Source organism: Budorcas taxicolor, chromosome 11 (genome assembly GCF_023091745.1).
Source record: "Budorcas taxicolor isolate Tak-1 chromosome 11, Takin1.1, whole genome shotgun sequence".
Taxonomy (NCBI): Eukaryota; Metazoa; Chordata; class Mammalia; order Artiodactyla; family Bovidae; genus Budorcas; species Budorcas taxicolor.
The window spans coordinates 137,537,090-137,647,149 of record NC_068920.1 but is presented as its reverse complement, the minus strand read 5'-3'; the positions used below and the strand labels follow the sequence as shown (position 1 = coordinate 137,647,149).

The window sequence follows — 110,060 nt, the reverse complement described above, 5'->3', positions numbered from 1 at the left end:
CCAAACATGCCCTCCAGTGCTGATACGGTGATTTTAAAGGAAATGGGCGAAACTCGAAATGATGGCGATGCCATCACAGCTGAATGACATGCCGTTCAGTCAGCAGGTAAAGACATAGTTAACGATTTGGGGGCATGGATAGACCCCCCTTTCGTTTTGCAATGACACTGTTTCTCAGCTTGGCTTGGGAGTGAGATGGGGAAGCCGGGGAGGTTTTTAGACTCATTTAACACAAGCTGAAATTTCCTTTGTCACCTGTCTTCTAGCTCTGGTTCGGCCTGAGGCTTGGGGGCTGGAGCTTGGGCCGTTCATCTCCCTGCTGCCCGGCTTGGCCATCTGGGTGGCACGAGCTGATGTCGTGAATGCCACCCCTGCGCCCAGGCCGGCTAGCAGGGGACTCTTCAAGGGCAGGTACAAACCCACTGTGTATATGTATTCTCAAATTTAAATAGACTGTACATATTGGAGTGTAAATGAACTGTAAAACAGCAATCTCTATTTTTCTGGACAGTTAAATAGCAGTATATATTTGTTAAACATGCTTGTGTACTCTTCATTAACTGTTTTAATATTTTGTACAGATAAGTTGATTAAATATTTTGTTAAAATTGCTCCTGGCTGGTCTTTAGAGAACCACTTTTTGACTTGTTATCGTGTTTTCCTGTGTTGAGAATAGCAGTCAACCTCTGAGAGTTTAGGAGCAGGTACGTTGGAACCGGAGGTTCTGGGCCCATGAGTCTTTAAGCTGAGCGACTGCTCCCCCTTGAAACACCTCAGGCTGTGAGTCCAGGAAGGTGGGGGCTTGAGCCATGGGGCTGCTGCTCCCTGGGTCTTTGTGACTGGTATGACACTGCAGAGGACACTGTGCAGCCACACATGGTATGAAGCCACTGCAGGGGAAGGGAGAAGAATCAAGCTTGGGTTCAGGGGAGAAGAGGCCAAAACACAGAGGAAAACACCGGCTCTTTGGAAAACAAGCACTGGCATTGGTAATGAGTGATCACTGTCATTCCAAGCACAGAGTGAGTGGACAGATTCTCTGTTTACAGATGTATCGGGCTGCTGCTGGATCTAGAAGCCCAGGCACTCCCACCCTGGAGGCTGCACAGTTGTGACTCCTAGCAGCAGAAGCCCAACTGCTGCAGCTTCCTCTGCAAGGCCAGTTAACATGCGTCAGGAAAACCAGAAAGTCCTGCAGCGAGTTTGACGGGGCACGCTTCTCGGTACTCTTCTGGACAGGTACAGAGATCTGTGCTTGGTGATGCTGTCTCGGCTCCTTCAGCAGCTCTCCTAGACTAGGCAGGAGAGGATGGACCACAGTCTTCCTCTCCCAGCTGTTTCCTGTAGTTGAGTGAGAAAACTGTTGATTTCATCCGTTCCTAGGTATTTCTGGGGAACTAGTGACGAAGCAGCAGTTGTGGGATGAGGACTTGGCCTCACTACTGACTTGTGATGAGGATCATCTTCTCTGGGATATGGATTGGGCCAGTGTGACTCACCTTTTCACAGAGTGATCGAGCGCACGTCCACTGTAATCCAGTGTTCTTGTGGGATTTTAATGCCCGTCCCCATGTCATGTGTCTTTCTCTGGTGAAAGGTAAATCAAGAAAGCTCCCTTTTTGCTTCTTACTTTCATGACTACCAAATAAAGGAGCCTCTAAGTTAAAAAAATTAAAAAAACAAAACAAAACAAAAAACCATTTTGGCTGCACTGCAGGGCATGTGGGATCTTATTAATAGTTTCCCAAACAGGGATCGAACCTGTGCCCCCTGCATTGGAAGCACAGGGTTTGAACTGGACCACCAGGTAAGTTCCAAGGAGTTTCTTTGGCAGAAAAATGTTCACCTTGTAACTAACTCATTTGGCAGGTTGTTGTAAACGCATAGGCTTCATGACTCTGCCATTGAAAAAGGTAAAGTATTACATTCCTTTGATGATAACAACCCTCAGTCAGTTCTTCATTTTCGTATTTTACACTCTCCACTTAACCTACCCCGGAATTCTGTGGTTAGAGGAGTGCGCTTTCAGCTGAGAAGGCTAGTTACAGGGAGAAGGGGAAGTCAGGAGCCGCATTTAAAATTTTTTTCCTATTTCCCAAACACTGTTGAGAGATTGTCTAAAGGCCCTGCAATGACCGATGCTAAAAGGAGGCGAAGAAAGACTTCTCCGCTCCTCCAGGCCCCGGCCCTGGTGTGCCCACTGCCTGCTCATCTCAAGGCAGGCTGAGGCCAAAATGCCACCACCTGCTACTTCCCTGAGAGCGGAGCTGCCTGATCTGGTTGTGGATCCCTTGTGCTCTTGTGCCCCAGGGAAGCCCTGTTCTGCTCAGAAGAAACAGTGATCTGGGCATAAGCTCGTCTGTTGTGACGTGTCACCGGAGTGCAGCCCCCGACCGTGAGGCTGGGGGCTTTGCTGAGCCCTAATCACACGCAGGTGCTTGGCCCTGCAGCGGCGGCCGGCAGGAGGAAGCCCAGATGTGGTGCGAAGCCCGCGCAGCGTGGATTTGCAGAGGCGGGATGCCGGTCCCGCTGTGGGTGCGGGGGGAGGCCCCGCAGGTGCACCCGCGTCCCTGGCTGTCACGGCTGCCCAGTCACAGGGTCACATTCCCGTCCCGGGAAGAGGAATTTTCCCATAGACTCACCCAGCAAGGGAGTCTGTCCCGGTGTGGGGAGGTCAGCACGGCCCCTCTGCCAGAACGTCTGAGGAATGTGATGCAAAATGAAAACGCTCTGCTGTCTCAGAGCCAGGGCTCGTGTATTGTTGCTTATAATTCCCACTTGGGGTGCCGCACGGGGTTAGCACGCAACAAATAATAACCACATATTTGGTCATTGCTAATACCCAAAGTCTAGAGGTTTTCTAATCACAGAAGAATGGAAGTAACAGTTGCAGCTGGACAGCCAAAGAGTGGGCCATGGCATGCAGTGGCCTTGCTGAGAGTGGCCAGCCTATGTCCTGGAATCTGACTCAGCGGTGCACAGTGAGGCTGGGGAAGTGCTTAAGGGATAAACGAGCAAGCCCTTGTCACAATTCCATTTACACACTCAGTTCTGAGGGACAAGTAGTCCCAGCGATGTGATCCTCGGACAAGTCCGACCGACTGAGGGAACTATGCTTCTTGAGAGATTGCATATTAAGTATGGCAACAACTTATTAATTTAGAAAACAAGTTACTGACTCGTCTGTGTGACAGGCCTTATGCTATAAGCCCTGAGCATAGAGAGTAACTAGATACAAGGCCCATCTCCTAGGACTCTCTTTTCAGGGGCAAGAAGGATAATAGTGGGGCAGGGAGGATAAAAATTCAGTTCCTGCAATAACAGCAAGTGCTTCACTAGGGATGGGGCAGGGGGCCCAAGAGGGCTCTGATGGAAGGAGAGAGGGAGAGGGGGCTCTGGGAGGCAGAAGCAGCTGGCAGCCTTCAGGGGGTGGGATCGAGGCCTGGGCACTCAAAGCTGGAGCAGTGGATCCCAGAGGTTCAGGGCACAGGGCACTTCTGAGGAGCAGATAGAAGTGAGCATCTCTGGAGGACTTGGTGGCCCTGGACAGAGTTGCAGAGACCACAACGTGGAACTGAGCCTCAGCTCTGACCCCCTGCCACCCCCCCACCCCCTACTACCTGGTGCCTGAGACATCCCACCTCAAACCCCTCCCTGTCTCATCTTCCAATCTTTTAATGCTACTCAGTCATTACCAACCATCTACTCTACACTTCCGCTGACAACCTGGCCCTCAAATGCCCTTCCAGGACTCCCTTTCCCAACCCTCCACTCTTGCCAGGCTGCCTGCCTGCTCTTTTCCTCCAGGAGGCAGCAGGATGCTATGGGGAGGAACGGGTGAGGCCGTGGCCCTGGGGCAGAGGCCGAGGGTCACTCAGAAGCTCTGAGGTCATGACCGAGTCCCCTACTTGGCACCTGCGTGGTGGCACATGTGGTCATAAGGCCTGAGTGATACTCTAAGTGCAGGGTGAGGAGCGTGTTCCAAACCCACCCAAGTTCCACCTGTCCTGGCAGGAACAGAACCCACCGTCCCCCACAGGATGTTTCTCTTTACAGAGTTGCAGCAACCTGGAGCCCTCTGTGGCCCCCGACCCGTGAGAGGCCTGCAGTCTGCTGGAAGAGGACATGTCCACATCCCACAACGGCTCCCTACCTGGGCCAACGTGATGGCTCACCTGCATCTCCAGCAGGCAGACGCAGGAACCTCAGCCCCTTGGAAAGGGAAATCTTTTCTGTCCTCAGCACTCCTCCAGGAGGGGCTCCAGCCTGAAGGCCTCAGAGATGTGTTTGTTCACAGATCATACGTGGTCCCGGGCACTGCCCGCCCCCCGAGCTCAACCCCGCCAAGGGAGGGAGGGAGGAGCCCAGTGATGTCTCCTCTCTCCAGCAGGTGGAGGCCAGGAACAAAGATGATGTCTCTTGTCATTTAAGAAATGCTTTGTCATACAGAGTGAAGTAAGTCAATGAGAGAAAAATAAATGTCATATTAATGCATACATACAGAATCTAGAAAAACGGTACAGATGAACCTATTTGCAGGGCAGGAATAGAGACGCAGGTGGAGAGAACAGACATGTAGACCTTGTCGGGGGGGAAGAGGGGGATGAATTGGGATTGACATATATATACACTACCACGTGTAAAATAGCTAGCTAGTGGGAAGCTGCTGTACAGCACACGGAGCTCAGCTCGGTGCTCTGTGACCTGGAGGGGTGGGATGAGGGGGTGGGGTGAGCCAAGAGGGAGGGGATATATGTGTATATACAGCTGATTCACTTCCTTGTATAGCAGAAACACAACACTGTAAAGTAACTATACCCCAGACAATTAAAAAACACAAAACAAAAACATTTTGCTTCTTACATCTTTTCTAAAGGACTGTAAGTTCCTCGAGGGGAAGTTTGGGTGCTTGGGGCTGTGTGTGGGAGGCCTGTATGGCCTGGGGTCAGAAGACTGTGTCAGGTGGGGGAGTGGCCCCCTCCTTTATCAGTAGGAATCAGAAACGCTGAGACAGTTAGAAGGTCTCAGGCTGGGTGCAACGATGCAGAAATGGGGAATCGCAGAGCCCTGCACAGCACCACAGGGAAAAGAGTACAAGGCAGACAAGTGTGCTGTCATCCTTTGGGTACCATGTAATAGGACATCTACCAGACAGGGTGCTAAATACTATGTGCAAGACCTCACCTGACCCCCTTAAAGACAAACAAAAACCTTCCAAGGTCCTAGAGCTAATGCAAGTGCTTTCAAGAGTGAGGACAGTGGGGGAGAGGAGGTGAAGCCTCTGAACATCACACACCTAATACATGAAAAGACCCACGATTTGAAACACAGTCTTTATGTTTTCATTTACTTCCTAGAAGAAGTAATTCACTTTCTGGAAAAGAAGCAATAAGAGACAGATGCAGAAGGAGACACCATGTTGTTTTTTCCCCCAAATAATTATTTGTATACATTTCAAAATCATCTCAAACATACAGAAATGTTGCAAGAACAAAGAACATTTTTTTCCTCTGAACTATCTGAGAGTAAACTGACATAATGTATGGCTCTGACACATTTCATGTGTCTTCACTGAAAATAAGGACATTCTCCTACTTACCCACAATAAAACCGCTGACATCAGAAAATTATCATTGATCTCTTACTCCCATTTAAAAACTTTAGATCCCATGCAATGAAGTTTTGCAAACTGTCCCAACAGTGTTTTTTGTTTTCTTTTTAGTATAGCATCTAATCCAGAATCAGGTGTTACATTAAGTTGTTGTGTTCCCTCAAGTCTGGAATTAAATTTAATATAATGTAGGATAAAGAAAAATCAAGCCTTTGGAGGTCACTGGCTCTTCAAGCGTTCAGTGGAGAGGCCTGTGGTAAGTGGGCTGTTGCCTTGAATGTCTGGCCACAAAAAGCCACAGGGGCAGCCTCTGGAGCTTCTCCCTTGTGGTCCAAAGCAGACTGGGGACAACCAGTCATGATTTCCAGTGTAGGCCTTTCAGTCAGCACTAGATAACCCCAGAGGAGGTTATTAAACCTTTTGACAAGGACCATCACAGTGGCTCACTGGCATACACAGGCAGAAATGCTTCTGGAAAATGGATTTCATCCATTGCCTACCAACTTTAGTCTTTTGTTTATTTTATGTTATGATGATGTTTAATAATCAGTAATACAGCCAATATTTATTGAGAAGATACTCTGTCAGGCACTGTGCTAAATGCTTTCATTTAATCATACCATTCTTCCAACAATATGAGGTATGTATTATTATTAATCCTATCTTATGAATGAGGACACTGAGACATGGAGAAATTACAGGAAGCTGTCCAAAATCACACAGATGGTAAGGCCTCCAGAGTTCACATACCTTATCACCTCATATACATGCATGAACACTTTTGTTTAATTCCTAATGAAATAAAACGAGCTTCAATCTTCCAAAATCTGATCCTTCCCTCTCTAAAAGAAGCATCAAAAAAGTGGCTTTCAGTTTAACTGAGAGTGTGCATGTGTGCTACGTCGCTTCAGTTGTGTCTGACTCTGTGACCCATGGACTACAGCCCGCCAGGCTACTCTGTCCACGGGATTCACCAGGCAAGAATACTGGAGTGGACTGCCTTTTCCTTAGGAGATGGAGACCCCCATCTCTAAAGTCTCTTGTGTTGGCAGATGGCTTCTTTACCACTAGTGCCACCTGGGAAGCCCTTGATTGAGAGGCTATGACCTGAGTCTACCTCAGGAGAACGTGAAGACTGTACCCCTCCTCCCCAACACACAGAGGTCAGGCCAGGCAAGATCATAAAGTGTGGGTAAAGTATTTCTTTTGAAAATTCATTTGGTGCTTAGATGATTAACAGGGATTACAAGCCAGTATCTTTTACTTTATCATTTTACTTATTATTTTTTAAGCTCTGGTAAAAAGTTTAGATATACATTCATCAGATATAATTTCATATATGTGGACTTCTGAAACATGAAGTAACATTGTAAAATAAGACTAACAGAAACGCTGGGCGTGTTATTCTTGATTCTAGTAGCATGATTTACCTAGTTCTTGCTTAAGTGTTTCAGCATCTTATTGAGCATCTCCTGTATGCAAGGTACTTCAAAGCCCTGAGACCCAGCTCCTAACATTAGATTTCTAGAAGGCCTCTCCACACAGCTGCCAATAAGGACTTTATGTATGCAGCCTTCTGCCAATGGCTTATACATCTACTGGCCCCTTTCTGAGGCTGAGAGCACTGTTTGCCTGGAGCTTGGCTCCTCCCCTCTGAGATGTCATTTGCTCTGATGTGGAAGCCAGGCCAAAGGATCATATCTCATTCGACATTCACCACTGGGTTGGCAGCATATCAGAGCTGAATCTTTCATCAGACGGCTTTAGATTTTGAGAAGAAGGACAACATCCCCTTGTTCTTATGAAATGATAACACCATGAAGGATTTCCTCCAGGAGAAAAAATGGAATGTTTCTATCTATCATCAACAATTTCTGCAGTCAGTGGGATTTACTGGCTAAGTAAATCCTAAGGTCCCAGGATTGAATCAATTTAGGGAAGGAAGCAATATTGTTAGCAAGCTCTAGGTCAGAGAACAAACTTCGTTATTGGAACTCAAGGTGTCCGGAGAGGGTGAATTCACCTAATTTAATGAGTGGTTTTTTTTTTTTGTTGTTGTTGTTCATTAGTAAAACAATTTCTTTCCAACTAACTGGAGAACTCATTTATGATGATCCTCTATTCAGCAATTTAAAGATGCCCTTTCAAAATATACTTTCTGGAAGATTTTCAGAAGAAAAGAATCATTAATGTAGCTAACAGTCTATCCTCAAGGTCTTTATAGTACTTGGCCCATTGCTGGTCTGCAGTGGAGTTTGATTGAAAAAATCACAGTATGGGCAGTTGCCTGTGGCAGGTACGAGCTTCATCGGGGTCAGCTCAGTGTCACCCCATGCTGGTTCTGGAGAATGGAGGCCTGCAGGGAGCTCACCATCGGGACTTACTGGTTGGCTGTGGAGGAAGGTGTAGTCGAGATCCTTCAGTAATGCTTATTAGCTCCTAGTTGACCAGAGGAAAGTCTGACGAGCTTTACTCGCTCATTACTGTGGGCACGTCTGGAAGTCACTCGCCTCAGTGCGCCCCCCGCCCCTGGCTCTGCTGGGGCTTGTGCACCGGCGACCAGACAGAAGGCTGACCTGGTGGTCTGAGACATGCTGCAAGGTAGTAAAAGGCAGGGTGTGCAGGCTGTCCTGGTATCCAGTCTGATTTTGGTGATTTCAGCCAAGATCTGTGCAAAGTTAGCTGGGCTGACCTTCAGCTTCTGTCCTTCAGACAGACCCGGGTCAACTGCCAAGCTCCACTGCTTGTTACTTCCTGGATGAGTGTATTCTTCTCATAATTTCATATGCTTCACATGTTTGACTATGCACTTGACATTCACTGGTCTTTTACATTTTCTAGTAGTTCTTTCATAATTTTCTCGGGTGGGGGGGTGGTGCTAGTCTACATTGTAAATTAAAACATTTAGGTTTCCTTTTGTGCAATGATCTTGCGTATCAAAATTAAGTTGATGGTGCCACTGGGCATTTCGTGCACATGTGAAAGACTTTGTTTAGATTGCTGTGTTCCCTGAGTCTTGGAATGTGTTGTTAATTCCAGGGAATATTGGTCAACTGTGTTTGTTGCAGTCTGTAGCATGGGGGAGCTGGGAACTGACAGTTTTTTAAGCCAAGAGGGTCTCACTTTTTTTCTCTTCTAACATCAAATATTAAAATTAGACAGTCACCTATTAAGTATACTACTTACTACTAAGAGGCTGTATACCTATTGCCTCTATGCACTACCTGTTGGCACTTGCACCTTGTATCACTATTTACATTTTGGACAGATCATCCTTTAGCCAGTCAGCTACCATGTCGGCCATTTCCTGGAAAAAATCGAAGATAAAAGCATGAGGTATTTTTTTCTCACAGAGTCGAATATCTCCTTCTGGAAAATCTTTCTTCATGTCGTCATAGTACTCTTTTGGACACCAACTATCTGTAGTACCGTAGTAAAATATAAGCTAGAAGACAAGACAAAAACACTTTCTTAGAAAACACTCTCCCAGAAAACACTCTCCCCTCCCAGCATGGATCTGACACAAGCAACCTACGATGCTTTGAAAACAGCCCCTGCACTTGGCCCTGTACACTAGTCCCAAAGCTTGCTGCAGAGAGCGGCTCTCTCAAGGCAGTGAGCCTTCATGGTTCATGGGAGTGAATCTTGGCATCTAATGTTAAGAGACCCATGTAGGGAGAGCCTTGTGTGGTACATCACCCATGGTCCACTAAAAGGACTCGCCAGGAAAGTAGTGCACGTTGTGGTTGGGATGGACACTGGAAAGTGCACCGAGAGGGGCAAGGAAGAGTTATTGAGACATACGTGGTCACTGAGTGGCTTACAACCAGTCATTACGCATTCACAGTTTTCATACAGCCACATGGTAGGCACATGGGGCATGTTTATTGAGTGTACACAAAGATGAACCAGATGGACTCAGGTTTCTCAGTGCAGCAGATGAACTGTGATCAGAACCCTGAGGGTGTCTATGACATTTCTACAAACAGGCTCCATGGAGCAGGGAGAGAATGCTGATTCGGGGGGAGGCGTTATAACCATCCTTCAGGTGACAGCAAGCAGGTGGGATGGAGAGAGAGCTTCGAGGACACATTCCTAGGATGCTTACTGAATATTGATCTGCCCCAGCCTCTGATACACACACACACACGCATCCATGTATGTACACACATGCATGTGTGCAGTCGTGGCCGACTCTTTGCGACCCCATGGACCGTAGTCCACCAGGCTCCTCTGTCCATGGAATTTTCCAGAATACTGGAGTGGGTTGCCATTTCCCTCTCCAACACATATGTATATACACATACATATGTGTATACATGCACACATATGTGCGTATGTTTATGGGCACTTAATCGTATATACAGACATAAATATATATGTGTGTATGTATATGTATATTCACATATACATTTATAAGTATATATATACACACATACATCTTTATCTTAACATCTAGCTCTAACCTGCTGTTCTTCACCAAAAAACTATATTCTACTTCTGCATTTTTGAAAAAAAAGCAACAAAAGTGAAATCTTATTCAGAAAGGGACATACAGGTAATTTCTACACACACACACACCCACACACACACACCCTAATTTTTTGGCCCCTCTGACATCTGTCATCACTGAAAAAAAAGAGTTATGCCTGGCTCCAGCTCTTAAGTGGCTAGTTACAGTCACTTATATTTCCACAACACACCAAATTTGCTCACTCATTCAAATGCTTAATCATTAATCTGTTGGGCAAATACTTATTGAGCATCTTCTCTGTACTAGGAACCTGGAAAACAGGCAACGGGACGCAGTCTCTGGGGTAGGAAGGACTGGAGACACCGTGCACACAAGGTGAGTAGCCCGAGTGAGGGCATCTGGTGGGAACCAGTGGGCAGGAAAGGTTCCCCAGGGCACTGATGCCCAAGCTGAGTCTTCAATCTGGGGGGGCACACTGTGCAGGGCATACCGAGCAAATAAAAAGGATGAAGGAGTATGGCACACTTGGAAATAGGAAGTAATTAGAAGTGGTTAGAATATGGGTGGTGGGAGAGGAGGTGGAGAGAAATGAAGTCCTGAACAGCCTCTGGGCCCCACTAAGGAGGTTGCACCTTGTTCTGAAGTCCACAGGAGCTAACAAAAGACTTCACACAATGAAGTGACATGACAGTCTGTGTGGTAGGAAACTTACTCTGGCTACGATGATGAAGAGAGACCTCTGGAGGGGATCAAGTAGAGGTGGGAGGAGGAAACGGGAAATAAGTGTTAGTGCCCACTGGGTTAATTTTCTCCTCGGACCATTAAATCTATTATCGGAATAAGGAGAGGTGAAGTCAATCTTATAAAAATACCAGCCTTTAGTAACTTTATGACATAACCAACATTCAAAGAGATGGTTAATTAAAAAACACTTTAAAGGGGAAAATATTTAATGTAGTACTCCAGAGAGTCAATTACTAACAACTCAACCTTGAGTTGTAGACTTATTCTGAATCACTTCACAGAGATTCTTCTGGCTGGGATTTAGTCTTGAAAGCTGCAAAGGATCTGTGGCTGATAGATTTCTCACTTAACTTACTTATCTTATTCTCCTATTTTTCTCACTACGACCATTTCTGGGCATGCCAAAGTACCAAAACCAGAATTCATTTTGCCAGGATTCTTAGCAGAGTATGAAGTGCTTTTGTTTCTTAGAGAACAAGAGTTGCCAGGTTCATTTCCCCTGGTGCTGGTCTCTCTGTGGCTCTAAAATGCTGCAACTTCACAACCAGTGGGTGATGATTCTGGCCGGCTGTGGACAAATAAGTTCCTCAAAATTTCTCGGCAACCACCCTACCATAGCTTCCCCTTGAAATACTGTTGGGAGTACAAGCTGTCTGCAGGCATAAATGATCTACCAATATGGCTAATAACTTCAGGTTCTCTCTAAACCATTCCCTACTCTTAGCACCAAGAATCTTTTAAATTATATCCAGGAAACAGCATCTGGAACAGTTATCATGCACAGTTGTTCAGCACTTCCTCAGAGTATGAAACATACTTTTGTTAAACAGAGTATGCTTAAACATACTGTGTTAAAAAATCTGGAAATTCAAAATTCAGGCTTGGGTTTGTGGCCATCAGGTCTGTCTGTTCCTGTGCTCCAGGGTGCTCTCTTCTCTCACCAAGAAGAGTACCTTGGGAGTCCTAATGCCAATGCAGGCTATGGTGGTGAGGTTGTGTGAAAAACCATAATACAAAAGGATCAGTGAGAAGGAAAGCAAGGCAAAAAAGATCACTCCCAATGAAGTCTCTGACAAGGAGGACAGCATCACGGTGGCACCTGGTATTTGCTTTCCACCTAACTCTTCAAAGACTATTTCTATGATCCATTTACTTTTCAGTGAGGCAATTATAACTTGAAATGTCTCCATTGAGAAGTCCAGCACTGGGGAAACACCATCTCTTTCCTCATGCATGAAGGTGTCAGACCAGTTGAGCAGGAATAATAAATATGGATTACAGGGACATACACCTACCTTCAGGTATCAAGAGACAAGTCCTGTCCAAGTAGTTATGGAGGAAGCACTGTCCAAGGCATGTACTAGGAACCTCAACACAAAGTGATGTCAGTGTTGAAGATAGCGTTAACAATGAGGATCATAGATTCCCCATACGTTCATTTGATTTTATCTCTTAGTCCTCCATGACTATAACTATTTTGAGGGGGGCTGTATCTGGTTACATTTCTGAATGATAGTGGGGCAAGGTGTTTTTGCTTTTTAAGTTCTTCTCCAGGCTATATTCAATGAAGGGCTCTGTAAGAAAATCTTGGCTTATAAGTCAAACACATGGTTATTTCTAATGCCTTTACATATATTGGCTCAAGATACTTCCTGTTCCCTCTGGATTTTAAGTCACAGGCAATAGATCTGAACAGAGGACTCTGCACCTGTAGCCCTAAACAGGAAACTGGAAAAGTATGGGGTGTGTGAAGGTAGTACTGGGGGATGGGGAAGGACAGGTGAAGTAGAAAGAAAGAAACAACCAGACACCAAAGCATAGTGGTTAAGAGTGTATACCATTACTATTAATACACTGATATGTAAAAATGAATCGCAAAGTAACGATGTCCTGAAGAAAACTGAGAATAATTTGCGAGGCTCTATGTTAAGTTTTGTGTTCACTGAGTTCTTACAGTAATATTCTGAAGAAGGCATTTTAATCCTATTTTACAGAAAAGGAAATTTAGGCTTAGTGAGCCAACATGCTTAAGTTGAAACAATTAGTGAATATAACCCAATGAAAAATTCAGTTATAAATCCAGAGAGAGCATTACTAGTCAGAACCTTGTATCACTGTTTACGATTAAGAATAAACAGAACCATGGTATGAAAACACAAACCTGAAAACTGAGAAATCTTAAATTGGTTATGAAGACTAACTGAAAGTGGATGGTCTCCACAGGTTAAGTCTATGTAGGTCTTCTAGGGTGCTGCATGTCATGGGGGTGATTACCACTGTGAAAATACTGGAACTGTTAACTAAGAATCGCAGGCTATCAGTAGGATATTTAAATCAAACGTTTACAAGAAAACACATTATTTCCTATAGTATTCCTCCTTGGCACTTGCTTTGATATGCATGGGAATTGTTCAAGAGTATACATTATTATCCCCCATCTTCATTATTAGAGATGGAAATTGTTGTATTTTTAAATTGTTATGTTAAGTAGTCATTTCTCTATTAAATAGAAAGTTTAATTTTCTCAACTCTAGATTCTGATTGTCTAGGACTGTGCTTTTGCTTTTCTTTGGGTACCTTCCACAATAAGGTGGAATTATGGTTACTATCCGGAGAAGGCGATGGCACCCCACTCCAGTACTCTTGCCTGGAAAATCCCATGGATGGAGGAGCCTGGTAGGCTGCAGTCCATGCGGTCGCGAAGAGTTGGACACAACTGAGTGACTTCACTTTCACTTTTCCCTTTCATGCACTGGAGAAGGAAATGGCAACCCACTGCAGTGTTCTTGCCTGGAGAATCCCAGGGACGGGGGAGCCTGGTGGGCTGCCATCTATGGGGTCGCATAGAGTTGGACACGACTGAAGTGACTTAGCAGCGGCAGCAGCAGATGGTTACTGTCATTTCTGTACTCACAAACATATTTTCCTTTAACTTTTCTGTTGCCCCTAAGGAGATATGTTCCTGCTAAAATGTCCCTGTGAATTGTTGAAGCTTGCCCCCATATAGGAACCACAGTTGTCTTTTCTCATGTATTTTTTTCTTTTCACTTTTTGCTGCTGAATCTGACAGATTCACAGCATTTCCACCCAAAATGACTCTAAATTTATATCCCATCTGGCACTGGCTAAGTGGTTGAAATTCAGAAGTAAGACAGCTCTGCCTTAGAGAAGTTCCAGAGTAGGGAAGAACACAGGCAGGTACAAGCTGCCCTTGAACATGACAGGCAGAGAGAGGCATGGACAAAGCGCTGTTGGAGGAAAACCTGACTTCTGACCCGAGGGGTGCAGCAAAGTTTTGTTTTAGTATACATGGAGTTGCTGGCTTTTATGCATTACTAATAGAGGGGTTACTGTAAAAACAGAAGACATACGAAAAACCACCTTATGACACAAGTTTATATATCTAACTAAAGAAAATCACTTTCAATGATATATCAACATCTTAAGATATTAAACACAAAGAAAAGCCATACACACAAATCTCTATCTGGTGATAATAAATATTATTCAGCTATAAATAAAGAAGGAAATCCTGCCATTTGTGACAATATGGATGGACCCTGAGAGTATTATGCTAAGTGAAATCAGACATAGAAAGGCAAATATTGTATGATCTCACTTATATGTGGAGTCTGAAAAGGTTAGGAGCTGAAGGAAATGGGTGAAGGTTGTCAAAAGCTATAAACTTTCAGTTATAAGATAAACAAGTTGTGGGGATGTAATATACAACATGGTGACTACAGTTCACACTATACTGTATATCTGAAAGTCAGTTAGAGAGTAGACATTAAAAGCTCTCATCCCAAGAAAAAAATTGTAATTAAGGTAATGGATGTTAATGAAACCTGTGATAATCACTGTGCAATACATACATATATTAAATCATTATGTTGTACACTTTAATACAATGTTATGTGTCAATTCTATCTCAATAAAATCAGGAACAAAATCTATTCAAATTCCTTCTTTCTAAGCATTAATTCACTAGGACTGCAGGCGTCATAGGAATTGCTGGACAAGAGCAACAGGCTCCTCTTTCTATCCTCCCTCCAAAGTCAGACACCTAAGCCTTGACCCTGCAACGTTAAAGGAAACCTATTTTGTAATACAAGCATCTCCTTTCAGTTATTTAAAAATCCCATCCGTCTTGGGAACAGAAGAATAACAATCACAAAGGTTTAACTAATTCACTGTAGTCTTTCTGAGCAATCATTAAAAAATTTTTTTTAATTGGTGAAAAATTGCTTAAATATTGTGTTGGTTTCTGCCATACAAGAATGGAAATCACTTATCATATATATATAACCCCCTCTCCCTTGAGCCTCCCTATCTTCCCCCCATCTCACCCCTCTAGGTCATCACAGAGTGCCAGGCTGGGCTCCCTGTGTTATATAGCAGCTTCACACCAACTAGCTATTTTGCATCTGATAGTGTATATATGTCAATGCTACTTTCTCAATTCATCTGGCCCTCACCTTTCCCTGCTGTGTCCGTAAGTCTATTCTCTACTAGGTTCATCAGTACCATTTTTCTAGGTTCCATATATATGCATTAATATACCATCCTTGTTTTCCTCTTTCTGACATATTTCACTCTGTATAAGAGGCTGAGCAACCGTTTTTAAGAACCTGAATAACTGCTGAAGAAAGGGAGAGTTTAGAAAATTCATTGTCCTATTTACCTTGTTTCCTTTCTTTCCTGCATCTAGAACTGGATCAATTATCATTCTTAAAAAAAATGAGAATTAAAATCCCTGAAGATTAAAAAATGTGGCCGAGGACAGAGGTGAACACACGATCCTTCAGGAGCACTGAGCCCTGCTCCCCCTGCAGGCACTGGAGGAGGTCCAAGTGGGTTATAGACTGGGCCACTCTCCAAGAAACTGGAAAAATCATGCGTCGAAAGCCCTGCCAAGTGGGGCTCTCTCCTCTCTGTATGACTCAAGTGTAAAGGGCCAGAGCCTGCTCGTTCCCAGGTGGAAGTCACTGGGGCATCGATATCTAGTTCCATCTTTTCCTTACGTGGCACTGGAGTGAGGAGCTGGCCCAAGGCATCTATTTTCCTCTGGTGAAGCAACAGAGCATGCGGCACCAGCAGTAAACTTCTCTCCCTGTGTGTCTGTTTCTCCCTGGTTACATAGCTCAGGAAACCGGCAGACGAGAAGGGGCTTGCTTAACTAACAGAGAGGAACGGCCGAGGCCAGCTTACCTGAACCCTTGGCACCAGGGCACTGGAGGTTCTGGTAAGGATGAAGTAATACTGTGTTTTCCTTCACTGCTGCTCCCACACAGCACCTCCCTTAGGCATCTTTTAGGAAGAAGTGGCCAGAATGGGACTGGCTACGTATTTAATATTACAAACAGAATGAAAACATCCGAAGGGGTGGGTGAAAGTGAAAGTCACTCAGTCATGTCTGACTCTGTGACCCCATGGACTATACACAGTTCATGGAATTTTCTAGGTCAGAATACTGGAGTGGGTAGCCTTTCCCTCCTCCAGGGGATCTTCCCAACCCAGGGATTGAACCCAGGTCTCTTGCATTGCAGGTGGATTCTTACCAGCTGAGACACAAGGGAAGCCCAAGAATACTGGAGTTGATAGCTTATCCCTTCTGCAGCAGACCTTCCCAAGCCAGGAATTGAACCGTGGTCTCCTGCATTGCAGCAGGATTCCTTACCAACTGAGCTATCAGGGAAGCCCTGAAGAGGGTGGGTAGGGAGAGGAAAAGTTAGGCAAAGTCTTTTTAAAGTACTCAGAGGCATACCTAGGAGATGACTAACTTTATAATAATAATAAACTTTTGTTCAATACTTAGTACATGCTAGATACTCTTGCAGGGTCTTTATATGAATTATATGTAGCATTGCAGGTTTGGAACAACTGTATGAGAATAGATACTATTATTAAACCATTTTATTGATGAAAAAAAGGGGACCCAGTGAAGTCCAGTAACTTAACCAACGTCACCTAAGTAAGCAAGTGGTGGAGCTGGAGCGTGAACCTCAGGCGGTGACTCTCAGGACTCTGCTTCCCATATGCTCGTCCTCCTCTGGATCACGCGACTCTAGAAAACTCCACCAGAAAAGCTCCAGGGTGTGCTGACAGAAAAGTGCTTCAGATGGAGGTCTCCAGGTCCAAATGACTGAGACCCAAACAGACTATCTATTTCCAGGATGATTATGGTATTCTGAACAGGCTTCAGACTGAACAGGCAGAACTAACACAATCAGTTTCAGGCCAAGGCTGGCGGAAAGGCAGTCTTGGTTAGCGGGGTCCAGGGAGAGCGTCCTATGCTTGGCTAAGCAGGACGTGGGCGTGTCTGAAGGATTTGCATGCCCAGGTCCACAGAGAACGGGCGCGAGGTTTGCTCCTTCCCAAAGGCAACATGCGCCTCTGGGCTCGGGCGGGTTAAGCAGGAGGGGGCGAGTGTAGCAGAGGCGGGTCCCTGTTCCTGAGGACCCTCTGCCCCTTTCCCAATCACATCGTGGCCCCAGGCTGGCCCTCTGGGGGCAGGGGCAGCCCCATTTGCAGGCAGTCTTCCCACCGCTGCCTACTGTGGTCAGAAAGCAGCGTCTCGTGTGCTCTTGCTGGGAATGATTTCAGAGCCCTATTGACTGATAGTGATGCTCGAATTCCGTCTGGCAGTAGCACACACCAGCTGTTTCCATGAGCCTGGGCCAAGGATAGTCACGGCAGTTTAGAATTTCCCTCCTAAGTGAGTTTTAAATGAAAACTTCAAGTTTGTAAACCAAACACTAATTCACTTTTCTGTGAACGAGACATACATCCCCTTGTAGTTGAGAACAATGACAGAGCAAGGGAACGCTGACCTCCTGTTTGCCTCAGATACGCCAGGTGCCTCATAACGCAGAGCATACCCTGGGGGCTCCCAGAAGGATTGGGACTGTGGTGGCAAAAATGTACAGTTGATGCTCTTGCTTTGGTTTACTCCATCCTGGCTCTCATTCCTGTCCCCCCTCCACCTCCACTCCCGTCTTAGTCATTAGCTCCTCTCTTTCCCCCCAGTTTTTTAGCTGTGTTCCCCAAGGATGAGCCTTTATATGTCTTTTCTTCTTATTCTACGTACTTCCTTGGGTTACTATTACCTGTGCTCATGACTCCAAAAATATCCTCATCATTCCCAAATCAAAGTTCAGCCCAGATTCCTCTTCTAGGCTTCCTATCCACATATATCCAGCTACCTGCCAGACACGTGTCCCCTGGATGTCCCACAGGTATATCAAACAAAAGGACCAGAAGGAACTACTTTCTCAAGCAGCTCTTGCAACTTGCTGGCACTTCTCCTCCCATATTCCCTATCTCGTTACAAAATCCAAATGCAGAGAAATAATCTTACTCCGTCGTCTCCATGCTTTCATGAACTATGAGCTGTAAGTGTCTTTGATTCTACTTCCTGGATCTTTCCAAATTCTACCTCCCTCTTTACCCCCAACTCCCTTGCCTTAGTTCTTATAAAAGTCTTCTAAACGGTTTTCCCACCTCAAATTTCATTCTTTTCCAACATTCTGATACGCATTTTTCCAAATAATTCCCCTCACTGGTTAATGTAGCCACATTCCTTGGGCTAACTGATATGAACCGGTACCTCTGAACTGACTCTTTGTTCACAGATGGCGTATGTTCTGATGGGTCAGTGGTTAAGGGATATGGTTGTTAAACCTCTTGAACATCACCTTGATTATTACCCTCCTTCTTAAACCCTTCAACTCCCCAACAACTCAAAATAGTCTCTTTAGTGTAGTACATCATGGCTTCCTGTTCACAGGCCAGTGCCCAAGCCAGAGTTAACACCATGTTGCCTAACCTTCTCCAGGACCTCAAAGCAAAACTTCTTCACCTGGGGTCCACAGGTCCACACACATTCATGGGTAGATGCAGTGGCAGTTGGGAGAGGGTAATGTCAACTTGGATAGGAAAAAGAATGCATCCTTTTTTGCTAACCTCTAACCATGATTTCAGGAGGATTAGAAATATCTATTGTTTGTCATCTATAAATTACTGAAATCTTCAAATTACAGTACACTGGTTGTAGGTAAACTAACAGTTTTTCTGCACATCACTACAAATTTACAACAGTAATTCTGACTGATGGTATATCACATTTATTTTGTTAGTAAAGAGGCACATAATATACATCACAAATATGCTTTTATTGTATCTGGATAGTGATACTTCAATATAACTTTTTTGTGGTAAAAAATATACTTCACATACTTAAAAAAAGTTTTATTCTGAGGAGTCCACCCATGACACAGTCAGAGAGATTCATGGCACAAAAACGGCTTAGAATCTATACTCTCACAGCTTTCCTGTCCATCCATCTACTCTACATTAACTGATTGTTCACCAAATATGATGCACTCTGCCAGGCCAACTTCAGCTTCTTCAGCATTACTGGTTGGGGCATAGACTTGGATTACTGTGATATTGAATGGTTTGCCTTGGAAATGAACAGAGATCATTCTGTCGTTTTTGAGACTGCATCCAAGTACGACATTTCAGACTCTTTTGTAGACCTACAAGACCTTTTAGAACTAATACCCAAAAAAGATGTCCTTTTCATTATAGGGGACTGGAATGCAAAAGTAGGAAGTCAAGAAACACCTGGAGTAACAGGCAAATTTGGCCTTGGAATGCGGAATGAAGCAGGGCAAAGGCTAATAGAGTTTTGCCAAGAAAATGCACTGGTTATAGTAAACACCCTCTTCCAACAACACAAGAGAAGACTCTACACATGGACATCACCAGATGGTCAACACCAAAATCAGATTGATTATATTCTTTGCAGCCAAAGATGGAGAAGCTCTATACAGTCAACAAAAACAAGACTGGGAGCTGACTGTGGCTCAGATCATGAACTCCTTATTGCCAAATTCAGACTTAAATTGAAGAAAGTAGGGAAAACCACTAGACCATTCAGGTATGACCTAAATCAAATCCCTTATGATTATACAGTGGAAGTGAGAAATAGATTTAAGGGCCTAGATCTGATAGATAGAGTGCCTGATGAACTATGGAATGAGGTTTGTGACATTGTACAGGAGACAGGGATCAAGACCATCCCCATGGAAAAGAAATGCAAAAAAGCAAAATCGCTGTCTGGGGAGGCCTTACAGATAGCTGTGAAAAGAAGAGAGGTGAAAAGCAAAGGAGAAAAAGAAAGATATAAGCATCTGAATGCAGAGTTCCAAAGAAGAGCAAGAAGCGATAAGAAAGCCTTCTTCAGCGATCAATACAAAGAAATAGAGGAAAAGAACAGAATGGGAAAGACTAGAGATCTCTTCAAGAAAATTAGAGATACCAAGGGAACATTTCATGCAAAGATGGGCTCGATAAAGGACAAAAATGGTCTGGACCTAACAGAAGCAGAAGATATTAAGAAGAGGTGGCAAGAATACACGGAAGAACTGTACAAAAAGATCTTTACGACCCAGATAATCACAATGGTGTAATCACTCATCTAGAGCCAGACGTCCTGGAATGTGAAGTCAAGTGGACCTTAGAAAGCATCACTATGAACAAAGCTAGTGGAGGTGATGGCATTCCTATCGAGCTATTTCAAATCCTGAAAGATAATGCTGTGAAAGTGCTGCACTCAATATGCCAGCAAATTTGGAAAACTCAGCAGTGGCCACAGGACTGGAAAAGGTCAGTTTTCATTCCAATCCCAAAGAAAGGCAATGCCAAAGAATGCTCAAACTACCGCACAATTGCACTCATCTCACATGCTAGTAGTGTGGTGGGCTGCTGTCTATGGGGTCGCACAGTTGGACACGACTGAAGCACCTTAGCAGCAGCAGCAGCAGCACATGCTAGTAAAGTAATGCTCAAAATTCTCCAAGCCAGGCTTCAGCAATACGTGAACCATGAACTTCCAGATGTTCAAGCTGGTTTTAGAAAAGGCAGAGGAACCAGAGATCAAATGGCCAACATCTGCTGGATCATGGAAAAAGCAAGAGAGTTCCAGAAAAACATCTATTTCTGCTTTATTGACTATGCCAAAGCCTTTGACTGTGTGGATCACAATAAACTGTGGAAAATTCTGAAAGAGATGGGGATACCAGACCACCTGACCTGCCTCTTGAGAAATCTGTATGCAGGTCAGGAAGCAACAGTTAGAACTGGACATGGAACAACAGACTGGTCCCAAATAGGAAAAGGAGTACATCAAGGCTGTATATTGTCACCCTGCTTATTTAACTTATATGTAGAGTACATCATGAGAAACGCTGGACTGGAAGAAACACAAGCTGGAATCAAGATTGCCGGGAGAAATATCAGTCACCTCAGATATGCAGATGACACCACCCTTATGGCAGAAAGTGAAGAGAAAATAAAAAGCCTCTTGTTGAAAGTGAAAGTGGAGAGTCAAAAAGTTGGCTTAAAGCTCAACATTCAGAAAACGAAGATCATGGCATCCGGTCCCATCACTTCATGGGAAATAGATGGGGAAACAGTGTCAGACTTAATTTTTGGGGGCTCCAAAATCACTGCAGATGGTGACTGCAGCCATGAAATTAAAAGACGCTTACTCCTTGGAAGAAAAGTTATGACCAACCTAGATAGCATATTCAAAAGCAGAGACATTACTTTGCCGACTAAGGTCCGTCTAGTCAAGGTTATGGTTTTTCCTGCGGTCATGTATGGATGTGAGAGTTGGACTGTGAAGAAGGCTGAGCACCGAAGAATTGATGCTTTTGAACTGTGGTGTTGGAGAAGACTCTTGAGGGTCCCTTGGACTGCAAGGTGATCCAACCAGTCCATTCTGAAGGAGATCAGCCCTGGGATTTCTTTGGAAGGATTGATGCTGAAGCTGAAACTCCAGTACTTTGGCCACCTCATGCAAAGAGTTGACTCATTGGAAAAGAGTGATGCTGGGAGGGATTGCGGGCAGGAGAAGGGGACGGCCGAGGATGAGATGGCTGGATGGCATCACTGACTCGATGGCCGTGAGTTTGAGTGAACTCTGGGAGATGGTGATGGACAGGGAGGCCTGGTGTGCTGCGATTCATGTGGTCGCAAAGAGTCACACACGATCGAGCGACTGACCTGACCTGTGCTAGGCCACATGGACACCGAGATGAGAAAAACCTCCAAGGAGTGTGGGGGTGGGAACATACCATTTAAATACCATGTAAGAAATGCAATATTATAGCTCTACATATGGAGCCAGGGGCGCTGAGGGGAGGGACTTCTAACCAGAATTTGGGTCTGGGGAAGGCCTCTTAAATATGACAATGGGGCCAAGTCCTAAAGGGCAGGTAGAATTTAGTCAGGTGAGGAAAGAACACAACCTGTGATGCCACAGGCCCTGCTCCACTCTTTTGGAGACAACTGAGTCTGATATCTTTGCTTCAGGAAAAGGAAACCATCGTATGTAGTCCTGAAGCGCTGCTGACTCTGGGTGGAAAGTCTCCAGACCTTGGAAACTAGGAAGACAGTCAGCTCTGGAGACTTTCAGAGTTTTAAAGGCCCATTAGCTTCAAGAAGATTAAAAAGTTCTCCTCATATGGAAATGCAGTGGTAAAAAGTTTGGATTTAGATACAAAGCCTGCTGATTATGACTGTTCTAGAGGAGGAGAAAGAATCCGAAGGCCGTCCACATGAGGCAGCAGAGTGACTGTTTTTAGACGACTGTGGCTTCCTGCCTGGATGGCACAAAGATATAATTTCCAGAACTGTTTTAAAAGTTGAATAACAGATAAATTAAATGATTTTTGCAACAAAATGTGTGGCTCAAAACACCCTCACAATGTGCAGTCCTGAACAGGAAAGAGGTTTCTGAATGCTTATGTTTGGGCTGAGATGGGACTGAGTATCTGTGACTACAATTACCTAAAACAGGGATATGGGAACAATGCAGGGGATGCAGGTTCGATCCTTGGTCAGGTAGCTAAGATCCCACGTGCCATGGAGCAACTAAAGCCCATATGCCATAACTAACAGAGTCTACATGCTGCAGTGAAAGATCCTGCCAAGTGTTGCAACTAAGATCTGATGCAGCCAAGTATATAAATAAACATTAAAAAAAATAAAATAGGGATATGTCTAGTCTTGGGAATTGATTTGGAAGGCGTGGGGAAATGCCCACTATCTTTCTAGAACTGTGTGCCCTTTCGTATCTATACTTTCTCAAGCAGCCTGGGACATATGTTGATTCAGCTTTTTACCAATATTAAATTACAGCATGCTTCCTTTTTTTTTTTCATTACAGAAACAAAAAATTGCAATAAACTTCTTGTCTTTTTATACTTTGTTTCACTTAGCAGTTGGAACTGTATTATTCTGGGGCAGAATTCAAATGTGGCTGGTAGAGAGGGTAGTCAATTAACTGCAGATAGTTTTGCATCATGAAACTAAACATGCCTTGCTTTCCCAAGTTTCATGAATACATTCAATGCTATCTTAAAAACAAAATAAAACCATTCCCTCTAGCTGGAAAGGTTTAGCCCTGTGACTGTGCGTTAACATTAACCTTGAAATGCCTGCCATCTACCATACACCTCCATATTTCTCCCACAAAAGTTTCTGCAAAGTACAGTCCTGACACCGTTACCATGAGCGGCCCTCTATCTGGGAATGATTACACTTGCATATGGATTTAACTTAGGACAGGAATAAGTTAGCACCTTCCTTTGACCTCTCTCTGAGCACAACATACAAACAGAATCCAGGAATGATGAGTACTTCGCAGCAGCTGGCTTCCACAGGTGGTAAGACAGAATATGACACATGACGGGTCTAGTCATTCAGCAAGCGTCAATTTCGGAAATGAGCATCTGCCAGTCTTCTTAACTGGGAATTGAGTTGTTTTTATCAACTTCCAGCCTTGCAAACTTAACCGAGGCTTTGAAACACATTCACTTTAATTTAACTAAAACATAAAATATTTTTCTTGCATTTTCACAGACATCAGGGACTGGAAACAGTTGCAAGCCCTGGAAAGTGGGTCCCTATGAGGCCCCAACCTCCCCACTCAGTTAGTGAGGGTATTCTCTGTCTTCAAAATTTCAATCTCCAGCCAACTGCTATTTTAGAAATATGATGACCACTGTGGTCATAAGACAAACACACTGGCACTTTCAAAAGTCCTCTCCGGGTGAAGCTACGATAGATCAATATTCTAAAAATATTTTTTTAAGAATATATACATGTCTTGCTTTAAGATAACTTTATTGGGAGGTTATAGACATATGAATTAACCATAGGCAAGTTTAAGTCAAGTGTCTCAAAGATTCTAAACACAGCAGGGTATCTAAGATTTTACTTGCAGATTGTAGGTTCCTGGGCCCTGTAAGAGTTGGTCACTCAGTGGGGCTCATTTCATTGCATCCAGCAGATGTCACAGTTCAGCACTGACTACAAAGTTTTATATTAGCACAGTCCAACAGAAATACAAAGGCACGCAGGTAATTACCAAAAAAACTCTAACTATATTTTACAAAAAATGTTTAGTGTATTTTCTAATAACTACATTTTTAAAACTGTCATATAAAGGAACGGATGAAATTACTTTTAATAATATATTGGATTAGCCAAAACGTTCATTCAGCTTTTTCTGTGACATCACACGGAAAAATCTGAACAAAATTTTTGGCCAATCCAATATATTATTTAACCCAATGTATCTAAAATACTACCATTTTCAACATGTAATTAATACAAAAACGTTAGTGAAATATTTTACTTTTTTTTTTTGGTACTAAATTTCTGAAATCCAATGTGTATTTTATACTTATGGCACAGGTCAATTCAGAGGAGCCGTGAATAAACCCCATGTGGCTAGTGGCTATAATGTTAGATGGCACAACTCTATCCTATTCAGAATGGACAGACAGGTAGACGCTGCCATGGGAGTCCCAGGGCCACCTAAATTCTAGGGTGCTTTGACACATACTAAACCATGGCCCCTCACAGTTTCAGAAACTGGTACTTCCAAATATGCTTGTATTAAGGTTTTATCACTTACAGCAGCAACTTAAAAGTGCTATTTCAATTGTTTTCTTTCTGCACCTGCTTGTATAGGAAACTGGCCTTCATGTCAGAACTGGGCATTCCTACACTAATGCATTGGAGAATAAGAAAGATGGGCTCACTAAGTCATCAGATCACAGGAACGTCAGTTCTTTTCCAATGTTTTGCTTATATTTTAAAATAACTTTTTTAACCATAAATGTTATTGTGAGTCTTTTCAGTACAGAGCTCTAAAGAAAAGTATTAATTCTAAAAATAAACCCAACAAAAACGGGTGGTAAAACATATTTAAGTAACTATCCAGTCAGCTTTACTTACTTTCTATGCAACTTTCAAGGACTATGTTAACGTTAACTAGAACATGATCTGAAATTTACAAACCCTTGAGGTCTTACAAATTCTAACCAACTCTAGCCTTTCATCCAGAGAAGGCGATGGCACCCCACTCCAGTCCTCTTGCCTGGAAAATCCCATGGACGGAGGAGCCTGGTGGGCTACAGTCCATGGGGTCGCAAAGAGTCGGACACGACTGAGCAACTTCCCTGTCACTTTTCACTTTCATGCATTGGAGAAGGAAATGGCAACCCACTCCAGTGTTCTTGCCTGGAGAATCCCAGGGAGGGGGAGCCTGGTGGGCTGCCGTCTACGGGGTCACACAGAGTCAGACACGACTGAAGTGACTTAGCAGCAGCAGCAGCCTTTCATCCTCAGTAAGTACTGCAGCACTAAAGTGATTACCTTAGGTAAATGTTCTTTGATGGTTTCATTGTCTCTCTTCACTACCTCCCTCATTTCTTGGCTCCCAAGGTAGGCAGCATTAACTACATTAAAAAAAAAAATAAGACAAACATTTAGAATATATAGAGCAAACACAAATGTCAAATTAATTGTAGCCAATTCCTGTTTCACCCTTTTCTTTTGGCAAGTGCTATGTGATGTAAGATGTCAGTGAGTCCAAGAGAGGCGTGTGAGTCAGTGACATGCACTGACTCTGGAAACAAGGGCATGCCCTATGTAAGGCTCTCTCTTACCTTCACCTGGCTTTCTCAGCAGCAACGTTTAGCTGTATGATGGCCTAATGTCAGATATCACAGCAGATGTGTGTCACTGTACCTGATCAAGGTATTTTTATGACTTAAGGATTAGAATCACACATTTTAACAGATAAATCATACATACCAGGGAAACCACACACAGTTGCAAACATTAAAACATCTTGGTAACCTTTTTTTTTAGAAAGGACACAACTATGAAGAATGTCTGTTTTAAAATAGGTTTAAATGATCTTGAAGAGTTAGTTGTTAATGAAGGTCAGTCCTATTATACCTGTTATATGCAAAACAGGGAGAGTGACTCCCATTTTCAAGATGACAAATATCTGGAAAAGAGGAAGAAAGCCAGCGATAATCCAAATTTGTGGGCTTCCCTGGTAGCTCAGTGGTAAAGAGTTTCTGGTACTGCTACACAAAATTTCATTTGATTCTCTGTGCCTTGAATTCCACTTTGGTTGGTATTATTACTGTTAATTTGCTTTCTTTTTGGCATCATCCTCCTATTTGTCTTTTATTTTTAATCTTTTGTCATTTTAAGTACGTCTCTTGAAATCATACATGGGTCTTTTTAAAAACATAGTTTAAAGTCTCTCTCTCTTAAATATAGGACTTAACATACTTGTGTATATTGATATAAAAGATAGTTGGTCTGACTCCAATCAGTAGGCAGAATAAAGCAATAATAAGGTTCACAGCAGAAATTAATCAAATTGAGACCAGAAAAACAAATGAGAAACTAAATGAAACTAAACACAAGTTCAATAAAGCTGATAAATCTCTATAGCCAGACTGTTCAGAAAAAAATGTGAGAATACATAAAACATTACCAATATCAGGAATGAGAAATGATAACCCTTCAGATACTACCGACATCGAAAGGATCAGTTCAGTTCAGTCGCTCAGTCATGGCCGACTCTGCGACCCCATGGACCACAGCACGCCAGGCCTCCCTGTCCATCACTAACTCCCAGAGTTTACTCAAACTCCTGTCCATCAAGTTGGTGATGCCATCCAACCATCTTATCCTCTGTCCTCCCGTTCTCCTCCTGCCCTCAATCTTTCCCAGCATCAGGGTCTTTTCAACGAGTCAGCTCTTCGCAGCAGATGGCTGAAGTATTGGAGTTTCAGCTTCAACATTAGTCCTTCCAATGAACACTCAGGACTGATCTCCTTTAGGATTGACTGGTTGGATCTCCTTGCTGTCCAAGGGACTCTCAAGAGTCTTCACCAACACCACAGTTCAAAAGCATCAATTCTGCGCTCAGCTATCTTTATAGTCCAACTCTCACATCCAAATATGACTACTGGAAAAACCATAGCCTTGACTAGACGGACCTTTGCTGGCAAAGTAATGATAATCAGGTAATTTTGTGGACTTTGTCATGAAATTTAAAAACTCAGATGAAACAGACAGTCTGTATACAGACACAAATTTGAAGCTCACTTGACAACAGATAGAGGCTTCCCTGATGGCTCAGCAGTTAAGAATCTACCTGCAATGCAGGAGATGTGGGTTCGATCCCTGGGTTGGCAAGATCCCTTGGAGGAGAAAATGGCAACCCACTCCAGTATTCTTGCTTGGAAAAGAAATCCCATGGACAGAGGAGCCTGGCTGGCTACAGTCCAAGGGTTTGCAAAGAGTCAGACACGACTGAGTGACTAAGCACGCATGACAATAGGTAACCTCAATAGTTCTCCTATCTATTAAAGAAATTAAATTTGTAACTTAAAAGCCTCTCCACAAAGAAAACTCCAGGGCAAGATGAGTTCATTGGTCCATTCTATGAAATATTCAAAGAAGAAATAATATTGATTCTAAATAAATTCTTCCAGAAATGACTACACCTATATGGTTATTTAATTCTTGACAAAGGTGGCATTTCAGAACAGCAGAAAACAGGTGGTCTCTGGTAGGCAGAATTCTCAGATGACACAAATGATCCTTGCCCTTTTATAATCAATCCCCTCTGAGTGTGGGTGAAACCTGTGAGTAAGATGACATATTGCTCCCATGACTAGGTTATGTTATAAAATGGAGATGACTTTAAGGGAGATTATCCCAGTGGGCCTGACCTAATCACATGAGTCCTTAAAAATCTGAGTTCTCTCTGGCTAGTGGCAGAAAAGAAAGTCACAGATTCAAAGCCCTAAGAGGACGAAGTGCACTGCTGTTGGTTTGAAGACGGAGCCCATGTGAGAAGGATCTGAAACTAACCTCAAGGAGCTGAGAGGGACCCCTTGCTGACAAACAGCAAGAAGACAGGGACTACAATCAAAACACCAAGTGAACTAGATTCAGCTGACAACCTGAATGAGCTCAGGAGTGGACTTGGGGTATGCAGGGGGCATAAAAGAGGCTTGTGATATCCAGGCAATGGTGATTCTTGAGCTGGGTGGAAGTTACATGGGAGTTTTCTTTCTGATCATTCATGGAGGTAAACATTTTTATGTTTCCGGCACTTTTCTGCAGTGTTATTCTTGAATTAGTAAAATGTACAAAAATTCAAAAAACGTGTAAGGAATCTTTTATTTCTAAAAAGCAAAATTTTCATCGGGGGATGTGCTTCACCTTCTCATTTTTGTTTTTCCTGGTAATTTCCCATCTAAGTAAACTTTTTCATTGTTTGCTTTTAGAAAGTAGAATACAAGTTTCCTTTCCAGTAACTGCTCCAAGGAAGCCATCCTTTTCTTCCCTCAGAAATGCTTGTAACATAACACAGTGGTCAGAAACAATAATACCAGATAGAAGCGTAATTTCCTAAGGGGAAAACACATTTCTCCTGGCAATGACTGTTGACAGCATTCCTGGAAACCCAGCAGAAATCAGAGTTTCAAGCACCACAGTGAAGGAAATATCTAGTAGTAGGAGTAATGGAGAAGGAAATGGCAACCCACTCCAGTGTTCTTGCCTGGAGAATACCAGGGACGGGGGAGCCTGGTGGGCTCCCGTCTATGGGGTCGCACAGAGTCGGACACGACTGAAGCGACTTAGCAGCAGCAGGAGTAATGGAAACAAAACATGAAGGGAAGAGAATGATTTAGAAGAATGGTACTTACTTACTTTCATTTCATAACAAATCTAAATACAGGTGTTAAAAAACCTCACTGAACCTAATGTTCTATTTTATTTGCTACCATCATCTTCTGAAATCTTCTTAGTGTTTTAAGTATTATTACAGGACTTCAACTCACAGTGGAGTGGCCAAGGAACGAAATGAAGGCGGGCTAAAACCGGAAGACCAATAGGACATTCGTGTCACAGGCTAAATGCTATCACTAAATTCTCCAAGTAAACATAATCTACAACAGAAGGCTGCCTTCTTTTTAATTAACCTAATCACCTACCTTAATGCCATTTTGTCCATCTGGAAAATTCCCAAGTCATCTTCAAGTCCAAATTCATTTGTCTTCTCCCTTATTTACCTAGGTAGAACTAGTTTCTCCCTTTCTTGGTACCATTTCTGCCCTGTAACTGTGTTCATATCAGTCTTAACTGTGATATATTAAAATTCCTCACACTGATTTCCTCTACCATGCTATATAAATATAAATGTAAATATAATGTTAGGGTGATTTTATATATATATATATCAACAGCTATATTTCAATTATTATCTCCAGTGATTATCCAGGTCCTTGGTTCATGGCAAGTGTTAGTAAGGGTTGTTAAATAAAATAAATGGGTAGGGACTGAGCTCGTGTTTTTCTTTTTAGGGGAAGGTTTGTGGGGAGGGTCAGGAGGAAAAACCTACTGCCTTCCTTGAGGTAGAGCAAGAGCTGGTATCACAAGAGTCCAGACACTGACATGGGGAAGCCAAGTTGGCAGGTATTCGTTGATCTGATTTGTAAACAGATAGTCTTATCAATGTGACAGAGTTCATCAAAGTAAAACACACAACTCAAGGCATATGATTTTTAAAAAATAATACAACTTTTTAGAGGGGTAGATAATACACACACACACACACACAAACTTCCATAGAAAAAAATAACAAAACCTTCTTTGAGTCATTTAATTCTAAAGCAGAGGTGATATTCTAGTATCATATCTAGTTACCTTTTGCCTAAATCCTAATACTGACCACACACACAAAAAATTTTTTTCCTTCACTGCTGAATTTAAGGCTAAACTTCCACGAATAATTAAAGCTGAAGTTGGCTTTTAATGGATTTTCCCAAGTTACACACAAAAATGAGAGACTAGGTAACGTGTGAGTCCAGTTTTGTCTTATTCAAAATATTATTCTGGGATTAAGTAAAAAATATTCTGAGAAGAAATTTGTGATTCTTTAGTGAAGCTTATGTGTTATTGAATAGTTTTCAGTTCATATAACTGTACATGCTTTTAAAAGTTATTTCCATATTGATTAAGGAAAGGAAAGATTACAAAAGTCTCTTATAAGAATGCCTGCAACAAAAGTAATGTAATCTACCAGGAATGCCCTTTGTCTGCACTATGTTTTTCTAATTAGGTAAGTGAAAGGAATTAAGACATCAATTTGGTCTAACTAACAAAAAGACTCTAGAATATTTTTTAATGTTAATTATCTTGACTTGTGATACTGCTAAGCTAAAATATATTTGCCTTTAGCTTTGATCAGAAAATCCAATTTAGCTGTCTCAGTGAGAAGTCTATTTCTCATGAAACAGAAGAACATCTATTATAAAGAACATACATAGTAGCAACTATTACAGAATTAAAGGGAAAAAAACCCCATACATTTTCTTTAAAAGTAATATGCAAAACAATCTAGTTACATAAATTGAATTGATGAACACATGGTGAAGTTTATGAAGTACACTAACTGAATTAGGGCTACTCTATCTTGAATGCTGGATAGGAAAGGAGGTTTTACTCAGTCTGGTAAAGAGGGCTAATACACAGACTCTAAGCCTATAAGAACTGCCATTTTTGCCAAAACGACAACAGCATTTGAAATATCTGAATAGTTTGGTTCCTTGAACTTTTCAGACCTTACTACCACAAAAAAATATGTGTATAAACTAAAGGATACAGAAAATCTGTTTCTATCCAGATAGGTCAGGATTTATTATCCACCACTTGGACTGGCAAACTTCCTCCGTTTGTTTCCGTAAGATTTCTACTGAAGCACAGACATTACATAATGTGCAAACACTGCAAGTCCTCCTTTTAGGAGGTAAACTGGTCAGACTGGTATACTGGAGGTCATTGTCTGGATGATAGTCAAACCACAGAGAAGTAGTAGGTCTGGAGGAGTGAGGTCTGCAGAGTACAGATTTCACCACTGTGAATGATCTCAGATCTGGTATTCCTTTCCCCCAATGAGCCCTCTCTTTCTGTAAAATGAAAATCATGTCATCAACTCAAGTGGTTGGTTGAAATATTGATTAACCTTCACTATTCATGGGATAGAAGCTCAGGAGGAATACACTAATCATCTTCAAGGGTCAGGGATTTAAGAGTATCAGCTTCTCTCAGCTGGGACCTTCTTCCATTTGTCCTAAGCAAGGTAACAGGAATCACTAGTGGGATGGCCAGGGCAAGTCTGGGTAAAGGTACGTTCTGTGGTAGCCATTGCGAGAAGAGGCAAGGGTGAATTGGTATCCAAAGTGGAGAGGTAAAAAGATGCTGGCTAGGATGACGGAGATGCTTGGTTAAGGATTAGCCTACTGTCATGAGTAGAAGATTGAACATTCTTGTAGAGAATAAACCAAGAACACAAAGCAGAAAGAACACAGGTAATTCTTGCCTTCTTTCTCTTTACCCAAAGTTATTATAGATGGGGTGAGTAATGAGGGAAAAAAAGAGACTACTAAAGTATTGGTTACTTGGATGTTAGAAAGCCAGATCTATCAATAGAAGGAAGAGAACAGAAAATCAGAGAAGGAAGGGATGTCAGAGATACAAGGGCTGTGCTCCAAAAGTTTGTTTGCAAGTTGGTTGTTTGGAGATGAAGCAACGTGGCTGAGTGTTTAGTCTGGTTTACAGTCTATTTTGCACATCGTGTAACTGTACTATGGGAAAGAAATTCCACAGCTCCCCCACGCAACAACGCAGATGGAAGGCTCTGGTTGCCTTGAGTCACGGAGGGGAACGTGTCCTGTGCCCAAACTGTCTTGCTCCTTGATGCCTGCATTCAGGGCTCCCAAAGACTCAGGAGGAGTCAATCACTGCAGCTGAAAGGAAGATTCCTTTCCCTTGAGCACAACGTATGGAGCCTGCGTCTTCAAGAGGGAATTTATAATTCTGGTGTAGAAAAACTGAAAAAAATCTTTACATAAGTATCTGTTTTAATAGAAAAATATTAAACAGACCACATGTCATATGTAATGTTTTATACAATCACTAACTATATATAGGAAACAAAACTTTCTTAACATCCCATGTCTTGATTTGGGTTTAGAGAATACTGCTAAAGAGCAGAAGGAAAGCACAAGTCTATCTAACGCCTATCAGAAACCCAGATGTTTGGGGTGAAGTGTTCTATGTGAGTGCATACTTAGCAGCTCAGTGTGTCAGTCATGTCCAACTTGTGGCAACCTCATGGACTGTAGCCCGCCAGACTCCCCTGCCCATGGGATTTCCCGGGCAAGAATACTGGAGTGAGTTGTCATTTTCTATAAATTAAATTGTGTTGGTTGATATGGTTGCTGAATTCACCTATATCCTTGCTAACTATCTGTCCTATGATTCTACTGATTGTGGAGAAGGATATTTACGTATCCAGCTATAATTGTGGATCTGTCCATTACTCCTTTCAGTTGTATCAGTTTTTGCTTCATGTATTTTGCAGCACACTTGTTTTGTACATACACCTATTAGAATTACTATGACTCCTTAGTAGATTAACTCTTTTACTATTTTCATTATGTAATGTCCCTCTCTGTTCCTGGTAATTTTCTTTGCTCTGAAGTCTACTTTATCTGATATTAATATAATCATTCCTGGTTCATTTTGATTAATATTTGCATGATATATCTTTTCATATTCTGTTACTTTCAACCTACCTATATGATTATGCTTTAACTACATTTTCTGAAGATAGCATATACTCAGGTTACGTTTTAAAATTCATGCTGTCAATCTTTATCTTTTAATTGGTGTATTTTGACCATTTACTTTAATGTAACTATTGGTAATGTTAGAGCTTGTTTGCCATTTTATTATTTGTTTTCTGATAGCTATCTGTTTTCTAGTTTTCTATGTTCTTTCTCTGGCCTGTCTATGTGTTACTGAATGTTTTAGAATTCTATTTTGATTTACTTATAGTGTTTTTGTTTTTTTAAATATGTCTCCTTATGTAGATTTTAAAGTGGTAATTCTAGGTATTTCACTGAGGGTGTATGACTTACAGTCATTGCCATTTTCACTTACTAGGCTATTTCTTTCTCTTCTATGAGGGGAAAAATAAGGGGCTGTACCAGCAGGTCCTCAAGGGACATCTCCAACTTCAGTCTTTGGTCATTTTTATGACTGTTCCAAGCCTGGCTTCCCTTCTCCCTATCTTATCTTCTTCCTCTCCCTTGCTAAGCCTATAATAAACAATAGGTGTTGGTAGAACATAGTTGAGGGGGAAGTCCATAAATACAGAAAACAGACTGAACTTTGTATTTGTGATGACTGCTTCTTGCTATTTAGAAAAACACGTCCCACGTAATCTGTGGCTGTATAACTATAAAGGCAGGGGTGTGACTTGTTTCTGAATTCACTATGCATATGAAATTGTGGGAATCAATGTAAGTGAGCACCATAAACTTTAGACAGTAGTCCTGCTTTTATGCTTGACTGGAGCAAAGAGACAGCAGCAGCAGCTGCAGTAAAAGGAAGCTTAACACAGTGGCATACTGCTGGAATTTGAACACTACCCACTAGTTGTGTGACTTCAGGCAAACTATGTAACTTCTCTGAACCTCAGTATCTTCATCTGTAAAATGGGGACAGGAATACCTGAACTTCATTAGTTCGTCTGAGGATTACAGGTAAAAGCTTAGAACAGTGCTATTAGCTGCTGCTGCAACTGCTGCTATACCATTTATTGGAGGCTTATTATAAATAAAATACTAGATAGGCGCTTTGCATAAATTATCACATTTAACCCTGTAATAATCTTTTGAGGTACAGGATATTATTATCTCCATTTTATAGACTATGGAGGTAGCATAATTTTATTATTAAAATCATTTGTAAATATAGTATAAATTAGTACTAACTAAAAGATAAATTACATTTAAAAATAACATTTGAAGCCAAAAGGTAAAGTATCAAAAACATTCCCTGGCATATTCAGAAACTATAATTAGTAAAGCCTCCAATGTTATACTACCATGACTACTATTTATTACTTTTTAAAATCTCTCCAAAAACTTCTAAAGAGCAAAGCAAAATCATAGTTTATTCACTCTATGGGGATATTAGGCCTGGTTTCCTTGTGCTGATTTTTGCAGTTTATACACTGAGCTTAACAGGGAACACCGTAGATTCCTGTAAGGGACTCCATATATAGTAGATAGAGAAGAATTCTTTCTCATTGTCCTACAGCTAGAGTAGAGAATCAGAAGGATAAGGTTTAAAATTAAAGCCTGATGAGGCTTCTCTGTCATTTAGAATATCCCTATTTTCATTTTGTTTCTAGTTTTAAACTTTTAGGAGAAAAATATAACAAATAATTCCTTGTTTGAGACTCACCCACTGTCTGTGGTTATTCTCTTAACACTTTCTGATATAAGAATAAACATATACATTTTAAAATGTGCTTACCAAGGCAGAACGGTTCCAACATATTCAGACACAAAAATTCCCTTGGTATGTCCATCATTTGAAGGACCATTCTGGTCATCAAGGACTTGATTTTCTCAGGCCATGGTTTAAGCAATAAGTAGCAAGGAACATAGAAAGCATATCGAAGCCAGCACAAAAGAGGTGTGGCAAACTTGCCTTTGGGTGACTCAGATATTCGCTCAATTGTTGGAAAGAGCAGAATGGAGTGAATCACCTATAATGAAAAAAAATTTTTTGATGAGAAGTTTTCCTAAGGGATAAGTTACTGCTTTCTCATTTCTTCCATATAGTATCCACAAATGACTAGGTTTTAGAACATGGCTAATGATCTACTCAGACTGAGAAGTACCATCCACTGCCTTCTCAGCCCTCAACCAATCTGGGTAGGATATAAGGATGTCCCTCAAGTTGAAGGGGTTAATTTTCAGGATGAAGAGGAAATCAGATACATAAGTTTTTGAGTATGACAGCAACTCCCACTCCTTTTGAAAGATTGCTGAAAGTAGAAAAGAATTTACTATGTTAGTGGAGTACCAATTTGACTAATGATGCCCAAAGAGATTAAAACTACAAAAAATACTCTATTTCTAGTCAGAATTTCTTTTATTCATATTTGGAGATAGTTCACATTTGAAAAGCTCCTCTATTCTGTAACCTTACCAGCCAAAGATAATCTTTAACAGGACCATATGTATATATGCTGCTGCTGCTTCGTCACTTCAGTCATGTCCGACTCTGCGCAACCCCATGGACTGTAGTCTGTCAGGCTCATATGTGTGTGTGTGTGTGTGTATATACACACACACACACACATATAGGCTGTGCTGAGTCTTCTTGTTGCATGGATTTGTCTCTAGTTGTGGCACGTGGGGGCTACTCTCTAGTTGTGATGCGCAGGCTTCTCATTGTGGTGGCTTCTCTTGTTGCGGAGCACGGGCACTAGGGCACAAGGTTTCAATAGCTGAGGTTCCCCAGGCTCTAGAGCACCAGCCTAATAGCTGTGGCACAAGAACTCAGATGCTCCACAGCATATGGGATCTTCCCAGACCAGGGACCGAACCTGTGTCTCCTGCGTTGGCAGGTTGATTCTTTACCACTGAGTCACCAGGGCAGCCCAGGATGAAATTTATTCCTAACAACTGATTCAAAATCAATAAAGCATGCATGCTCAGTCATGTCTGACTCTTTGTTAGACATGGACTGTAGCCTGCCACACTCCTCTGTCCATGGAATTTTCCAGGCAAGAATACTGGAGCAAGCTGCCATTTCCTTCTCGAGGTGATCTTCCTGATCCAGGGATCGAACCTGTTTGTCTCCTGCACTGGCAGGCGGATTCTTTACCACTGAGCTCCTTGTGAAGCCATGGATAAGTAAGATTAGTGTCCTTAAAAGGACAGACACCGGAGCTTGCACTCTTCCCAAGAGCACAAAGAAAAGAGGTCTGGAGAACACAGAGAGAGAAGATGGCCATCCATAGGCCAGGAAGAAGTATCACCAGAAACTGACCATGTTAGAATGTTGATATTGGGCTTCCAAACTCCAGAAATAAGAAAATAAATGTCAGTTGTTTAGGCCACCCAGTCTGTGACATTTTGTTAGGCAGTTCGAGCAGACTAACACCTATCTCTTAACACCATAGTTAATTTTTGTTTGTTAATGAATTTGATACAAATGTAATCATGCAGTGTGTTTTTATTTTACTTGCTTCAATCAGTACTGTTTATAAGATCCATCCTTGTTGATGCATATAGAAATAGCTCATTACATTTGCTATCTAGTTTTCCATTGTAAGAACACAACACAATTGATTTTATAGATAGATATCTGGGTTGTTACTACAAAGATGCTGATATTTTTACACATGTCTCTTGTGCATGTATTTCTGTTGACTATGTCATCTCAAAGTAGAAATATGTGGACATATGGTTGCACATGTTAGCTGCAGTGTTAGTAGGTAGTTCCAAACAGTTTTCCAAAGAACTTGTACCAGTGTACTCCCCTACCATCAGACATGGGCTTCCCTGATAGCTCAGACGATAAAGAATCTGTCTGCAATGCAGGAGACCTGGGATCAATTCCTGGGTTGGTAAGATCCCCTGGAGAAGGGAATGGCAACCCACTCCAATGTTCTTGCCTAGAGAATTCCATGGACAGAGGAACCTGTCAGAATACAGTCCATAGGGTAGCAAAGAGTCACACATGACTGAGGGACTAAGTATACACACATACCATCAGGCATTACGGTTCATAGTGTTATATATCCTAATACTTGGTTCTGGCAACCTTTGTAATTATAATTGTAATTGACTAACCTGTTATTTGAAGGTATTTCGTTATGGCTCTGACTTAAGGTTTTTATGTTTTGGGAACATTTTCTATACATCCTCTGAAAATGTCTTAGTTAAGTCTCACATTTTTCTATTAGAACTGTCTTTTAAATTATTGATTTGTAGAAGGTACTTTTTAGTCTAGACACCAGCCCTTTTTCATGTTGTAGTTCTTGACTTGCCTGTTCATTCCTTATTCTTCTTCTTATTTTTTTAATGGAGATAAACTCTTCTGTTTGATACAATTGAATTTAATAGTCTTTTCTTTTACAGCTATGGTTCTCTGTCCTTGGTTTAAGAAATTCGTCTACAACCTCAAATCACGCAGATATTATTTTTTTCATTTAAAAAATATTTTAGAAATTAGATTTTTCAGAAATTGGATAATGCTAACTTCTTACCTGTTCTACAATGTGGATTTAAGCCTTGGGCTGGGTTTAACTTTAGTTGTGAGTCTATTCCTTTGATTTTGGGCATCAGTGATTTACCATTTCCTTTAAGTATTTACATTCCTCCTTCTGGATGAACTGGATGTATTTCTCCCGGTAGGACCTGATAGTAAAGGTGGGGCTTTGTGGACTCAGTCTCTTTCTCACCTTCTACCATCGACGGTCCTTTTTCATAATAATCTATTTGATGGCATGGACCAAATGTTACATTGATCAGGTAACACCTGTCACTCTGCCTTCATGTCTCTCTCACTGACAGAGAACAGGGATTTGAGGGTAAAAACTGGGGAGGACCCTTCTTTCTAATCATATCTTCTTGTTCTTCCTTGGTCGTATCTAGCAGCTAAGGGCTTAGCTATTTCCTACAGGCTTTTCCTTTTCTCTCAACAATATCTGAGATCTTTTCGCTGTTTCTTTTTCAGTCACAATAATCTGATCTCTGCTACATGTCCTTCTCTGTCACGTAAGTAAGAATATACTGTTCCCTGAGGCCTGCATGATGACTAAATAAAAGACGTTCTTTGGGAGCTGAGAACCACAGCCTTTTCAGATGATTTTTAAAATGCTGGATTGGTAACAACACGTTGCAAAATGCTCATGATGTGCTTTCTGAATGAATGCTGAGTTTCTGCGACCTTGGCATCTTCTCAAGTACAAAGCAGAGGAGAAGCTGGATGGACTGTACTGAATGAAGGCCTTATGGAGCATTCGTGGGTACTGGTGATGCAGATCATTGTGGGTTCCAGAATGTCAGGGATGATCCAGAATCCTCCAGTCAGAGCCAGCTGCCTGCGTTTCAGTGAGATTACACAAAGGTTATATATAAAGAGTCACACAAAGGTTACGGGGTCTCTATGAAGTCTGACTGGACAAGAAAAGTCAGTTAAAGGAATCATTCTCCCTGGATGCCACTTCCAGAGTGAATTCCAACTCAATGCATTTGAACACAAACAGAGGAGGAATGAGATCAGCTTCGGAATCGCAGGGCTTTATGGGTGTTTGGTCACCTTCTTCATCCCCTTCTAGCGTCACATAGGGATACAGCATTCCTGACCCACCCGTGATGACGATTCCATTGAGGACACAGGGTAAGCAGAGTACAGAGCACAAGCATCCCAGCGATAGTTACCATCAGTCTCAGGAAGCATCGGTAAAGAACCTGACAGCCTTCTGACACCTCCAGGGCTCCTGAACAGGTCTCCCTATTCTCACTGTCCACATATAGTAGGCAAGCTACTGCTTCACCTTCACTTTTCTGTCCAAAGATACTCTTCAGGACTGCTCCCAGTGGCTCAAACAGGGCTGCTGTCTCCCTTCGACATGTGGAATATATCCTTCAGAGTGGCAAAAATTAAGAAATCTAACAATATACCAAGTACTACCGATGTGGATCAATAAGAACACTTATTATGGCATAATTGCTAGCCTTTCCGCTTCAGTTTTTGAAAGTACAGTCACTTTGGTGGGTGTCTGGAGCTCCACACAGAAAGTAAATTTCATCATGTTGTCTAACGTTAGCAGTTTGATTCAGGGCTCTAGCATTTCACTTGGATACCAAACAGCATGCTTTTTTAAGAGTCTGAGAGGGAGAAACAATAAAAAAATCTTTTAGCAACTGGAGAGGTGCTACAGTTAACCACTGACTTTATACCTTCAAATTCAGATTTCTTCCCCTGTCTTTTGGGTAATTTTAGGGTCATGAGTTCTTTAATTCCTATAAGAGCTACAAATGTTCTGCTGGTCTTAGGACTTGAGCGATTTCTCACAGGGGTGGGTTTATATGGAGCAATCTTTGGTACTGAGAGAGGAAGGGCTTCATACTGCCCTGCAGGGTCCTCCCCGCTGAAGGGCTATGAAGGACTTCATTCCCCATTGCACAGGAAAAGTTCTCCCTCGACAATGGAAAGCAGGTTTCTTTAGCAGCTGCAGTGGCAGCAAAGAAAATGATGAAGAAACCAACTTCTCAGCTTCAGCTGGGCTCTCTTTTGTTAGTCCCACCTGGAGCAAAAGGAACCCGATCTGGTAAGGAAGCCAGGTTGGCCACAGTACAGTCATGGCAGGCTCCTTGGCAGCCAATATTCTTCAATAATATCTCTAAGAGTTTGATGGCCTAGTCTTTCACTTTTTCAGTCCATAATCTACCTGAAACTGATTTTTACGTGTGGAATATGGGTCTAACAATTTTTCTCCATATGGAAACTCAATTGTTACAGCACTATTAACTGCAAAGGCAGTCCTCCCCTGCTTCTCTGCTGTGACACTTCAGTAGCAAATCATGTATGTGAAAGGTCCTTTCCTGGGCTCTCTAAGCTGTTCTATTGACCTCCTTTTCTAACTCTGTGCCGAGAGCACAATGTCTTATTTACTAAAACTTTAGATTTTGGTATTTGGTAGAGTAAGTTAAACCCCATTTTCTTGTTCTTCAAAAATGGCTTGAGTATGTTTGGCTTTCTGCATTTGAATATGGATATGAGTTTCATTTATAAAAATATAATAATTAAGTAATTAAGAGATGATACTAGTAAGTTTCAAGTCCTATGGTGCGGTAGGAAAGACAGAAGATAATGAAAAAAGACTGGAAACTGCTGGAAGTGGGGGTGTAGCTCTAAACGAGGTGTTTTAGTGAAGGCTTCAGAGAAAGGTGACATTTATGCAAAGGCAGCTACGGAATGAACAGAAGATATTTGGAAAAAGAGGTTTTCTGGGAGAGGGAAGTGCAAGTGCATAGGCCGTAAGGTAGAACCTAATGTGGTGTTTAAGAGAGATTTCTCTGGTGGTCCAGTGGCAGAGACTCTGTGCTCCCACTGCAGGGGGCCTGGTCAGGGGACTAAATCCCACATGGCACAACTAAAGGTACTGAGTGCTGCAACGAAGACCCAGTGCAGCCAAATAAATAAATAAGTAAACATTTTACAAAAAGAGAGAAGCAGGCAGGGCAGTGCAGCTGGAGCAGAGTGTGTGAAGGGAGCAGCTCAGTTGTGACCGTCATAATCACAGGGGCAGCAGCGCATGGATGGCCCAACGGGCCTTTGGTTTTCACTCTGAGTCACCGAAAAGCTTTTGAAGGGTTCTGAAAACAGGGGTGGTGTGTTTGACTTCCATCTTAATAAGATTACTTTGGCTATTGCATCCTTAGTCCTAGAAGTACTGTATCAGTGAAATTTCACGATTAAAAAAAAGTAAGAGAATTATTGGTGGCAAAGAGTCATACATGAAAGTGACTGAACAACAGAAATATTGGAAGGTAAAACGACTTTTTGGTTTATGTTTAAAACATTAACAAAATTTCATGTATAAAAATAATAGCTAAACACCAACATAAAAAGAAATGTACTACACTTATCTAAAGAGAACTTTAAAATCCAAAGAGACACTTGTTCTTCCATGGCAAAGGAGATATAAATTCTCCCACTAAGTTAACGGATCAATTCAATTCATTCAATCCCAATTAAATACTAAATTAGATGATCCTTATTTTGAAATTTGACAAATTATGTTAATGTTCATCTGGAAAATGAAATACATCAAACCTAGGAATTCTGAAAAAGAGAAAGAGGGGAGATCAGCTCTACTGACAGTACACATTATGAAGCCACAACAGTTAAAACTGTATGATCAGAAAAGGATCACACAGCTCAGTGGAACAGAAATGAGTCTAGAAACAGATCTGAACATATATGGGAATTAAATTTATGATAAAGGTATCAGTGGAGGAGAAAAAAAAAGCTGATACATAAATGCAGGCAAATAGATGGGGAAACAATGAAAACAGTGACAGACTTTATTTGTTTGGGCTCCAAAATCACTGCAGATGGTGACTGCAGCCATGAAATTAAAAGATGCTTGTTCCTTGGAAGAAAAGCCATGACCAACATAGACAGCATATTAAAAAGCAGAGACATTACTTTGCCAACAAAGGTCCATCCAATCATAGGTATGGTTTTTCCAATAGTCATGTATGGATGTGAGAACTGGACTATAAAGAAAGCTGAGAGCCGAAGAATTGATGCTTTTGAACTGTGGTATTGGAGAAGTCTCTTGAGAGTCCCTTGGACAGCAAGGAGATCCAAACAGTCCATCCTAAAGGAAATCAGTCCTGAATATTCATTGGAAGGACTGATGCTGAAGCTGAAACTCCAATACTTTGGCCACCTGATGCAAAGAACTGATGCTGGGAAAGACTGAAGGCGAGAGGAGAAGGGGATGACAGAGGATGAGATGGTTGGATGGTATCACCGACTCAATGGACATGAGTTGGAGTAAATTCTGGGAGTTGGTCATGGACAGGGAAGCCTGGCGTGCTGTAGTCCATGGGGTCACAAAGAGTCGGACACGACTGAGTGACTGAACTGAACTGAAATGCAGCTGGGAAAACTGGAGAACAGAATTATTTAGAATAGCAAAAGACTGGAGATGGATGTCCATAATTGCGATTGGTTACATAAACTGTGATATATCTGTCTAATGGAATATTATGGTATAGTGAACGTTAAGTAGGTCTGCATGTGCTAATAATGTGGGTGTTCTAATTCTGTTTATTCTTTGAAATAAACTGGTTGGAATTGTGAGTAAAAGGGAATTAGCAAGCTTCAAAGGAGACATTCTAAGCCTTGGGGCTCATATGTTCTCTGGACTTTTTATCCTGAAAGCACAAAGGTAATTTTGTTTGAAAATTAGACATCACTGAATAATGCAATCCCCACTAACTACAATTTAACAATTCAACTCCAAGCTAATTTTTCCCTCCAAGTAACATTTAACCATGTTAGTAAATAACCAAACCAACTACTATCAGGGATTTGGTTAAAAAAAATGATTCTAGGGAATAATGTGAGGTCAGTACATTTAATCCTAACCCTCTAAACCTTCTGCATTTATAATGGCACCAGAGATAAGAGAAAATATTCAGAATAAGTCCTTTCAGGTGCTACAAATTCTTCAGGAAAGTAAAACTAAATTGTGTTCTATTGTACTCTGCTCATAAAAGCAGGAAAATATGCTAAAACACATGACAAACATTTAAAGTGGGAAAGTTAGAAAGAAATGCCCCCCCCACCCCCCACTCCCCGGCCAATCCACAGTAAGCCAGAACAATCAACTAATGAAAATAATCTGTTTTCCAAGAAGTCTGGTAAATGTGCTCTGTAAGGTTTCAAATTTATTCACTTCAAAATAACGGGCTTCCTTATGTTTAGTAAAATGTCCTCAAAGATTTAGAGAATATAAATGGTTAATACAGTTACTGTCATACTAAAACATGTACCATACAGATTCCATACTAGTTATGTAACCCACAGCACCTAAGGAACTTTGGACTGATCAAATCAGTTGGCAGAAACAGGAAGCAATTCATTACTTTGTATAAACGGTCCATTACTGTGACCCGTGTTAAACAAAACTACATGCAAAGAAAAACTCTAAAAATACACGAGTGACTACAGGCTTACATTTGGTTGATCTGTATCAATAACAAGCTGAGATTTAAAGTGCACTATGAAATCATGGGAATGTACCGAAACAATAAGGAAGTTCTAATGTGCGCTCTGAATGCATCATTACCTCTTAATAATATAAGAAGACCAAAGATTGTTTATCACAACTAATATTTAGTTGACTAGGCTGGTGTTCCTCTCTTGCCTTTGGAGAGCAACAGTTATTACCTGTTGGGTGAAACTTAGACTTTTCCTACAGATCATGATGATAATTTCAATGAAATTTATAGTCCAAATGTGATAGGGAAAGGCATAGTAATAAAAATTTCTTTTATTCATGTAGAAACCTATTGGCAAAAAAAAAAAAAAAATCACTGAGGTCAAGGAAATATACCTGATTTTATAACACAGCTGTGCAGAGAAAGTTTCCAAATTTGTGTACATGACAAAACATTTTCTTACGTTACTGTCTTATTAAAGAAATGATTTCTAGACTGGCCAATTCATCCTATTCTAAGGAAACAATTTCATATATTTCACATTCTCACTTGAAATCTAAGAGTCAACATTTGGTAATGAAGCACAAATATGTTTTCTTGACTAGTATAGGAAAGTAAATATACACACTATGACTTTTTATACAGGGTACATTTGGGGGACTGGAGAGAGTATTTTGATGTTTATTTTTCCTGAATTTATTATTATTATTAATGATCTTCCAGAAAGGAAGTTAGGAAACAATTTGAAGTATAGCCATAAGGTAAGGAGCATGAAGTTCAGGTGTGGTTTGTATACAATTTGTTTCATAAAATAGGCATTTTACTTTTAAACAGAGTAAAATCTACAAAAGACACCTTCAATATACTTATACTGTTCAGATAGCTCATGACAGATGCATCCATTTTTCTGGAGAGCAGCAATGATGTCTATCTGTTATGACTAAATGAAGCCATGATAACATCTTAAGAAGAAGAATGGCATCACTGCTACTTTCCCTATTTGCTTATCAGCTGAGCCCATTATCACAGTAGGGTACTTCCTACAAGTTGAAAACAAGAACACATAGCACACAGCTTTTCCTTTCACATGACTGCCAACATCGTTAAGACATGTTAGAGAACATGCAATAAAAACCAGGCAGCATTCAAAGATAAAGTTGCGAGTAGTCAAAACACAGACCTAGGAATAATCCTCGTTTATCTCTTCTCCCCAAAGGCCACGTTTTCCTCTCCTTAGGATAAGGCTATTCAGCTCACTGAATTATATGTATGCAGTTTATGGCTTCTCAGGCGGCTCAGTGGTAAAGAATCCACTTGCCAAAGCAGGATATGGAGGTTTGATCCCTCAGGAAGATCCCCTGGAGGAGGAAATGGCAACCCGCTCCAGTATTCTTGCCTGAAAAAAAATGGAGTCGCGAAGAGCTGGACCTAACTGAGCGATTGAGCACAAGCCTGCTGCAGCTGATAAGCTGAAAAGTCCATTCTATTTTAACGATCAAGAGCTTGCTTTTGGAGATCTTATATTCGGTTTTAACAAGTTCATACATCAGTAAGACAGGAATATGCCCCACAGCAGGAAAGTGCTTAGAATAACAGCAGTAATGGTAGTTTACTATCTTCTAGGAACTATGCTAATGTATTTTATATACATAATCTCATTTAATGCGTAACCTTATCAAGTAAGTTTCTTTTTCCATAGATGAGAAAACTGAGATTTAGTTACAAATGCGTAACCTTATCAAGTGAGTTTCTTTTTCCATAGATGAGAAAACTGAGATTTAGTTACAAAGTGATAAAGATGAATCCAAGCACGGAAACTTCAGAGCACATTGTTGTTATTGTTTAGTTGCTAAGTTGTGTCTGACTCTGTGAGACCCCATGCACTGTAAACTGCCAGGCTCCTCTGTCCATGGAATTTTCCAGGCAAGAATACTGGAGTGGGTTATCATTTCCTCCTCCAGGAGATCTTCTTGATCCTGGGATCGAAACTGCATCTCCTGCTTCGGTCCACTGAGCCACCTGGGAAGCCTATGCCATCCATTAATTACACCATATACTTGCAGACAAAAGAATTTCTTAATTATTATTGTTTCGTGACATAACTCTTTGTGGTTGAAACAACTGCTACCATTATTGTTAGAAATAGGCCAATATTTACAAGTGTTCCAAATCATTCAACTTCAGAAAGAACCCTAAATCCTAAGAAGGAAGACCCTTCAAAGTCGATACTGAAAAAAATTACGCCACTGCAATGTTTTGCATACGACAGATGACATTCATGAGACTGACCACTTTTACCATTTTTTATTCATGTGAATTATATTCAGATCTTCTAGGACAGATTTTTCTACACTTTAATTACCCAAATATAAAAAAAACAAAAAAGCAATTTCATGCTTTTAATCTACATTTCAGGGCTACAAATTACAAGGAACACTTGCATATCTGTGAGAAGGAAATGGCAAACCACTCCAGTATTCTTGCCTGGAGAATCCCATGGAGGGAGGAGCCTGGTAGGCTACAGTCCATGGGGTCGCAAAGAGTCGGACACGACTGAGCGACTTCACTTTCACTTTCACACTCACACATTTGAAACATAGCTTCAAAATCTTCCTACAACCCATGCTTTTCAAGCTTTTGTCATTTTATACACTTCAGATTTATTTTACTTTGAATGTAAAATGTTCTTCTTCTCAGCTTAAAATCTCTTGGAATCTACTTCCTTTTGAGTCTTTCAGATTCAAAATAACTAAAAACTCAAACAGAAGACTAACGATGCTCAACTGCTCTGGAGTCCAGCAATCTATCACAGAGCCCCTGTTATTCTGAACTGAACAGTGTTTTCCAGGGAGCCCCAGAATTCAGTGAATGGTGACAATAGCAAAGCCACCCTCACGTCTACAGCTCTGATATTCTCACAACACCACCGTGGCCTCTGGCAACATCAGCTTTCTCTTGGTTTATAACAGCAAAGCTACACAGGATCTGAAAGAATGGCTTTGCTGACCAAAAATCTTACTTGGCAATTCCTTAGGCTTGGAGTGGGAATACCCTATGCAGGTCAGGAAGTAAAATCCTGAATTACTTGACGATGGAGTTGGGGCTTTTCTAAGTTAGAAACTCCAGTCTTTAAAAGCTTGACCCACTGGAGAGGGAGGAGTCATTCATTGGGTTTATTGATTGTTTTCTGGCGTGTTCACTTGTTCATTCATTAAAGACATATCAGCACCTACAATACACCAGACGCTGTGGTGAGAGCTGGAGGCAAAACAGTGAACAAGACAAAGAGTCTCTACTTTTAGAGGACCTGAAGTCTAATGGGAGAGAGATTACGGCAAACACACACTAGGCAGGCTAGTGGAAATAAAAGTACGTGAGAAGCACAAAATGGGCACGAGAAACCTCTTCTTCATCATGGCTTAGGAACCTTTGAAAAGGACCATGGAAAGAGAAATTATCTGACAAACATTCACTGAATACCTGCATAAGCAAAGTGCTGATGACAAGAACTCGGGGTCAGCCAGGGAGATCAGTAAAAAAGATTCTTCCCCATTTAACTTTGATGAAAGATGCTGTGAAACATGTATACTTCAGTTCCACACACTAAAATACCACTGTGTGCTTGTATGAAGACAAGGCAGTGGTATCCATCACACGGTTTCACACTAGGGAAGGCTCCACGGCAGGGCACACGCTGGGGGCAGGGCAAAGCACCAGACAACAAGGGATTTCTGCCATAGAAGCTGTCTCAGGAAACCCTCCGAGCTCCTCAGAAGTCAAAAGAAAGGCATGGATCATGGCAAAGCACGTCCCACTTTATCTGGCGGCAGGCAGATCCAACAGTTGGGGAAGCTAAGACCCCATGAGATAGAGGTTAAAACTTGGGAAAACAAGCTGTTAACTTGCAGCAAAAGGTTAGGACCAAATAACTGAAGGAAGTCCATAAACCCCAATATCAGCTTTGATCATAAAATAAGTAAGAATCTGTCCTCCTTTCAATTCAGGAAAAAATAACAAAGTATCAGAGATGTACCTATCTTATCTTTTCCCTCACAGGTCTCTGAAGGGGGTGCTCTGGCTCCCATTGTCACCCAGACACACCAGCTCCCTGAGCGGACCAGCCCTCCTCGTGTACCCACAGTATTTCCTAGGGTTAGCCGCTCCCCACTCTGGCTCCTGAGTCTCACCTCGGCCTCACTGCACTTCTAAGGCCTCCGCTCCTGCAGAGCACAGAGAAAGGCCAAGTGCCTCTGGGAAGGCCTTACTGCCCCTACCAGCCTGCATTCCCAAGCCTTTACACATTCCTGCCAGCTCTTACTATGCTGCACCTGACATCCAAATATCACTAATTTATCAATTAAAAATACCCCATGGTATCTGAAAATACTGCATGATGAAAATAGGAATCACATACTCTGTTACCAAGTTCAAATTTTAGTCACCAGCTTAAAAAAACTAATTGCTCACTTCAAAGGGCCATAATATATCTAACTCTCAGTTAGTTCAGAGAGATATATACATTATATCTATGTACACACATGCACACACAGCACACATACACTGACTCTCCCCATTCCCCTCGTGTGTGTGTGTGTGTGTGTGTGTGTGTGTGTGTGTGTGTGTGTGTGTGTGTGTGTGTGTGTAGGGGGCAAATAACAAAGAAAATGAGGTAAAATAATAACAGTAAGTCAGGATAAAGTGTATATAGCGTTCTATGTACTATTCTTATTCTTGTAATTCTTCAGTAAGTTTGAAATGATTTCCACACAAGGTTATAAAAAATGAAGCACAGTCCACCACTGCCCTCTATCCCCCAGCCGTGGCACTTCTAATTCCTTTATCTTGCTGCACTGTTTTTATCAAGGTCGTCTCTCTCACCTTTGAACATAATAATTTCTATGTTCATTATCATCTCCCCCTGGCAGACTGTGACCTCTAAGAGGGCAGGGCTTCTTTCCTGGTTCATGGGAGCCTTAAGTCCCCACCAGGTACTCCATGACAGTGCAAGGTCACAGCACGCTGAACAAATGGAAGGCTGAGGGGCAGCGCCCCCAGGTCCACTGCCTCACCCAATACCCCCCAGCAACTCCCCTCCCCGGCCACAGTTCAGGGCGGCAGGTTCATTCTGTACACAAGTTGAAGGAGAGAGTAGGGAAAGGCAGGGGAAAGGGCCGTTCATGGACAGGAGGTCTGAGGGAAAGCCCAACATGAATGCTGACACTTTCACCAGCCTCTCACACTGCCTCACTTCAATGATGATGCTTTCGGGCAGGAGATTTGAAGACTTTAAGGGAGAAACTGAAGGGCTCTAGAGAAAGAACGCAGTGATAGTGACACTGGGAAATAACACCAAAAAAAAAAAAGGTCAGGACACCTATCCCATCACGCTGTTGTGAAGCTGCTTAGTTGACAAGGCCCATACCCACACAAACCTCCTAGGATTTCGGGTGCTTCATTCCTAAATGTGAACAGATAACAAAGGAATGTCAGACACTTGAGGAAGCTTCTATCATAGATCAACATAAGCAAAAAGTGATAAAGAAAATTCAGAATGAATAGAGACAATGCATGATACAGCAAAACCCCCAAAATTTGCTTTCCTCAGAGAGAGAGAGAGAAACACCCACAAAGTTAAAAAAGACTCCACAAAAAGGGAACAAAGAACAAGAAATTATCTGTATGAAGGCTGAAATCAAAAGTTTAATTAGATGGATTCCAAGATAAGGCTGGGAAATTATCCATTTTGCATCATACAGAACTTTAAAAGAGTGAAAGATGAACAATGGAAAATGAAATCCATCAGCAGAATCTTTTCTGAAGGTTTAACATGTAAACAATCAGAAAACAAGCAGGAAAAAAATAGGAGAAAAGTTTTCAGGATGTAAGGATGCCAGTTTCCAGATTAAAAAGGATAAACAGCCCAAGGAATGTCATCACAAAACATAATAATGTGGATAAAGTGAAGATTCCAAAACTGTCCAGAGAAAAAACAGGTCACATGAAGGACAAAGAACTCGAAATGGCATATTGCTCAAGGCAAAGCTTGGAGAATGGGAAGCTAGGCAGAAGCAGTAATGGCAGTGATGGGGTTGGGGGATGGCACACTAGCCTACTGCAGAGCCATCTGCCTGCCAAGAACAATTAGAAAAGCTGGAAAAAGTTGCTTAGTTTTTTTTTTTTTAAAGTGTCTTTGGAAGTATCAAAGGCAGAAGAGACCTCAGTTCAGTTCAGTCGATCAGTCGTGTCCGACTCTTTGTGACCCCATGAATCGCAGCACACCAGGCCTCCCTGTTCATCACCATCTCCTGGAGTTCACTCAGACTCATGTCCATCGAGTCCGTGATGCCATCCAGCCATCTCATCCTCGGTCGTCCCCTTCTCCTCCTGCCCCCAATCCCTCCCAGCATCAGAGTCTTTTCCAATGAGTCAACTCTTCGCATGAGGTGGCCAAAGTACTGGAGCTTCAGCTTTAGCATCATTCCTTCCAAAGAAATTGCAGGGCTGATCTCCTTCAGAATGGACTGGTTGGATCTCCTTGCAGCCCAAGGGACCCTCAAGAGTCTTCTCCAACACCACAGTTCAAAAGCATCAATTCTTCGGCGCTCAGCCTTCTTCACAGTCCACCTCTCACATCCATACATGACCACAGGAAAAACCATAGCCTTGACTAGATGGACCTTAGTTGGCAAAGTAATGTCTCTGCTTTTGAATATACTATCTAGGTTGGTCATAACTTTTCTTCCAAGGAGTAAGCGTCTTTTAATTTCATGGCTGCAGTCACCATCTGCAGTGATTTTGGAGCCCAAAAAAATAAAGTCTGACACTGTTTCCCCATCTATTTCCCATGAAGTAATGGGACCGGATGACATGATCTTCGTTTTCTGAATGTTGAGTTTTAAGCCAACTTTTTCACTCTCCTCTTTCACTTTCATCAAGAGGCTCTTTAGCTCCTCTTCACTTTCTGCCATAAGGGTGGTGTCATCTGCATATCTGAGGTGACTGATATTTCTCCCAGCAATCTTGATTCCAGCTTGTGTTTCTTCCAGTCCAGCATTTCTCATGATGTATTCTGCATAGAAGTTAAATAAGCAGGGTGACAATATATAGCCTTGACGTACTCTTTTTCCTATTTGGAACCAGTCTGTTGTTCCATGTCCAGTTCTAACTGTTGCTTCCTGACCTGCATACAGATTTCTCAAGAGGCAGGTTAGGTGGTCTGGTATCCCCATCTCTTTCAGAATTTTCCACAGTTTATTGTGATCCACACAGTCAAAGGCTTTGGCATAGTCAATAAAGCAGAAATAGATGTTTTTCTGGAACTCTCTTGCTTTTTCCATGATGCAGTGGATGTTGGCAATTTGGTCTCTGGTTCCTCTGCCTTTTCTAAATCCAGCTTGAACATCAGTGAGTTCACGGTTCATGTATTGCTGAAGCCTGGCTTGGGGAATTTTGAGCATTACTTTATTAGCATGTGAGGTGAGTGCAATTGTTCGGTAGTTTTAGCATTCTTTGGCATTGCCTTTCTTTGGAATTGGAATGAAAACTGACCTTTTCCAGTCCTGTGGCCACTGCTGAGTTTTCCAAATTTGCTGGCATATTGAGTGCAGCACTTTCACAGCATCATCTTTCAGGATTTGAAACAGCTCCACTGGAATTCCATCACCTCCACTAGCTTTGTTCGTAGTGATGCTTTCTAAGGCCCACTTGACTTCACTTTCCAAGATGTCTGGCTCTAGATTAGTGATCACATCATCATGATTATCTGGGTTGTGAAGATCTTTTTTGTACAGTTCTTCCGTGTATTCTTGCCACCTCTTCTTAATATCTTCTGCTTCTGTTAGGTCCAGACCATTTCTGTCCTTTATCGAGCCCATATTTGCATGACATGTTCCCTTGGAATCTCTATAATTTTCTTGAAGAGATCTCTAGTCTTTCCCATTCTGTTCTTTTCCTCTATTTCTTTACATTGATCACTGAAGAAGGCTTTCTTATCGCTTCTTGCTCTTCTTTGGAACTATGCATTCAGATGCTTATATCTTTCTTTTTCTCCTTTGCTTTTCGCCTCTCTTCTTTTCACAGCTATTTGTAAGGCCTCCCCAGACAGTCATTTTGGTTTTTTGCATTTCTTTTCCATGGGGATGGTCTTGATCCCTGTCTCCTGTACAATGTCATGAACCTCATTCCATAGTTCATCAGGCACTCTATCTATCAGATCTAGGCCCTTAAATCTATTTCTCACTTCCACTGTATAATCATAAGGGATTTGATTTAGGTCATACCTGAATGGTCTAGCGGTTTTCCCTACTTTCTTCAATTTAAGTCTGAATTTGGTAATAAGGAGTTCATGATCTGAGCCACAGTCAGCTCCTGGTCTTGTTTTTGTTGACTGTATAGAGCTTCTCCATCTTTGGCTGCTAAGAATATAATCAGTCTGGTTTCAGTGTTGACCATCTGGTAATGTCCATGTGTAGAGTCTTCTCTTGTGTTGTTGGAAAAGGGTGTTTGCTATGACCAGTGCATCTTCTTGGCAAAACTCTATTAGTCTTTGCCCTGCTTCATTCCACATTCCAAGGCCAAATTTGCCTGTTACTCCAGGTGTTTCTTGACTTCCTACTTTTGCATTCCAGTCCCCTATAATGAAAAAGACATCTATTTTGGGTGTTAGTTCTAAAAGGTCTTGTAGGTCTTCATAAAACCATTCAACTTCAGCTCCTTCAGCGTTACTGGTTGGGGCATAGACTTAGATAAGTGTGATATTGAATGGTTTGCCTTGGAGACGAACAGAGATCATTCTGTCATTTTTGAGATTGTATCCAAGTACTGCATTTCGGACTCTTTTGTTGACCATGATGGCTACTCCATTTCTTTTGAGGGATTCCTGCCCGCAGTAGTAGATATAATGGTCATCTGAGTTAAATTCACCCATTCCAGTCCATTTTAGTTCGCTGATTCTTAGAATGTCGACGTTCACCCTTGCCATCTCTTGTTTGACCACTTCGAATCTGCCTTGATTCATAGACCTGACATTCCAGGTTCCTATGCAATATTGCTCTTTACAGCATCGGATCTTGCTTCTATCACCAGTCACATGCATAACTGGGTATTGTTTTTGCTTTGGCTCCATCCCTTCATTCTTTCTGGAGTTATTTCTCCACTGATCCAGTAGCATACTGGACACCTAATGACCTGGGGAGTTCCTCTTTTGGTATCCTAATGCTAGAGACAAAGGAAACTCTGAGAAGTGTGCTGAAACAGTTCTTTTTAGTCATTTACCAATTTGCAGGCAATGGCTATATGGCCAAGAAATTGAAGAGTTTCTGGAAATCTTCTGTGGCTCAAGGGTCAAAACTTGGGCGTTTGGTGCCCATTAAAGAGAAGGCATGCTGGGCTCTCAGTGGGAACTACTAATTGGCTACCCCTTACAAGCAGCGCTGTACCAGGCCTCACAAAGATAGCCCTGATTCAGCCCCATTCCTGATCGTATTAAAGTGATTGATCCTCATTATAACTGCTGTGCTAAGTCACTTCAGTCTCTTTGTGACTCTGTGGGCCACAGCCTGCCAGGCTCCTCTATCTATGGGATTCTCCAGGCAAGTACACTGGAGTGGGGTGCCATGCCCTCCTACAGGGGATCTTCCTGAGTCAGGGATGGAACCCACAACTCTTAAGTCTCCTGCATTGGCAGGCGGGTTCTTTACCTCTAGCGCCACCTGGGAAGCCTGACTATAACTGCTAGTCAAAAGCAAAAATAAATCTCTCTAGAGGAAGACAGAAGCCTCATATTGCCTTAATAATTTTTCATATATCAATATAATTAGGTATTCAACTGAAGAAAGCAGTGATGGTTTATTTCAGTGTCAACTTGTCTGGGTTATGGGGTTAGCAGATATTTGGTCAAACATTATTCTGGGTGTGTCTAGGAGGGTGTTTTGGATGAGATTAACATTTGTGTCAGTAAGATCTAGTAAAGCAGACTGTCCTCCCCAATGTTAGTGGGCCTTACCCCATCAGTTGAAGGTCTGAGGAAAACAGAGGTCGAGTAAGAGAGAATTCCTTTGGCTTGCTGACTGTCTTTGAGGTGGGACACTGGTTTTTTTCCTGTCTTTGGACTCCAACTGAAATACTGGCTCTTCCTGGGTCTTGAGTTCGCCTGTGTTTGGACTCAAAACTTACACCACCAGCTCTCCTGGGTCTCTAGTTTACTGACTCCAGTTTTTAGGACTTGTCAGCCTCCATAACTGTGTTAGCCAATTCCTTATAGTTAGTCACTTTCTATTGGTTCTGTTCCTCTGGAGAACCCTGACATACAAACATACTGAGGAACAAGACAACGTAACTGAAAACAAAGAAGGAGAAAGCAGAAAAGAAATGTATAAGACAAGACACTTAGACAGTGAAATTATTAGATACAGTTTTCATTTATTTTTATTTCAAATATGTCATCTCTGAATTTTTACTTTTTAAGAATAAAAATGTACTTTGAAACACTGTTGACAGTCCAAAGGAGAAAGTCAGACATGAACTTCAAAATAACCATGATTAACACGATCACAAAATTAAGTGACAAGATATAGCATTTTAGGAAACGGTAACTATGAAAACAATAAAATGGAAATTCTATAAGCAAAAAATAGAATGAATGAAACTGAGAATTCAACAGATGGATTTAAAAGAAGTATATTTATAGCTGAAGAGAGGGTTACTGAACTAGAAAATAGGGAAGAACAGCCAGACTGAAGCAGCGAGAGAAAAAAAGTTACTATGTGAAAGTTATACCTCAATTTAAAAAATAAGCTCAAAAATCTAATATGGAGAACATATAAATATGTAATACCTATAATGCAAGTTGGAATACACAAGAATTTTGAGAAAAAGGGTTATAAAGGAGGGACAGTAAAAATGACTGGGAAGAATTCACAAAGAAGTTTGCATTGAGATGACTTGAAATGGTGGACAGAAGCCATCTGTTAGGTGTGGTAGGAAAAACAGAAAGGAAGTGGACATATGAATTATTAATACGAGGTAATAATGGTAATAATAGGAGGGAGTACTAGGTGTGTACAGGGCAGGCGTAGGGACTATGACCAAAGGGGACAAATTGAGGCCACCTCCCTCAGAGGACCTTGAGAATTCCCCTGGCACCCTGATGATCAGAATCAGCCCCAAGATTTTATGAAACCACTTCTGAATCCATGTCAATCAGCATTCATACAACATGACTGCCCTCTGCAGTAGGCACAAGAAGCTCCTCAGCACTTTTCTGAGGGTAGCAAGTTATGAAAGAGGAAAAGGCTGACTCTCTAACATTCAGCTTGACTTACACAGAAGCGCCCACAACTATGCGGGTGAGGAGATACAATTATTGGTTGCAGTGGAGTTTCTGGACTGTCTACAGACTTCATTCGTGTGTTGTTTCCTCTGGTCTCTTATGACTGACAATGGGAAATTATTTACTGTCTGGTTTCCGAGGAATGGGTTGTCAGAAACAGTGCTGGCCTTCAGTCTTAATCCATTTGTCAGTATATCTCCCCGATACCTGATAAAATCTAGCTTCTTCCCAACCAAACACAATTGGTCTGAATTGGCTCAGATCGTCAGATCTCAAAGCAACCACATTTCGTTCTTGTGAAGCATCTTTCATTTAGTGCCTGCTAGGCTTTTTCCACTTCAGGGAATTTTTTGAGGCCTACATTGCATATTGTTCACAGATTTTCCATAATAGCAAGAAGGGAGGGTAGACCAGCCTCATGCACACAGGGAAACCATATTAAAGAGTCTTTTCCTTTCTTAACCTTCACATTCATAGTTCTCATCTCCACAAACTGACAGACTTGCAGAGAATCTTCTGGCTGGAATAAACAATAGCCACAAAAAACCAATTTCACAGAATTTTGCTCATCTGTTTCCACTTTCTGCTATGTTATCTCTTCACTGACTGCTATGCTCCATCCACTGGGGCTCAGAATCTGTTCTTCTGTGAACATCCAGTTCATTGGCATAATAAGGTCTGAACATAGCAAGGCACGAGCTATGCTTTTTAGACCTGTATCCAACCAACTGCCAAGTTATTCACAAAGACAACAGCTTTGACTTAGCATGTGCCACTTGCTCGCTCACACCCCAGGGCCTCTTAAAGTCCTAGCCATTATGAAACTTGCAGTCTGATGAGATTTGAAATAGGTCCGCTTCACCATAGCAGCAGGATTGAACAATGATGCTGATCCCAACCTGTGATTTTGTTATCACATTCAAAAATTAATAACAATCATGAGGCAAGCTAACAAGATATACACCGATCCACAACCCAAATTATCTTGTGAAGGGGGAGAAGGCAGGGTTTATTAACAACAACAAAAAAAATGTTTCAAGGAATGGAAAATGCCTAACTAATTGAGTGGAGTTCAGTTCAGCTCAGTTCAGTCGCTCAGTCGTGTCTGACTCTTTATGACTCCAAGGACTGCAGCATGCCAGGCTTCCCTGTCCATCACCAACTCCTGGAGCTTGCTCAAATTGAATGGAGTAGGATGAGTTAAAAAGCTAGGATGGCTGCTATTGAGAATGCTGCTACTGACTGTGAGCTGCTATTGGTTTCAGGGGTGGGTTTTCCTGCAGAGAAACCATGAAGTTGATGCTACCCTTTTTTTCCCCCTGTGATTGTTATCTCTTGCTGTGGAACAAGTTACCAAAAACTTTACCTCTCTGAACCAACTTTCTGTTATGAAGTCATAAAATCAAACTGCTTTTTTAAAAAGGAAAGAAAACATATAACCATTATTACAAAAATATGTGCCATTAAAAGAAAATTTTAAGGGTGAAAATCACTCCAAAACACAACATTCAAATACAGCCTCTGTATTCATTTTATTTTCAAGCTTTTAAATGCATGCTATCTCTTGATATATAGTTGTGCTCTACATTCTATTTATTATTATTATAGCATCCTTAATATTCTACAACTATTTTTCATGTCTTAGAATGTCTTTTGAAAATATGCTTTTAATAATTGCACATTCCATATTCAAACTTTCCCTCATAGTTGGACATTAGGATGTTTACAATTTTTGATACAATAAATAATATTTGTACATAAATGTGTTCTTTACTTTTGAGATTAGTTTCTTAATACACATTCCAAAGAAAGAATTAGTAGGCTCAAAGGCTATGAACACTTTTCATAGGAATTATTTTTTTCTGGTAACACATGATCATTGTAAAAAGTAGAAACAATATAGTCTCCACTTCCTATACACCCTTACTTCTACCTCCCCCAGGGACAACCACTGTAAGCCACATGGTATTTACCTGTTCAGACTTTCTAAAAATGCATACAGAGGTAGACACACACAACACTGAACTTTTTCTTTAAAATACTGAAATAGCAGCAACTCATTTTGATAACGGTTGAGGTACATTCATCAAACATCGAGTACTACCATAGTCAATAAGGTCACTATTAACTACTACCATACACTAGTTTATTAAGCACTGTGTCATACACTGTGCTAAGTACACCTTTCTGGATAGACTTTATTCTAACTCTCCCTCAGTGAATTATCTGTACATGTCCTTTGTACCTTTATCTGAGAAGCTGCTATTCTTTTTCCTGATGTCCACAAATTCTTTTTTAATAATAAGACTAGTTAGTGGCTGAGAACATGGACTCTGGAGTTAAACAAATGTGGGTTCAAATTCTAGTACATCCCCGATTAGCTGTCTAACCTTGAACAAGTTACTTCTGTCCTTCTAAGTCTTAGTTTCCTCATGTATAAAATGGGAAAAGAACAGCCTCCTTCAAGAGTTGTTGAAATAATTAAGTAAGGTCCTTAAATTATAATTATAGTAATACGATAAATAATTATAGTAAAATGGCTAATAATAATTTAATCTTTAATTATACTAAATATCTACAAGGGAATTAGATATCTTAAATACATCCTAATAAATGACAGTACACTTAAAAAAAAAACTTTTTCGTTACCTTCCTGAAATTTAAAAATATATTAACTTTTATGATTGGAAAGAAAAGCCTTTAATTTAAAGAAAGGACTCACAAACCAACCGTAAAACAACATTCTAGGGACTAAGAAAATCTGAATATGAACTATATTAGATAATACCATTAATTTTGTTAGGTGTGATGACATGGTAGTTATATAAGAAAAAAAAATCCTTCTTAAAAGATGCACAGTGAAGTTTTTAAGGGTGAGATATGAGGGCTTTAATTTATCTGAAAATATCTGAAGAAAAAAATAGGTAAAGAGAAAATATTAGTAGCTATGTTACTTCAGATAATGGCTATCTGGATATTTACTATACATTTTTTTCATTTGAAATTTTTCATAATAAAACTTTTAAGTGATCAATTTTAAAAGACGTCTCTTTTTCCTTTCCATTAATATTAGTTTAGGTGATAATATTCACACTTCTACCAAAATGGACTGCAACTGAAGAATATACCTTAAACTGCTTAAACACCCTTCCCAGGTTATGCCTAAGTTTCACCCGTACAAGCTGGGGCACCAGTGATTAGATAAAGGTCCTCTTCTGTCACTAGGAGAATATTCTCAAAACTTGTTACAATGCCACATATATAATTACTTCATTGCCTAAACATATAAAAATACAGACAGTGGAGTTTGCTGGAATGCAGAAAGTCTCTGCGAAGCATATGACTGAGAACTTACATACAAAAAAGCAGGGCTTAAATCAGCATCCACTGACAGACCTCTGCCACCTTGCTGCTTAAATCTTGGAACTTAAGACTTCAAAGAAATGAGAATGAAATACAGTCCCATCCCAGGCCTGAATCATTGAAATGAGAAAATCTGTCTTGGTAATGCTGTTTCCCTGTATCAACACCTTTACTCAAGGGGACTAGCTGTACCTGTGGATAAGATCCTAGGTGCAAAGAACTAGAACACATGAAATACAGACAAGAAGATGTTTATTTTAGATAACTTGATAAACATTCCTCTTGCTTCCAAGGAATGATATGAGAAGACAGAGATGACATGCCAAGAAAAGACCAAGGACAGATTTAATTGTCCATAACATCTTGAACATTCTACATTCCAACCTTTTGGAGAAAGTTCTAGTTCTCAAACTAGAGCATGCAGCAGAATCACCCGCATGTGTGTGTGCTTAGTCGTGTCCAACTGTTTGTGACCCAAGGACTGTAGCCCACCAGGTTCCTCTGTCCATGGGATTGTCCAGGCAAGAATACTGGAGTGGTAGCCATTTCCTTCTCCACGGGATCTTCCTGACCCAAGGATTGAAGCCAGGTCTCCTGCATTGTAGGCAGATTCTTTACCATCTGAGCTACCAGGGAAACCCCAGAATCACCTACAGTACTTGTTAAAAACACCGATTGGTGGGTCCCAGGCCTAGAGTTTAAGATTCTTAAGTGGTGCCGAATAATTTGCATTTCTATCTGATCCCTGATGATGCTGATACTGCTTTGAGAACTACTGGCTCAGATGGATGAATCTAAAGCCTTATGTCATCAAATATATTCTACTTACAACTACTCCTGGACCAAGAAGAGTGCTTAGTTGCTCAGGAGCATCAGACTCCTTGCAACTCTATGGACTGTAGCAGCCAGGCTCCTCTCTCCATGGAAATTTCCAGGTAAGAATACTGTAGTGGGTTGCCATTTCCTCCTCCAGAGGATCTTCCCAACCCAGAGATCAAAACTGTATCTCCTGACTCTCCTGCATTGGCAGGCCAATTCTTTACCACTGAGCCACCTGGGAAGCCCCAGGAAGAGGTGGTGATAAAATGTGTTTAAGCAGGAAATGTAAGGCTTTCTCTGGCTAGTAGCCACTTCACTTCATCTGCCCTATCTGTAGTAAGATAGTAAACATATCTCACTAACTCCTAATATTTACCGAACTTTTAAGAGGATGCGGAGAATTTTCCGTATCTGATAGTCTATCATGGACCACAAATACTAAAATGGCTCAATTTTTAAATCTGAAAAGTGTTCAGAAATTCTCAGATGAAATGCATTAGATAAAGTACTAAGTATTAACATGCATGAAGAATGTCCTATTATAAACTCCTGTTTTCACTTTCTTGCAGCTTTCCAAAAAATTAGCCCTTTGTGGTGAAATTTTCCATGCTTGGTTTCAGCCCAAAGGTGATTTTTTTTTTTTTTGCAAAGTTTGAGAAAAATATATTAAATAGCTTTTGAGTTATGAAAAGATGAAAAAAGCCCACACAATTTTTCCACTTTGAAAGCAATTTCAGGATTTTTTTTTCATATGTAGATAACTGAAAAAATGGCTGAAGCTGAAACTTTCCATGTGTCTAGTTTTCAACAAGGCAGTCTGTGGGTAATTCAGAAAAGACAACGTGTGTGTGTACACACATAAACAGACAACAAATATGTATTTAAAATATATATACATGATTAGAAAAATAGCATTTCATCATAGTCTGCACAAACTTTCCCTAGAATAGGGGATTTATGAGAGTCTTTCACAAGCCAGAGTGGTTGTTGACTGCCTGACCCCTGTGGCTTTCTTGCATGGGGTTCACTAATGGGTCATGTAGACACAACTGTAGAACTACTGTGCACTGTGTTTGCAGAATCTTCCAATTCCCTTCACATTCTATCCTTCCTTTTGCCCCAGCTCAATTCTAGGTTTCTGCTTCACTGTCTTTGGAGTTTAATTTCTGCCCTTGCCTGTGCCTCAGTACCAACTCCCTTGATCTTCCATGATCCAGACATTCAGCCATGTTCTTGCTTCTCCCAGTTCTCTCTTACTTCCCTCAAAAGCATCCACCCACTTCCCACTAAAACTCTCCTTGTGTATTTGAAGAACTCAAGTCTTAAATAATTAACAGTTGGAACCTTAAGTTTAGGTCAGATAGGTTTTGATGGTTTGTCAAAGCAACTTGCTCTAATTATTTATAATCATAACTTTCTTAACTAACTCACGTGAAGGCCAACGATAGGAAAGCTAGAGAACAGAATATAAAGTCCTAGTTTTGCCATTTACTAGCTAACTAACATATAGATAAGATATAACTCCTTGGAACTTTGTTCTCCTTACCTGTAAAATGGGAAAAGACTAGGTTGTTAATAACTTTGCTACACGTGAACATGTTTTGTAAATTTCAAATGAATGTTGGATAAACTGTATTAGTAATGATAATAACTTCAATTTTTAACTGTTTCAAGTTTCTGGGCTCATATGAAGAACCAAGCACAAGGCCACAAAAACCCTTTTGCAAGGACATGAAGATTGAGAAAAATCCAAGTATTCAAGTGTGTAGGCTTAAAGGACAAAGAGGAAGAAATCTGTTCCAATAAACATTTCTATTTCATTTTCAGCATCTCTCTCTCTGCAAGGGCTATTCCCACCAGCAGAAGCTAAATTCTCTACCACTTACAGGGAAAAGATATTTCCTAGACCAACTTGTCCCTTAAGTTATCATCTTATCTTCTCCACTTCACTGGCCAATTCCTGGAGCACCTAACTTTCTTCAACCTCCTTCTCCTATTATTTCACTAAAAATGTTCTCTTCTAGGTTATCAATGACCTTCCGATTACCAATACCAGAAGCTTTAAATTTTCCTTCTCTTCAACTGTAGTTACACTCAACTTCTTTACCTTATCCCAGTTATCTACTCCTACCTAACACACCATCCTCAAATGTATTGTTTCTGATTCTATGGGTCAGGAATTCAAACAGTGCTCAGCTAGACTTTGGCTCCACATGGCACAGAATTGGGTCACTTACTTGGCTGCTTCCCATAGCAGATGGAAAGTTTAAGAAGGTTTCACTCACTTCTGGGGCCTCATGATCCCCTTCTGGGTGGCCAGCCTGGGCTTCCTCATAGTTTGGTGGTCTCAGGGTTTCTAAACTCTAATTTGGCATTTGGCTTCCAAGAGGGAGAAAATGCAAGCTCCCAGTCCCCTTAAGGACTGGGCTTGGAAGTACCAGAACGTCATCTCCTCTATATCCTATTGGTGAAACCAGATCACGTACCCAGCCCAAATTCAAAGGGGAAGGGAAGGAGACTCACCTCCTGAGAAAGGAATGGCAAAGAATCTGTGATCGTCTTTAATCTACCACATTCCTATGCCTTTCAAGACATTCTCCTTCCTCTTTCCTTCACTTCTGTGGCATACCCTAGTTGAGGTTAATGACCTTCAAGTTCCTTACCTCGACGTACAATAAGATATACATTCTATATTGTAACCTAGGATTTCAACACATACTCATAAAAACACATACTCAAAAAACATTCCACAATACATACTTTTATAACAATAAAATTAATATTTTCCATTCTATTTTATTTTGCTTTATTTTACTTTTATTATTTTTAAATGCTGTTTTATTGTTTACAAACATATGTTTCCCTTCTCAGAAGAGGACTGTACTCCATGGCCTCCCTGCTGGTAGACTTGTTCATGTGAGTTTCTCTGTCCAGTGTAGTATGAGGAGTGACAAATGTCACTTCCAAGCAGAGGTTTTAAACTGCAAAGTGTGGCTCACTATTTCCTCTTTATTCTCTGCCATGAGAAGCTATTTCATCAACCTGGGCTCTGGAATAAGAGTGCATGGAGAGAATTACACGAGGGCAGCCTATCCTCAAAGAGTGATAAATCTTTATTGTTAAAAGCCACTGACACTGTGTTACCAAGGCATAGTATACCATATCTTGACTAATCCACAGGCTCCAACCCACTGAAGTGAATTCAGGACCCATTAATGGATTGCAGCCAATTGTCTGGAAAATTATTATAAATTTTGCCTTTTTTCTCTGCTTCCTCCTCTCCATCCTCCTTTCCATCAAATGAAGTCACTTTCCTAATATACATCTATGATCTGTTTCTTTTCTCTCTTTAACAATGTCCCTGGGTGAATCCTGTCTATTGTCTTCATTATTTCTCATCTGAACTAGCCAACTTGCCTATTCACTTGGTTGTTTACTTTTGATTCTATACTCTCTCTCCATTTCATTTCCTTTTCACTGAGAAGCTAATTTACCCAATGCATGACTATTATTATCACAGGTCCTTCAGTGGCTCCATGCTGTCCAGAAAAGAGAGTCTAAACTCTCTTGCACCTGCACTCTATCAGCCTAGGTTCTCCTGCCCCACTGCTCCCTTCATGCACACTGTGCTGCTTCCCTTACAGTGCCCAGGGATAAAAACTGTCTCTCTCTCTCTTTTTTTCCCATACATTTCCTACTGTTTAGAATAGATTGCAACTTCCACCTTGCCCAAAAAAATCCCCATCAAATTCTATTTCTAAATACTGACTCATCCTTCCTCTGCTCAAACACCTGCTCTTCAATGATGCTTTTGTCTGATCTTCTCAGTTAGAAGTCACCTCTCTTTTCAAAACACTCAGAGCCTCATGAGACTTCATTTTGCCTTCTGCTTCTTATCAATTAATCTAGAGACAGGACTCTTGACAACAGTTACTTTGAGAAATGAATTATCTCCTACCCTTCCCCCACCTCTGGATTATCTTGACTGTTGAACACAACTTAGTGTAATCATATAAATATTTCTCATGAGCATGTCTAACTCTGCAGACAAGTAGGTTCACCAGAACAGTGTAAGTATACCACAAGCCCAATGACCTCATTTCTTTCAGAGTATTTGAATTTATTTTTTTCCTAACGTAGATGAGATGTACTTCTGATTCAACACACAGATGAGATGATCCAACACGTTATTTTAACTCTTTCGGTAAAGTTTTTCAAGCTTCTTAGTTGTACTTGTGGTGTGTTTTGAGTATCTCGCTAAAATACTAAAATTTTGATTATCTACATACATCATGGGGATGCTCATAATAAACCAAAGAAAGTAAGCTATTATTTCTCTAAGAAATGTCAAAATCCATGTACTTATTTTGCCAGTTTTACTCTTATATCTTCATTTAAGATGTGTCCATTTTTTACTTGAAAAGAAATTCTATGATTATCTGTTTTCTCTATTTGCAGCAAATCAGTAGCAGCAAAGTATAAGTAGGGAGGAGAAATGGTACCTAACACTGACAGAGGAGATGGAATAACTATAAAATAAACAGACATGAGAATTCTTTCTTAAAAAAGCACTGTCATCTAAGAAATTTCAGGACATGGGCAAAATCTCTTTAACTGTATTTTACTGTATAATAGTATCAAAATGACATCCTTGAATCATTAGGGAAAAGTTCTTCTATAATCAACATACATTGTTGAAGAATGCAGATAAGTTAAAAATATGTTTTAGACAAGTTTTTACCCAAATGGATATAATGGTCTAGGGCTTTAAAGAGTAAGTTTAAGTAATCTGGAAATTTCATTTAGAGAGAAGGTATTTTTGCCAACCAGATAGACAAAGAAAGCTCTATGGTATTGTGCGTTTTCCCCAAGGAAGGCCAAATAATATAAAAAATTAAATTTTGAAGGATCTGGTACCCTTGGAAAGGGAGGAAGTGTTATCATTAAATGCCATATAAATTGTTAGAGGAAAACAAAAGCTAAATTACTTGAATTTCACTTTATGACTTAGTGCCCAGTTAAGAATTGGGGGCTTTCAACTCTCAACCTTGACTTTATGCAATTTTTTGGAAGAATCAGATGGCACATTTTGAACATACAGAAGACTGATTTAAAGGAAAGTTCTAGATAGTGAGATGATTACATTTTTATCCCCATGTCACCCCTTCTGCCCCACATTGATGGAGCAGTATTCATGTACTTCAGATGGTAAAGAATCTGCCTGCAATGCAGGAGACCGGGGTTCGATCCCTGGGGTTGAGATCCCCTAGAGGAAAGTATGGCACTCCACTCCAGTATTCTTGCCTGGAGAATGTAATGGACAGAGAAGCCTGGTGAGCTACAGTCCATGGGGTTACAAAGAGTCAGACAGGACTGAGCAAATAATACTTTCGGGTCTAATCTACTACTCCATGAGCTACAATGAAATGAGTTGCATATAGCTGGTTGTGTACACTCCAGGAACATTCCATACTACCTGGAGGCTCTGCCACCATCCAGAGATTTAGAGAACCATCAGATATATTCTTTAGATTTTCTTTATACCCACAGCTGGGCTTCCCTGGTGGCTGAGTAGTAAGAATCTGCCTGCTAATGCAAGAGACATGGGTTTAATCCTTGGATCAGGAAGATCCTCTGGAGAAGGAAATGGTAACCCATTCCAGTATTCTTGCCTGGGAAATCCTACGGACAGAGGAGCCTGGCGGCCTACAGTCTGTGGGGTCACAAAAGAGTTGGACATGACTTAGTGACTAAACAACAACAACATATCTACAGTTACTGTAATCATATCTTACCCTTAGAGTAAGACAGAGCCAAGGCTGAAACCTGGCAAGGCATTTTTCTCTCCATTTTTACCTATAAAATTAAAGATGGGACTTGACTGTCTCTAAAGATCCTACTAATTCATTGGGAAAGACTTTGATGCTGGGAGGGATTGGGGCCAGGAGAAGAAGGGGACAACAGAGGATGAAATGGCTGGATGGCATCACTGACTCTATGGACATGAATCTGAGTGAACTCCGGGAGTTGGTGATGGACAGGGAGGCCTGACGTGCTGCGATTCATGGGGTCGCAAAGAGTCGGACATGACTGAGCAACTGAACTGAACTGAATGGAATCTGAAATTGTGTTTATTTTGAATCATGACAGTGCTATTGAACAATCTTCCAACTATCTATTTCCTCCAGTTTCTTTTAAAAATTCTTTATTCTGGACATTCATGTCAAAATATATGAAGACTTATATAATTCTTAAATTATAATTTCTATATATAGAAATTATATATAGATATAATTCTACCAAATTTGCTTAAAGAAACAAAATTTTTAATATGAGATTTTTAAGAGTGGGTCAATTATTTCCTTCAGTATATTAAAAAATAGGTCAGATATTATGTGTAAAATATATAGTAAGTCTCTTAAAATCATTTTATGACCATAGTTTCCTATCATTAGTTACAAAAATATTATAAAGAACTGAACCAAAATAAAACCAAATAAACCAGCTACTAAGCTACACATATGCCCTCAAAAATCTTATGGGAGTCAAATATTCCAGTAAAAATAACATAAGAGATGGAAACACAAGTTTCTTATTATCACACTTCATATGTTGTAAAACATAACAGCTAACTTATTTTTGGCAAAATGATTAGGGATTGCAACACTCTGGCTAATACAAACTTATTTGATTGTCAAATACATCTTAAATGGAGCGTATCATGCTAACTTCAGGCATGCAGGCACTGTGCCGTCTGAGATTAGGCCAGAGACACTGAAATTTCAACACTTCAGTAGGGATCACACCACCATTATTAGCTGGGCCAGGTGTTTAAAGAGGGGTGTGTATTGGGGGGAGGACTTCAACAGTGCAGTTAATTGAAACCAGATAAAGCTTTTGAATAATAATTTAAAAAAAAATCATGCAGATGTTCACCCTCCTCCCCGGGTAACCTTTATGGACAATTCATTGCATGCGCTATTTTCTAGAGTACACCCTTTATAAGAAAACACAGCCTTTTGTGTTTCTCTGGAAACTCTATAATCACAGCATGAGTTATGTCTCCACAATTAGACTAGGTTAAGCTCATGTTTCATCTGCCTTTTCTCTTTCCACCACTATTCCTGCAAGGGCAGGAACACCTGAAAGCAGATCCTTAATGAGAAAGTGACAGAGCTGAGGAAGCTGCAAGAAGCTACACTAACTGTAAGATGCATGGTACTACTTCTTTCCCAACAGATATGTGAACACAAGCCAAAAAGAGAGAGAGGTTCAAAACAAAAGTGCTCAACAACGATTTTCAAATATGCACAGGAGAAGTTAAACATTACATGCAGAATGGATGTGGAGCAAATGAACAAAAACTGAAAGGAAAGATCTCTAGGTTAACAAATCGAAGGACTCAGAAATGGATCCTTTCTTTCCTATGTTTACAGAATGGTGTATTTGTCAGGGTTCCCCAGAGAATCAGACTCCAAACATTTATTATAGGGATTGGCTCACACACTCAGAGAGGCTAAGAGGTCCCACACCACATGATACCTGCAAGCTGGAAACCAGGAAAGTGAGTTGTATAATTCAGTCCAAGTTCAAAAATGTGAGAACCAGGGGAATAGGTGAGGCCAAAGGCTTGAGACCTGGAACTACAATGTCACAGGGCAGGAAAAGATGGCTGTCTCAACTCTAGGAGAGAGAAAGAAAGAATCTGCCCTTCCTGGAATTTTTGCTCTATTTGTGCCCTCAACTGACTGGATGATGCCCACCCACCATGATCAGGGCAGATCTTTTTCACTCAGTCCAGTTGAAATGCTGATTTTCTCTGGTCCTCACAGACATACTCAGAAATGTTTTACTAACTATCTGAGTACCCCTTAGACCAATAAGGCTGACATGTAAAACTAACCATCACAAATAATAATGCTATTATTATTTCAAACATGCAAGTACACTTTCAAAAATGGTTTTAAAGCTTTTGAAACACTTGGAACAACTAATAACCAAAAATAATACTTCATATCAGTTTGCTACATTTTATTTGACAGGACCAAGTTACTTCCTATACCAGGAAATGTATTCAGTATTTTAATTTATATATCCACATGCTTGACAGTACATCACACAAGTGAAATACTAACTGGGATAGTGGTGGGGTGGGCAGCCTCTGACTCGGCCCCCAGTGACCCTCGCCTTTTAATATTCATGCTTTAGTATACTCCACTCCCCTTGAGTTTGTGCTGGATTTAGTAATTTGTTTCTAACAAAGAGAATACTGTAAAAGTAGTGAGATATCATTTCTGTAATTAAGTTACGGTCTGTGACTTCCATCTTGCCAGCAGACTCTTTCTCTGGCTCTTCTCCCAGACTTACTCTGATGGGGCAAGTTAGAGAGGCCCACATTCTAACGAACTGAGGGTGGCCTCTACCCAACTGCCAGTGATGAGCCGAGGCCCTCAGTCCAACAAACTTGAAGGAGTGAACTGAGGCAGATTCTCCTCAATTCAGTTCTTCACATGAGACCATGGCCCTGGAAGACACTTTGATTACAGTCTCGTGAGAGACCCTGAACCAGAGGACCCAGCCAAGTTATGACCAGATCCACAGAAACTGGGAGAGAATAAATGTGTAGTGCTTTACACTGTTAAGTTTTGACCTGAGATTACTAACACAGTAGTTAACCTAATGACTGAACCAGTGCTTCCAGTTATTCCCACTATGATAATAATAGCTAATACTTATATAAAACCTTTAAGTTCTAGGTATCATTCTTTATATGAAAGAAAGTGAAAGTGAAGTCGCTCAGTCGTGTCCGACTCTTTGCTACTCCATGGGCTGTAGCCTACTAGGCTCCTCCGTCCATGGGATTTTCCAGGCAAGAGTACTGGAGTGGGTTGCCATTTCCTTCTCCAGGGGCTCTTCCCAGCCCAGGGATCTAACCTGGGTCTCCTGCATTGTAGGCAGACACTTCTACCATCTGAGCCGCCATTCTTTATATAGTTTCTCACAAAAGTCCTTTGAAGAACATATTACTATCCCCTTTTACAGATGAGGACACAGAGGTAGAGGGAGGCTCAGTAACTCGCCCAAGGTCACACAAGCAAAGTTTGACAGCAACTGTCCGAGCCTAGGTGTCTTGTTTCCAGAGCAGGGAGTCGTAGCAACCGTGCAAAGAGAACTGCTAAGGGCTAGGACTAGATATTATGCAAACAGTAACCTCATAAAATGGTACCAGAGGAGCTTCAGAGGCATAACAGAGATTAGAAGCCATGTTAAATGCTAAAAAAAAAAAAAGGCGGGGGGAAGCCTGCTTTCTGATTGAAATGCCTTATCTAGGGGCGGGGGGAAATAGAGTAGAAGCAATACTATAGTGAATGGAATGTGATCTAGAATTGATTGAATTCACACTTAAAATGAAATATATACTTTCTTATACCCAATGTGAGAAATTAACAGCCCCCTTTTGGTATGAAACACCACACCCCAGGAGGTTACAGTTCTACTTTTCCCAATGGCAATTATAAGTAAGAAGTTAAGTGTGTTAAGCCGGTGGGAAAAGGAGCAAATTTCTAGTGAGCTGTGAGGCTAAAGGAGATCAGTCCTGGGTGTTCATTGGAAGGACTGATGTTGAAGCTGAAACTCCAATACTTCGGCCACCTGATGCGAAGAGCTGACTCATTTGAAAAGACCCTGCTGCTGGGAAAGATTGAAAGCAGGAGGAGAAGGGGATGACAGAGGATGAGATGGTTGGATGGCATCACCGGCTCAATGGACATGGATTTGGGTGGACTCTGGCAGTTGGTGATGGACAGGGAGGCCTGGCGTGATGCGGTTCATGGGGTTGCAAAGAGTCGGACATGACTGAGCGACTGAACTGAACTGAGACACCACTGAGGATGTTTTATCACATGAAGTGAAAATCTCCCCGGCTAGGGAGGTTCCAGGAAAGAATCATTCCTGTCTTGCCTTCAGATTACCAGGTTAAATAGCACTCCTTCATGCTCCCACACACTCTCTATTCATATAAGACACTAGGTACCCTACCTATGGGTTAGTCTGTGTTTTCCATTAGGCTTCAGGCTCTCTTGGCCCCACAGACTGTTTTATTCACTGGGATGTCATCAAAACGCAGCATGAGGCCTGTTACATGGCAAGTGCTGAATATGCAAGTTTGTTGAAGAAGGAAATAATTTATGTTGTAAATCACATTTAATACATCATTTCAATGGTATATGTCAGTAAAAGTATGAGGTTTTGTTTTGTTTTGAAGTGTTGTATAGTTTGCTAGCTTTCCTGGAACTTTAAACAGGTCTTATGTCTCCAGTGTCTCACTTATTATCTGCTGCACAGTGGCATGCAGTAAGTATTTATGAATGAGTGTCTCAAAAGGCTGCCAAGCTACAAAGCAGGTAAGGATGCAGACTTATGACTAAATAACGATCTAGTGTTCCTTAAGCACAGCTGTTTTCCTGTCAACAACAGTGATGATAAATTTTCCTCCTTTTGAGAGGGGGTATGAGAATTTACTGGACATGAATCTGAGCAAACTCCAGGAGATAGTAAAAGACAGGGAAGCCTGGCATGTTGCAGTCCATAGAGTCGCAAAGGGCCGAACACGACTTAGCAACTAAACAAGAGCAAAAATGAGTATTTATACAATTCTCTTCCTAGACAAGATTCTTGCCTCAGTCTTAGTTGGTGACTGCCTTTAAATAATCCTTTATGAACAACAGCAGGTTATACGTAACTTAAAAACTCCAGATCACCCTAGATTAAAGGACATTTGCTCAACTGAAATATTATAAATTAACTATCTGTTGTTGTTCAGTCATTCAGTTGTGTCTGACTCTTTGCAACCCCATGGACTGCAGCATACCAGGCTTCCCTGTCCTTCACTATTTCCTGGAGTTCGCTCAAACTCATGTCCACTTAGTCAGTGATCCCATCTCAACCATCTCATCCTCATCCAACTCATCTCATCCTCACCCTCTTTTCCTCCTGTCCTCAATCTTTCCCAACATCAGGGTCTTTTCCAATGAGTCGGCTCTTTGCATCAGGTGGCCAAAGTATTTGAGCTTCCATTTCAGTTTTTTCAATGAATATTCAGGTCGATTTTCTTTAGGATTGACTGACTTGATCTCCCTGCAGTCCACGAGACTCTCAAGTCTCTCCAGCATTACAATTTGAAACCATCATTCCTTCGGCATTCTTTATGATCCAACTCACATTTGTACACGACTACTGGAAAAACCATAGCTTTGACTATGTGAACCTTTGTCACCAAAGTTATGTCTCTGCCTTTTAATATGCTCTCTAGGTTTGTCACAGTTTACCTTCCAAGGAGCAAGTGTCTTTTAATTTCATGGCTGCAGTCACACCTTCAGTGATTCTGGAACTCAAGGAAATAAAATCTATCACTGTTACCACTTTTCCCCCTTCTACTTGCCACAAAGTGATGGGACCACATGCCATGATCTTAGTTTTATGAATTTACTATGCTTTAATTTTTTAAAACACAGGCATTTATTCAGAAAATTCCTACCTCCTTCAGCATTATTTTTGAAATACTGCAGGAAAGGTATGAACATACATTCAACATGGGCCCACAGTACTACAGAGATAGGGTAAAGGTAGCCACCAAGGATCCCCCTCTGTGTTCTACTTATCAATTAAAGAAGAGACAAAAGAGCAAAGGACATCTGAGAGGACTTGCGCAAGTGCACAGTCAAGTACCGACAGTCACCTCCAGAGGCATACTTACTGGGAGCTCAGGTGCGTGCTTCAGAATCTCAAGGGAAAAATAGGAGCCTATGGAATGGCCAATGACCACAAGCTTCATTTCCTTTGGCACTTGAGTTCTCAGGAAAGCTAATTTGTGTTCTACTTGACCATGGAGTCCATAGATGTCCTTAATTTCTTCAGCATTTGGATCTAAAAGAAAATATATAAGTACTTTTCATTCAGTAAGTGAAAGCAACCATTTCACCAGGGAAAATATCTTAATGAAAAAAAAAAGAAAAAACAATAGCAATAGCAGTAGTTATCATTTATTGAAAGCCTACCTTGTGCAAGCCACAATGTTGGTGTTTTATTTAAATTATATCTATCAATCTTCACAACAACCCTGGAAAGGAATATTCTTATCTTCATTTTATAGAAGAAAATACCAAAACTCAGATGTTAGGAAATAGATTGGCAGTTACACAGCTATGAAACGGGACCAGTGAGATTCAAACCCAGGTCTCTGTCCTTGAAGCCTATGACTCTCAATTATTCCCTGAACTATTGTAGTTTAGGCCAGTGGTTTTCAAATTTTAGCATGCATCAGGATCCTCCAGAAGACTTGTTAAAACACGGATTCCTAGGCCCCATTACCAGTCTCTGACTCAGTGGGTCTGGGCTGGAGCTGGATGCATTTCTAAGTTTCCAGAAAATGCTGATCCTGCTGGTCCCAGGACCACACATTGAAAACCACTGGTTAGGCTCAGTTATATGACTAGTAGACAGCCAAGAAAATCTATGACACTGCTTTGATAATCTTTGTTTGTTTAGAGAAATCAAGACTGAAACATTTAAGTAGAAATGTTTCAAACTTTCCTTTTAACCAGCACAGTCCTGACCCAAAATATTCTTTCTTCCTTTCACAAGGAAGAGCTGTCTTCTATTCTTCAAGATCTAGCTGTCTTCTAGTCTTCAAATTTTTATCTAGCTAATTTTTAGGAAAAGTGAATGAGCCTTCCTTTGTGTTTAACAGGTATCCCATTCTTATTTAGCATTTTATTATACTTGTATAACTGTCTTTTCATTTCCTCCTTTAGACTGTGAGCTCCTTGAAGGCAAGGTCCATCTTTCATTTCTGCATCCTCTGTGAATAGCACCCAGTAAATATCATTGTTGAATGAAAATATGAACTGACTAGACAATCTCAGAGCATGCTGCCAGCTCTGATACTCTATGAGCAGAGAAAACTTCAATAGGTTTTCCCTGTGGTGTTGGAGAAGACTCTTGAGAGTCCCTTGGACTGCAAGGAGATCCAACCAGTCCATTCTAAAGGAGATCAGTCCTGGGTGTTCTTTGGAAGGAGTGATGCTAAAGCTGAAACTCCAGTACTTTGGCCACTTCATGTGAAGAGTTGACTCACTGGAAGACTCTGATGCTGGGAGGGATTGGGGGCAGGAGGAGAAGGGGACGACAGAGGATGAGATGGCTGGATGGCATCAGCGACTCGATGGACATGAATTTGGGTAAACTCTGGGAGTTGGTGATGGACAGGGAGGCTGGGGTCGCAAAGAGTTGGGCACGACTGAGCGACTGAACTGAACTGAATGAACATGTATCAGGGTTTTAACCTCAATGACAGGGTGTAGTATATTTCAAAATTTCACAAGGTAGTCAATGTCTTTCTAAAATTTGAATCATTGGAATACTAAAGTTCTTGCCTTCATGACTCCTATAAGGTACTGATGCAAACTATAATAAAAGTATCTAAAACTCATTTTGAAGAACTGCTCTTCAGTTTCATCTGTACATGCTGGTTTTTCTTCCTTCAGTGCTCAGTGCCCTCTTAATCTAGTTAACTAACTCCTTTTTATCCTTCAAACTCTCAACCAGTGTTACCTCCCTCCTCTGAGAAGCCTTTTCGTGGTTCAGTCTATGAGGAGTAAAGCAGCCCTCTCTCTTTCAGTTTCTGCAACGTCCCATGTCTGTCTCACTACATGATCCCTAATTTACTACTGCTGTACTATTCATGTCTTGCTTTTCTTTTTCTCCAATGCCTGGCATACACTTACTGAAAAGCCTTTTGCTGGATCACTGAGGCTTAGTTCCCTATTTCAGCGGTACTATGGAAATAGGCCATTTCCCTGGTGACCCGTGTTCTGCTCTGATCCTTCTTTCCAGGTCAGTCTAGAATTCATTCTCCATTTAACAAGGAAGTTCAACATAAAACAGAATTGGGAAGAGACAGAATTTGATTTTCATAGGGCCTCTGATGTCTCCAAATCCAAATTTTGATTTAGTTAATATTCTATTTGAGTTCTTTACACTCACTATGCTCATAAATTTTCTCTGATCACTCTACCCAGGAGTGATCACATTGTTCTGATAGCCCAAAACAAATACCTATAATATGTGTGACCAAGTTCTTTATTTTTCAAAATAGACAACTTTTGAAAATGTTGAAGTTGTCCTTTCATTGGGACAGTATGGTATAGTACAAAGATCAGGAGCACCAGAGACAAGATAATCTGGTTCTAAATTCCAGCTAAGCCCCTCACTAAGTGACTCATGCAAATCCTTCAACCTCTGGCTGAAGTCTCTTTACATATAAACAGAGATAGCAGTTTTAGCCTCTGAGGAATGTTGCTTGCATAACACTTTAGAGCACAGAGGAAGGGTCTGGCAAAAACTATGTCAGAAATGAAACTTATCATTGCTATCATTCCAATTCCTGTCATTTAAGGCCTCCCTCAAATAGACACCAAAAATATTTACATGGTTAGAGCAAAGAGAAAGAAAATGAGCTAAATACAATAAACATTTAAAAACTTCATTGATCCTACAAATAAGGCCCTATAACATATTTAAGGATGCTGCTGCTGCTGCTAAGTCGCTTCAGTCATGTCAGACTCTGTGCGACCCCACAGATGGCAGCCCACCAGGCTCCCCCGTCCCTGGGATTCTCCAGGCAAGAACACTGGAGTGGGTTGCCATTTCCTTCTCCAATGCAGGAAAGTGAAAAGTGAAATTGAAGTCACTCAGTCATGTCCGACTCTTAGTGACCCCATGGACTGCAGCCTACCAAGCTCCTCTGTCCATGGGATTTTCCAGGCAAGAGTACTGGAGTGGGTCGCCATTGCCTTCTCTGTATTTAAGGATGATTATAATTCAAATCATTACTGAAATGAATATTTCAGAGGTAAGTCTGTCTTTAACTCTGGGAATTGCTCAAGGATTGCCAAGATAAACACACCATTTAGTGTTTTCTGAAGTAATGAGATTAATGGGGAAAGTACTTTGTATAAATAAACAATCAATAATAAAAAATTTCAACGTGCTCTCTGGATATTACTTTACTAGCAAAACCTAAAAGCCAAAAGAGTATCTATATACTTGACTGTATACTTTCTCTATTATTAATATACTCTGAAAAAATTCTAGGAATCATTAGCTTACTCTCCACAAAACACTGCAAAAAAATCACATTCAACTGTATCAAAATCAGGATAACATGGAAATGATTTATAGCATTCTTATTACAGGGAAAATGTCCTCCAAGTTACAGTCAACTAAGTATATTTGGAACAAACTGTTTCTAAATTGAAGACTGCCTGAATTAATGGATGGGATCACTCACCTAGAGCCAGACATCCTGGAATGCGAAGTCAAGTGGGCCTTAGAAAGCATCATTATGAACAAAGTTACTGGAGGTGATGGAATTCCAGTGGAGCTATTTCAAATCCTAAAAGATGATGCTGTGAATGTGCTGCACTCAATATGCCAGCAAATTTGGAAAACTCAGCAGTGGCCACAGAACTGGAAAAGGTCAGTTTTCATTCCAATCCCAAAGAAAGGCAATGCCAAAGAATGCTCAAACTACCGCACAACTGCACTCATCTCACATGCTAGCAAACTAATGCTCAAAGTTCTCTAAGGAAGGCTTCAACAGTACGTGAACCATGAACTTCCAGATGTTCAGGCTGGGTTTAGAAAAGGCAGAGGAACCAGAGATCAAATTGCCAACATCCGCTGGATCATTGAAAAAGCAACAGAGTTCCAGAAAAGCATCTATTTCTGCTTTATTGACTATGCCAAAGCCTTTGACTGTGTGGATCACAATAAATTGTGGAAAATTCCGAAAGAGATGGGAATACCAGGCCACCTGACCTGCCTCTTGAGAAATCTGTATGCAGGTCAGGAAGCAACAGTTTGAACTGGACATGGAACAACAGACTGGTTCCAAATAGGAAAAGGAGTTTGTCAAGGCTGTATATTGTCACTCTGCTTATTTAATTTATAAGCAGAGTACATCATGAGAAACGCTGGGCTGGGTGAAGCACAAGCTGGAATCTAGATTGCCAGGAGAATTATCAATAACCTCAGATATGCAGAGGATACCACCCTTATGGTGGAAAGTGAAGAACTAAAGAGCCTCTTGATGAAAGTGAAAGATGAGAGTGAAAAAGTTGGCTTAAAACTCAACATTCAGAAAACTAAGATCATGGTCCCATCACTTCATGGCAAATAGATGGGGAAACAATGGAAACAGTGACAGACTATTTTGGGGGTCTCCAAAATCACTGCAGATGGTGATTGCAGCCATGAAATTAAAAGACACTTATTCCTTGGAAGTAAAGCTATGACCAACCTAGACAGCATATTCAAAAGCAGAGACATTACTTTGCCAACAAAGGTCTGTCTAGTCAAAGCTATGGTTTTTCCAGTAGTCACGTATGGATGTGAGAGTTGGACTATAAAGAAAGCTGAGCACCGATGAATTGATGCTTTTGAACTGTGGTGTTGGAGAAGACTCTTGAGAGTCCTTTGGACTGCAAGGAGATCCAACCAGCCCACCTTAAAGGAAATCAGTCCTAAATATTCATTGAAACGACTGATGCTGAAGCTGAAACTCCAATACTTTGGCCACCTGATGTGAAGAACTGACTCATTGGAAAAGACCCTGATGCTGGGAAAGATTGAAGGCGGGAGGAGAAGGGGACGACTGAGGATGAGATGGTTGGATGACATCACCAACTCAATGGTCATGAGTTTGAGTAAACTCTGGGAGTTGGTGATGCACAGAGAGGCCTGGCGTGCTGCAGTCCATGGGGTTGCAAAGAGCTAGACACGACTGAGCAACTGAACTGAACTGAATCCAATTTACTAATTCTTTATCAATATATGGCCCTGAATAGGATATTGACAACTCCCTTTTAAAACCTGAGCCTCTTTCTTAGACCCATCTCAATGAAATCCACTTCATAGCTCATTTACTGATTATAGAGTTTATTTCAAAAGGTATGTATAATCTGTTCTTTGAGAAATTAAGTAATATCAATACTTCACCTTTACTTTTCATCTATTTGTTCAAACTGATTGATCCAGTTACTAAAATTCTGTCAATATTGGATCAAAATTGACATTGTATATCTTCAGGTACACTGGTAACTATTATTTTCTTTCATTTCACATGAACTAAATTGACTATTCTGGCAGAAAACAGTGACTAACTGGCCCATGAAAATATTGAAAACACAGATGTCAATACAATACATTCCCTTGTCTTCAAGGAGCTCATAGTCTAATAAGAGGAAACAGAAGTAGATGACAATACCATTACAAAATATTGAAGTAAGTATAGCTCAAGCATTTCCTTAAGAAAATAGAGTTTTATTGGATCACAATAGGAAAGTAACACCCTCTTGAATTCATAAAAAGTACTGTGCCTTTCTCCATGTAAACCAAGAGAGATACCTGGAAAATACATTTATTATATTCACACTACTATAGCTGTAATTTTAACTACACATCTGAACACTATCACAATGGTCTAAATTTAACAATATATATTTTAACAACACATCCACATACATATTTATCTTGATACACACTGAATATAAATGCACACGTTTTACTATATATTGTCACACAAACAGTATTTACAAGTCACCAATGACCACAGAACTAACAAGTCCAAAGATTAGTGCTACATGAGCCTTCTGCTAGGACTGAGCCTGCAGACAGAAACTCTCTAAATCTTACACCAGAATTTTCTCAACCAGTGAAGTCTCCTATCCTGGCCCCATCATTACTCCAAATCTATACCTTAATAATAACTTTAATTAAATTAAACAGTTTACACATGGAGATTAAGGGCTAAAAACAGCACTTCATATTTTAAAGAATACTTTAAGCAAGATGAATGTACAGCTTGCTCTTTAGGTCAAGCTTTAAAAAACACACAAAACAATATCGTGTGTTGCTTAGCATTATCTATACATAACTAAAAAGAGAAATGAAATTTACTCTAAATTCATGATAGTATAACACAAAGGCATAAAAGTGTGAGTATAATTTTGGACACCACGATGAGTTCTGTGTCTGTTTGTGGTTATGGGAAAGGTAGAATGTATAAGATTAGAAAGGAGGGTTGAGATGAGATCAAGTAGGACCCTGAACATCCCCTGGAGTCTGGACTCCACTGTGTAAGCAGTGAGAAGAGACCCAGGGATCTCAAAGGGAAGGACAAAGATTCCATCTGTGTTACAGGACCTCAGCTACAATGCTTGGCTCCCTGCTCCTGTCTGCTGCTTTCTCTGTCTTCCATGAGAATCTAAGAATTTGCTTGATTCTCAACATTTCTTCTTGCTCTACCCTTTGGTTTTCTGCTCCTTTCTACCACTGACTCACTTGTTTATTTCTTGTGAGCCCTGAGACCTGACTGACCATCCCTGCCTTGAGAGCATGTAGTCGTTTCTTGTAACCTCCATGTTCCTCTGCCAATCAGTCCTGGCAAGAGAAGGCCTACTGGTTTTTCTGTTTCTTTCAGTTTTGGGTGCTGGAATGGAAGTGGTTTAATGATTCTCTGGATAAACATCACCCAAATTCATCATTCGTTGAAAGACTGTGTAATTTTTTTAGTTCATGTTTTATCAGGTGAAACTAAACTATGATTTCTAGCTTTTATGTTACACGTTTTGAACAAATGACTTAAAATAGTTGATAATGAATCTGCCATCAAGTAAGTTGACTCCATACTAAATCAAAGCCAGAAAGAGTTTATACTCCTAATTCCTCAAATTTTCTTTTCACACTTTTTTTCCCCCTTGAATCACCTCCTTCTGACATTGGTGAACATCTGTTCTCCCAATTATACTCAATTTATGACTGTGATAATGTGGCACAACTAGAATATTATTTCCAACTGTTCATAATTTTAACATGTGCTAATATGAAGCAAAACATACTTTCAACATTTGATGTGTGGTTAGAGCTTATGTCTTTTCTCTCAGTAGTTATGTATTTTTCACACCATATTTTGCATGTCAGAAAACCTGTACTTTAGAACAATAATCTTGGATGATGAATAATATATCTGTCTAAATCAATCGGCTTTATAAATACAGCCTCCAGTGCTTAAAATGGATGAAAGCACAACTGCTCTGGTTGAATGGTGGGGCGTGGGTTGGGGGGTGACTGGTGAAGCTCAGACCCCCATCTGCCCTTTATAGAACTTTTGGGTTACTCACAACATGGGTGGAAATTCACTAAAAGGTGGCATTCTCATTTCTTCGCATACCTCTGTAGCACCACACACAATAATCTAGTAGGCTGTTGATAAATTCTTGAGGATGGAGGAATTGCCCTTGCACCCTCCTCTAGAAACCAGTTTCCTTTGGCCCTGTGGTGGCCCTTTGGGCTGATGCCTCTAGATGGCACTGTTCTCATTAGTAGCAAAGGACCCAGGCTCTAATTACTGTCATTAACTCCAAGAGCACACAAGCAGGATAAGCCAAGGAAATTCAAACATAACAACAGATACTTTCTACTGGTTTCCCCCACCAAGACATCTTTATTGGTGAAGATCTGTGGCAGGACTTCTGAAAATGTGGTACCAGGATAGACAGTACTTAGGAGTTTGTTAGAAATGTGGAAGATTCTCAGGTCCCACCCCACAAACACTGAATCAACAGCTCAGGAGGCACCCAGTAATTTGTGTTCCAATAAATCCTCCAAGTGATTCTGATAACTGCCAAAGATTTAGCACCATTGATGGAGGGTTATTCTTTGAGTCTATTTTCAACTTTCAAAGTTGCTACTCACGTTCTGTTCAATGTTTTTGTCTTCAAGTATGACTTAAGGGCTTACTGTGATAGCTGAGCTGGGTACTCTTCTCAATAGGTAAGTCAATACAGAGTTTCTATGATGATGGTATTTCTCACTGAGGTCTGAATGTAGGAATATAACACACTAGCTAATCATCATTAAGTTTCAACACCATGAAAGAAGAGTACTATGAGGTATTTTCACTACTTCCTATCTCCTCCTGTCCGTGGTTATCTCTTCTCCTTCCAGACTTAAGATAACAGGTCAGTTGGCAGCTTTTCAAGATTTAGTATGTAAAGCAAGCCTGTTTCCTAAGAATTCTTTTAACACCTCTGTGTTCCAACACAACACAAAGATAGTCAAAGCACATTTTAAGCAGACATATCAATTTCCTGACAGGAAAAACTGCTGTAATAAACCCCCAACTTTCTTTGAGTATGTAGGAAGAAATAACTTAGAACAATGAAATACGTATCTTTTAAACTATTTCAAGGTAAAGCAAGTGTATACCACACATTTGATTCACTTTCAGTCACATTTGAAGGTGATAGTTGTGGAAATAGATGTTTTTAATCAAGGCAATGAAATCTATATATTCAATTTCACTTCACAAAATCTCTCATTGCTAGGTAATCCATAGTTACTTGCCTTTCAAAGCATACCCTAGTATTTAAGCAAAGTGTAAAAGGCTCACAAGTAAATTGCATTCACAGAAAAATATATACACACATACATGTAAAAAGAGAAAGACACTATGAAAAATAGCACTTAAAGGGATTTAGGCAAGCATTTACCGAGTTGCATAATCTCATCAATACTCCATTTACCCAGTCCCCCTTACAAGTCACAGCAGGAAAAGGATGGCAAACCAGGATACAATCTGTGACCACGGAAGGGCTATCTGCTGCACCAGCCACCTGGGATGAGCTATACCACAGGACTAAAAGCACTGACCTCAGGATCAGTGGTGCTGGCTTCCTGTCCCCATTCTACCATTCACCAGCACAAGGTCATTTAGCCCTGTTGGGCCTTACTTTCCTTCCTTGAAAAATAAGGGTTTAAGATGGAATTTAATGAAGATACTTTTAGCTTTAGGGGTTTCCCATGTGGTGCAACGGTAAAGAATCTGCCTGCCAATGCAGGGGACTCAAGAGATGTGGATTTGATCCCTGGGTCAGGAAGGTTCTCCAGAGGTACAAATGACAACCCACTCCAGTATTCTTGCCTAGAAAATCCCATAAACAGAGGCGCCTGGAGGGTTACAGTCCATGGGGTCGCAAAAGTCGGCATGCCTGAGCAACTGAGCATGAGCACCCACTTTCAGCTTTAAGGTTCTATATTTCTTTTTCTTTCTTTAAACTCTTTTTCTTAAGAGTGGAAGTTTTCGAACATGCACAAGTCCAGAGAATAGTATAATAGATCTCTATGTATCCATGGTCCAGCTTCAACAATAATTTTTTTTTCTTTCCAGCTTTACTGAAGTATGACTGACAAAATTTGCATATAGTTATGTTGCACAACATTACTGTTGTTAAAAGTGTACAAGGTGATGACTTAATATGCATACAGACTGTGAAATGATCACAACTAGACCAAGTAATGCATCCATCACCTCGCGCAGTGAGTATACGTGCCTGCCATTAAGTTTTTGACTGATGAGACATCCACTTTGAATAAACATATTGCTAGCTGCAATGACCCAGCTACTAGCAAAAAAAACAGGTAAGAACTAGGTCACCTCTACCCACGAAGCCTTGCATAACCTAGACAACTGCTTGAGTGACCTTTTCTCCACATCCTCCAAGACTTGCTAACTTTAGTCTTTCTAAGAAATGCCATCCTAACGGGTGAGATGTGATGTATCCTTGTGCTCTTGGCTTGCATCTCCCTGATGATTGATGAGGTTGAGCATTTTTCATAAACCTGTTGGCTATCTGTCTGTCTTCTCTGGGAAAATTTGCCTGTTTGAACTTCCTGATGTTCAAGCTGGTTTTAGAAAAGGCAGAGACACCAGAGATCAAATGGCCAACATCTGCTGGATCATGGAAAAAGCGAGAGAGTTCCAGAAAAACATCTATTTCTGCTTTATTGACTATGCCAAAGCCTTTGACTGTGTGGATCACAATAAACTGTGGAAAATTCTGAAAGAGATGGAAATACCAGAACACCTAACCTGCCTCTTGAGAAATCTGTATGCAGGTCAGGAAGCAACAGTTTGAACTGGACATGGAACAACAGACTGGTTCCAAATAGGAAAAGGAGTACGTCAAGGCTATATATTGTCACCCTGCTTATTTAACTTCTACACAGAGTACATCATGAGAAACGCTGGGCTGGAAGAAGCACAAGCTGGAATCAGGATTGCCAGGAGAAATATCAATAACCTCAGATATGCAGATGACACCACCCTATGGCAGAAAGTGAAGAGGAACTAAAAAGCCTCTTGATGAAAGTGAAAGAGGAGAGTGAAAAAGTTGGCTTAAAGCTCAACATTCAGAAAACGAAGATCATGGCATCCGGTCCCATCACTTCATGGGAAATAGATGGGGAAACAGTGGAAACAGTGACAGACTTTATTTTTTGGGTTCCAAAATCACTGCAGATGGTGACTGCAGCCATGAAATTAAAAGATGCTTACTTCTTGGAAGAAAAGTTATGACCAACCTAGATAGTATATTCAAAAGCAGAGACATTACTTTGCTGACTAAGGTCCGTCTAGTCAAGGCTATGGTTTTTCCAGTGGTCATGTATGGATGTGACAGTTCGACTGTGAAGAAGGCTGAGTGCTGAAGAATTGATGCTTTTGAATTGTGGTATTGGAGAAGACTCTTGAGATTCCCTTGGACTGCAAGGAGATCCAACCAGTCCATTCTGAAGGAGATCAACCCTGGGATTTCTTTGGAAGGAATGATGCTAAAGCTGAAAGTCCAGTACTTTGGCCACCTCATGCAAAGAGTTGACTCATTGGAAAAGACTCTGATGCTGGGAGGGATTGGGGGCAGGAGTAGAAGGGGACGACCGAGGATGAGATGGCTGGATGGCATCACTGACTCGATGGACATGAATCTGAGTGAACTCTGGGAGTTGGTGATGGACAGGGAGGCCTGGCGTGCTGCGATTCATGGGGTCACAAAGAGTCGGACACGACTGAGCGACTGAACTGAACTGAAAATAAGGTTATCAGTGCTTTTGCTATTGAGTTTTATTAGTTTCTTATATACTGTAGAAATTATCTCCTTACCTTTTATAGGTAAGGAGATAATTACTTTTATAGGTAAATATTTCCTTCCATTTCATAGGTGCCTTTTCATTTGGTTGACTGTTCCCTGTGCTGTACAGAATCTTTCCAGTTTGATACAGTTCCAAATGTTTACTTTTGCCTTTGTTACTGATGTTTTTGGAGTCATAACCAAAAAAATCACTGCCAAGACCAACGTCAAGGAGTTTTTCTCCTATGTTTTCTTCCAGGAGTTTAATGGTTTCAGGTTTAAACTTAATCCATTTGAGTTCATTTTTTGTGTATGGTGTAAGATACGGGTTCTCTTTTATTCTTTTGTATGTGGATATCCAGTTTTCCCAATACCATTTATTGAAGATACAATCCTTTTCCCATTGTGTGTTCCTGGTGCCCCTGTCAAGGATTAGTTGAGCCTTTATTCATGGTTTTTTCCTGGGCTCTCTGTTCTTATGACACTGCCACACTGTTTTGATCACTAGCTTTATAATATAGCTTGAAATCAGAGAGTGTGATACTTTAACTTTGAACCTGACCTTCAATCCTCTTCCTCCAGATTATTTTGCCTATTTGGTATCATTTGTGGCTCCATACAAATTTTAGGATTTTTTTCTGTTCCTATGAAAAAAATGCAATTAGAATTTTTGAAGGAATAGAGGGACTACATTTAATCTATAAATTTATCATTCTAAACAGAACATGATTAGGGAAATAAAAAATATAAAGTAGGTGAAAACGGTAATAGGAGAAATCTGAGCAACTGAAGAGCTGAAACAGTCTGGATGTTCTTGCTTATCAAGGACCTGATCACTACTGAGTATGGAAACTGTTTCTGAAGAGAGGAGGACATTAGCCAAGATAAGGGTAATCTTACAGGTAATGCTTTAAAAAGGGAGTCTGGGTGGTGAGATAATACTAATACTAAAAATGTAAAGTACATTAAGCACAAAGGTATTTTTCTGTAGGTGCTAGCAAAGAGGCAGGCTCAAAGATACTCAAAGGCAGGTATTCAAAAGATTTAGTGAGTAAATGGAATTAGGAAAAAAGAAATCTCAGAGTGCACTCTCAAGGGTTGGCATCTGGCTTCCATGGTGCCTCAGTGGTAAACAATCTACCTGCCAATGCGTGAGATACAGTTCAATCCCTGATCCAAGAAGATCCCACATGACGCAGAGCAACTAAGCCTGTGCGCCACAACTGCTGAGCCTGTGCTCTAGAGCCAGGGAGCTACAACTACTGAGCCCTTGTATCCTAGAGCCTGTTGTCTGCAATAAGAGCACCTGCCATAATCAGAAGCCCGTGCACTGCAACTAGAGAAAAGCCTGAGCGGCAATGAAGAAGGCCCAGCACAGCCAAAATAAGTAAATACAATTATTTTTAAACAGAGTTGGAATCACAGTAGAGGAAGCTCGAGGAGCCAAGGCTGCCTCCTCCTCCTTCCTTGCAGATCCTGCACCCTAGGAAACATAGGCTTCTGACTTTATCTTCTTCTGTGACCCTGACAGCCATCTGGAGAACTTTCTTTTCCCAGGGCACAATGTCAGCCCTTAAAGAAAAACTGCCACCAGCTGCAGAAAAGGCAACAGTCCCAAACAATAAATTACTGTAGTGCGTGTTGGACAAGTTGGTATTGCATGTGGCATTAGAATTATGGGAAAGTCTCTGATAAGCTTGCTCTTGTGGGTGTTTTGGAAGATAAACTCAAAGGGGAAATGCTGCACTTGCAGCACAGAAGCTTATTCCTTCAGACACCAAAAACTGTGGCAGACAAAGATTACTCTGTCACTGCCAATTTCAAGATTGCGGCAGTAACTGCAGGAGTTCGCCAGCAACAGGGAGAGAGTCGTCTGAATCTACCGCAAAGGAACATTAATGTCTTTAAGTTCATCATTCCTCAGATCATCAAGTACAGTCCTGACTGGTGGTTCCAACCCAGTGGATATTCTCATGTATGTTACCTGGAAACTAAGTGGATTACCCAAGCACTGTGTGGTTGGCAGTGGATGTAATCTGGATTCTGCTAGACTTCACTATTTTATGGCTGAAAAACTTGGCATTCATCCCAGCAGCTGCTACAGATGGATTCTAGGAGAACATGATGACTCAAGTGTGGCTGTGTGGAGTGAAGTGAATGTGGCAGGCATTTCTCTCCAGGAACTGAATCCACAAATGGGAACAGATAATCACAGCAAAAATTGGAAGGAAGTGCATAAGATGGTGGTTGAAAGTGCCTATAAGTCATCAAGCTCAAAGGCGACATCATCTGGGCTATTCGATTAAGTGTGGCTGATCTTATTGAATCTATGATGAAAAGTCTATCTAGGATTCAATTGGTGTCAACAAGTGTGAAGGGGATGTATGGCTTTGAGAATGAAGTGTTCCTGAGTCTTCCACGTATCCTGAACGCTCGGGAGTTAACCAGTGATATCAACCAGAAGCTGAAGGATGAAGAGGTTGCCTAACTCAGGAAAAGTGCAGATACCCTCTCGGGCATCCAGAAGGACCTAAAGGACCTGTGGCTTCTGGCTGCTAGGCTATAGCAACTTAAAATTACAGTGTGACTAACCATGAGCCTTTAGTTTTCACCCATGTACATGGAGCACAGTTTGCTTTTATCTTCCTAAGTATGCGAACCTGGACTCCCAGAATCAAAGCCCATGCTTGCAAGGCGAGTTCTTGAACAAATAAAATAAACTAGTGTAGCGTGGTGGGGGTGGGGGGCGGGGGGGGAAGAGTTGGCATCTGATGCTAAAGTCAATTTAAAATTAACACAGTATTCTGGAAGACTAACATTTCAGGAAGCTGATCTATACTACGAAATGTAGGAATTCATAGGAGAGGTCAAGAGCCAGGGAGTTGTGATGTTCAGTGAGATGACCCATGAATAGTTTGATCTATGAATAAAGAAAAGAGAACCAAATTCCACACTAACTACAGAACCAGAGTATCTACTCTGTATGCACAAGGGTAATTTTCTTTCTCAAATTTTGCAATAACTACCTCGTGTCTTGACCATATGTATCAGTTAAAAGCCAAATACAGGACATGGATAAAAATATGACCTCTTAACTGTCACCCATTTCTTCAAATAAAAACAATTTAGCATGCCTGCCGATATTCATGAATGTGGAAAGAATTTCCACTTATAAGAGAAACTTATCCTTTGCTACTCAACAGGAGTGAGACTTCAAAGGCCCTGCTTCTAACACCTATAAGGTAATAGTTCTGAGGATGGACTGAAGAGTAGCTACTAAAACTTGAACAAATATTTAGTAAAAATGTTTTAAGAGATAATTTTTATGTTCTGCTATTGCTTTGGTATAATGTTATATATATACCCTGACCAATACTTGTGATAGAATTAATATGTGGATACATAATATTCCCACTCATGACTGTGTAGACTGAGTATTTGTGTCCCCTAAAATTTTTGTGCTGAACAACTGCATGCCCACAGTGTGATGGTGTTTGGAAATGGGGACTTTGGGAGGTAACTAGAGTTAGAGGAGGTTACGAGGGTGGGGCCCTCATGAAGGGATTGGTGCTCGTATTAGAAGAGATACCAGAGAGCTTGTTGGCTTGCTCTCACTCTTGCTTTCTCATCCTTTCTCTCACACTCTCTCCCTCCCTCCCTGCCCCTCTGTCATGTGAGGACAAAAAGAGAAGGTGGTCACCTGAAAGCCAGGAAGAGGGCTCTCATTAGACCACAGTTATGCTGAAACTCTAATTTTGGACTTACAGTCTCCAGACTATGAGAAAATAAACTCCTGCTATTTAAGCTACCTAAGTTTATGGGTTTTGTTATGGGAGTCTGAACTAATACAATGAAAAAACTATAATGCAAATATTAAATAATTTAAAAACTCTAGTATTTGTTTAAGAGATTTTATTTTTTGAATGGTTTAGAGTTGTAGAAAATTTAAGCAGATTAGCCCAGAGAGTTCCCATATCACCTATCCCTTCATCCCTCCCCTACCACACATGGTTTCCTTTATCATTTGATGCTTGATAAGTACAAGAAGATGCTCACACCATAGAAGAAGCATACCAGAAACAGGGGCAAACTAGGCAATGAAGCCAGACCACCTCTCTCCCAGTTGAGATTAACAAAGCAGTACCCTTAGGAATAGGCTTCCCAGGTAGCTCAGTGGTAAAGAATCTGCCTGGCAATGCAGGAGATGTGGGTTCAATCCCTGGGTGGGGAAGATCTCCTGGAGGAGGAAATGGTTATCTACTCCAGTATTCCTGCCTGAAAATTTCCATGGCCAGAGAGGCCTGGCTTGCTATATATAGTCCCTGGGTTCACAATGACGGAGTGCGCACATACACCCTTAGGGAATGCCCACAGAGAAACTGTTTATCCGGTTTCTACTCATTTTTTTTTTTTTTTTTTTTTAGAAGAGTGAACATGCTAGAATACTCATGAATTAAAAGCAGGTAATTTGTAGCTCTCTGATCTACTTCCTCCATTTAAGGCTTCCAGCAATCTACCACACAGGTCTACCCTCAGCTTTCAAGGCTCCTCCGAATCTGGCCCTACTCAGCCCTCAAGTACCTACTGAATCTCTCTTCCTGCCCCCATGTTAATCCTTCTGCCTGTTACACCTCTGCACCTACCTCCACCCTTCAAATTCAAATTCTACTCAACTGTTGAAATTTTTACTCTCTCCTTTGTTTACTCTTTAAGTATCTACATGATCACAGGCCAGGGAATATCACTTAGTCACTCTCCAAATGTGGGAATGAGAGCTTCTCTAGAGTAAGAACCATGCTTAAGGACCATGTCTTGTAACACTTCCCTATTCCTCTTAATATAACCTTGCAACTACAGTACATGACTAATAAATATATAGCTGATTACTAGTTGGTAAACAGAGATGGTAAGTCCTAGACAAACTGTTTAATTTGCCCAAACTTTAAAAAAATTACCTGCAGAATAATTAAAATGACCCCCAAAATCCTAAAATTACTGGAATGTGGCATCATGGGTGTAATGCCACAAGCAGAGGTTTCCACTGGTGTAACTCTTAACCCCAGCAGGCTTTCTAGAAATATGAACACCCATTCACCGTAAAAGAAAGCAAATGTTAACAAAGACATACCTTCTGAGCTTTTAAGAACCTTCTTGCCTCTGGGGGCTAAGGCATGTCCAGCATGACTGATAATCCAAACTGGAAAGCGTCTTTTTGTTGTAGAATACAAAGCCTTTGCAAATGGCACATAAAGGGGAGAAAAACCTGGGTTACCTATGAAAAGAAACACAGACTTTTAGATTAACCAAAATAATAAACTTACACAAGACAAAGTACAGACTGAAAAAGAAAGGTATCTCCTTATACTTTCCTATACAAATTTAGTAACAATTACCTGTACAACTCAATTTTCATGTCCTTTATACCTTAAGTCTGGGAATTATCATTTAGAAAATTTCTCCTACTGCTCTGTTCTCCAGTGGCTTCAAATAAACTCATCCTCCATGTTCCTCTACTTAATAAGTGGAACCACCAATCATAAACCAAGTCCTAACAGCACAAGTCTTTCTTGGTTCCTCCCTGCTCATTACATCCAATTCACCAAGAGGTCCTGTTGACTTTGCTTCCAAAATACACCTCAATTTTGTCCAATTCCGTTAGTGTTACCACTTCCCACTGTGTTTCCCATGACAGCCTCCTAAAGGCTCTTCTATCTACTCTTGTCCCCCTGGAATCTATGCTTCAGGGTACTTGGATAGATTTCTCCAAACCTCAAATCAAATCAGAGCAGCACCCTATTTAAACACCTTTGAGTGTCTTTGCATCGCCTAAAATCATTAATACTCCCTGTAAGCCCCTTCAACATTTGCCTGTGAGCAGTTACCAAGCTACATAAAAACCAATCAGTGTCAGAATCATTCACAATGAGAATGTTAAAGAGTCTACTAAGTGTTTTCTGGTCTTTTATCACAAGTACTTATATTGTAAAGAGATGTATGATTTGATCTCTGGAGGAAAAGACCACCAACTAATATACATAGATTTTTCTTGTGTATGTACAGAACGTATTTTTGACATGGGTTTGCTATAAAGAAACAGAATAAGTAATTTAAAAAAAAACAGTAGATCTGATACATCTTTAGGGGCAAAAGAGTGAAATTGGGTTTTCATCTTAGAGTCATCATCTGTACGATGCCTTTGTAAATACTAGACCGTTTCCATCAATATCTGTTTGTCCTCTCAATGTATCTATTTCTTCATGCTACTAGGTTTTCTCCTCTTTGTGATTATATGACAGGGTTTTGCTGCACTGATGTAACCTCTGTCATCCTTGTCAAATTTTACTGGTTTCTTCTTCATTATCTATATGTTTTAGTTTCCTACACTAAGCAGTGTAGCAAAGTGTTTAAGGGTATAGACTCTGGAGCCAGATTACCTGCGATGGTATCCTGGCTTTGCCACTGGCCAACTGTATGACCTTTGGCAAGTTATTTAACCTCTCTGGGCCTTGGTGTCCTCGCCCATAAAGTGAGGATAAGAAGCATACTACCTCATGTGAGAACTAAATGAACTAAAATGTGTAAAGTACTTAAACACTGCTCAATACATTGTTTGCTGTATGTTAGGTATGCAAATTCATCATCAGTGTCCAGCCATGATAGTAATATATGATGGCCTTATCATGGCTACTGTTGTACTCTGACCTAGTGACTCAAGGTCCAGATTCCTTTTTGTGATGGTGCTAGTGTCATCTTTGTGCTCTTTGGTCAGCTGATTAACTGTCTGCTGTGCAGCAAGAGGAGAAAGAAGGGAAGAGGGGTGTATCCGAACAGAGTTATTGTAACATCAGCATTGGATGTGATGACACTGTTTCATGTTTTATTCTTGTTTTATGTTTAAATCTCCAGTAAGGTTGGAATATTTTTGAATGTAAAGTACAAAGTAGCAATCTAACTTCTTTCTAAGTTAATGGCAGTGTCCCAAGACCATTTATTACATAACTCATTCCTTCTACATAGATTTGAAATGTCTTCTGATCCAATGCTGAATTCTTACATTCATTCAGTGAGTTACTACAGTTGTTCAGTCGTGTCTGACTCTTGCGACCCCATAGCACGCCAGGCTCCCTGTACATCACAACTCCTGGAGCTTGCTCAAACTTATGTCCATAGAGTCGGTGATGCCATCCAACCATCTCTCCCTCTGTAATCCCCTTCTCCTCCTGCCTTCAATCTTTCCTAGCATCAAGGTCTTTTCCAATGAGTCAGTTCTTTGCATCAGGTGACCAAAGTATTGGAGTTTCAGCTTCAGCATCAGTCCTTCCAATGAATATTCAGGACTGATTTCCTTTAGGATGGACTGGCTGAACCTCCTTGCAGTCCAAGGGGCTCTCAAGAGTCTTCTCCAACACCACAGTTCAAAAGCATCAGCTCTTCAGTGCTCAGCTTTCTTTATGATCCAACTCAACATCCACACATGACTACTGGAAAAACCTTTGTCAGCAAAGTGATATTTCTGCATTTTAATATTACATTCATTAGCTAATTCTAATTTCAAATAATTTCACTTATTTTGTCACTTTCTTCTCTGCCAGCACCATATTGTCTTGATTACCACATTGGGTTTTTTTTTTTAATGTTTCAGTAACTGGTAGGTCCTTAGAATTGTTTTCACCAGTTTAAATTGTTAAAACTCTTCTTGGAATTCTGATTGAATTTTATCTCATTTATATACAAACAGAAATATTTTATATTTTCTACACTACTGAGTATAACCTTCTAGAAGTGTCATGTATAATGAAATATTTTATGTCTTTCAGAAAACAAAGTTTTGGACTTCCCTGATGGTCCAGTAGTTAAGACTTAACCGTTTAATACAGAGGGTACAAGTTCAACCCCTCGTCAGGGAGCTAAGATCCCACATGCCTTGCAGCCAAAAAATCAAAATATAAAACAGAAGTGGTATTGTAACAAATTCAATAAAGACTTTCAAAATGGTCCACATCAAAAAAGTCTTAAACAAACCAACAAACAAACAAACAAAGCAAAGCTTTATAGGTTTCTTCACAGGACAAGACAATAATAATCAACATTTTAAAGTGCTATAACTTTTTACATGGCAGGCAGTATTTAAGTGTTTTACATATATTAACTCATTTAGTGCTATTATTATTTCAATGTTATGGGATTAGGCAACTGAAGTTGAGAGGTTAAATAGCTTGCCCAAGGTGTTACTGGTGTTATCTATCACACATGATAAATGCTTAGGTAAATAAATATCTGAAAATTGAAAGAACATACAGAAAAAATAATAATACTGATTTTTAAAAAGAACATAAAATTACCTAGTCTAGGATCTTCTGCATACCTTGTTTTAATCTCACAACAGCTCTATAAAGCAGCTGACATTATCATTAAGGGTAATGAATGGACAGTCATTATTTTTATTACTACTACTATTATTACTTTTTAAATTTTCTAAGTCAAATAGATTAACATGCAGCATTCTGTAACTTTAGGATGTAGAGAATGTTAAACTGGTTTAACTTTAAAGAAAATCCAAAGATACAACTACATGATTTAGACACAATAGTCGCAATAATGGGATAGATAACACCAGAATGAATGAGTACTAATAATGGAACTACTAGAAAACAATTTTTTCTCCCTATCTCCAGGTTTAAGTCTGAGTTCTTTCCCTTAATGACTGTAAAATCTTACGCAAATCCCCTTAATCTTTCTGACTTACTATTTTATCTCCAGCAAGTAACTGATAATGCCAGCCACTCTATGTCCATTCATTCTATTCAGTACATAGCGCATTTTTGTATATTCTTTCATAGTTATTTTTTGTACTTTATATTCTAGTAGGCAAATATATTCATATAAGTAAGCAGGAAAATAGACAGCTCAAGAGTATGATAACTTCTATGAAGGAATAAATGGGATCATATGACAGAGGAGATTAGGATGGCCTGAGAAAAATGTCTGAGGAGCTGGCATTTAGCTAAAACACAAAATATGAGAAGAAATTCACCATGTAAAGATTTGAGAAAAAGAATACTAGGATGTAGGAATAGGTGCAAAGGCCCTCAAGCAATAAAGAACTTGGCTCCTAAAGGGTACACAATGGCCAGTAACACAAAGATCTAACTTAGAGATGGAGGTAGAAAATACAATGCAAAATGTTTAAATGTCATTGCATACTTCACCACTTAAATGTTATGGCTTATGTTACATTTTATGAACCATGAACTAAACTTCCTGGTTAGGAAACCACAGAGAAAATTAAAAGGGTCTTGTTTATACAACTTAAATCAGATATGTGTATGTGTGCGTGTGTGTGTGTGTGTATCCATCTCCAGGTGTAAGAATGCTCAAAAACATTCCAATACAGAAATGAAAGTCATAAATTTTATCAAAGGATATCAAAATGTGAACATATACAGTGAAATGCCTGAGCAACATATAACAGAGGCTGTGGTGATTATCTCTAGACTCCAGTTGCCAAAAAACCCTTAGCTACTTAACACTGCAATTGTAGATTTATGCCTTCTATTAACAGTTAACCTTGTAGGAGACAAAACCCACCATATATCAAGTTAACGTGGCACAGCATCTAGAGAACGTTGTCATGTGGACAGAACTTTGGGCTTTGAGTTTTCCATAAAGTCTTGTCTTCTCCAACTCCAGTCTGTGTACTCACAACACAGAACATGCCACATGATTCCACTATCCCCATATGACCACTTGAGAACTATAATGATTCAATACATTCTATGTGAACACCCACACTGTCTCCTTTTGCTTATTTCACTACTTAAAGTCTAAGTATGTTAGTAGCAGAAATTCTACAACAAAAGTTCATTGGAAAAGATGAAACTAAATTAAAAGCTCCTCAGTCTGTGGATTCCAATAAAAAATTCCTGATTATCATCATTACTAACTTAAAAGTCATGGACAAATTTTGGTATGTGTGTAAGCAAAGTGATTCAAAATAAAAGGTTTATGTTAGTCTATCTGAGATGGACTAAACATGAGGTCTATAGAGGCTTAACAATCTTTGAAAAACTGTCATCCTAATTTTCCCCACAGTACAAACAGACTTAGCCCCCAGATAAAATACAATTCTGAACTCCACAAACTAAAGAGCAGCACCAGTCTACAGCCTGCACAAAGTCCAAGGAAAAGGGCCAAGGGTGGAAAGGAGAATAGAAGGGCAAATATAAAAGAACACCAGGAAATGAAATGATCTGAAAATGATCAAAGCACTAGAAAACAAATGAGACGATTAAGAAACAAATGTTTTAAGCTTCCCTTTCTCCACAGTGTCTTCAATGAATGCTCCTTCTATCTTTTCACCGTATCTTAATCCTGGCTCTCTCTAAACGGCCTCTCTTCCTCTCAGTTCAGTTCAGTCATTCAGTCGTGTCTGACTCTTTGCAACCCCATGGACTGTAGCACGCCAGGCCTCCCTGTCCATCACCAACTCTCAGAGTTTACTCAAACTCATGTCCGTTGAGTTGGTGATGCCATCCAACCATCTCATCTTCTGTTGTACCCTTCTCCTCTTGCCCTCAATCTTTCCCAGCATCAGGGTCTTTTCCAGTGAGTCAGTTCTTCACATCAGGTGGCCAAAGTATTGGAGTTTCAGCTTCAACATCAGTCCTTCCAATGAATATTCAGGACTGATTTCCTTTAAGATGGACTGTTTGGATCTCCTTGCAGTCCAAGGGACTCTTAAGAGTCTTCTCCAACACCACAGTTCAAAGGCATCAATTCTTCAGTGCTCAGCTTTCTTTATAGTCCAACTCTCACATCCATACAGGACCACTGGAAAAACTACTGGAAAAGCCTTGACTAGATGGACCTTTGTTGGCAAAGTAATGTCTCTGCTTTTGAATATGCTGTCTAGGTTGGTCATAACTTTTCTCCCAAGGAATAAGTGTCTTTTAATTTCATGGCTGCAGTCACCATCTGCAGTGATTTTGGAGCCCTCCCAAAAAAAGTCTGTAACTGTTTCCACTGTTTCCCCATCTATTTGCCATAAAGTGATGGGACCAGATGCCATGATCTTTGTTTTCTGAATGTTGAGCTTTAAGCCAACTTTTTCACTCTTCTCTTCCACTTTCATCAAGAGGCTCTTTAGTTCTCACTTTCTGCCATAAGGGTGGTGTCATCTGCATATCTGAGGTTATTGATAATTCTCCCGGCAATCTTGATTTCAGTTTGTGCTTCCTCCAGCCCAGCGTTTCTCATAATGTACTCTGCATAGAAGTTAAATAAGCAGGGTGACAGTATACAGCCTTGACGTACACCTTTCTCCATTTGGAACCAGTCTCTTGTTGCGTGTCCAGTTCTAATTGTTGCTTCCTGATCTGCACACAGATTTCTCAAGAGGCAGGTCAGGTGGCCTGGTATTCCCATCTCTTTCAGAATTTTCCACAGTCTATTGTGATCCACACAATAAAAGGCTTTGGCATAGTCAATAAAGCAGAAATAGATGCTTTTCTGGAACTCTCTTGCTTTTTTGATGATCCAATGGATGTTGCCAATTTGATCTCTGGTGTCTCTGCCTTTTCTAAAACCAGCTTGAACATCTGGAAGTTCACAGTTCACATACTGTTGAAGCCTGGCTTGGAGAATTTTGAGCATTACTTTATTAGTGTGTGAAATGAGTGTAATTGTGTGGTAGTTTGAACATTCTTTAGCATTGCCTTTCTTTGAGATTGGAATGAAAAAAAAAAAACTTAACCTTTTCCAGTCCTGTGGCCACTGCTGAGTTTTCCAAATTTGCTGGCATATTGAGTACAGCACTTTCACAGTGTCATCTTTTAGGATTTGAAATAGCTCAACTGGAATTCCATCACCTCTACTAGCTTTGTTTGTAGTGATGTCTCCTAAGGCCCACTTGACTTCTCATTCCAGGATGTCTCGCTCTAGGTGAGTGATCACACCACTGTGGTTATCTGGGTCATGAAGATTTTTTTGGATAGTTCTTCTGTGTATTCTTGCCACCTCTTCTTAGTATCTTCTGCTTCTTTTAAGTCTATACCATTTCTGTCCTTTATTGTGCCCGTCTTTGCATGAAATGTTCCCTTGGTATCTCTAATTTTCTTGAGGAGATCTCTAGTCTTTCCCATTCTATTGTTTTCCTCTATTTCTTTGCACTGATCACTGAGGAAGACTTTCTTATCTTCCTTGCTAGTCTTTGGAACTCTGTATTCAGATGGGTATATCTTTCCTTTTCTCCTTTGCCTTTAGCTTCTCTTCTTTTCTCAGTTATTCGTAAGGTCTTCTCAGACAACCATTTTGCCTTGTTGCATTTCTTTTTCTTGGAGATGGTCTTGATCCCTACCTCCTGTAGAATGTCATGAACTTCTGTCCATAGTTCTTCAGGCACTCTGTCTATTAGATTTAATCCCTTGAATCTATTTGTCACTTCCACTGTATAATTGTAAGGAATTTGATTTAGGTCATACCTGAATGGTCTAATGATTTTCCCTACTTTCTTCAATTTAAGTCTGAATTTGGCAATAAGGAATTCATGATCTGAGCCACAGCCAGCTCCTGGTCTTGTTTTTGCTGACTGTATAGAGCTTTTCCATCTCTGGCTGCAAAGAATATAGTCAATCTGATTTCGGTACTGACCATCTGGTGATGTCCATGTGTAGTAGAGACCTCACCATTCTCTAACACTTCCTATGCCTCAATAGCAGCAAAGGCTTTTGCAACACAGTATTCCTGGCATCTCATACCAGTGAGTGAGTGAATGAACATCTCTGAGTGGGTAAGTATAGAGTAAGCTGTTTCCCCATTACTAGTTCATCCTACTGAAACAACCTCTCTTCCTCTAAGGTTGAAGCCATCTACTGCCATCCATCAACTTTTTAGTCACTCTTACACATTCCCTGAAAACCCTGACCCTTAAAAGAAATGTCAGTTTCACTTGTCATTCCATAGACTTAAGTGATTTCAAAATCTTGGTAGACTGAGCCAAGACCTTTGTCTCATAATTCATTAATCTGACCATATCCAAAGAATTTCACCTATATCTGACTTAAGCAACCAATTCAAGTAGCCACAGCCTAGACTAGTGGTGTGCATAAACTAAAAGCTGATGCTCTGTGACAACCTAGAGGGGTAGGGTGGGGAGGGAGGTGAGAGGGAGGTTTAAGAGGGAGAATACATACGTATACCTGTGGCTGATTCATGCTGATATATGGCAGAAACCATCGCAATATTGTAAAGCAATTATCCTCCAACTAAAAATTAAATTTAAAAAATCCACTAGAGGACTTCTTAAGGATTGCCCCACTCCCACAGTTTCTGGTTCATTAGGTTTAGGACAGGGCCCCCAAGTTTGCATTTTTAACAAGTTATTAGATGATACTGTTGGTTCTGAGAATTTTAAGAATCACAGGTCTGTGTCTCTTCATTACCCAGAAATGGTTTACATTCAAAGCATCCCAACTCTGATAGCCATTTTCCAGTTCGACCTTTGGCCCTTTTAGACTTCACTCCCAATATACCTGTGGGAGTATATTTGATCACAGCCCTACTCAAAATCTACCTACTTGTTTTTGGTCAATAATTCCTCTCATCCTGCATATTTGCTATTTTTAATACTGGCCACTTTCCTCAAGGCCACAATCACCCTCTGCCATCCTTACTCCCCACAGATCACCTCAACTCTTAACAGAGAAAACAGAGGTCAAAAGGCAGGAACTACTTTATTTCCTCTGAACACGCCTTCACACTTTTCCATTTCAGTAACCAACTTCACCTCCTTCATTCTAGCCTCAGAAAGATATACCTTCTAAAGTCCAAGACAATATTTCTAATTATTTTCTCAATCCTACACTCTACCATGGCTTTCCAAATCTCTGCTTCATCAAAAGAACACTTCTTATGCCTATAATTTCAAACTCTCCCTCACTACAGGCAAAGTAAATGTATTTTTAATTTTAATAGAAAGCTGACAAACTGCTTTTCAAAAAGACTGTTACATTGTGGCAGAACACTAGAAGTTTATTTTCAGAAAAGGTTAAACCAAAGAGAGATTCTGGATCAGAAATCATAGACCAGCTGAGAACAAAAGCATTCTACTGAGAAGAAACACTGAAATCCCAACCTCTTTTCCCTTGTTCAGCTCTAACACCAGCAGTGAGGCATTCATGCCTCAAATGGGATTCTAGGAAGAGTCCTTCCTGGGAAAAGTGAACAATTCAAAAAACAGGTACAGATACTGAAAGCTACAAATCCTCCAGTGAAAGCTAGGTCCCTATCAAATTACCTTAAGGAGAGGATAACATACGGTGACCAACCATTCTATTTTGCCAAGCCTGTTGTCATGGTTTTAGTACTGAAAGTGGTGTGTCCTAGAAAACCCCTCAGACTAGGATAGTTGGCCATCTGTGGATAAGCCCCACCCCTGAATACAAACTTCCAATCAACTGTTTATGTCTTCCTCTTAAAAATGAAAGGGTGGTCAAGGATTATCAAACATTTGAGAAAAAACACAAACACTAGTGGAAACAGAAAACAGAATGCAGCAACAACTAATAATGCAAGAAGCCAAAAAAAAAAAAAAGGTTATGCACCGACAAAACATGAAAGAGAAGACTATTAAAAAAAGAAAAAACACAGAGGTTTGAGAATTGAAGTAAAATTTCTGGTTTAAAAAGGTCCACCAAAATCCAAATACAATGCATGAAAAACACCCACACCTTGGGGCTTGATTGTAAAATTTCAGAACCTTGGAAGAAAGAAAAGATCTAAAGTATTTTTTCCCAGCAGAGGGGGAGAACTTCACACATAAAAGGTAAAAAAAGAAATCAGAAAAATACCAAGACTTCTCAAAAACAGTCCAAACCCTGGAAGACAATGAAAATTTACTCCAAGTTTTAAGGAAACTACCATCTCTAACTCTAAGACATTTTCTGACATGCTAGACCTTTAAAAGATGAATTCCCATGAACCTCTTCTCAGGAAGTTCCTAGCAGGTGTGGTCTACCGAAAACAGGGAAATAAACCAAGAAAAATATGGGACTGGGAAACAAGGAATCCAACCCAAGAGAAAAGTGAAAGGAGTCCTCAGGATGGCCTGTGTAGGAGGCCCAGAGAGAAACAGTCTAGATCAGAATGGAAGAACACAGAATTCTGGGCACAGTAGTGCCAAAAAATGAACTAAAACAAAACAGAAAACTGATTACTCCGAATATGAGAAGATTTTTTTCACTTCTAGAGAATAATTTTAGGATAAATTATTGATTGAAACATAGACAACTAAGCAAATAAAAGAGACAACTATTAACACAGGGAAAACAAACAAAAATGTACAAGAAGAAAATGTAACAATACTCCATAGGCCTAGCTGTGTACATGATATGGTGTGCTATAAAATGATACATATTTTCAGTTTCCTTTTTAATCTTTGAGGCTGATATATATATATTTTTCAAGCTCATAACTTTAAAAAGTGCAAAAAAGTATCTTTCCCTAACATTCTATTGACACTGATTCAGCAAAGATCACATATCACCCAGATGACAAATCCCAGAATAAATGTTCTACCATAAACTTATAATCATCTTGAAATGAGACAGTAAAAATTATTTAGAAATACTTGATAAAGTTCTAATTATTCTAACTATTGCTAAAAATTTTTTAAAGCAGGTTATAAAATAATATGTATGGTATACATCATGATTTTTAAAATGTGTATATTATATATATTATTAATGAACAGAAGATAAACAAAAAGTCCAGCCACTAAAGTATTAAGGGTGGTTATTATCAATGGTTTGAGTGATTCTATTTCCTTCCACAAGGATTTTTATATTTATCAAATTCTCTTTAAAATCAGAAATAGACACATGTATCTGTATACAGTCATCTTATCCAGATTTTTAAACTTACCAGGAATAATGAAAATAAGCAGCTTAGGCCTCGTGCCACTTTGATTATTAATGAGGTCAGTCCAGGGCCCACACTTTAGAACCTGGGTTTCAACTCCACAACATAAAATGAATTCCTCATGAACAGGAATTTCTTCCTTGATTTGTGAGTCCATTTCTAAATAAGGGGAGAAGAACAATATGAAGAGTCACTAAAATATAAAACTTTGAGCCAAAGGCAATATTCGAGAATAAAGAAGACAAAATTCAATATACCTAGAAGGAAATGTCACAAAGAGTTATGGGAAATATATGACTATTTAGCTACCCTAGATTTTTGGATTACAAAAAGAAATTAAACCACAAGAGTAGGGAGATAGAGGGACATGTCTGGTGAAATTAAAGATGATAGAGGAGTGTGAATCAAAACAAAAACCCCACCACTCTCCTCTCCAGTCTAAACTGACAATATCCACGGCTAACTTTTATTTTCCCTCTGCTGGAATTCTCCTATAGCTATATTCTCTACCAGTGAGACCTGGTGAAGTCTGGTGAAGAAACAGAGGCTCTCGCTGCACTTGTATTCTCCCAGATAAGAAGGTAAAGAAGGACAGTGAACTCCTTGATGAGCTGAGTCTTTCCTTTATTTTATATTTTTATGATATTAAAGCATTATATTATTAAATTATGAAATGGGTAGGTAGAAAAAAACAGAATATCAGATAGCATCACAAACAATTTTCTGAACAACCATAAAACAATTTTCTGAATAATCAAGATATGTGCAAAAATGCAGTCCCAAATTACTTCTATCAGCCCTCCATCTCTGCCTCTGCCTCTATCAATAGGACCATGTCCCAGAATTTCATTGGTCTTTCTATCCTCCTCTTTAACTATCCTCCTTTCATTCAAAGCCCTCCAGAGTCTAGTCTAGACATTCAAAGCCCTCAAGCTTTTTCTCCTCTTACTGCTTTACCATTAACTTTGCACTAGGGTCTGTCTTGTTCCTGCAGTTCGTCAGTTGTCTTCATGCTTTTCTGCTCCTAGAGCTTTGCCAATGTTTTCCTCCCCCACCATTTTTCAGATGCTTTCTTCGTGCCAGTTATCAATGTACTGCCTCCAAATTCACTCTTCATTGCCTTCTCTGGACAAATGGATCTGAGTTTTTAGAATATTTTCCCCTGCCAACTGACATGATGCTAACCTTGAAGAATGGGCTAGAAGAGAGACACTGCAGAAGGGATTTTTTTCCCCCTGGTTTCAGTATACTCTCCCAGAAGATTTCTTGAGGAATTGTCCCTCCCACTTCCATGCTCAGGCTGTGAGGTTTCTCTAGAGCAGTGACTTCCAAGTGGAGATAATTTTGTCCCCCAGAAAACATATGGCAAAAAATAAAAACAGTTTTTATTGTCACTTGGTATCAGGGGAGTTATTACTACCAGCATCTAGTGAGTAGAGGCCAGGGATACTGCTTAACACCCTACACTGTACAGTACAGGCCCCCACAACAAAGAATCAGTAGCCCAAACAGTCAATAGTGGAAAACTATCTGGAATGAAAAATTTTCACTTATGAAGTGGGGACTCCTTTCAAAATTATATTAAAATATGTTGACTGACTAAGTAAATAAAAATATCATCTCACCTTTTCAACTGATTTTTAGTTCACTAATAAATGTCACTGTAGCGCAATCTCTAAAACTATCACAAAATACAATATATTTATAAAGGTCTTATGACATTTATAAAGTGTTAGAAACAATTAGATTTAACGTTATACACAGTACTAAATTAGAGTGCTGACAGAGAGGACACTGGCTAAATTTAAGATTTGCACCAGAAAGAGAATCCAAAGTTATTAACTATATTCAACTCATAAACACTTAACTTCAAAGTAAATGACATCTTAGGAGTTTAGCCACAGAATTAACAAGAATGCAAGCAGATATGAAACTCAAAACAGTCTATGAAAATTGGAAAACAAGCAAAACACTAACTCTAAACAATTCAAGTAAAATACCACTGAGAAACCTGGAGTTAATGTACATATTGTAAAGCATCTTTTTATTTTACTTCACTCTTATGTTTCTGAATCTTACACAGCCAAATTAAAAAAAAAAATAAGAAAAATTTTACTTTCTTCCTTACCTAAGAACCCAGGGTAATTCAGTGCTACAAACAATGGGCAGATTAACAGGAGACAATGTGTTCTAATATATATTATTAAAGGCTGATGGCCCCACCCTCAGGCACCACCTACAAGCAATCTTTAATGATCAGTTTTAGCAAGCAGCACGATTTATGCTGGATTAAAATCCAGGTACACAGTGTAGCTACAATCCGCACAATTTAGGTGAGCTTTACTCAGCTAAGCATAGGTGTTTATCTGCTTATATTAATTGGATTCTAACTTTATTTAGGTCAAAAGAAAGAAAAAGAAAACTACACACTAACACCTTTCATATCTATACCTTAACAAAATATTAATAAATAGAATCTACCAACATAGACGGAGATGGCAATGCCACCCCACTCCAGTACTCTTGCCTGGAAAATCCATGGACGGAGGAGCCTGGTAGGCTGTAGTCCATGGGGTCGCTAAGAGTTGGACACGACTGAGCGACTTCACTTTCACTTTTTACTTTCACATGCATTGGAGAAGGAAATGGCAACCCACTCCAGTTTCTTGCCTGGAGAATCCCAGGGACGGGGAGGCCTGGTGGGCTGCCCTCTATGGGGTCGCACAGAGTTGGACATGACTGAAGCGACTTAGCAGCAGCAGTAGCAGCAACATAGAAGATGAGTTATGTGGGATCTATTCCAGGTATATTTAACATTCAAAAGTCAATCAATGTAGTTCATCTATTAAGATATTAAAGGAAGAAAACACATAATCACATGAGTTAACTAAATGCACATCCTGTTACCCAACAATTGTATTACTGGGTATTTGTCCTAGAGGTATAAAAACATATTCATTCAAAAACATTCAAGTAAAGATTCACAGTTCTATTTGTAACAGCCTATAACTGGACTCTACAAAAAAGTGAAAGGCTAAACCAACTATGATAAGCCATACCATAGAATTCTACTCAGCAAGAAAAAGGAACAAACTATTGAGTCACTCAACAGTTTGCATGGATCTCAAAGGAATCACACATCCTGTCTGGTGTGCAAAAATAAAAAAACTCAAAGGTGAGAGATTACAGTAAACTCCCAGTGAAAGTGAAATCGCTCAGTCTTGCCCGACTCTTTGTGACCCCCGTGGACGGTAGCCGACTCTTTGTGACCCCCGTGGACTGTAGCCCACCAGGCTCCTCCGTCCAGGGGATTCTTCAGGCAAGAATACTGGAGTGGGTTGCCATTCCCTTGTCCAGGAGATCTTCCCGACCCAGGCATCGAACCCGGCTCTCCCACATTGTAGGCAGATGCTTTACCGTCTGAGCCACCAGGAAGTTTTGGGCTTACCTACTCCAGTATTCTTGCCTTCCTCAACGACCGCCCCACCCCCCCCCCAACCTCCCTCCCCTCCTGCAAAACGCGGGCTCAAAGAAAACTCCCAGTAGACTGCAGCAAAGAACTTCAAGAGAGCTATGAAATCGGTGCAGGGGTGTGGGCAGGTCATGCTTTAAGAGTTGACACTGAGTGCTTATTACCTGCAAAGTACTGTTCCAAGTGTTACATGAAGTATCTCAGTTAAGAACACAATCTTATCAAGTGGCTACTAATGTACCCCATTTTATACATAAGACAAAATGCTGCTGCCGCTATGTCGCTTCAGTCGTGTCCGACTCTGTGCAACCCCATAGACGGCAGCCCACCAGGCTACCCAGTCCCTGGGATTCTCCAGGCAAGAATACTGGAGTGTGTTGAAACACGGACTATTTCCGAAAAGTACCATGATGCATCACACGCGGTAGAGGCAACAAAAGTCACAACTGTTTTCCCAAAATGCTTCACTCTTTAAGTTCAAGGCAGCAAGTGCCATTTTGACTTTGGCGTCACGGAGAACTATTAGACCAACTAGAGCGAACCTCAAACAAAGGGTGGATACCTGGTATAACAAATTTGAGAGAGGCGGCGGGAAGGCGGTTGATCCTGAGGAGAAACTTGATTCCAAACCAAAAGAGGCCTTCAGTGGACAAGGTGGGAAACTGACACCCAGGGCGGCAAAAGAACTGACTCGCTCAGGGCTAGAGGCCTAAGTTGGTTCAAGAACTCAGACCTTTGGACTCCCTAGTCCAGACTTTGGCCACTTCTAGTCACTTGTTCCCAACCAGCCGCCCAAAATCCGGGCTCCTTACTCCCCAAAGGAGCCGCCATAAGACTCCCTACAGGCAGGCTGCCCTTAACGGTCCACATGGTACGTTCCCTCTGGGCCGGCAGCCAAAGGGGCTCCGGGCCCCCAAGCGGTCGCAGCAACGTTATTCACGCTCCTACCGGCCGTCTGGCTAAGGGCGGCACGGGTTCTGCGAGAGCCATTAAGAGAAAGGGCTTCAGCTCCCACGTGCCTGTCCCGCCGTCCTTCCTCCTACGAAGCCACCCCCAGAACGTGGTAGGGAGCTCCTCACCTGTCCACCCGGAAGGCACCACCTTCTGCCAAAACCTGAGTTAGGCGTCGCCGGGACCAGAAGTCCCGCCCCACTTTGACGTCATAGCGCCGCGCCGCGCGCCGCGCGCCGCGCGCCGCGCTGCGGAACCGGGCCCCTCTGGGTCACCGGGTGTGGCGAGTTTTGCAAGTTGCTTGACCCTGGTTTGGACCAGGTGGACCGGATCCAGCGAGAGCGCTGGAAAGCTTTATCTGTGCTGGAACTTTCTTTCCTCCTTCATTTGAATTTCACCCGCCTTTTATTTTAATCATCCTTGATACACTTGAAGCTTCTCTTTCTCCAAGTTTTCCTCTGCCCATGTTTCCTTCTCCTCCCTTACTGGCTGCATCTCTTCCTTTAGTTTGCCCACATTCACGGGACAGTTGGGTCTCAGCTGACCTGTTTGTTAGCGTTAATATACCCAGACTCTGCTAGTCGGCCCTGTAACAAAATGATGAAGATCCCTAGTTCGGAGATATTTTAAGCTGTGGACTGAAAAAAGGATGCACAACTTGAGAGTTGCCTGTTACGTTTATTTGGGGGCAAAATGAGGACTGCAGCCTGGGAGGCAGTCGCCTCAGCTCTGAGAGATTGCTCCAAAGAGTCAATAGCGGAAGGTCGATATAAGATTTTGGTGAAGGGGGGTGGGGATTCAATACAATTAGGCACTCCTTTTTACAAAAGGTTTTCTGTTTGTCAGGAGCCTCTGACTTCACCATGAAGGGATTTGGTGCTTTTTTAAGAGCTTGCCTGATAGCTCAGTTGGTAAAGAATCCACCTGCAATGCAGGAGATCCTGGTTTGATTCCTGGGTCAGGAAGATCTGCTGGACAAGGGATAAGCTGCCCACTCCAGTATTCTTGGGCTTCTCTTGTAGCTCAGGAGACCTGGGTTGGGAAGATCCCGTGGAGAAGGCTACCCACTCCAGTATTCTGGCCTGGAGAATTCCATGAACTGTATAGTTCATGGTTCACAAAGAGGTGGCGGACATGACTGAGTGACTTTCACTTTCACTTCTGTTGTCACAAGGCTCCAATGTCACCATGAAGGGATTTAGTGCTTTTCTAGATATGAGAAGATGCAAGGATTGAGATCATAAAATCTGTTCCTAAAAACATCCAACCACCGAAAAACGTGTCCCACCAGATTTCCTGGAGCACAGAGTGCTTCACTCCACCCTGAACTCCCTTGGGTTGTTGAAGGTCAAAAACTGCAACATTATAGGGTTCAACCTCCACAGAGGCAGATGGCCAATTCCCTTATTGTTGTTCAGTTGTTGGCAAATGCTCTTGGCAAGTGCCAATTTGTAATTGACAGAGCTTACATACCTAAACTCCATGAAGACAAAAGTCATATTCATTTTGTGAACTGTTGATATCCTCAGCACCTGGCATATAGGTGAGTGGCATATGTCTGTCCAAAAATGCAGTAGAGAAAACGAAATAGTTTTCTAGCACCAGGGAGAAGCAGACAAGCAGGCTGGTGAATCAGTAATCTCCCCCACGCATAGAAAAGAAGACTTGATGCTTTAGTATTTAATATCTCAGTGGAGGCACCATCTTCTAGCCGGTGGTTGGAAGTTGACTGGTACATCTTCATTACCTTCTCTGCTTTTGGTTTACTTCTAAATATAATAATTAACCCAATGAGCTTAGAAAAGGCCACTCCTTGTGTTTAGAGCTTCACATGGATCAACATTTTGAATCCTCACACAACCCCAATGAGGTCAATTATGCAGGTCAGGAAGCAACAGTTAAAACTGGACATGGAACAACAGACTGGTTCCAAATAGGAAAAGGAGTATGTCAAGGCTATATACCGTCACCCTGTATACCGTCACCCTGTATACCGTCACCCTGTTTATTTAACTTATATGCAGAGTACATCATGCGAAACACTGGACTGGAAGAGGCACAAGCTGGAATCAGGATTGCCGGGAGAAATATCAATAACCTCAGATATGCAGATGACACCACCCTTATGGCAGAAAGTGAAGAGGAGCTAAAAAGCCTCTTGATGAAAGTGAAAGAGGAGAGGGAAAATGTTAGCTTAAAGCTCAACATTCAGAAAACAAAGATCATGGCATCTGGTCCCATCTCTTCATGGGAAATAGATGGGGCAACAGTGGAGACAGTGGCAGACTTTATTTTTTTGGGCTCCAAAATCACTGCAGGTGGTGACTGCAGCCATGAAATTAAAAGACGCTTACTCCTTGGAAGAAAAGTTATGACCAACCTAGACAGCATATTCAAAAGCAGAGACATTACTTTGCCAACAGAGGCCCATCTAGTCAAGGCTATGGTTTTTTCAGTGGTCATGTATGGATGTGAGAGTTGGACTATGAAGAAAGCTGAGCGCCAAGGAATTGATGCTTTTGAACTGTGGTGTTGGAGAAGATTCTTGAGATTCCCTTGGACTGCAAGGAGATCCAACCAGTCCATTCTGAAGATCAGCCCTGGGATTTCTTTGGAAGGAATGATGCTGAAGCTGAAACTCCAGTACTTTGGCCACCTCATGCGAAGAGTTGACTCATTGGAAAAGACTCTGATGCTGGGAGGGATTGGGGGCAGGAGGAGAAGGGGACGACCGAGGATGAGATGGCTGGATGGCATCACGGACTCGATGGACGTGAGTCTGAGTGAACTCCGGGAGTTGGTGACGGACAGGGAGGCCTGGCGTGCTGCAGTCCATGGGGTTGCAAAGAGTCGGACATGACTGAGCGACTGAACTGAACTGAACCGAGAGTCTGGAAACCGACAAATGGACAAAATAAGTGAATAATTACAATGCAATCACACTACATGGGGGCTTCCCAGGTGGCACTGGTGGTCAAGAACCTGTCTGCCAGTGCAGGAGATTTAAGAGATGTGGGTTCGATCCCTGGGTCTGAAGATCCCCTGGAGGAGGGCATGGCAACCTACAACAGTATTCTTGCCTGAAGAATCCCATGGACAGAGGACCCTGGATGACTACAGTCCATAGGGTTGCACAGAGTCAGACATGACTGTAGCAATTTAGCACACATGCATGGCACTACATGACTTGTTCAAGGTGTTGTTGTCCCTCGTTACTAATGCACAGCTATATGTGTGCAAAATTCCAGTGAGTGTGGTTAAAGTGCAGCAGTTCTTTCAGTTCTTGCATATGCATTTGTGGTGCATTGCTCAAGTGATTTTTGTCTCCAATTTCATTAAATAATTGAGTCTGTGCCAGAAAAAGCAACCGCAGGGGTTCCTTTTTTTTTTTAATCTATCTTTCCAAATCTTTGGCCAGTCTATGTTATCCCCATATTATATGCTGTTTAAATAGTTTCTACTTTTGACCTTCAAGGCATTTGTTAGGATTGCACTTCTCTTATAGGCCAGGGGTGGGAGAGTCCTAGGAAGGGAGCTGCCAAGGGGATGTGAGTATTTTTGGCCCATGAACTGTGGGGAGAAATACTGCTTCACTTCCAGGCTGAGCAGTTGATACTTCTTGTGTGAAATCCTCCAAAATGTCACTGTATCATTTGGTGAGATGATGGCAACATTTGAATGATGTCTGTCCCAACAGCCTGTGTCCTTGAGTAGCTGCTGCTACATAAAACCTATTGACCATCCTGTGATGACTATTGAAGAAAGAAACCTCTGTTGCTATTTTTGGTTCTGTTACAATGTAGCCTGTCTGCATTGATACAAAGGGATAGCCTGCACAGAGAGGCTCTTTTTTCTCACTCTCTTGATTTAAATTCCAAATACTCAGGGGAGACTTTCTGATTGGCTGGGCTTGGGTCTGGTTGTCAGCAGTTGTCCAATCATCAGTGACAAGCATTAGGGGTCATACTGTACCTGGAGAAGGAAATGGCAACCCACTCCAGTATTCTTGCCTGGAGAATCCCATGGACAGAGGAGCTTGGTGGGCTACAGTCCACGGGTCGCAAATAGTTGGACACAACTGAGCGACTTCACTTTCGCTGTACCTTGTAGACAAGGACCCTCTGCTCCAGTTAAGGGATTTAGTGAGCAGACAAACGTTCCACAAAGGTGTCCATTACAAGCACACTTGGCTATAAAATTAGACCATTGTATACTGATTTAAAAAACAATAAATGAAATTGAAACACTTTCACCTTTTACATAATAAATTTAGACTGCTATTACTCATTCAGTGTTTACTGAGTACCTGTTACATTCCAAACATTCTTCCAGGCACTGAGGACATGAAGGCAGACTAGAGAGAAAAACACTTGCTCCCACTGCATGGAAAATAAACAAATTTAAATAGATTAATATAATAAGGACAGTGGAAGGGGAACTAAAAGGTGGGGTAACAGAGAGTGAGGAGTACATTTATTACCAACTGCTGCTTTACAAATTACTCCAAAACATAGCAGCCTAAAGCAAACATTTATTATATTGCACAGTTTCTGAGGGTCAGGAGAGCCAGAGAGCCTACGTGGAGCTCAAAGTCTTTTATCAGATTCCAGCCAAGCTGGCTGGTCAGGGCTAAAGACATCTCAAGCTCCACTGAGGCTGGGAAATCCACCTCTAAGCTCAGCTTCGTGATTGCTGGCCAGCCATTGTTCCTCACTGGCTGTTGGCCAGAAGCTGACCTCCTCCAGTGGCACCTGGGGACTCATTATAAAAGCATTCAGGGCTGACTCCACATTTCATTAATCCAGCAGTGTCCACAAAAAAGATGCAATTCAGGGTCTTCTGATTGTTTGACTTTGTGACTATTCATCGCTATTGTGGATCCTCCATTCCTTCTGCAAAGTGTCCCCAACAACTGTTGCCATTTCTATGTGTTGCTTTTAAAGATCTCTGCATACCTGATTTGGACCATATCAGAAATGCAAGCTTTTTTTTTTTTCCTCTCTCTCTCTCTTCCTCTTTAATGATATTGCCCACAAAATGGCAGGAAGCTGAGATACTATCTCCACTGCAACTTCCTCCCTGTCAGTTCTGTATATGGTTGACAGTCTCCTTAAATCATTTTGTGTCCATGGGACACTGCACGGAGATGTCTCTGCTCAACAGGTACTCTGTTACAGTGGTTCCTGAGAGTGAGACAGAGAAGTTGGTAACACTTAGATACTTATGATAGTAAAGAATATTGCTTCATGCAGCTCCCTTAAGATGGCTCTGGTGTATCCAGAGATCCATGTAAATATCTTTTTTCAAACATTTTAGGTCAAGAAAATAGATCCACATAATAATTCATCTTAAACATAAATTAGAAACCAGTAGCTAAAAGTTGACACAAGCTGGAATCAAGATTGCTGGGAGAAATATCAGTAACCTCAGATATGCAGATGACACCACCCTTATGGCAGAAAGTGAAGAGGAGCTAAAAAGCCTCTTGATGAAAGTGAAAGAGGAGAGCAAAAAAGTTGGCTTAAAGCTCAACATTCAGAAAACGAAGATCATGGCATCTGGTCCCATCACTTCATGGGAAATAGATGGGGAAACAGTAGAAACAGTGTCAGACTTTATTTTTTTGGACTCCAAAATCACTGCAGATGGTGACTGCGGCCATGAAATTAAAAGACGCTTACTCCTTGGAAGAAAAGTTATGACCAACCTAGATAGTATATTCAAAAGCAGAGACATTACTTTGCCGACTCAGGTCTGTCTAGTCAAGGCTATGGTTTTTCCTGTGGTCATGTCTGGATGTGAGAGTTGCACTGTGAAGAAGGCTGAGTGCCGAAGAATTGACGCTTTTGAACTGTGGTGTTGGAGAAGACTCTTGAGAGTCCCTTGGACTGCAAGGAGATCCAACCAGTCCATTCTGAAGGAGATCAGCCCTGGGATTTCTTTGGAAGGAAGGATGCTAAAGCTGAAGCTCCAGTACTTTGGCCACCTCATGCGAAGAGTTGACTCACTGGAAAAGACTCTGATGCTGGGAGGGATTGGGGGCAGGAGGAGAAGGGGACGACCGAGGATGAGATGGCTGGATGGCATCACTGACTCGATGGACGTGAGTCTGAGTGAGCTCCGGGAGATGGTGATGGACAGGGAGGCCTGGCGTGCTGCGATTCATGGGGTCGCAACGAGTCGGACATGACTGAGCGACTGAACTGAACTGAACTGAACTGAAAAGTTGACAAAGTCACATTTAACTCCTATATTACAATTATACTGTTCCTCTTGGCATTTAATTACACAGAAACCCAAAGAAATGAATGGTCCTAAAAGCTAGCACACTTAAACTTTGAGACTTGGAGTGTCTCACTATGGGAGTGTTCACTGATAGCATTGCCTTCATGGAGGCACTTGGCTTGTAAAAGAAATGAACTAAAAAATATCTGACAAACATCAACATTTAGATGTTCACGTCATCAAAAAATACATACACACACACACACACACACACACACGCACACATATATATGAGAGAGACTAGAATAGTATTTTTATTTTAGGACTCTCAAGGTTATTCACCATATGCTATGTAACTGCAACTCCAAAGGCTTTGTTGTAATCCACTGATGTGATTCATTAGTCCCCCTCAATGAAACTATACCATAAAGATGTTTTTAGTGGTAGAGCAGGGTACTGTAAGGATAAGAAAAATATGGGAAATGTAGTTCAACTACCTCTATAAATTAAGAAATAAGTAGAGATTGGAACTAGCTTCAAGGAGCTCAAACCTGTCAATCCTAAAGGAAACTAGTCTTGAATATTCATTGGAAGGACTGATGGTTTGGCCACCTGATGCGAAGAACTGACTCATTGGAAAAGATCCTGATGCTGGGAAAGACTGAAAGCGGGAGGAGAAGGGGGAGACAGAGGATGAGATGGCTGGATGGCATCACTGACTCGATGGACATAAGTTTTGAGCACGCTCTGGGAGTTGGTGCTGGACAGGGAGGCCTGGCATGCTGCAGTCCATGGGGTCCCAAAGAGTCAGACAGGACTGAGTGACTGAACTGAACTGAACTGAAAATAAGAATGGAATTTGTCATAAACCAAAATGTCTATCTGTATTGTCCAACTGTTCAACTGTCATAGACTGAGTAATGGTCCTCTGAAGATGTCCTTGTCTTAATCCATGAAGCCTGTGACTATTCTCCATTACATGACAGAAAGGGTTTTGCAGATGTGATTGACATGTGTTATGGATCTTGAGATGGGGAGAGTAGCCTGGTTTGTGCAGGTGGGCCCAATGTAATCACAAGGGGTCATAGAAGAGGGAAATAGGTAGATCAGAGTCAGAGAAGATATGTGATGATGGAAGCTGAAATAGAGAAGAAAATGTGATGGTGCAAGAAACAGTCATAGTCAGAGAGACAGAGATTGAAAGATACTATACTGCTGTCTTAAGAATAGAGGAAGGGGCCACAACAAATATGCAGGTAGCCAATAGCTGGAAAACTCAAGGAAATGGATTCCCCTCTGCCCCTCAGGTCTTCCAGCAGGAACGCAGACCTGCCATCACCTTGATTTTAGCCCAATGAAGTTGATTTTCAAGTTCTTCCCTCCAGAACTGTAAGATAGTACATTTGTGTTGTTTTAAGCCAATGTATTTGTGGTAATTAATTTCAGCAGCTATAGGAAACTAATATACCAACTAAATAAAGGCTTATATATTTCTGTTGTGTAAGCAAGTGAATACTATTAGCCAGGTAGACTAAGACTTCTTTTAGCCAAGACTTTTAGTCAAGACTTTTTTTGTTTTGTTTTGGAAGGAGTTCTTGGATTTATGCAATAGTTTTACATGATTTTTTTCTTTTCAAATTCATTATTGAATACTTTTAATTTTATGATCCTTCCCTTCTGCTTTCCTAGACATTTTTTTCCCTACCTTGAGATTCATTTGTAAATATAAACTTTGCAGCTATGAATCTTCTTCTGAGCTTTGCTTTGCTTCTATTCTGCATTTCTGAAGTACTGATGGCTAAAAGCATTTGATAAGCAGATTTGCCCAGTTGAGAGATCTATTGTCCTGTGAAGAAGAGAACTGAACAGTCTGTTGTTTGGATAAACATGTTTCCAAGAAGTCTCTTAAGCAATAAAGTTGTTCCCAATAATTTTCTGCCCTTCCCACTGAGAAGTTGTATTTTGTGTCCCATTGGTATCAAATTAGGACATGTGGCTTGTTTTGGACAATGAAATGTTAACAGATGGTCCACTGCAGGTTGCTAGCCTTGTGGAATTCTATCATTCCTCTTATCTCTCTGCCCTACTATCAATATATCCTAGATGGGGGTTGTT

At 40.8% G+C, this 110,060-nt stretch overlaps 1 protein-coding gene and 1 pseudogene across 1 annotated transcript; one reads left to right on the top strand and one right to left on the bottom strand.

Annotated features, from left to right (window-relative positions):
- Positions 1-8,864: 8,864 nt before the first annotated feature.
- LDAH (lipid droplet associated hydrolase) lies at positions 8,865-101,911 on the bottom strand. Its single transcript, XM_052648517.1, has 7 exons — positions 101,849-101,911; positions 97,301-97,456; positions 86,511-86,654; positions 70,111-70,280; positions 34,617-34,851; positions 25,563-25,645; positions 8,865-9,056 (listed from the first exon to the last, which is right to left on the bottom strand). The coding sequence occupies exons 2-7, from the start codon at positions 97,452-97,454 to the stop codon at positions 8,865-8,867; spliced, it is 978 nt and encodes a 325-aa protein (XP_052504477.1). The 5' UTR covers positions 97,455-97,456; positions 101,849-101,911.
- LOC128055929 (L-lactate dehydrogenase B chain-like) lies at positions 82,946-83,793 on the top strand (annotated as a pseudogene).
- Positions 101,912-110,060: the final 8,149 nt, after the last annotated feature.

Coding starts and splice junctions, on each gene's coding strand:
- LDAH (XM_052648517.1), bottom strand. CDS start 97,454: ATGGACTCACAAATCAAGGAAGAAATTCCTGTTCATGAGGAATTCATT. Junction 34,852..70,110: donor AGCACGCACCTGAGCTCCCA/GTAAGTATGCCT, acceptor TTTTCATTATAG/GTGATTCACTCCATTCTGCT. Junction 25,646..34,616: donor GTTGGAACCGTTCTGCCTTG/GTAAGCACATTT, acceptor TTTTTAATGTAG/TTAATGCTGCCTACCTTGGG.